The sequence below is a fragment of the Camelus ferus genome, chromosome 11, assembly GCF_009834535.1.
Source record: "Camelus ferus isolate YT-003-E chromosome 11, BCGSAC_Cfer_1.0, whole genome shotgun sequence".
NCBI classification, from domain to species: Eukaryota; Metazoa; Chordata; class Mammalia; order Artiodactyla; family Camelidae; genus Camelus; species Camelus ferus.
Genome location: NC_045706.1, coordinates 32,083,647 through 32,205,542, shown reverse-complemented (window position 1 = coordinate 32,205,542; position 121,896 = coordinate 32,083,647). Strand labels below are relative to the sequence as shown.

Here is a 121,896-nt window from a genome sequence, read left to right as displayed (position 1 = left end):
TGGGATTGTGCTGGTGAACACTGAGCGATGTGCCCACATGTCCAACTAGACGTGGAAACAGGGTCTCCTGAAGCACGTTGGATGGGGATGGGGAGTGTGGAAGACACAACAACACCCACTCTATTTCTAAGACCCTACAGTCCCATGGGTGGTACACTCACGTTGCAGGCCTTACCATTCCACTGGCTACAACATGAAGGCTGACCCTCCCCCCGTTCCCACCTGAGGATTTTCAATTTGACAGTCCTAATCTCTGGATGAAGTCTGATAGTCTGCGTTTTAATAAGTTACCAAGAGAGTCTGCTACACTCCATACTTTGAGGACCATTGCACTACACTGTAAACTTTTGAGGATAGTCTCATAATTCTTATATTCAAAGCACCCAGTCCAAGATGTTGCCTGCTATATAGCTAAGTGATCCTTAATGTTAGCTACTTGGTGATTGAACTATCGATTTTATCAACCAGATAAAGGTGGTCAGGAAGGCCTTCTAAAATGAAAACGTTCAGTGACACAATATCTACAGTGGGAGATAGCTGAGGGCACTGACACTCATCCCGGCTTTTCTGGGCTTGTAGGGTCCCATCTGCAGTAATGGACAAAAGAATCCAACACTATGGTAGGGCCATCACTAAGAATCCAAATTTGTCCTTAGAAATGGGTTTCCAGAAGAGGTTTGTAATCAGTATAATTATAAAAGCATATGAGTATCAAGGTGGTCATGACTTTTGCCATGAGTTTGTTTACCAATGTATTAATACTTCTGTGTTGACAGCATTTTTTTCAAGTAGATGTTTCAGTGCCATTTAGCATTCTGTCACTAAGCAAAGCTCCTGCATGGTGAAAAGAAGGGTCAGAGATAAGAAACAATGGTCCGTGATCACCAGAACTCATCAGCGCAGACCTGAAACCAGGAACTCCTTGACATTCTGGAAGGTGTCCTCACGTTGGCAGTCCCCATATCACAGGGTACCTTTATCCTGTTGCTGATGAAGTGACTCAGCATTTCAGCTTCCTATGAAGAAAAGTATGATAGGAAATAGAGTTGCCCCAGGCAGGTTTAATGCATGTCCTTTGTTTTTGGAGGAAATTTACCACGTGAGTGCACCCCTTGAGTACTAATGCCTCCCCCTAAAAAGTGTTACTGGGAATCCCAATTTCACACTCGCCTGCCCTTCAGAAATAAACTCTAATGCCGATGCATTTAAATAACATAAGATTTACTCAGATACATCCAGAATATCCTCTGTGGCTCCCTGATCAAAACATGACCATAACACAGTGACATTTGCAGAGCCCCCAAAAGCAGGGTCTTTGTGAAACACTTAACAGTCATCCATTCACTTGTGTTTGTTGAGCCTGTGGGCCAGGAGGTGGCAAAAGGCTGGGGACCCTCAGTATCTGTCCTCAGAAATGTCTAGAGGCAGTAGAAATTGTTAGCCAAAGATGCTTAACTTGGATGGCCACCTTAATAAAGGGTACTTCTTTCAGTCTCTGTGGTAGAATACGTTCCATCAGGATGCTGGGCCACAGGGAGGTGTTGAGTAGGCCTTCAGCAGTCATCCTTTATTGTGGCCAAATTGATGACTTTAGCACATCCTAAATGGTAAACAATTACAGGATCTCAGAAGGAATAAAATGCACATCTATGTCTTCTATACTTTTTGAACACCTACTCTGTGCTTTGTGGGGAGTGAAGAGATGAATCTGCACAAGATGATTCCTTAATTTTCCCATCCATAAAATGGGGGTGAGTTCCTATTCTACAGCAATATTAAAATTAGTTTCCTAAGAATAATACATGAATAAAAAGATATTTTCGAGACAATCAGGGAAACAATATGAACCAGGTATTAGATGATTTTAATTATTATCAATTTTATTAGTTATGATTATGGTATATTATTATGTAAGAAAATATCCTAATATTTTAGAGATCGAGGCCAAAGAATTTAGTGAAAAAAATGCCATGATTTTGGGATTTGCTTTAAAATGTTTCATAAATCAAAAAATAGATAAATCAAGTGTTGTAAAATGTTAGACGTGTTGAATCAGTGTGATAGGAATATGGGGTTCATCTTACAATCTTCTCTTATTTGATGAAGTTTTGATGTTTTTTTAACAATAAAAAAATTTTTTTAAAAAAGAATACATGAACCAATCCTTGGAAAATACATCACAGAGTCTGCAGTGCCCTGTAAGAGCTCATTAAGTTAAATTTATTAAAATGCATCGTAATTCAAAAGGCACTTTAGTATGTTTTCTCATTTTGCTTTACAACACCCATGTAAGGATCAGGAAACTAACTCAAAGGCAGACTGATCTTGCCAAGGCCACACAATTGGTTAAAAATTGGAAGTACCAGAACTGAAAGCCAATATTCACAACTCCTAACTTAACTCTTTCCAATACCTGGTGTTGGAATATAGAGGTATCTTTTCTAATTCTAAAGAATAAAGTTTATGCTTTTACAAGGGTTACTGCAATTTCTGAAAACATTAGAATTAAGATGAGGCATTTTACTTGATTAGGGTTGTGTCTTTATAACTGAAACAATGGGTTAAACTAGTAGAAAGTCAACCAATTTACTAGTTTGGGATCAACTAAGAAAAAACATGTGGATTTGTGTATGTGCACGTGCATGTTGTGTGTTACAGAAATGTTTGGCTGCAAATGACAGAAAAATCAATTAATATGGATTTAAACAAGAGAGGAATTTATTTGTGTCACGAAACAAGAAATTCAGACATAGTCCAAGCTGGTGTATCATTTCCCCAATTTCAGGAATGTTCTAGATTCCTTCTGTCTTTCCACTGCACTGTCCTGATATTCATCCTCATGCTTGCAGCTGACTGTTACAAGATTGTAGCACCATATCCACTCATCATATCCTTGCTTCAGACAGGACAGAAGTAGCAAAAACTTTCCCTAAAACATTCAGCTTACACCTCATTGGTCAGAATTATGTGGCATGGCCGCCTCTAGTTGCAAGGAAGTTCAGAAAAGAAACCACTCTTAACTGGGCCTATTGCCATCACAAGTTAAATCAGGGTTCTGCTAGCAAGACAAAAGGAAAAAATGAGTAACAGTGTCTGCCATTCGGACTCGTTTTGATGTCTTCAGCAACCTTAGAAAACAGTTTCTTTTAACATAGACTCGTGAAAATTTGAAATAGGTTCACTGTGCATGGGATGCTTTTATTGTGCCATTTGCTGTTTTGTTGTTGTTGTTGTTTGTCTCCTGTGAGTGGAAAATAAATTAAAATTGGGATTAAGATTTAGAAGAGGTATAAATATATGTACCCAGATAGTGATACTCCTTTGGAAACGTCTAAAGAGGACACCTAAAACCCACCTGAAAACATATACAGACATCTCAATTTTATTGCCATTGACATTTTCTTCTACAGAGTGCTGGACTGAGGTCATTTCAACATAGCAATGGGCTAAGAGAAGATGTAGCCAAATGTAGTTTGTCTCATCTATAAACGAGAACTTCTGTGAAAACAGTATAAGAAAAGAACCCCACCCCCAAAAGAAAAACGCTATTTAGTCTTTTAAGCTTAGTCTTTTAGAGCTCATTTAAACCTGCCCTGATAACTGCAGAAATGTTTGCTTACATATATTCTAAAGAATGAAGTTAAGATACATTAAAGTTCATTGATAAGGATGCCACTCATTTGGGGGTATTCTTTTAAAGTTCAGATGTGACTCCGGAGCTGTGCCATCCAATATGGTAGCCACCAGTCACATCTGGCTACTCAAATAAAAGTTAACTAAAATGAAAAATTCAGTTCTTCAGTCACAGTAGTCACATTTCAAGAACTCAGTAGCCATCTGTGGCTAGTAGCTACGCCTAGGACAGCACAGACATAGAACATTTTCACCACTGCAGGAAGCTCATTGGACAGCACTGCTCTAGAAGATCAGGACTTCTAAGACGCAAAACCAGACCAAGTCCTCTAAATGAATGCAGCCCATCATCTGAAGCATTTTCATCATTCCTCTTTAAGAATGGTCTTCAGAGCCCCTCACAAGCCACATTAAGAAAACATCCTATTTTCATTGATTCTGAGTTTATTGAGTGCCTTCTCAACAGCACACTCCTGATAGTGTGCTGCACATGGGGATCCAAGGAGTGAGGCGACATGGCCCTTCCCCTCTGTGCCATGACCTATTGAGGGAACAAATAACTAAGATATGATGTAACAGGTGTATAAATATCACTACGTACAGCATGCTTGGGGAGCAGAAAGAAACAATTGATTCTATTTGGAACGTTAAGAACAAGTCTTCTTTATAAAGAATTCAAGTGAATGTTACACTAGGGGTTTCAGAGTTTTGCTTTGAAAGATTATTGAAGTATTGTTAAGCAAAGGACAGACAAAAACTTATGTATTTTGAAATGGTCATTCTGATAGCAATTAGAGCAGGTAAAACACTGAAGGTAAGACCAGTTGGCTAGCAGTAACCAGTTGGGTTAGAGATGTTGAGGGATTGACTAGGTCAATGGCCACAGGAATCCACAGAGAAAGAACAGATTCAAGAGAGGTCTGATTCAAAATACAAAAGTTGATGAGCATCCAGACTATTTCTCAGTCTTGGCTCTATATAACATTGAGCAATTAACAAATTCATCCTTTAAAGATAGAGTTCCCTCACCACTGGGGGTATTCTCAAGAATGAGCTGCACAGATTCAAAACAGTATTTCAGGGTGTTTTATTTTTACAAAAACAAAGCAAGAAACACTGTGTGTGTGTGCATGCGCACGTACAGACAGATAGATCAATATATAAATATACATAGATGGGAGATTATGTAAAGATACAGACCAAGGTCTTAGTGATTATCTGAAGTTTGGGTAGGATCCAGAGTTTATTTTCTTCATTTTGCTATTCTGAATTTTCTAACTTTTTCTGTAATGACAATGTATTGTTTATGCAATAAAGAAAAGCTATTTTTTAAAATAGTAATTTTTAAAAGCCACAGCCATTAAATCTAAAGGAGAGTTCTAAGAACGTTTTTTAACGATGTCAACATGGCTAAAAGAAGTTTATTTCCCCAAGTTTACTATTTTAGAAAAACATTCAGTTGAAATCTGAAAAAGATGTTTTCTTTAAAAAAAAAAAGTTCACAATTTCATAGCCATACCTTCTATAATTAAGGTATTAGTTACAAACCATTTTCACCCAACCTGTCAGAACTTACTTTGCTATTGTTCACTAGATTAGTATCACTGTATATAATTACAGTAGAATGTTATCTATAATTTAGACCTTCCATTACCTTGTAATTTGGTCTTTCCTTTTCTTCCACAGAAATAACCAGTTCTCTAACTTCCCTACCCCACCGCCAAACTCCTATCCCCCATAGGTATAAAATGAGGTCCCGTTGGCCATCTGGACTTAGCAAGGTGAAATATTTCTCCTGCCTCACTCCCAGTTGTTCTCGGGCTAAAGAGTTTTTACTTGTAAACCATCACTCTTCCACTTCTCGCTGACACTTGGCAGAGATGAAAAGCATCTTCTCCACACCTATGTACAGAATGATCAACATTCTCTGTATGTCCTTCTCTACAACCCTCTCACTCCTCCCTGGGCACTCAGAAGCATGTTGGTGGCAGTTAGGACTGTTTCTCAAGACCAAGAGTTTCCCTGGAGCTGTCACTCTGCAACTACCCAGTGACCCCTTTCCCACCCGCCAACCCCCATCCTGGAGTGCATGTGCATCAAGCAGGGAAGGGGTGGTGCATTAAGAGCAACGTATTTAACAGGAAGAAAAAAAACATCGATAAATTATTTTTTTGTATGCAATTCCCAGGTGAATTCATCAGTGGATTTGTTTAGAAATGGGTTATCTATTCTGGTAGAGTAGCAGAAATTAAAAGTTCTGACTTGCCTTGTTTTGCCAGTATTTCAACATTTTGTTCTATTGAATGTGACTACACGTACAGACCCACTTTTATTTAGTCTCGCACATGAAAAGAGAAAGCATAAGGCATGCAATTCAAGAGGCTTCTCAGCCAAGCATTTTAATCGCAAATTACTAAATATATTTGAAAACAATAGGGACACAGTTGTCCCTCCTATCCAAGGAGGATTGTTTCCAGGGCTCCCATGGATACCAAAATTTGAGAATGCTCAAGTCCCTTGTAAAATGGTGTAATATTTGCATATAACCTACACACATGGTCCCATATACTTTAAATAATCTCTAAACTACTTATAATACCTAATACAATGCAAATGCTATATAAATAGTTGTTGGCACATGGCAAATTCAAGTCTTGCCTTACGGAACTTCCTGGAAATTTTTTTAAATAGTTTCAATCTGTGGATGCAGAGCCCATGGATGGGGAGGGCCAATTGTACTGTTTTCCCCTAGTATTTGTTCTATCAACCTAGCTTGGCAGCACAGATTATCTTGAACTGTAGTTAAAATAAAGTTTTCTGTCTATAAAATATTTGAGTTGTTGCTGTATCGAAAGATCAGCACACTGACCTGCTAAAAGTAGGAGATAATTGCATGTTCCTTCCTATGAGTATTTCAGAAGGAAAGAAAATCCTGAAAAAGAATTCAAGAAAAATAGAAATGAGAAGACTTCAAAGTAACGGATGGACACATCATTTCCCGGCAAGGCTAATTAGCACTGAATTTTGCTGACTATATGGCACTTATGCCATACCTTTTGCTAATAAACATTTAAATAGGTGACGATAGCAACTATATTAAAACTAGAAAGCCTTTCTACAAATGAAAATCAGAATTTGTCATCTGGAACTTTAATACTAATTATCATATTCATTACGTGGTTTGCTTCAGATCTGCCTGTTACAAATTCTGGGTTTGAAAAACCATGCAACCCCATTTCACCATGCACTGTTAACTAACTAGTACTGAGTTATGCTAATAACTGAATTATGTAAAACAACAGATAACCCAAACATCGTCCCAAGCGTGTTTCAGAGATATTTTTGATTCTTTTATTTGGATCTGGATATCCCTGTTCTGAAAATTCACTCAACTTCAAGTAAAATAACAAAGCCACAACCGAAAAATCAGACGATCTGAATGTCGAGAAATTCCCTATTCTTAACTGCCGACGCAGCGCACTGCATTCTTACTCCCTCCCTTCTCTTAGATCAGCAGGTGTCTCCGCAGCTCCAGTAGACTGAGAAAAGGAAAAGGAGGGGGCGGAAAAGAAAGGAAATTGTCTATGTGGCTTGGTCGTGGGGGTGGGGGGTGGTTTAATATCATGATTAAAAGCTTTCCTCCTCAGTTTTAAAGTTCGTACCCATATTAATGCTCTGACATTAAGGATTATGCAGCAGAGTTTGGGTCTGTCCATCTGTAACTTATAAAAAGAAACGTATAAGGAAGGGATAGGAGGCAGCGAAGGGATGCAGGGAGAGATGTAGGCGCGTGGGGACGGTAAGGGAGAGGCGGATTTGGCAGTCCAAGTGGGGACGAGAGGAACAGGAATGGAAAGTGTGGCCTGGCCGTCCGGCCTTGCGGTGGGGAAGGTGGAGCCCACGAGGTCTCTCCCCCCTCCCCACTCCCAGGGTTTTCCTTGGTAGATGGGGGCTCGCGGCATCCAGAAAGGGTCCGTCAACCAAAAAAGGGAAGGTTGCCTCCTGAGGATGCGCAGGCTCGAGCCCTCTCTCCTGGAGCAGGAGGGCGGGCAGGGGTGGCAGGGACAAGCAGAGGCCCCTAGGCGACGGCTTTGCAGGCGCCGGGGAGGGAAAGGCCACCAGCCCAGACCCCGCGGGTCTAGACGCCCCACGTCACGGCCGCCGGGACAGAGGAGGCTGCCGCGCTCGGCCCACCCAGCAGGCGCCACTCCGGCACGCTCTATCCCCGCGCGACCCTTTGCAGGCCTCGCCTGCCACCCACGAGTCCCGACCCCCTAGCCCGGACCTCCTGGCCATCTCGGGCGAAGGTCCGCAAACAACATGGCGGCCCGGCGGCGGCAGTGCCTACTCTCCGGGTCCCCGGGGTGGGCGAGGGCGGCCGCGGCCGGCGTCCCGGACCCGCCACCCGCGAGCCGAGCCGGGAGCTGGGCGGGGGCGGCCGAGGCGAAGAGCCCGCCGGGCGCGCGCGGGGGCGGGGGCGGGGCATCCGGGCGCGCGCCCGGCGCGGGCGGGGGCGGAGCGGCGGCGGCGGCAGTTGGACGCGGCGGCCCAGAGCCCTCTCGCGGCCGCGGCGGCAGCAGCGCGAGCTTCAGCTTCAGCCCGGCCGCAGCCGCCGCCGCCGCCGCCGCCGCCGCTGCCGCCGCCTCGCGTTCCCGCCGCCCGGCCCGACATGAGTGAGGCGGAACGGGTGCCCTCGCCTGCCGCGCCGCCGGCGGTGGCGGCGGCCGCGGCTGCCGCCGCGCCCGAGGAGAAGAAAGGGAAGGAGCCGGAGCGCGAGAAGCTGCCGCCCATCGTGTCGGCGGGCGCCGGTGCGACTGCGGTAGGTGCCGGGCGGGGGCCGCGGGGCGCCCCGACGGCGGGTCGGGAGGGGGCCGAGGGGCGCCCGGGGACGCGCGTCTCCTCCCGGGACGCCGGGACCCGCCCGGGGAGAGCGCCCGGGCCCTTCTTCGGGCTGAAATCAAAGAGTTGAGCCTCGTGGGCAGCCGCGGTTACTTCGCGAGCTGCACCTTCCACCCTCGGGAAATGTCGGGGTGGCTGGGTCCGCTAGCTCTTTTCGGTTATTTTCTGGTTGAGGGTCCCTCACTTTCTCTAAGGAAATCACCAGCATCTTGGAGTGGGCATCATCTGTCGGTTGAGGATAAGGTGTCAGGCAGGCGGGAGTGGGTTTTCCACTGAGCTGCCTGTCTGGCTCGGGGGAGCGAAAATTTCCCCCCTTTCTTCGCTTTTCTTTCCCTTCCCCCTTCAGATTGAACGGGCTCCACGGCGAGTTTCCACCTAATTGTGACCTTTTCGTTGCTGTCAGGGTAGTGGGAGGTAGATGCCTGGGTGATGGTTTTATATTTCATATGATACAGATGTGTGACGTAAGGTGGGGAAGCTTTTTTAACCTTTTATTGAAACTCAAGTGATCTGAGCTTCACGGAGATGATTTCCCAGCTGGATTTTCTTAAGGATTATTTGGAGAGCACTCTCAGGCTTCAAACTACATATTGCCAGATGATGTAATGGGCCAGCCCCCCTTCCCTATTTTTACTGGTGGTTATGACTGTTTACTTTGGAACACACACACAAAATTAACCTCTGATTTTTGAGATTTTTATTTGACATCATATTTAAGTACTTCTTGAAACTTTAGTACATTTAAAGACCCGGACCTGTCATGCAGCCTTGCGTGACAAAATAGTAAAAGTTTAGAGAACATGATATATTTTCTTTCTTCCTGCTTGCAGTTCATTTCTTAAAACCTCCCTCTTAAATGACTAAGAACTTACTAAAATAGCTCACTAAAGCGTTATAGGAATGGTGTTTTGATTCGGTAGGTTTTTTTTTTTTTTAATGTCTGATGACCGTGATAACTGGAAATTGTTAGAATTCACACAGCAGAGCGTGGACAGTGATAAAATGACACTTTAGAAAATGACTACAGTTGATTGGTAAATTGGAGTTGCAGGTAGGAATTACTTTGGGAAATGCTTTGAAGGAATTTGTCAGCCAACTGCTTGTAGACCCAGTTTCTGCTTTTGGTATCCTAGGCTTTCAGAGCTTATCTGGGAAGTTCTTAACTGGCAAATAGGCAGTGTTTCTCAGCAGTTCATTTCTAAGTTAGTTGTTTAAAACAATGAATGCGTATACACTTACAGGAACAGTTATGTGAATGGATCAAGTCCTCAAGTAAGCATGCCCCCACCCAAAAAAAACTTCTTTATCTTCGTGTAACTGAAAAATTGAAGACTTGAGATAAAAACTTGGAGAAATTGATGCAGTGTGGGCACAGGTCTACAGACTGTCATCTGAAACCTTTGGGGCTTTGAAATTCAGAGTTTTCCGGGTTTTTAGAAATGTGTCTGCAATGGAATGTGTGTGTGTTCAAGCTGAATGAGGTAAAGTCTTATCAGTAGCTTCATATCAGTTCAGCTCAGGTTGGATTGTAAGAGTTCAGGTCAGGTACATGTTTTGTCACCAGATGAAGTATGAAAACTTTACAGTTTTAAGAGCTTCTAGGATTTTGGAAGTGTGATCAAAGGATTATGGACTTGTACTGCTAGTCAAATAGAAGAATAGAGTTCAGGAAGTTTCAAAAAATCTTGAATAAAACCTTGCAAAGACACAGGTTTAATTAGAAGAGGATAAGGATGAATAGAAAAACTTGAGATTCTGAAGGCAATTTCTGGTACCTTACAGGCAGGGTGGGTAGCTTCTTTTTTTTTTTTTTTTAATGACAGAGTTTTTTTGTTGTTTTGTTTTTGTTTTTGTTTTTTTTACTGACATTCACAGTTTAAGGGTCTTCTTTGAATTGACAGAGGTTTGTAATTAGGACCGATATTTTGAGTCATGACAGGAGACAAAAGGATTTTTTCTCAGATTTTGTAGCAGGAGTCAGAAGAGCAAGGGGAAAATGAGGAATTTACTGATGATGATGATGGTGTGTGTGTGTATGTGTATGTATCTGTCAAAGAGAGATTTCTAGAGCTGGGATGCTGAGGTATAGCAGTGAAAAGCCTTAGTCAAGAAAATCTGTGCTTGGTCCTCCAGAGGGCGAGGAAGCCAGGGACTGGGATGACTTCTGAGTTCCCCAGTAGGTGTGGAAGGCCCTGGTGTGGGGGGCAGGGAGAGATAGCTTGTGGCCTGTTGGTGGTTTTCCAGCCTCCATGTGGATTAAACAGAGCTTCTGGAGGTTTGCTGAGGAACCTGACTGCCATCAGTAACTTCTTTCTTTGAGCCATTTTAGTGATCTTTCCTTTTTGCCCCAGGTTAACACCTCTGTCTATGTAGATTGAGTTTATGACTCAATTAATGTAGCCCTACAGTACTAGCTTTTCCCAAAAATCATTGTATCACATTTTTATGAAAGTTGGAAATAATTTAGAGTGACAACTTCCTGAAATAAGTAGAAGGCAGGTTATGATGACCTTTATTAAGCCTAAAGAGTTGGGACTGTATCCTGGAAGTTTAAAGAAAGGTGCAGAGGTGGGATTGAGGGTGCAGGGTGCCCTAAAGTGATTGATCCTGAGACCATCTAAGTGTGCAGGAAGTCCATGCTAGCTGAGAAGTGCCTAACACAATGGTCTCAAACCTGACTGAGCACTGAGTTACCTTGGTAGCATGTTAAAGCCCTGATTCCCAGATCTCACCTGAGCTCATCAGTTCTCAGCCTCCGATGCACCATGGAATCACCTGGGGAACTTTTAAAGCCATCATTGCCGAGGCCCAAATGAAGGCCAGTTAAACCAGAGCTGAGGTGGGTAAGGGCTAATGTGAACATTTACTGACATTGACAGAGTGGACTGGAGGAGAATATTATACAGTAGTTGCTGATGTAATAGAGAAGTTAGAAGTTAGAAAAAATTGGTGAATGGGGAAGGAGAAACGGTCAAAGGGGGAGCAGAAATAATAGTGATAAGTGAAGGTGAGTTTGTCTTCTTCAACATTTAAATCGGGTGAGAAGAGAAAGGGTGGTTCTCCGTGGGACAGGGTAGCAAGGAAGCGAGTGGATTCCAGAAAGAGACTTTGCTCAGGGCAGGGAGGTGAAGGGAAACAGAGGAAGTCAGTTTTGCCCACAGTGAAGGCCAAGAGACTTGTCAGGTAGGTGGACTGTGAGGGTAAAGGGTTTGACGTGTGGAGAGAATTTGATAGGAAGTCGGTTACAAGAATGAGATGTTTGTATACGTTGTGTGCCTAAAGGATGTAGAAGTGGACTCACTGGAACCGCTGGGCCAAAATGTAACTGCCCGTTATTGAACATCTATTATGTTTACCTTGGGACTAGATGCTACAGAAAACACAAAGACAAGTTTCAAAAAAAAAAAAAGATTCCTGCCTCAGGGTAGGCAGGGCTAACACATAAAAACTCAACAAAGCAAAACAATGTGTAAGAGCCACCATGTGCCGTAGAAACAATTTGCACTACGGGAGATCAGAGAAGGGAAATCAGTGTGTGCAGAACTGGGAAGAAAAGCCTGAAAGTAAAGGCAATTATTTAAGCTGGCTGGCCATTGAAGGGTGATGGGATTTGGATGGGCAGAAGCAAGTGGGAAAAATAATCCAATGGGGAAAACAACATGAGCAAGACTTAAAGGGGAGAATTAGGGGGTAACACTGCAAGCCCAGTGGAAGCCTGCTGGCAGTTTGTGGGAGGTGAGTAAGATTGCATGGGTGCTGGACCAGATCACTAAGCAGGGAAGTTGGGACATTTTTTTCTGTGCTTAGCAGGGAAACCTTTGGAGTTCTTAAATAGAGGAATGGCATAATGAAATCAGTGGTGGCATCATGAAATCAGTGGTCGTGGTTAGAGGTAGTTAGACTGGAGGAGGGAGGAGAAAGGGGTCACGGAAGGGGCTTTGTAGTTCATGTCTGAGATGATGGTGCAGCCACTAGGGTGGTGGCCACGTGAAGGGTGTAAGGGATGGAAGAACTCACATGGAGTGGAGCCTACCTAGAGAACAGGGATGAGAGAGAAAGAAATTGAAGAAAAAGGATTCTAATGTTTCCAGACAAGTTCTCTCAGAGAAGAACATTTACATAAAAAGGCCGTCCAGCCAACAGCATTCCAAATAAACATATGTGTGTGTGACCTTAGATAAAGCCTGCCTGTCTCGGTGTTTGGAACAACCTTATTTTTGGAAAATCTTGTGCCCTTTGTCCATCATGTTCTAAAAAAGAGATGAAATGGGAAAGACTGAAGGCTATGGTGGTGAAGGGTTCTAAGCAATTTAATAAACCATAGATATTACAAAAATACATCACATATGCATATGTGTAATATATATAAATAATACAAGTAACTGCTACTCTTTGAGTACCTACTCTGTGCTAAGCATCTTCCGTGTATCTCTCATCTAGTCAGTTAGTGTAACCAGAGTCACCTAATGGTTGTGACTGTGAGGAAGATACTGTCCCCAATTCACAGACAGGAGTCTGAGTGTGAGGTTACGTGTGGTGTACCTTGCCAAAGGCTGAAATGGCTGTTCAGGGGCAGAGCTTGGTTTCAGATTGAGACTTTTCTGTCTCAAAAACCTGTGTTCTTTCCCTTATCCCCTATACCCTGTATCTGTGGCCAGGAGTCATGTGGTTCAAAGAACCTGCACCTATGGCAAGATTTCTTCTTTTAGAAAAGAGGATGTGGTCCAGTGATAGTTTGTTCAAAACTTTGTTACCAGAGATAGAACTATTATGGGAGAGAAAGATGTGTTCTAGGATATCTGATGATATCAGTTTTAATTATGGTATGAATTATCATGAAATTCTATATAAGATAAAACAGTCTCACAAAAGAAAAATAATCAGAGTCTTAAGACACAAAACGTGAGGGCTGTAGCTATATAAATACATAACCGGGGTGTCTGACTTTGAGTGAGTTGTAAAGTTGTCTGTCAACTTTTTTTTTTTAACTGCAAAGCCATATTGTAGTTGCATGCTTATTTTCCCATTCATAATTAATTCAGAATGTTAGGACACAAATAATTTTACTGTATTTAACAATTGAAGAAAAATGGTCATTGTAGGTTGTGAACCAGAGACCCTCCCAGAGTGTCCAGTGTGATACTGCCTTGCTATTTGTGGCTCTGTTTCTATAAAATGGGGAAAATAGTAATAGAACCTACCTCATAGGGTAGATCAGAAGACTAAATTAATTAACACACACAAAGTATTTAAGAAAGAGCCTTGACAAAGTAAGCACTCAAGCCAGCCAGCTCTTTCCACTCCTGTCCTGTGGCTTTGGTACTTTCCTTTACAACCTTCTATATCAAGCCTCAATCTCTATAGATACACCTTTATCAACCCATCTCGCTCCTCTTCCCTCACCACGTACACACACACACACACACATGCCCTATGAATTAAGGGATGTCATGTGCTTTCTGAACTCTTCAGGCCTGGGATATGCCTGGGTTCATATGCATTTCTTTTTGAAGAGGAAAAGAAAGCGCTTCAGAAAGGGGTACTGCTAGTGTTCCAATATAGCAGCTTATTTTGACATAGTGTTTGGAAATTAACTTGCTTGTATTTAGTTAGAATTGAGGAAGCAAGAGTAAAAGATGATCAACAGAAGATGAATGAGGAAGTGGGTGGAGTTGAGAAAGCTCTGGAAAGATTGGATTTTTCCACTTTTTCTCATATTGTAAGGATCCCTCCTTGCACTGCAAAAATGACTGCCAAGCTTTATGTGAATAACTAGTTGTTCCTAAGTTGGTATTTGTAACTTGGTGACAATTTAGTAAGTAGTCAAAACACATTTGGGGGGGGGTAGATAATTATAATAAATGAATGTGCCTTTTAAAAGTAGAAATTACTGGAATTTTACTAATTCAGCTTAATTGAAAAGTCACTCTGAAGTTTGAACCTAGACATCAAAGAAAGCTGTATTTCAAATCAGCTTGGTTTTGATCCAGATATTTTAGTAAAGAACAATAAATTGATTGAGAATTGTGACTACATCAAATCACACACTTTAAAAATAATATATTATTGTATAAGGGTATCTGTTGCTGCAATTTCTTTTTTTCCCATGTTGTAAAATGGTGAATAAAATCTCCCAAGCCACCTTGCCTTCCTGCTAAGTGAACACTGAAGTTTCTGAGTTTCAGTACTAACATTTCCTTTATATTAAGTAGGGTTCGTTTTCAGCTTTCTATGAGATTGATTACATTTGTGACTTTTCCAGTGTTAAAATTTTCTTTCAGGATCCACTCTTCCTAGTCTCCTTTGAAAGATGGGCTTTATCTCACGTAAAGAAAGCAGTTCCACTTGGGCGGGTGCTATTTAGTTTGAGAGGGAGGTTCACACTTTGAAAGTAGCCAACTTTCCACATCTTGAAGGATGTAGAGCACTGATTTTATAACCCAGCATCCAAATAGGGAACTGTGAAAAAACATACAAAAAAGAAAAACAAAGTATCTTTACCCAGTAGCAGGGCCTAAAATAGTCTCCTTTATAGACTCTAAATACAGTTGAGGCATCTCATCTGGTGTGGCCCTAACCGATAGGTCAATTTATTTTAAAAGTTGGGGAAAGCAAAGTATCTTAAATGCTTTTTATTTTAACTTAAAATATGTAAATGTACATTTGTTCACCAGTCTTTTGACACAACAACCTTTACTCAAATCTCAGGAAACCACCCACTCGTTTGTAAAGCAGTTTTTCTATGCATCATAGGTAGTCAGTCCTTGGACTCATCAAGTCTGAAGGATACATGCTTTTTATTAGGAGCACCTGATGTATTACTGAAGTATCCATCTTTGGGCTGAAAAATAAATTTCACTGAGGCCAAAAGTATGCAGTTTGCCATTGTTCCTGTATAAATATCCGAAATTACCAAAGCAAGAAACTCAGTTTTTATTCCTTCAGACATCTTTCATTCTTTGTCTATGTTTTATACCATATTTAAATTTGTTACCTTGCCATCAGCTCTTTCCCTTCCAGAATGATGAATCAGAATAATAATTCTGTCCTGCTTCCTAAGATTGTATGTTGGATTGGGTCTTGTTTAGAAAAGTATGTTTTCTTCTATCTTGATCAGCTCTGTCCAGTAGAAAGAATATGAATCACTTATGTAATTTAAAATTTTCTTATAGCCACATTAAAAAGAATAAACATAAAGAAGTGAAATAAATTTTACTAATGTATTTTAATTAATCCAATAGAACCAGAAACTTAACATTTCAACATTTAATCAATATAGCCATGTAAAGAGATATTTTACCTCTTTTTTATGCTAAGTATTTGAAAACGGTGCATTTTACACTTAGTGGTACATTTCAAGTGCTCGATAGCCGCAGGTGTAAATGGCTGTGTTAGTGCAGCTTTGCATGTTATCTCCTTATTCTCCCAAGATTTCTTAGATTCATTCCTAGTTCTAATTACTGTTTATTCCTATTGCAGCAGTCCTCAAAGTGTAGTCCTCAACACCGTTTTAGAGGTCTGTGAGATCAAAACTACTTTTGTAATGACACTAGGATGTTACTTGTTTTGTTCTCGATCATTCTCTCCTGAGTTGTACAGTGTAGTTTTCTAGAGGCTATGCGATACATGATGTTTCAACAAATTGAACGCAGAAACAGATATAAGAATCCAGCTGTCTTCTATAAAACCAGGTGTTAAAAATAGATTTGCAGAATGTAAACCATGGCACTCTTCTCACTGATTTTTGTTTGTTTGGGAAAATATAGCTAATGTCCATAAATGGATTTATTGTTATTTTGAAAGGAATTAGTATATATATACAATAATTTTTAAGAGTGTAAAGAGATCCTGAAATCAGAAAGTTTGAGAACTACTACGCTAATGCGTCTAGAATTTTCTTTGTTCTGTTACCATTAATGCTTTTCATTGGGCATTATTGACCACAAGCATTCTACGTAAGTGAATTTTCCAACTAGCCAAGTGTTATTTTTGACTACTCGGTCATTTATTGTAAGGAGCATTTTCTGAAATACGTTATGTCCATCTCTTCTCAAATAGAAGATTCTGAACACAATTTAACATATCCTGGTGACTGGATCCCTTGTGATAACTTTGCATTGCTGACCAAACCAAAGAGCTCCATGTAGAATCTGTCTACCTATGCATTTGTAGTGTGTTGTCTCTACAGTAAACAAAACTTCTGCCAGTCTGACCTATCTAAATAGATAGCTAGAATCCAACATTAATTTTCCCTTGATATGGTTTAAAATGTTAGCATTTCCAGCTTGTTTGCAAAGCTATTAGTTTAAAATATGTTATGAATAATGAATTTTGTAAACATAGAAATTTAATTTAAAATGTTTTACTTCAGAGACTCTAATATAGTGAGATATTATGGCTTTAAAAAGCGTTTCATGATGGAACAGAGCCAGCAATTATTCTTTTATCAAAGATTGGTTTGGAATGTGAACAAAAATGTTTTATCTTCTAAGGCAGCTTTTGGGAGATAGAGGATGAGCATAGTAAATTTTATCAGAATTTTGAATGTAATAAAACTTGATATTCAATACAAAAACTATCACCAAAAGCCATGAATATCCTTCTTATTGGCTTCTGATAGAAAAATAAGGTAAATCAGAAATTTAGTTCAAATGTAGTCTGTTATTCAGTAAATCTTGAAAGTAAGAACTCATGTATTAATAAGGTTGACAATATTGAATTATATGTTAACAGAGCAAAACAGGTATTCTATGTATTTGTCTATTAATTTTTGAAATTATATTATAATCTTACATATAATCTGCGTGATTATATAGTCAGACCACTGAGATCCATGTTAGGTACTTGTGAAATACGATCTTTGATTAGCTTTGTAACTATGACATAAAATTTTTCGCCTGTTTGTTAAACTCATTCATGGTCAGCCTCTGCCTAGAGAGAGAGTCAAGTCTATTATTTATTATGCCAGGTGTAAGTATTTTGAGTTTTTTCCTCAGTGTATCTTAGTGTTTTTCCCGTGTTCCCTATTTGTGCTGTTCTTCTGCAACAGCTGGTTGGGTTTCCTGCTACTATCTATTCTTTCACACATGCAGCCCACTGTCTGTAGGCTGGCCGTGTTCCAGGGTGTCGTCTCTAGTGTTCTCGTTTGGTAGGTCTCATAGATAACATTTCTGAAGCTCCTCAGGGAACCAGATGTAATAACTGTGGTAGATCCAATCCTTAGAAGACTTGCAATGTTCCCTAACCTTTAATTTAGGCTGACGTTTGAGGTCCTATTAATACTCAGCTTCTTGATTCTCTGGTTTTTAGTTAATCAGTTTACCCTCACACAACGTGCTGCCTGCGTTTTCATGAAATTGTTAGGTTACAGATAAGATTGCTCTTATGCGGGGCAACTGCTCTTTTGAAGGTTTGCTTTTATTGATCTGTAGTGCACTGTCAACCTGTGAAATTGTCCATGATTAATTTCACGTCGTCTCAAGTATAAAGTATCAAGGGTGTAGTTAATCTTACAAGCAAGATGTCTGTACTAGACGAGGATTTTTTTTTCATGTTGTTTAAGCTTTTTTAACTACAAGGAGCAGAAAATCAGGCCATCCGTGCCTCCTTTTGGAAAAGGGGGAATTATTGAAATGATATACATAGATGGAACCAGAAGGCAAACAGGAACAGAGACTGGCTGCTGTCTGTGCCTCTGCTGCTCTCTCACTCTTGGCTGGTCACTCATTTCCATATCCCTCCATCTAAAATCTGGAAAGCTCTCCTCTGATTGACATTCTAGGAAGCATCAGTGCCCTTTATGCCAGGCCAGCTAATGTGTGGCCACCCAGCCTACAGATGGCTGCCTTTTGGTTGAGTGCCTATCTCTGCTCCAGTCCATGGCTATTCCTACACAGAGAGAGGCAGTAATGCTCTGGGGACCACAGAAGTGAACGTTGAATTTGGCTACCATGATCACTGCTCACTGTATGTTCCTTCAAATCTTTGTACCCTTCCAGCCACTGGCCTTTCTCCCCTTCTGTAAGCTTCTGGAGGGAGCAGTCAGAGCAGTTGGTGTTCATTGTTTTCATTTCCTGACTTCCTATTCATTTACCAACTCATTTCATAGTTTCTGCCACCAGTACTCCCTGAATCTGTCATCTCCTTTGTCCCCAAGATTTCATAGCTGCTCATTCTAGTAGCACGTTTTAGACCTAATCACTCTTCATCATTCAAGATTGTTGACTACTTTTTTCCTTGAAACTTTTGCTTCCTTAATTTTTAATAAATTACCTTCTCGGGTTTCTCAGCTTTTTTGGTCATTCATTCTAAATCTTCTTTGTCAGCTCATATCACATATGCCAATGTTTCCTGTGGTTCTAGCCTTACATTAGTTTTGTGTAACAGTTGCCACATAACAGCAGCATAACGGTATCCCTGTCAGTTGGAAAAATTACGTTATCTTGGCATGAGAACCATGCTTTTGCCTAGTGACCATTGGTTCCTCTTCTAGTCACTCACAAATCATATGTTTATATAACCCAGCTGACAATTTTCTTCAAGTTTTTATGTATTCTTTAATCATATGTCCTCTCCTTCGTGATGAGGTGTCAAAGTGTGTCTCTTCTCCTGAAATTTGAAATAAACCATTTGACCTTTTCATTTCATTTATTTTGCCACTTATGGGAGGGGGCTCTAGTTCTCATTATGCCTCATGTTTGGACCTGAAAGAGCTGTTACCCTTCTGTCTTCCTTTGGCCCAGGCTGCCAGTTGTCTTCATTTCCTTTAATGACTCAGTTCAGACTTCATTTCTCCCCAAAGGCCTGGTGTAGCTTCTAGTATTACTCCCCTCCCATTTGTCCCCATACTGCTGACAGAGTGATTTTTCTAAGATACAGATATGATCATGTCACTTCCTGATTACAGTCCTCCTTGACTTGTCCCTGTGCCCTTCCAGGATGGAGTCTATAACCCCTCACCTGAAGGCTTCATGACACCATCATTGCCTACTTGTCCAGTCTCATCTTATGGGGCCATTCTCCCTCTCTGATTCTATATTCCAGCTACACTGATCGCTAAGTCCTATTGTTGCTCAGGCTTAGATACCATCAATGACAGTTACCAATGGAAAAAGCCCTTGATACATTAAGTTATTGTAGATATTTACAGCCATGTTAACAAAGTTCTGTTACTGAGCAACACTGGGATTTAGAACTGGTGGGTTAAATGGCGTTGTTGATTGAATCAGTGGCTTGGTTTTTGTTGTTGTTTTGTTTTGTTTTGTTATTTGAAGATTCCACAAGTGAACTAAGAATGTTCTTCAGGATCTCCTTTAATTGAGAAGGGTTAGGGAAAGGGGCAGGAAAATAAAAGATTGAGTCTTTCCCAGATTGCTGGGACATCAAAAGTTTCTCGAAAGTGCACTTAGTTTTTCTGCTTACATTAATTTTCTCTGGTTAGGTGAATTGCTCCTAAAGCTAGGAAATGTCATTCAGCGTATATTTATACAAGTACAGAAGATAATATCAGCCACAAGGGCTGTTTTGAAAACAGGCTGATCCGTGTAACACATTTCCTATCACATGATAAACCCTTAATAAGTGATAGTTACTGTAGCAGAGACTCTGAGCTGTAGTGGGTTGAGATTGCAGACATGAAAGTCGTTCCTACTAGCGTTTGAATTCTCACCTACCAGCTCTGTGAACTTGGGCATGGTACTTTAGTAACCTCATTTGTAAAATGGGGTATAAATACACAAGTCATAGGAATGTTGTGTTAAAGCACCTAATAAAGTAGTAGGCATATATCAAGTACTTAATACATATTTTAGTGTGTTGTTACCACAGAAATAATCATTTGTAGAGTACGCATTGTGCCATGGGCTCTGTACAAGACCCTAGAGGGTATTATCTGTGATTCCAACACTTCAGATTCATATTCTGCATCCACTAGACGACTGCTTTATTTCAGTTAGGCCGTATGTTTAACTTGCATAGACTGGATCATGTAGGCTAATCCTAACACACAAATACTGACTCAGACTTCACTGAACCTAAATCTAGCCAAGAAGCAAGCAAAAACAAATAAAGCAAACAAAAACGACAACAGATTCTATGAGTGGCCAAAGATGTCACACACACAATTGCACACATGGACTTTCCTTATGGAAGTCTTCCTCAAGTTCTCATTCAGTGCCTGTCACCTCTTTGTCACTTGTTAGCTGAATGACTGTAGGTCTCAATTCCACTTTTTCTATCTGTGAAATAAAGGAGTTAAATAACTAGCTTCTCAAACTCTCTTAAGTCCAGAAGCTTTTAAATTCTATGTGTACAGTATCTGAAAAAATTTTTTGTGGGTTATTTTCTCTTAAAAAGAAAAACATAATCAATTTACCCAAAAGTGTAGGATCTATGCATAAGATTCACTGGATGTCAAGCTCTGTGATGAATAAGAAATTTCTAGTCCAGCATGAAGGTCTAGTGTGAGAACAATGATAATTTCTGTGGGATAATTTAAGTAAATCACAAGCATGAATAAGAGTGATTTTTGTCGAAAAGGTGACCACCAGAAAAAGCTTTGCTGGGGAGTTATTATGGAATGGGTTATTCTGCATTTACAAAGTAGCCCCAAGTTTCAGTGTTTGAAAATTGTAAAGGTTTATTTATTGCTACAGTGTAATCTGATGTCAGTCAGCTGTGACTCTGCTCCACATAGTCACTCAGGGACCCAAGCTGGTGGACGCACTAACATTTCAGTTTGTAGCCTTGACAGTTGTCATAGTGGAGGAAAAGAGAGAGGAGCTGGAGATTTTCCCACCAGCCTGAAACGCATTAGTACTTTCTGGTCCACAAATGACAGACATCACATCTACTTGTGGCCGATCAGAATAAATCAAGTGGCTCCACTTATCTGTAAGAGAGTGGGGAATGTGGGAGAGTGAAGACTGGGTGAGTGTAAATGTTTTTGCTACATGGCATCTGAGCTGATTCTAAAAAGGTAAATAGAAATCATTCTGCTGAATGAAGAAGGAGGACATGAAAAAGAAACTACTGTGAAAGCAAAGAAATTATGTACCTTTAGAGTAAAGCAGTGAATGTTGGGGAAGAAGTTAACTACTATATTTCTATTAAGCATCTGGAGGCTGGAACACAGTGTAAGTAGGGAAGAGCTGAGAATAAGCCCCAAAGTAGTTTTACAGCTAAATATTGCACTGGTAATGTGATTTTATTTATAATTACAAAGTGCAGATTAATTATACATTATGAATTTTATAGTTGTTATTTTGTGGAAAGTACATTAATGGATAGATTCTATGCTATAGGAAGATTGCTCTGTTATTTGCACTTTTGTGCCTAACACTTCTTTTTAAAATCCCACTACACCCAAAGTCTAATCACGTGCTTAGAGAGAAATGAACTCTAAAGGGTTTACCTTTTTACCTTTTTAAAGTTGCATCAAAAGACAAGAAAACCTTCAATGAATCAACCTGTGAAGTATCACATGCATGTTAACTATTGAAAAAATTATTTGTGGAGGTCACAAAAATAGTGTTACCTAATACCAAGTTAAAATAGCAGTTAACATGAATGGAGCGTGTAGTGTGGACAAAGAGCTGTGCTGATTGTTTTACAGGCATTATCTCAGTTAAGCCTCACAGTAACCCTGTGGGGAAGGGGCTGTTCTTATCCCCATTTCCAAACTGTATCGATTTGTGAGCAGTTAGATGGTATGACTATTTTCATTTCATATTTAAAACAGTTTGGTCCTAGAAAAGGTAAGTCAGTATTAGATACGCATTTTATCAGTCATGTATCTATCATCAAATTAAAATCTCTTTTATAAGTGCTTATCATTTTTGCAATACAATAAGTTAAATACAGCTATCAGGGATTACGCTGCAGTGTTAACTTTTCTGTTTTTAGGGTTTGGACAGAGGATCAAAAGGCCAAATTTCTACTTTCAGCAGTTTTGTTTCAACTGTTAATCAGAAGAAAGAAGCCGCTGAAAACAGAAGTTCACCTACACATCTTGTTTTCCCTAACATCAAGAATGGTAAAATATTTATAAATTTAAAAATGTAATTACAGTTATTAAAAGTATACATATATATATCTTGGCTGAAAGTATATTATCAAACAGTTAAAAGAGTAGATTTTAATAATTCAGCATTGTTCTGGTAGGTCTCGTTAGTTAATACAATAAGAAAAAGAAGTAAGTTCTATAAATATTTACAGAAAGGAGCAGAATCATTACTTTTAGGTAATTGTTACCCAGAGTAAGAGAATAAAATACAAAGCTAATGAGTAAGAAAGTTTGGCTAGCGAGCCTGGCACAATATAAACATGCAAAAATTCAATAGATTTCCTTTATTTGAGCAGTAATCAGTTGAAAGACTTGATGGAAAATATATGAAATGTTTAGAAATAAGCCTAAGAGAAAATGAGTAATACTTTATCAAAGGCTTAAAAAGATGGTTTGAGGGGGAAAAACTTAACTATCATAGAGATGTCAGATAAACCTAGTTTACTCTCTAACATTTAATGAATTTTTCAACAGTGTTCTGGGGGAAACTTAAGAAAATGTTGCTCTGTTTGATGTATAAGAATAAATGAGATGATGTAAGAAAAAGTGATGAGGGAGACTATTCCCTGTAGTACCATGTATTACAAAGCTATACTGATGATCACACCGCCACCAAGATAGCCAAACAGATGGAGATGGATGAGTAAAACATATGTGTATAATACCATATACATGGTACTATTCAAAAAATTGATTAGGCCGCCTAGCCAACCTATTGAAAATAGTAACTTTAGATTTAGATTTTTTTAAACTACAAAAGTACTAGAAGAAAACAGGAAATTTTTTCGTACTAAAATTCTTGTAATGATAATGCCAACAGCCATAAAACCAAAAATTGCTAAGTTTGAAGACATAAGATAATTTAAAACTTCTATAGGATTTTTTTAAAAGTCATAAAGTAAGTTGTCATAGTGGGTGAAAAACAAAATCCTTGAATTATAGAGATCATTAACAAATCAGGAAAATGAACATTCCAGTAGAAAAAAAGGGCAAAGGATCTGAACAGACCAATCAAAAAAGGAAATATGAACAATTAATACACCTGTGAAAGGATGCTCAATCTTACTAGTATTAAAGGAAATACAAATTAAAAGAAGGAGCTAACATTTCCCTACTCAGTTGCAGAGAATGGAGGGATGTGTATCTGTGGCGTTGTCTAAGGAGTGTGAAAATTGGCACTTTTATGAGTGGAGGGCTTGGAAGTTGATACAGCTTTTCTGGAGATCAAATTATTGACACATATTCAAATTTTTAAATGTTCATATACTCACTGACCCAGTATTCCATTTCTAGGAATTTATTCTAAGGAAATAGCATATGTTCAAAGACATATGGAGAGAATGTACATTGTTTATAATAGTGGTGTTTGAAGGAGTCTAAATGAATTGGTTGACTAAATTATGGTAATCCGTATTGTAAATACCATGCCTCTATTAAGAGAAATGTGACATGTATATAAATCGTCTAGGAGAAATGCTCACAATACACTGTAAAACGAAAAATGCAAGTTAATAATAGGTAGAGTATGACTCCAGTTCTTTTTGGTGTTGGGAAACCTTTTATACTTCTTTCCGCGTATGAAGAGGTATGGAAGGATGCCCACCAATCTGTTAATTGTTTCCTCAGGAAAGTAGGATTGGGTGGATATTATTAATATGACTTGTTTCTTTATACAACTCTATATTGTTTTAATCACAGGAAGTGTACGTTACTTGCATAATTTTAAGTGCCCCTTGCCCTGTAACAAAACAAAACAAATTTGCAAAGTTTTAAATGCCTCTCACACCCAAACGAAACAAACCTAGAAATGAAGGACACAGTTCCCAGTAAATTGCCTGTGTCCATAAACTGCGTGTGGCATAAATTATTCTTGCACATATTCTCTGTTGACACTCCAAGGTCAACAAGAGTGACCTATTCTACACTCTTGCGGTTAGTATTTACATTATCTCATTTATCAACCTTTGCCTTTGATAATTTCTTTCTTCTTTTATTTACACATACAAACATATTTCATTATCTCAGTCTTACCCTAAGGAAGTAAGTCACGGTCCCCCAACCCACAACAAAACAAACTTACTGTGATACCATTATAGAAATAAAGGAATAAAATGAGTCTGTTTGATGGGGGATAGGAGTTGAGAGAGGTGATTTCTATTTTAATCACATTAACTTGGTGGTAACTGTAACTTTTATATGTGTAATATTTATAATTTAGAGAGAACTTTCATATTTTATCTGAGCATCATAGCAATCATGTACAATAGAGTAGATACTAGCATTGCTGCATAACAAATTCTCACAAACCCAGTGGCTTAAAAACAACACCATTTATTAGCTCATAGCTCTTTAAGTCAGAGGTCGTGGTGGGTGTGGCTGGATTTTCTTCTTGGGGTCTCCCAAGGTGGAGGCTGGACTGTACTCTGGGGAAGAACCCTTCTCCAAGCTCCTCAGGTTGCTGGCAGAACACCTTGTTTGCAGTTGTAAGACTGAGGTCCTTTCTCCTCGCTGGCTGTCAGCCGGGGCTGCTCTCAGCTCCCGGGGACCACTCACAGTTTGCCGCGGGCTGCTCACAGGAACCTCCCGCTATATGGCAGCTGTTTCAGGGCTGGTAGTAGGAGCCCTTGTGTCACATCCCCTTCGTGCTTCCAGTGTCTCTGACTTTGTCTTCTACGACCAGTGGGACAAAACTCTCTGCTTACAAAGGCCTCATGTTATTAGGTCCTGCCTACCTGGATAATTTCCCTGTTTTAAGGTCAACCAGTTAGTAGCCTTAATTAGATCTGCGCAATCCCTTTTGTCATATAATACAACGTAATCAAGATGGAACACCAGGAGGCTGAGAATCACGGGGCCATCTTAAAATTCTGCTTATCAAACCCATTTTTTTAATGGAGGTTCTGGGGACTGAACCCAGGAGCACTCTACCACTGAGCTATACCCACCCCCTCACACCCATTTTTTTAGTAAGGAAACTAGAGATCAGAGAGGGTAAATGACTTGGCCAAGGTCACACTGCTAAGTAACAGAATCAAAATTCAGCCTTACATTCTCTGACAACCAAACTCTTGTTCTCACAGATAGAGGAAACTCCTGATTGACTTGTTTCTCTTGCCTGATTAATCGTATCACATTAATCATACAATTCTAATTACATCATCTCTATACTCCTTAATGCTTCCAAAATTAAATAAAAAAGTTTTACCTTGACACTCAAGGTTATTCATAATATGACAGCTTTTCAACTTTATCTCCCACTTTTCTCCTACATGTAACTTACATTTTAACTCTTCTGGATGCCTAGCATGTTCTTACCTCAGTTTTTGCAGTTTGTTCCCACTGCCTGGAATGTCCTCTCTCCTCTTCTCTACCCATCAGATCCTATCTGTTCTTCAGAGATACCTTTTTACTAAACCATTGCTGATTCTTCCTAACCACATATAATTTTTCCCGTCTTACGGCTTTGGGTTGTTGGTTACCTCTTTTAGCCTTTCAGTCTTGCGTAGCATCATTTATGTACTTTAATCTCCTAGACTGTATGTTTCATCCCCCGCGGAGCCCAGGGCAGTTGCCCTCTCCATCAGAGGGCCTTACGAGTATTTATCGCCTAGATGAAAACAAGAGAGAACTCTAGGGGTTGGGGGGAAATAGTCGTGAGGGTGGGTGCCCCAGAGCATTGACAGCAGCTGCCAGGGCAACAGCTTCATACGGTGCCCACCACATGTCAGGCACAGTTCTAAGCACTGTTTGGTTACTGACTTATGCAGTCCTTACAGCAGTCTGAGGTAAGAATTATTTTCCTTTTCAAGGATAAGGAAACTTGAGCCTCAGAGAGTCGTAAGTGACTTGCCCTGCATGAACTTCCACAGCTGTTGAACAGCTGAGACGGGAAAGAAAGCCAGAGGTAGTTTAAAAGAGAGAGAGTTGGTGAAAGAAAAGGAAATGAGCCCAGAAGGAGGTCAAGGAACCAGGCTGTGCAGTGACTTGGAAATTCAAGGGAAAAGAAAATTTAAAGAGGATTCAGTCCATAGTGCCATTGCTGAGGGAGGACTAGATGAGCAGCACTGAGACAAAGCTGAGGATTTGTTGGCAAATGTGTTTATTGGCGAATGTGTTTATTGGTGACTTTATACAGTGGGATGGTATGAGGAGACTTCATGTGGTAAAAAGTTAAGGAATAGATTAGTGGTGAGGATCTAGGGGCAAGTGTAGATAGCCAGTAGAGTCACTTCAACTGACAGAAGAGAAGAATGGACTCTTGCCGAGCTGTACGGTCAGTAAAAGGATCTAACCCAGAGGGAGAGATGAAAGTTGCAGTAGGAATATAAAATAAAAATGAAAGATAGAATAGAGAAGTGGTGCAAGGTTAAGAGGAATGCCAGCACAGGGGCTGAGATGTGGGCTTCAGCGAGGAGAGACGGGCACTTCCTACTCAGACTCTGGACAGCTGGGCAGAGAGGAAGTAGGAGGAGGAAATGGAAGTAGGAAACTCACTTCTCACCATAAATTCAATGGTCTCCATGCAGGGGGTGTTGGTTTCCTAGGGCTGCTGTGACAAGTACCACAGACTTGGCACAAGCGAGAGGAGAAATGTATTCTCTCTTGGTTCTGGAGGCTGGAAGTCTAAAATGCAGGTGTTGGCAGAGGTGGTTCCTTTTGAAGGTTCTGAAGGAACATCTGTCCCCTGCCTGTCTCCCAGCCTCTGCTGGTTGCCAGTAACTGCTGGTGTCCTGTGGCTTGTAGATGCCTCACTTCAGTCACTGCCTCTGTCTTCACATGGCCTTCTCCCCAGTATGTCTTTCTGTGCTCAAATTTCCCTTTTTTTTATAAGGACACCAGTCATTGGACTAGGGTCCGCTCTAATGCAGTATGACCCTATCTTAACCTGATTACATCTGCAAAGACCTTATTTCCAAATAAGGTCACATCACAGGTTCTGGGGGGTTAGGACTTCAACATATCTTTTTGGCGGACACAGTTCAGCCCAGAACAGGTTAGGAACCTTAGGGACACTGGAATGTCTGCTCTGGAGAATGATAGAAAAGAAAGGGTGGATAGCCATAACCTTCTTTGTCTGAACTGTTTGTTCAAATGCCTTAGCCTTTGATTCCCACTGATTCGTGTATTCCATTCTTTGTGTACTGGTATCTTGACCTTTACACCCTGCTTGCCAGCTTGTTGCCCACAACCTGCCTGGCTCCTCCTCGGGTGGATGTATTGATTTGGACATGGTCTACCTACTTGAGCACCTACCACTTGTCTGCTCCCCTCTCATCTGTTCCATTCTTGCGGAATCTGGACTCAGCCCCAACCTGGGCTTGGGATATTTGTGTACATCACTGTGGAGAACCAGGCCTCTTAGCAGACTTCCTTTACCACATGGGAACTCCTAGTGCTGACTTCTCATAGTGCTTCTGTCTGGAATCCACTTGAAGTCGGGTGTGACATGGCGTTCATATGTCAGGGCTGCCGCAGAAAGAAGTCTGTTACCGAATGGGAAGTTAGACCAAGTCTTCCAACTGTAAGCATGTTTATAATTCCTTGATCTTTTAGGAAACCTCTCTTGCCAGTAAGATTGTTTCCTCAAAGATGCATCATTCTTGGCAGTTATTACAATTTTCCTCCCGCTAGCAGGACCTATGCCGGGTATTCGCTAACAGCTTGTCTGCTTGTCTGATCTTCGAGTGGCATTAGAGAAGCTGCAAAAGCCCAGACTGGGTTTACCTAACAGCTGAGGGATGCCTTTCCTCCCTGTAGATCACATGACTAGGTGTGCCTGTCGAGTTGGCTGTCCTTTTAAAGATCAGAGAAGTGTAGGAGTTTTACCTACTATAACAGCTGCTGGGGATGATACATCTTCAGAGAAACAATATAAATGGTAAGTAACGGTGGAGGGAGGTTAACAGCACATCCTCCCTTACTCTTTTCTATCTTCCTTTCTAAAGTGAGGATGCCCCTTTCAGATGATTTAAAACATCTTTGAGTAGCACAGACCATCTTTAAAAGAAAGGAAATAAGTCCTCCCCATCCCTTTTGAAATATCTTTGTGCTCTTGGTGGTTTAGAAAGAGGAGACATGAACTCTGTCATTTAGTTCAGGGGCACTGCTCCTCTCCCAGCTCAGTCCCTTTTATGAGTTTACTCTAGAAGAGCCCTGATGTGACATAATGAACTGTCATTTTTACACACTCTGGAGGCGTGCGTCCCATGCTCTTTGCCACTGAAACAGCCAGGGAAGAACAGAGCGGGCTTCAGCTCAGATGGGATTGGATCTGTGTGTGGTGGGCTGCTGTGATCTATTCACAAGTGAAGTACCACAGAGTTTTCACAGTTTCTCCAAGAGCAGCTTTAGAGGCAGACAGGGAAACAAACTGTTAGAAGAAACCCAGCCCAGGACTTGCCATCTGGGGAGAGAAAAGGACTCGCAATAACTGCTGTAAGATTCCCACCTTGGAAGAAGTATCTCCAAGGCCTCAAATGACCCCATCTCCCGGTTTTCTGGGAGAATGAATTGATTTTGGATGAAATCTCTAAGATCCTTTTCTAGGTCAGAGTAAGTAACCTTGGACCTGGCTTTTCCTAACCACACGTGTGGGAGAGATACATCTATCAAGAACTTAGAGTACATAACTGCATTGATTTGTTGACTTATGTGTCTTTACTAGTCTACAAGCTCCTTAAGTTTTTTGTTTTTTTTTTTTTGAGAGGGAAAGAGCTAGTCTACTTTTTTACATTAAGTTAATTTTTTGAATGATTAACACATTCATGTGTTTCAAAAATCAAAACTATAAAAATAGGTGTGTTTCAGATGTCTGATTTCACACTCTTCCCTGCTGTCTTTTGTATCCTTTGCATCTTTATGCAAATAAAAGCAAATATTAATATACATTCTAATTTTCCACTTTACTTAAAAAGTAACTATCTACACATCGTCCAGCACCTTGTTTTTTTCACTTAAAGTACCCTGGATATCTTTCTATATCAGTACTTAAAGAACTTCCTTACTCTTTCTTTATGAATATACTCCATTGTATTGGGTGTACTAAGATTCTATTAAAATAGTTTATTTTGTCTTTTGCTATTGTAACCAATGCCACAGTGAATGGCTCTGTCCAGATATCATTTTGTTCCCATGCAGGTTTATCTGTAGGATATTCTTAGAAGTATGATTGTTGAGTCCAAGAGTAAATGCACTTATAATCTCTGTGTTATCTCCAGGATCCAGTGTCCATGCTACACAGAGTCTTTACTCAGTAAATAGTTGACTGAATGAGGAAATATATGGGAGGTGCTTTTTCTGGGTTTCTGACCAGTTTGCCCTGTAACCTATCTCAACGCTGCAATAAATTCTCTAAGATACTTCCAGTGTAAGGCATGTATTCCATTAAAGATAACCATCTATAAAAAGGACTTTTGGGTATGTTTATAACTAGACCTGTAAGAACATTTTGTGCATGCTTTTATTGGAGTTTTACAAACACACACACCACTGAATTTAGTCAAAAGTACATCTCCACACTCCAGTGAATGTATCACTTTATTTGGCTCTGATGGCTAAAGTCCTGTGAGTCAGAGTGGATATTTTTCCCCTCTTTCTTCCTTTCTCTCTCCCACTTGCAGTTTTATTTTTTGCCAAATGTTCAGGAAAGTCATCCTATAGACAGTGATGTAAACACCACCTGTTATGACTAATCTCCTGCGGTCTCTCCCTGTTCAGCGGCTTCCCACTGCTGAGGTGGCCAAAAGCAGTACGAAGGTCTGCACTGCTGGAGGGAGCCTCCGAAGTGTGGCTCGTCTGTCACCTGCCAGTACTCACAGCTTGTCAGTGGTGGTATTAAGTAAGAACGGAATCTTTGAGTTTCCTACTCCCAGTCTCTCTCACTGGGGCCTTAGCCCTCGTGAACCTTCATCTACTCATCCGTAGAATGAGGAAACGGGGCTTTATGAGTTGTAAAGTATCTTCACCTGAGTTTTATGATTTAAAGGGTTAGTTTTCCAACATACTGATTTTATTGATCTTTGTTAAGTTTTGTTTGACATTTCATAGTTTGCTAGCTCCTACTTCCATGTAAGTTTAGGATTCAGTTTTGCTGCTTGTTTTTATACCTGGTAGAGGGTTTGGCTTTGTTCAGTAGTGGAAATAACATGGAGTTTGTAATTTCCCAGGGTGGATTTGCTCTGTAACTTAGCAGCTGAATAATCTTGGAAAAATTACTTATCCTCTCTGTGCTTGTTTTCCTGTCTGTACAAGAGGATAATAAAGAAGCTACCTCATAAGGTTGTAAGGAAAACGGAAAAAAGCCTTTAAAAGCATTGTTTTGTGCCTTATGAAATGCACTAAATGTGAGGGTAATACATATAAGCAGTAAGTTGTAGGGGAGGGGATTGTGATGGCGCAGGACTGCCCATCACTCTTACCTCATGAGTAAATGACCCCACAGATTTTTTAAAATTTGAAACATGTCACACATATAGAAGAATATAATCAACATTTGTATATGGTTTCAATAATAATAAAATGAAAACTCATGAACTTAGCACTCAAATTTAAGAAAAAGAACATTACAGTCCCCTTAAAAGCTGCAGTGAGCCCACCCCAATCACATTGCCCTGCCTTTCTGTCCAGAGGTAGCTACTGTTCCCTCAATTTTATAAAAGTTTAGTTACCTTTGTACCTTTCCATAAACAACAAACTGCTTAGTTTTGAAAAACTGAATAGCAAGCACAGACCTGGATGTGTAAGGGACAATATTGCCACTGTTAAATGAAGATTTCCAGGAGATGATAACCAGAACAGAGTCTGTGAATCAGATCTGGCTCCGACTTCCCCAAAAATGTCCCTTCTGAGGTAGTCAGTGGGCAAGGTCATAAGTGAGTCCCAGGGAACAAAGGACAAGTATAAGGACACCTGACAGAGCTGTGATTTGCGCTGTGTATTAGATGTCTGGGAGACAGACGGCCTCTCCAGCTGTCAGGAGCGCCACAGGTTAGAGCAGTGAGGTGAACCGAGTGTCCGCAGCTGATTGAGACCAATGGAGAGCAGGAATTTTATCACCCCGCTGGCAAGACAAATCAAAGTACAGATAACAGTGTTATTCTGTCTTCAGTTAGAAAGAGTACAAAGACAGTCATGACAGGCACCAAAATTGCTCACTCTTAGACCACTCTGTTCTCATCTGTGCAGACTGCAGCTCTCATCTTTGGCTGTTGTGATTCCTGGTCCTGTGTATAATACATCTGCATCTCCATCTCTCTGCTTCTATCTGTCTCTGGAAGCTTGTAGAGCTGTCACTTTGTCTTGGGGATTTTGGAATTGCACAGTGCTGAGCCTTGGTGTGGGTCTGCTTTCATTCTTTGTGCTGTGTATCTAGTAGGCCCTTTCCATCAAGCAGCTCATGTCCTTGAATTCCAAGAAATTTTCTAGAATATTTTTTATTGGTGATTTTCTCCCATATGCTTTTTCTAGCCTATTCTTTCTGGGTCCCCTATTATTCAAAACCCAGACCTTCTGAATGCTTCATGTTCTTACTTTTTCACTCCTATTTTCCATTTCTTTATCCTTCTACTCTATATTTTTTAGAATTTCCTCAAAACCCTTCTTTTAAGTATTTTATTTCTGCTTATATGCTTTTAATTGACAAGAATTTTTTTCCCTTCTCTCTGAATATTTCTTTTTTTACAGTTCCTTCTTATTTTGTGATTGTACTTTTATCCCTCTGAGTGAATTAGTGATAGGTTTACACTTTTTTTTCCCTCCGTGCATGATTTCTGATTCTTCCAAGTTGCTTTTGCTTATTTGTTTTGGTGTCTGTCTTCCACGTTGGAATCACCTGAAGGCTTGTTCACTCACATGCTGGTGATGTTGATTCTAGCTAGAATACCTACTCCTGGCCTTTCCATTGGCAGCTTGGCTTCCTCGCAGCATGGTGACTGGATTCCAAGGGTGAGCATCCCAAAAGAGACAGCCAAGCAGAAATTTTATTGCGTTTTGTAATCTAGTCATACAGCATCACTTCTGCCACATTTTTCATCAGCATGGAGCCACTAAGGCTGGCCCATATTCAAAGGGAGAAGAATTGGACTCCATCTTTTGATGGGAGGAATAGCAAAGCATTTATGGACATATTTTAAAATCACCACATCATGTGAATGTAAAATGTAGATCTAGAAAGGGAAGCCAGGTCTTTTGACTCTTTATTTCAGACCTTTTTCTTTTACCCTGTTGTAAGGCAAGAAGTTGTAACTAAAAGCAGATCTTTAAATGACATATGAGTGTTAAGTTTCCAGGCTTCTTCAAGTTTCCAGGCTTCTTAAATTTTTCTGTTATAGGTCATTATGTAGTTCACTCTAGTAGATAATTTTTTTCTACTTTTTTGGGCTGGTTTATAAGTCCTGTGCATTTTGTTCTTTAAAGTTGTAGAGATGTAAATTAGAAGTTATTGAACCAGTGGTTTTCAAACCTATATTTGTTATTTTTTCTTTTCATAGCAAAACAGTTTTTGAAAAACAAAATTTTTCTTAGAGCATCATTATATGAAGCAGAGAAAAGCTGAGCTGCTTTGAGTACACATCAACACAGCACCATTCCCCTGAGGTGGCCCTTGAAGTTCTTCTTGGGAATGACAGACTTAGGCCATCTCTTTCATTTTATGTCACGGCTGAGGCCTAAGGAGTTTCATGAAAGTTAGTAACCTAGCCAGCAACAGGACCTTAGCCCTTACTTGCAAGGCTGGTGCTTTTCCCATTACTTATTATTTAGTTACAGATTATTTGGGATGAAGCTTAGGGTATAGCATTTTGCAACAGTGTGTCACCAGCAGGAAACCTTTATATCAGTGTTTTCTCCCAGTAATAGCAGGATAAGGGACGGAGACCCAGGTTCCTCCTCCTGAACACCTAACCTACGTCAAGACTTTGTTTACCTTTGATGCCACTGTTGCTACCTGGGCTGTCTGACCAGAAACAGTCTTCAGTTTCCTAATCATGTGGCCAGTTTGCAATGTCAGTCTTCATCTTGGTGGCTACAGTTATGGAAAGCTACATATTATTGGTCTCCAACCAGAGTCAGCTGGTTAGCTTCTTGAGAACAGTGAGCTGGTAAAATTTGGCTAATAATCTCACACCCTTATGTATTGCTGTATTATGATCTTCACATTTTTGAAAATATACTACCAACCCCCACTATAACCCTTTTTCTTCTTATACTGGTATCAAGTGTTTTACTTAATGTTACTAAGCAACCAACTAAAATTGGCAACACTATATTAAAAGAAAGGGGAAAATGATTACTGCTTATCAATTTAGCACAGAGTGTTCCCAAGTATTGGCTGAATGAAACCTAAATGACAGTTTCACTGATAAATTTATTTTGACTTTTTTCAGTGTATTAAGATATTCCGTATTTCAGAAAAAGCTGCATATGATAAAACAAAGATTCGTTCTATTTATAATATCAGTTTGAGATTTAATTAATTCCTCATCACCACAGTTATTGATTTTCTCTTTTGAATTAGGTTTTAATAACCATCTGTGAGAACAGGCTGAAAGCCTGTCTCTGGAAACAATGCCTTGATATTCAGGGACATGTGAGCAGCTGTGAGCTGTTATTCTGCCTTTCTTAATAGTTGAATGTCACATCCTGTAGTTTGGCTTTCATTCACTAATGTGAGCAAAGGATTCTGCCTTTCTTTCTGACTCAAGTTCCATTAACATAGTACGTTAACATTCTTCATTACTCTTCAGTCCAAGTTACCTTCTGAACTAAAAATAAATTCCATTTGGGCCTCTGGTTCTAACCTCACCCTATAATCCTCTCAGCTTTGGCATTACAATTGCTCTTATATAAGTATCTCCCCACTCTCAGTCTTTGCCAAAATCCAGTTCTCTTACTAATAAAAATTTCCCTCTTCCATCTCAGCATGGTATTAATAAAAATGAGTGGGTATAAAAATGTGTATATATACTCTGTGAGTGAAGAAGTTAATTTATATGTGAATGAGTCTGTTTGTATCTAATAGTGGGTGTTTATACCCAGGTTGGGAAAGGTGTGTGGGAAGGGATAGGGAAGGATAAGCCTGGTGAAGAGGAAGAGAAACTATTGAGGAGCCTCAAAAGATAATAGTAACAAGACTGATGTTGGAGAGAGGTTCTTTTCTGTAACATTCTTTCCCATTAACAAAGATTTCAAAGCCCACAAGAAATCATTTGCAGAGATACCTAATTTTACTTGCTAAAAAGTTGAACTTCTGTCCAATTTGTGCTTAAAGTACAAATTGCTAGAAATTGGACATTTCCATATTTAATAAAAATTAATTATAAGGGAGAGGGTATGTATAGCTCAGTGGTAGAGTGCATGGTTAGCTTGCACAAGGTCCTAGGTTCAATCCCCAGTACCTCCATTAAAAAAATAATAAATCTAATTACCTCCCCCCAGTAAATAAATAAATAAATAATTTAAAAAATTAATTATAGAACTGAGTTAGAAATTTAATCATCTGTTTTATACTTTCAGTATCATTGTTCTCTCCTTAAACCACTGAACAGTGTTTCTCAGTGTGATCCCCAGACTAGCATGTTATATATGCAGATTCTTGGGCCCCACTCCAGACCCACTGAATCACAAACTTTGAGAGGGCCTTAGTAATCTGTGTGTTATTTCAACAAGATCTTCCAGTGATTCTGATATACAATAAAATTTGAAAACCATTGCTGTTGAGTATAAGAAATTGGCATCTCAGTACTATCTTCTAATATGAAAGTTTGTTTTAAAAGATACCCTAACACTAATAAAATTTGTCTCAGTCTGTTGAAGTCAGTGACAGATCCAAGTTTAGATGCTTGATTGGGAGAGTGAATAAGGAAGGAGGACCTTATATCTATGTTACTGCTATGATGATTGATACTGTTGTGTTTGCTTAGTTGAAATATATACCCTGATTACATTAGAGTGGAATTAAGTTCTATATGTGTATATTTCATTATTGGAGAATTTAGAATCTATAAAATATTAATCTATTCTATTGTTTGGAAGTACTGATACTTGAGAAAATACAGTACCAAAGTAAAATGCTTAGTGGAAGGGCTCAACAGCAGAATGGAGGGGATAGGAATTAATGAGCTGAAATATAGACCAATGGGAATTTCCCAATCTGAATAATAAAGAGAAAAATAGACTGGAAAGAAAAAGTCAATCGTTTCAGACCTGTGGGACTATAACCAAAGATATTACATTCTTGTCACTGGAGTCTTAGAAGGAGAGGAAAATGAGGGTAGGCTGAAAAAATACTCAAGAAGTGACTAAAAGCTTCCCACATTTGGCAAGAGACATAAACTTACAGGTGTGGGAAGCTGAGCAAATCCCATACATGATAAACTCAAAGAATCCTCATCAAGTCATAATTAGACCTCTGAAAACTAAAAACAACAGCAACAAAATGCTGAAAAGCAGCCAGAGAAACAGGACACCTTTACCTATAGGGGAAAACATTTCAAATAACAGCAGATTTCTTCTCAGTAACCATGGAGGCCAGAAGGAAATGGCTGAAAGAACTGCCAACCCAGAATCCTGTACTTGGCAAAAATATTTTTCAGGAATGGAGAGAATATCAAGACATTCTCAGGAAAATGAAAAGATTTTGTTGCCAGTAGATGGTCTAAAAGTATGAATTCAGAGGTTCTCTAAACAGAAAGAAAACAATAAAAGAAGCAATCTTCAAACATCAATAAAAAGAAGGAACATGATAAGCAAAAATAGGTAAATGCAATAGACTTTCGTTTTCCTTTTGTGTTTTCTAAATTATGGTTGACAGTGGAAGCAAACATTATAACACTGACTGGTATGGTTCTAAATGTATGTAAGGAAATATTTAAGATAATGATAAACAGAGAAAGGTAAAGAAATGTCAAAGCAGTACAATTTCTATACTTCAGCTGGTAAAATGATAACACCAGTGGACCAAAATAAGTTATGTGTATACAATGTAATATCCAGAGCAACCTTTCAGTAACACTGCAGATAAATCAAAATGGAATTCTGAAAAATGTCCAAGTAACCCAGTGAGGTAGGAAAAATAAGAGAAAACAAATAGAAAACAAAAAAATTAAATGACATATCAATAATTATATTAAATGTAAATGGTCTAAATATATCAATTAAAAGACAGAGATTGGCAGAGTAGATTAAAAACATGCCCCAACTATATGCTATCTACAAGAAACTCAATTCAAATGTGGCAGTATGGGCAGGTTGAAAATAAAATGATGGAAACAGTAACAGCTATATTAACATCAGATAAAGTAGACTTAGAACAAAGAAAATTGCTGGAGCCAGAGAGGGATATTATGTAATGAGGGGTTTTGCCAAGAATAGATGGATGCAGAGGGCCCATGCTGAGATCTGAAAGGAGCAGGTGACCCCTGTGAATTCTCAAATCCATGGCTCCCTTCCAGGACAGGGGCCCCTTCTGAGATTAGAATCAAATCTGAGCAGCACTGGGACAATAGAAATTAAGGAAAGAGAGTACTTAAACATGGAGGAGGGAAACAGAGCCTGGAAATCTCAGAAAGCAAGCTGCAATATATTTGCATTCCACATAAAAACAACAAAAAAGAGCTACCCCTTCTAAAAGTTTGGGGAAATTAATTTCAAATAAAATTGGCTACAGAAGAGCAGCAAGGTCAAATTCTATAGTTTTTAACTATAAAATTGTAGATTATAATATTTAATTACAAAATTTATTGTAATAAAAAAAGAACAAAAAACAGTAACAGCCACTTGAACGGTTAGAGCACGTCAGAAACACATGCCCACACACAAAAAAACAAAATACTCTTTCAAGATGAGCTAAAATTCATTAAGAAAATAATATAGCACTTGAGAAAAACATAAATCAGAATTGCAGAAACTGAGAGGGAGAGGATAGCTCAATGGTAGAATGTGTGCTTAGCATGCATGAGGTACTGCATTCAATCCCCAGTACCTCCTCCAAAAATAAAATAGATGAATAAACCTAATCACCTCCCCCTGCATACACACACAAAAAGAACCGCAAAAACTGAAAAAGGTGACAATAAAGAAAGAAATTTGATTTTTTTCTTAATTTTAGAAATAAACTAGAAGGAATACAAGTAAACATTAACAGGTAATACCATTAGAGAACTAGAAGATGGGAAGGAGGAAATATTTAAAATTTAAAAAGAAAGAGATTGAGAGAAATTAACTAAAATTGGAATAGACAGAGTAAGGAAGAGCTGGTAACACTCTATTCCTTAACTGGTTAGTGATTTCGAAGATAGTTCATTAAGCCTTATAGTAATTCATTAAGCCATACATTTGTTGTATGAGGTTTTTCTGTACTTGTTTTATTTAACAGTTATAAGGTAATGAAATGCAACAAAAAGACAAGAAATGAGCTGGTGGATATTTGGGAAAAAAATACATAATATGTTCATGTAAATTGGTAAGAAAATGCTAAAATGCCAATAAAGAATTGCATATACAGGGGGTTGGAGGTATAGCCCCATGCACAAGTCTTGGGTTCGATCACCAGTATTTTCATTAAAAAAAAAAAAAAAGAGATTAAAGAAAATGATTTGCACATATAGTTGACTCTTGAGCAACATGGCTTTGAACTGTGCAGATACACTTATATGCTGATTTTTTTCAATGAACTTCAGTAAATATGTACTATAGCACTGCAGGATCCATGGTTGGTTGAATCTGTGGATACAGAGGGCCAACTATAAAGTTACGTGTGGATTTTCAACTGCACTGGGGGTCAGTGCCCAAACTCCTGCATTGTTCATGGGTCAGCTATAGTCAGAAAGCTACCAAACAACTAAAAACATCTAGTGTCACTGAAACATGTCCTGAAAGGCAACTTAGGGGAAGGGAGGAGGGGAAAGAAAAATTCTTTATGATATCTATAGATAACTTTTAATGTCAAATACAGCCTAATTTATCTGTTGTGGGTGAAGTTGGAGGGAACTGGCAATAGACCCTTCGGTAAGTGCCCTTCTCTAAGGTAGGTTTCTCTGTTACATGATCCCAAGGTGAATGCAATTCAAAAAAATCTATTTGTGTTTTGTTCATGTTGAGTTAGTCTGGTATTTTGTAGTTTGGGGAAATTTTATGATTAATTACACTGAATGCTTTTTTATGCTTCACAGTGAGAGACCTACCACCAATTTGCCTTGATGTTAGACAGAAACAGCGCATCTCTGTAGATGCAGGATCATCCGAAACAAAGGCCCCAGTTCTTCCAGAACCTGTCCTTCCAGTTCAGCCCAAAACTATGAAAGACTTTCTGTAAGTTTGGCTCACTATTATGTGTAGACATACAGTCACCCGCATGTCAGCACTTTACATAATTTAATGTGTTTTGGTGAGAAATTAATTGAACTTACGGCTTGTTATAAGGTATTAGCCAAGGCACAGAAGATTCAGGTATCTCAAGCTGAAGATGAAAACAAACATATAAGTGACAGGTAAAGGGGTAGATAATGTTGCAGCAAAAGAAACACTAAATAAGAGAAAATGAGTCAAAGCAAGCAAAAGGAGATAAAGGTGGTAATAAAATAATAGAATGCTTTCTTTTTAAAAAAAATTTTTTCCTCTATTATTTGTCACAAAAACCATAAAAACTATGTCACTACTAAAAAAAACCCAAATGGGTAACTTGAAGGACTAAGTGAGAATGAGAAAGTAGAGATAAAGTAAATAAAATCTGTCAAGAAATTTGACTGTAAAGTGAAGAAAAGAGTGATAGTTATAAGGAGGATGTTGAAAATCGACTTTTTAAAAAGCAAAAAATGGGTAAGTTGAAACTGGATTAATATCTTACTCCAATTAGGAATTATAAATTTATAAACTATTTACATTAACTGGAACATATTTCTATATTCAGCTTCGTTATGTCAAGTTGCAAGTTTGGTGACATTTCTTTGTAAAGAATTAATGCTATTTTATATGAATAATATTTTTATTAATTATGGCTAATAAATGTTTTTATTTTAGGGAAGATGTAGAAAAAGTTAAGTCATCAGGAGATTGGAAAACAGTACATGATTTTTATCTCACAACATTTGATTCTTTCCCGGAACTAAATGGTGCATTTAAGGTAATAATACATAAAACACATTTTTCACTTTTAGTTTTTTTTTTTAACATTTTTTATTGAGTTATAGTCATTTTGCTATGTTGTGTCAAATTCCAGTGTAGAGCACAATTTTTCAGTTACACATGAATATACATATATTCATTGTCACATTTTTTTTCGCTGTGAGCTACCACAAGATCTTGTATATATTTCCCTGTGCTGTACAGTATAATCTTGTTTATCTATTCTGCATATGCCTGTCAGTATCTACAAGTTTGGAAATCCCAGTCTGTCCCTTCCCACTCTCCTTCCCCTTGGCAACCACAAGTTTGTATTCTGTCTATGAGTCTGTTTCTGTTTTGTATTTATGTTCTTTTTTGTTGTTGTTGTTTTTGGATTCCTCATGTGAGCAATCTCATATGGTATTTTGCTTTCTCTTTCTGTTTTACTTCACTTAGAATGACATTCTCCAGGAATATCCATGTTGCTGCAAGTGGCGTTATATTGTCGTTTTTATGGCTGAATAGTATTCCATTGTGTAAATATACCACAGCTTCTTTATCCAGTCATCTGTTGATGGACTTTTAGGCTGTCTCCATGTCTTGGCTATTGTAAATAGTGCTGCTATGAACATTGGGGTGCAGGTGTCATTTTAAATTTTCCAAAAAGAGATACATAAGTTTACTTCTTTTTATATCAAGTGTGGGCTTAAGCAACTATTTAAGCAAACATAAATATGTATTAATTCTGAAATTACATGTATCACAAGTAAATATTACTTAAGTGCTATCTTGGATTGTTTTTATTTGTACTGATGTTAATGTTTGACTCCATTCTTTCAGTTTTAAAAAAGTTATTAAGATAATCCTTATATATTTATTTTTATTTTTAGCAGTTTTGCCCTAACAGTTGTTGTTTTAATCATTATACTAAAATTATTAGAAATTATGTAGGAATCATTATGGTTCAGATGTTACTTAGACTACTTCATAAAATGGTATATACACATAATTTCTTAATTGAATTTGCAGAAAGATGCCTCCGCCTCATTTAATACTATTGAAGACTCTGGGATTAATGCTAAATTTGTGAATGCTGTATATGATGCCTTACTTAATACTGTAAGTATTGTTTATGAACACATGCAAATAGTGTAATTCTTTGACTCTGCTGTATTTTAAAAATAGCCACATAAATATTGTAAAAGTCATCTTGTAACATAATTACATTAGAAACTCTGACATAATTTTATGGTAAATTTAGTTGGAGTTCTCAGAAAGTTAGATTTCTAACTAAATGAGAATTCAGCAGAAAATACTTTCATGTCCAGTCCTTGTTTAGAAAGGCTTGCTAAAATAAAAATCATATTTTACTGACTCAGCAAAAGGAGATAGGTTACTCGATTGTATTGGAATTAACACTGAATCTATAGACCAGTGGTTCTCAAATTTTAGCATGTATCAGAATTGCATAAAGTCTCCTTAATACACAGAGTTCCAGATTCAGCAGGTCTAGGATGAAAGTCTAACAGGTTCCAAGATGTGTTGATCTTCCTGACCCAGGGACCAGATTTTGAGAACCTCACTGCTACAGATCACTTTATGAAGATTTGACACCATTTCCATCTATGAGCGTGGTGTATCCCTTTAAGATTCATTACTTAAATTTTTAATTTCTCTTAGTCATGTTTTCTGGGTAAAGGTCTAACACATTTCTTGTTTTATTTATTTCTAGGAACTTGATTTTTTTTAATGCTATTATAATTTCACTTTCTAATTGTTACCAGTATATGAAAATACTTTCATATATTTATTGTTACCTAATTACCTTGCTAAATTCACTCATTAATTCTAATATATCAGTATATTTATTTGGATTTTCTCTATACTCATGTCGTTTGTGAAAAGCAAGAGTTTTGTCTCTTTCCAATCCTTGTATCTTGTATGTGTATATGGATGGATGTACGTATTTGCCTTATTACACTGGCTAACACTTTTTGTATAATTTCAAATAAGAGAAGTAATAGCAAACATACTTGTCTTATTCCTAATCTCAGCACTTCATTGTTAAGTACATGGAAGGGTACTTAACTAACATTTGTTATCATTGTTAACATTGCACATTTCAAAATTAATTTTAAAAAAAAGTTTAAAACCTTGCCCAGAATTGGCAATATTGTAGAGCAATTGGAACTTTTCTACCCTGATAAAGTATAACTAGTTCAACCACTTAGGAAAACTGCCTGGTATTATTACTAGCACTAAGCATATGCATACACTGTGACCCCAAGTTCCACTCTGAGGGACGTTTCTCTGACTTCTTTTAACTTGGGATGATGTTAATATTTTATAGACACCAAAAAAATTAAATCTACAACATGAGGAAAAACTCTTAAAAATGGAATACAAACAAGAAAAAAACTACATTTCAAATGAATACCATAACCATACTGGAGGAAAAAAAACCTAAGCCAAGTAACTTTTATACACTGCTTTATATATCTTCAATTGAAAGATCGAAAGAAAAAAAAAAGAGTTCTTTGTACTTTACTGACAACACTGCTAAACCTGGATTTATTCAAAAAGAAAGTTTTGAAAAATAGTTGAGACTGGAGAGAGCAGTAAGAAATCACTGTACTGGCATCACACTGAAACTTGGAGTTTAAGCTTTGTCTCAGCAGCAAGTTGAGGTAGTTGAATAAGCGATCCAGGATAAACCAGAGACTCTGAAAGGGTGGGTGCTAAAGTAGTCCCAAGTCCAAAGAGTGTCTTTTCCCCACTGTCCTCACCATTTTGCCCCCCTGCCCACCAGCTTCTAGAAGAAAAATTAAAATCCTCACTTTTAGGGTCCTAGGATTCCCACAGAATGTAATAAACTAAATATGATGGATAAGCATTTAGATAAAAAATTAACTAAATGAGAGTCAGAAAAAATAACACAGATTTTGATCCCCTAAGAATTCAGATACTGAGACTATCAACAGACTATCTAAAATAATTAGATTTGACACCAGATAGAATTTTTAGAAGTAGAAAAATCAGTAGATGCATTAAATAGCAGATTAGAGACAGCTGTGAAGTGAATTAGAGGAGAAAAAAATGTCTCAGCATAGACACAGGGAAAAAGAAAGAAGTGTGAAGAAAGTAAAGATAACAGGATACATTTCATTTGGAGTCTCAGATACAGAGTATAGAAAGAATGAAGGTATGTTTAATGGCTGAGGGTTTTGCAGAACTGACACAAGATGTGTGTGAATCCACAAATAACATAGGAAACACAATATATACCAGGCAAGTTAAAAGAAATGTAAACCTAGACACATTGAGGTGAGACTGTGTAACATCTAAATAAAGAGAAGATCTTACAAATAATCACAGAGAAAAGACAGATCATCCACAAAGGAACAGTAATTAACTGTCTACAGACATCTTCCCAGCAGTAGTGGGAGCCAGAAAACATGCTGAGCATCCTTTTGAGATTTGTGTCATAAACTCATTGTTTGTGTCCAGTCAGCACATTTGTCTGATTTTTCTTCTGCAGCTGTCCACTGTTCAGGGGTGGTGGTGGCCTTCTGGGTGTGAAGGGTCACTCCAAGCAGAGGAGAGGAAAGGAATGACATATTTAGTATGTGTATAAAGTAAAATACTAGGCTGAATGAGTGTGAACAGACAGTGCAGAATGTCTTAAAAGTGATTGTGATTCTTTAAAATAAATCCATGATAGATACTTGTTTTCCTGACGTATGCATCTTTCATATAACAACATGACACAGAGAAAGTGTAATGACTATGTATTTGAAACTTCTAAATTAATGAAGGTTTTAGTCATTATTTCTCATAAACTAAAGCACCATCTAGATGTGTCTTATTTTTACTCATTCTTTTGTGACATGTTTGGTAGTAAATAAGATATTTTTAGTATTTGAATTATTAAACTATAAAGGAATATTATGTAGTACCTTTTTCAAATCCTGTAACATTTTTATCTTGTTACCTTATTTTTTATTGAATATAATTTGGTTGTACTTAATAATGAATTGTGGGTTTAACTGCTAATTATAACTTGGTATTGGTAGGGTGAAATATGTCCAAAATTTATGCAATCATTTTACATTGTTAAACATGCTACTCTTGGACTTGTGTTCATGGTTTTATCCTGTGAATCCAGAGAAAGGGAGATTGCTTTTCTGTTTTTCACTGCCATATAAAACTGATGTTGGTCATTAAAGGGGCACCGTATGTTTGTGCAGGTTGTACAGTGCACATCCCAGGGAGCGTTCTTGAGATCTGTGTCATTGGTGCTCACTCAGGCTCTCAGATATGAAATTGAGACCACTGTAAATGGCAGTCCTCAGTCATCAACTCTGATTTTAACTGTTGAAACAAATCTGTAAATATAATAATCATATAAAAGTCACCTAAGTGGCTAATCCTAACTATGTCTTGATTCTCTTTTGCCTACAGCCTCAAGACATTCAGAAGACAGTATTAAAGGGAATCATTAACAGCCTGTTACGAGAATGGAAAGGGTAATTCGAACTAATATTTGGCTAATTAATTAGTTCAGGTGGTTAATTTATACACCTCATGCATCTTTAATATATATGTATGTATTTTACTCTCAGAAAAGATTTTAGTTTCTATAATAAAAACAGATCAGAAGAAATTATAAACCGTATGTAACAAAGCTTTTTACCTCAAGCTTTATGACTTCTCAGGAGGGTTCACAGGTGAGCTTCAGGGATCTGTGAATTCTTTAAAATTGTATATAAAATTTGTTGGGTACAGATAAACATGTGTTTGACAAAACTAGAATGGGTAGTTACATCAGTAACCTAGAATGAAATAATTTGGGCACTACATTTAGCCTTGGGTTTTCTGGTAACCAGAGCACAATTTTCTTATTTCTCAATATGAGGAAAAGTAAGTTTAGCTACTGAAATGTTTTTTTCTTGGCACTGAATATTGAATTGTTAGGAATGATGGACAATATAATTAATAATGTTTTGAATTGTGAATATGCAGAACACAAAAATATACTTTTAAAATTACATATTATTTAAATTTATATTACTTAATAACATTATATTTTAAATAATAGCTTCTACTAAAGCCAAAGGAATACCATTAAATTATAATTTAAATGTTTGTATTAAACCCAAGTTAAAAATAATACCAAACTAGAATTCTTAAATATGTTAAGTGTACTCTATATATTTTAATAACATTGTTCCAATTCTCAAAGAAATTCATAGTTACTATAAAAAAATTAGAAAAGGCAGAATAGTATTAAAAAAGTAAAAATGTCAACATTTTACAGTTTTTTCTAGTCAGCTTTTTAAAAACAATTGAAGTCATACTATATTTTTCATGTGATTTTTAACTTTAACAGTATTTTCCTAGTTTATCATTCTAGTAATACATTTGCATTTTCTTTGAATTTTACGTTTCTGGTTGAATACACAATACCTCATTGAAAATGAAAAAAAGTTGGAATGTAAAGAGAATGCTTAGGAGGAAAGAAGTCCAGTGGTCTGATGGCACTGCAGGGACCTCAGTCCCCCCCTAAGCACACTCGCACAGCTGCCTAACCCCTGCTCCTCAACTGTGTGCCCAAGACAGAGTGAAATGGTAATCTGATGGGACTTACTTGTCAAAGGAACATGTGGTCTTGACCCTAAAGATCTTGGTTTATTTTGGGTTTATGGTGGTAACAACAAGATCTAAAGTCGATTGACCATTTACTATGGGCTAGGCACCTTTCTAAGTTTTACATGTAGTTCTCATTGAGTCTTCACTACAATCCTGTGAAATAGGTAATATGATTATTTTCATTTCAAAGTTGAGGAAACTAATTCACAGAGAAGTAAATTGCCCAAGTTAACACAGTAAGTGCCTGAGTCAGAATTAGAACCCAGGCAGTCTGGCAAGAAAGAGGCTGAGATCTTAACCGCAACTTCTGTACCCAGAACTGTATACTGTACTAAAATACTGGTGCATAGGACAGGAAAATGGAAATTTCCATGGTATAGCTATAAGATGGGAAAAAAAATGGACTCTTCTACCATCAGGAATTTTCATATTTAGGAATGGCCTTGAGCTTTTAAAAAATCTTTTCAAACATAGCTTCTAAAACAAAACAGTAGTCCTGTTGAGAAAATAATCTGACAATTATGTAGAATATTATAGAAAGAAATAGTTTAGATTTGATTTAAATCTAAATAATTTAAATCATTACTCAGTTGAGATAATTCTTCCACAGAGAAATATTACTAATTTGAAAATTATATATACATATATATGCATATGAATTTCGAATTTTAATACATGTTACTTATATTTATATTTCAGATGATATGGCTTTACATTCTGTAAAGGTCATCTAGTACATTTTGGGCAATGACTTATGTTTTCAGATTTTGTAACCATAACAGAAAAGTAAATAATTACTTGGTCATTTTATTTTCTTAAGGGAAATTCAAGGAAATAGTTGGTGGTGAACCATTTTTCTCCAATATTTAATTTTATAGGATTTCAAGCTACAGATCAGTTAAAGGAGACAATGAAAACTCATTCACCCTTCACCTAGATTCACCGTTTATTACCTTTTTACCACATTTGCCTTTGCTTTCTCTCCCTCCTAGTTAACTTAGTTTTTAGGTTTCTTCAGAACCAGTCTAGAGTAAGCACAGAGGAACCTATATTCCCAACATAATGTGGATATGTTACTGTCTCAATAATAATACATATTAACTTAAGCCTGGTTTTGGCTTTTATCATATAAGTTCTCACAGAAACATTTATTGATCATTTTTTATTAGGTATTCTAAGATTAAACATTCATCTGTAATCAGTTACACTTATTTCTTTTTCAGACCACGAACAAAAGATGATCTTAGAGCATATTTTATACTTTTACAGGTAAGAAAGCAAGAATTTGGTTGAACTAAGTTGTGTAATTCATATCTCAGTCTATGCAATTGTAAGTGAACTGATATCAAATACTAGGTATTATTTTTAACAACATTTTTGATACTTTTTAAATTATAATTACTTATAACCAGAGAATTAAAACTAGAACAGATAAACAGTGGGAGGCTAAATTATCTCTCGGATTAATATTTTAATTTAGTTCTTGCATTCTTCCTGTGAGATTCAGGAAGAGAGTCAAAGAACTTCCTCCATCAGTAAGTTTCCTTTCTTACAACTATTTTTTTAAGGGGCTCCAAAACTTTCTTTTATTTCCCAATTAGTGGTTTCTAACTTTTCTGTGTATTTTCAATAAATGTTTAAGATAGAGTTCTAATGGAAAAATCAAAGTGGTTGTTTTTATTTGCTAAAGCAAAGATGATGAACTTTTTCCTCTTGAATGATAGTCATTGACATGAAAAAATAAGGTCCAGAGAAATGAAAAGCAATTTCAGTGTTTTGAAAAGGAAATGTGTTATTCCCATAGCTAGCATACTATGACTGTATTATTCTTTACAATTTACAAAAGGTGTTCATGCAGATTACTATCTCATTTTTAAAGATAAGAAAAAATTACATTAAGATATGGCACTTAGCTCAATATTATGGTCAATAAAAAGAAATACGCAAGCTAGGGATAGAAGGAGGAGAGAGGAAAAAAGAAAACATGGAAAAAAGGGGAAAATAGGTAAGAGATAGTGAAGAGATACAAGGAGAAGTAAAGAGGTAAGAAGGGAAAGACAAAACTAGAAAAAAGAAGAAATATATGTAGAGGTGGTAAAAGCTAGAAAGTGACAACATGAAGCTTGGATTTTTAAGTGAGTACGTTAGTCAGCAGTAGCTCTGCTCATGACATCTTGTTCTTTGAGCTATCGTTTGGTGAGGTTTTCAGCTGGGGTCACTCCCTAATTTTGAACTTAACTGCCAGTCAGTCAGTTTTGAAAAATACACACTGCTCTTTTATTTTTCACAATTTCAGTTTATCTTTCAATAATATTCATTTTTCCCATGGAGTTCTGAAATGTACATGGTGATGGAGTTTTAGGTTTGGGGACTATAACTCGAGGTTTTGCTTACTATACAAGCTCTCCTTTAACATTTAAAAGTTCTTAGAAGCTATTATGTGGTTCTCCCCTTTTTCTTTGTGAGATACGCAAATAACTCATTTCACAATGGCAGGTTTCATAGCCAGCTTTTATTTCATTTTTTCTAGCATTCTCTCCACCCTAACCCATTTGTAATCAAGGAAGAACCAGGTTTTTGTTTAATTGGGTAGGAGTGATTGCCACCATTTGTACCAGGCACTAAGCTAAGTACTTGACCTACATTTTTTTTAATACTCAAAACAACCTCTAAGATAGTATTATTCCCATTTTACAGATGAGGAAATTGAGAATCAAAGTTTAAGGAACATCCCAAAGAGTGTATAGCTAGTAAGTGACAGAATTAGCACTCAGATCCAGATCTATATCAATTCCAAAGCCCGTGCTCTTTCCACTGTACCGCAGTGGGAATCCAAGCCTCTGTTAGAGAGTTAAACAAATAGATTAGTGTTTTAAAGGATTGCACCTACTGTTTTATAATCTCAAGTTTAGTTTTCTGCATTTGCCACTTAGCTCATTAAGCCTAGTATCTTTCCTTTTACATGTTGACAGAATTTTAACACATTATCTTTAATATCTTTTTCAGAATCCTCAATTTAATAACACATCTACGTATGTCATCTATGCTCACTTGCTCCGACAGATAGCTACCTTAGTGGAAGCTGACCATCATTTCCTAGTTCACTGGTTTAAAAAGTAAATTATTCTATGATATTAAGAATTTTTATAATCTTACAGTTTTAAGTTTATTAGTAGTTTTATAATAAAATATATTAAATGTTTTCAGGTCTTTAGAAATGATACTTATAATTCAGATGTTTTCAGGTCTTTAGAAATGATACTTATAATTCACAATTACAAGCATACTCTTTAGTACTACATAGAGGATACATTAAAAATCTGTTTTTAATGTAAGTAACCATTCCAGTTGTGCCAGCTGGTGTTGAGATTTCTGTCCATTGCTTTTGCATTTTATGCAGCATATTCCTATCATTGGTTTTTCATATATCTCAAAGGTGGTGATTGGATTTGCATAGACATTACTGTTTTAATTTGTGTCTTTTTATTTCACCATTATTTACATGATGCCTTATCTTCCCTAAAAGTGTCATTGTAAAATGTTAGCCATTAATATCAACTTTAAACAGTATAACACTTTTTCACAGAACTATACTTACATTAACAGTATTTTCCCTATGATTGATAAAAGTTTAAGAAGCAAAATATTTTCAAAAATACTTTATATTCAGCTAATTCCCATTATTCACAATAGTTGTGTTCTGTAAAGCTACTGTGAACACTGAATTGGTGAATCCTGAACCATTGCTTCCACAAGAAATACAGTGTTAGGTTCCTGCTAGCCTTTGGTCCCGACATTTTCATCAACCAATCAGTACATAACCTTGCTTTATCTATATTTCTATTTAAAGACACTTTATTTGATATTAAATTGTTGTTGATTAACATTGAACTCATGCCTGAGTGAGTTTTATATGGCATAGGTACCATCTCCATAAGGCACATCACAGCTTTATTGTACTTAGGAACACTAGACAGAACTTTATCACTGTATTTGGGGGCCCATTTTAGAACAGCAGAATCCCAAACATAAAGCATAAAAGTGTGAAAAACATGACACTGAATAGACTGCATAAAGGACCTTGTTTGCAGTATGCGAGCTGAAGCAGGAAGGCAGAGCATCGCCTTGTTCAGCCTCAGCACCAGCACTGTTGGCGACTCACATTTTCTGCCACTCTTGCCACAGCCGTGAATTGACCAGGAAAGCACCACAGCTATTGATGTGGGGATTAGAATTAAATTGTAGCAAGAGGGTGAATTTGCAAATACAGAGTCTGTGACTAATGAGAATTGACTGAATATTGAAAGCCTTAAAAGTGAAATGTTTAATGCTAACTTTATGGTCATTTTAGTGTTTAATTTCATATTAAGAAATAATATTCGAGGTAAGATTTTGCATCTTTTCAAATTTTTGGCAACTTAATAGAATTTGGGGCACTATTCTAAAATTTTATGCATCAAGGATGAACTTTGATATCTAATAAATATATTGCCAAAATAGCAAATGTGAATTTTGATTGGAGTTATTTCAAAAATCTTTACCAGATTATCCCAGAAGAGGTTCAAACAATTGGTAGAGAGATTGCTCCAGTTTATCTCTTTGCGCCTGTTTCCTGCAAAGCCTGAAGAATTTCCACCTATATCAAAGTGTTCCTGGTGGATCCCCTCAGCATCTAAAGTGTTGGCTTTACTTAGTAGGTTTTATTATTCAATCATCTTTACTTCTCTTTGTTAAATATAGGAGTATTTCCATAAGGATCTCAAAATTCTGTAGTTGCATTCTTACATCTTTAACCATTCCTTTGAAGAGAAGAGTTGTAGTAATTTGTTTTCTGTTTTGCTAATGGATTTCACAAGTCATGTATAAGAATGAAAATGCTTTATGCGTTTTATTGGGCAGTATTCTGTGTTATGACTGTCACCTGCTTATGACCTGCTAAGTAGTGATTTCTAGGAATACTGAAACTTCCATTAATTCCTGATGACTCCTCAGAGAGAACACTGATGGGGGACTAGTATGGGTAGCTTGCCATCTGCACACTCCCTTTGCTATACTAATGTAATCCCTACCAAAAGTTTTTTTAAAAAAGCAAGAAATTATTGGCTGCCTTTTGACCAGTTTTAAAACTGTCTTTTTAATTCAGAGCTACAATCGCTTGAAATAGGAATTTCTAGATAAAGGCTATCTGGTAGACTTTAAAATGAATCATGCACATGGAAAAGATCATTATGTTAGAATTTATCTTTGCAGATTCTGCAAACAGTCTGGTTCACCCTCCCCTTATTCCTTACACTGATTTCTATAATTCCACCCTGGATCACATTGATCTCATGGAAGAATACCACACCTGGCAGAGCTTTGGAAACTCTCACAGGTATGATCAAAAGCTCATTTGATTACTCACAAAATAAAATACTATATAAAGTAATGACTGGCTTTTAAGTTTGTGTAAATAAATTTAAATATACACATATCTTTATATATAAACTTGTAGATATCTAGCCTTGAAATACTATATTTCTTAAAGCTTTTTCTGTGATATTTTGAATTTATATATATGTTAATATGGTTTGGATTTGATTAATAACATCTTTTTAAGAAAGAAAAGTTCTGTCTTAGTATGCAGTTTCTTGTATCTTCTTATTCTGTGTGCTGTCATCCAGCACAGCGGTCACCAAACTTCTTCTGCCAAATACTAGATTATAAGTGTTTTTGGCTCTTTGGGCTGTACAGTTTCTGGTCTACCATTATAGCACAAGACAGCCTTTAGAAACTATGTAAATGAAGCTATGTGTCTGTGTCCCAAAAGCTTATTCACAAGCATAGGCAACATTTGTCCCATAGGCCATAGTTTGCTGGTGCCTGATCTAACACAGCAGTCACTCATGTGTGCACGTACATACATACACTCACTCCTTTTCTCCCTTTTTCTGTAGATAAAGTGGTTGTCCTTTATATATAGTATTAAAAGAATGGATGTTGTAGCAAAAGGGCTTCACCAGAAATGATTTATTATGACAATATAATAGATTTTCAAAAAACTGGACCAAATTCTTTGTTATCCTACACCTGATAGCCACACTTAAAGTTTGGATTAAACCAGCAAGACTGTCACAGACATAATTTGTTCCCAGACCATGAGATATCCTGCCAAATGCATTATTCTAAAAGAGACTGACCAAGAAATATGGTGTGGATATAAGTAACCTAAAACCCCAGGTTAGTTCATAAATTGGTTCAAGCCTTCAGGGATCCTTTCTCCCAGAATTGGCCTAAAACAGAGACTGGCCTTCTGGACATATCTCAGTCCACATCTGAACACTCAGAACTGAATAAGAATTCCATTTCTGGGGAACTTGGTCAGTCTAATGGGTATTTTCTTGACCAAATTTGTTCTACAAACACACCTTTTGTCCCACTTTAATATAATTTTAATGTAGACAAAAACCACAAAACAATTCCAAGAGTTATTGTGCATATTTCAGTGACATCTTTTAATCCTCTAACCACTGTGCCATATTGTTAGCGTCCCAAAAATGAGTTCCAGAGGTTTGAGCCTATGATCCCTTCAGCCCTTGGGAAGCCAGTCTGGACCTAGAGAGGGACCTGGAGGCCCAGGGCAAGTCACATGTCTGGCCATGGGCGGCCTGATCTGTTTTCTCAGTGTGTCAGACACACGGTATCATTTGCCTATGTGCCATGACTAGGGAAAGGTTGAGACGCACTGTTTTAAAGCACATAATAAGAGCAACATCCATCCTGCTAAAAGAAGTTCATTACATTTCTTTTCACTTCCAAATTTTTAGTGAGCACTTAGTGATTCAAAATTATTGCACAATAGTACTCGTGAGCAGTTTATTACTGCCTTTTAATGGTTTCATTCCAAAGGGAAAGCCATTTTATTTTCAGTTCGCACTAGGGCTGTCTCCTTTTTCCCCGTAATGCCTGCCTTGCACCCAGTGGTCACAGATGTGCTGCTTGACTACTTGGATGTGTTCCAGCTATAACCGATGGAGTCACTGCAGCCACTTCTGCTGGGAGTCTAACTCCTGAGTGTCGTTGCCACCATACTAGTTTTGTCTAAATGCGTTTCTCTCAGTGAAGTTTGTGGCTCTTTTACAAAGCAATGAATGTGATCACTGACCCCAGAAAAAAGTTATTTTCATAACCTTGGTTGGGTTTTTACAGATACATATCATTTCATATTTCGATAGCATTAAATACAATGCTAAAGCAATACACTTTTTCTTAACTTTCATTTTATTCTCTTAAATTTATTACTTCACTTTTCCTACTGTAGTTATTGCTAGAATTCCTGATTTCTGAAGCTCACACATCAGAAACACCCGTATAATAGTGGATTCTTATGTTAATTTCTGCACATGAATTTTCTGTCCTAATCCTTCATCAGGACTTCTGCCTTCTGGTTCTGGTGTTGTCCATATTTTTCACAGGTAATGATGTACAAGTGACTGCGTAAACTGAAATTACTGTCTATAAACAATGTAAGTAGATTAGCGCTTATTTCAGAACATTAGATGTAGCTTCCTCTAGAAAATAAAGGCACTGCACATCTACTAATGGAACATACTTCACAGGGCTGTGGGGATTAAATGATGCACATAAAATCATTTTGTAAGTGGTAAAACACAATACAAAAGTAATGTTTAATATTGTTAGAAGGGGTACCTTAGATTCCCTTAGTATAATTTTGCTAAAAATACACCATTTTGCTTTTTCTGTTTTCACTTGTTGAGCAGGTTTTCCTTCTGTCAGTACCCATTCGTTATTTCTATAGCTGCAAAAAAAATCATTATTCAAAGAGACTCAGAACAACAGATGATAAGCATCGCAAGGGTAAGCCAGCTATGAAAACATTTATGCTGACTATAATCAATATAGTAAATAATTGAACAAATAAGTCAACTGTCTTGTGAATTGTTCTAGCATAACCAGGAAATGTTAAAAGTAAAATTTATATTATACTCCCTCAAAAAGTGCTTAAACCTACCTATTCATGAGATGGGAAAAAGATACCCCTCATCAGCTTCTCATTATATCGTAAATGCATAGCAGGAAGATGAAATGCCTCTCACAGATCCAAAGTCCTGGGAGCTTGTTGGACATTATTCTGTAGATCCCATCCTCCGGGGTAACTCGCAGGGCAAGGATGAGAACTACAGTGAGGACAAGGGAAGGCCTGTCCTTAACAGCAAACCACTCAGACCACTGACACGTTTTCTAGGTTTTACAACAATCAAATAGAGACAAACGAAAAATTAGAAGATGTAGCAAAAGATATAATCTTGGAAAACTGAGAAATGTATCCCAAGAAGATGAGAGATGTTTTACTGATTCTTAGGAGACCACGTGCACGGAGGTCCATTGAAACTGGGGGAGCAGGCAGGCTGGCGTGAGGCACCTTATGGAGCAGGATGAAGTTGGTCTCTGGGCCTGTCCTTTCTACTCGCTACCACTTGTGTTTTCAGCACAGCACAGTTACCGCCTTGCTCTAAATACAGACCAGATTGACCCAGCTTTAAAAAAAAAAAAAAAAAAAAGCTAGAGCTCTAAACTGTACATTTAAATGCTCATGTATTTTGAAGATCTGCTTATGTGACATGATTACTTACAACTTTAAAACTTAGAGGGAAGTCTCCTTCAAATAAAGAGACCCAAGAGACTTCAAAATACCATAAAAAGTAAGAGTTGTTTAGCTCTAAAATGAGAAGGTGGTAGTTAGAAAACGGGATGTTTAAAATCAAGATTTTTGAAGTAATACGGTTATTGATGACAGAGTTGGTCAGTGTTTCTCATACCTTTTGGACTGGACCCAGTAAATAGTATGATTTTCAAAACAATTTAGTATGCCCATGCATAAATGATATATAACTGAAAGAAATGTTCAAGAAACAGTGTTTACCTTACTTAATGTAATTAGCTGATACTTTAAAACCTAATCTGTGGAAGGGAAAAAAAATGGTTGTAACTTACTAAATCAAATCAAAGATCAAAAAAAGTGTTTATTATTCAGTAAGTCACCAGAAGGTGAGTATTTTTTTCTATCAGAGAGCGAGACAAAAGATTTAAGTGCCTCCTGACATCCCAGAGTCAGCTTATACTGAGTATGGGAATATTAGAAGAAATTTTACTGCCTGTGTGTATCAAGGAGTAACATAGCCACACTACCCCCCTGAAAAGTAAGTTTAAACAGGTATATTTAGCACCAGAATTATTAATCTTGGGTAGATACTGGCTCAAAGATTAGTCTATATAGGTAGTCATTTTGACATTTTCTGTTAGTTGCATTGATGCAATTTCATGTGCATTTTTCATACTTTTATCTACCTTGGGCTATGATTTTTCATATTAGTAAGGAAAATGCTAAAGAGCTAGAAGCTTGTCTAAGTTCCTCTGAGCAGTTTTCTGCTGTGTCACTGACACGTAAGATGTTAAGTATCTTTTGTGAAGCTTTTCTTCCAATTAAAAGGAGAGTGGCAGCTGTCGATTGTGTCACAGGCTGAGTCTTCCACAGAGCACAGACACAGATGAGTGGAGACTGAAAGAGTCAAGTGGGATTACCAGTTACGGCTGTTTCCCAGCATTTTAACTGGTGAACTGCCATACCACTTGGAATTAATGGCTGGTGACTATTTTGACCCAAGGACAGCCCTATAGGTAGTTAATGTAAGCAAGAATTTATGTAGTATAATCTGAAGTTGCAAGAGATTCCTTAACCTAAAAATAACTTCCTCATCAGACTATGTCTAAAACTCTACCATCGTTGAGTTACTTCTTTCATTAGAAGCACTTTCTATTCAGTATGAATTCCTGATGGAAGGAATAGCCCTAAGCCTTGTCTTCCATGAGCATCCTAGTTTAAATTTGTGTGTTGGGTATTTCCAGTGTGACAGCTTCCCAGGAGCTAGACTGGGAACAGCGGATAGGAAAGGGTTGGAAAACAGGTCCATGACAGAGGATACTATCCTGGAAATACAGATCTGCTTGAGCACTAAAGGGAGGACCCATAGAAGAAAAAACTATTAAAAACCTTTAGAGTTGGATATTGGAGAGAGAAAGAAGGGCTTTGAATTAGTGTTTTATTATAGTAATCTACAAAATAATGAAAGTCATCTTATATATATTTGAGGTATTAAAATTTGATCTATAAAGCTATTGCTGCAGATATTTAAAATGTCTGAAATGTTCATCTTTAACTTGCACAATAATTCATTTTCTTTGTACCAAAGATCATATAGTTTGAAAAAGCTTTAGATTCAATTCACTATGCAAGCAGATAGACTATGTGATAAATGATAGTGATATATGCCTTATATTTTGAAAATCATCCATACTTCCATTACCCAAACATAACTATTCTTAACATTTTAGTAAATTTTCTTTTGATATTTTTATCTATATTATCTATATTATACATCTTTAAAAGGCAATGAAGTAGAAGCAGTATTGTATGTGCTATTTTGTTCCCCCCTTTTTCCAGTTGTGCCTGCCTTAAACATTTTCTGTGTTATGTACATAGTTTTTATGTAATTTTTATTAAGTTATTTTTAATAAGTGTATTATCTTCCATTAGGTAGATACATATTTAGGATATTTCTAGAGGCTTGCCTTTATAGATGATGCTGTGATGAACATCTCACTGTATTTTCTGTATTTAGAATTCTCAGAAGTGAAATTACTGGGACTAAGTCTCTGAACATAATTAATGGTTTCTGATAAATGTTGACAAATTACTTCCTAAAAGTAGACTAATTGTACTTTTAGAGTAAATTCAATATCTAAAAAAAGCTCAAGCAAATTTTATCATCAAAAATATATACCTTGTTTCAAGCGTTCCCACTTTATGCTTGTATTTATTAATCAGAAAACCTCGCTACTTAAGAGATGAAACATATAGAAGCTATAATGCAACATTCTTTACTATCGGTGGTGAATTATTTTTGGTCCTCCATTTTGGACCCCCTTTGGTTACCATTGTTCCAAAATGAAATAAGCATAAGGCATTTTCATAAATCAAAATTTGTGTAATTGAGTTCACGAAATTGTTTAAGAGATGCATAGAGAAGAATATGTGATTTTTACTAACGTGTTTAAATGTTTTAAATGAAATTATAGTTTAAGTAAAAATGAAAATGTTTGCTTTCTTTTTTAATCAGCAAAGTCTGGTGGATAAAGTATCTCGAAGACAGAGACCTGATATGAATATGCTATTTCTAAATATGAAAGTAAGGCGGACACATCTCGTTAGCGATTCTCTTGATGAGGTATAGATCATTTATTCCAAAATGATATTAATTGATTAAAGCTTTAAATAAATTTGACAATATGGTTTATTACCAAAACCTTAGTAGTCTGACTTTTACTTCTGCATACCAGTAAGTGTGCTTTCTTATATATTTCTTTTGATACCATAGTTAAAAACAGTTCTGTGTTCACAATTAAACCTTATGTTCATTTTTTTATATGTTTATTAATGGTTTGCTGTTAAATCTTCAGAAAAAGATTTTATGTAGGACACTTAAGTGAGTAATTCATGTTTCTGAATATGTAACCTAGATTCTAGACCATCTTTGTTCTGGGTTTGTTGTGTAACAAGTCATTTGAACTTCTCCTGGTCCCAGACTATTCATCTGTAAAATTAAGTCTCATCCTATGTATACGGTATATTAGGTCTACTGAGGATGAACATACTTTGATTGTATGTACATGTGTTATAGAGCTTCATGCTGTGTAGTTCTTTACCCAGATCTTCATGTGGCTATTATAAGATAATACCTGATTTAGTTATGTGATTTTTTTTGAAGTTTAGTGTTGAAGGCAAGTGAAAGAAAAGGAAATGAATTACTTTATACTGTAATTTGCTAAATTAAAATCTTGGAGGCAATGATACTGAGAGGCAGTAACCTTGGGCAAGGTACTTGACCTCTCTAATTCTGTTTCTTGATCTATACAACAAACATCAAAATACTTAGTTCACACAGTGTTCAGCAGATTTGTTGAATGGATGGGTGGATGGATGGATGGAGTTTTGTGCCATTTTAGATAAGGTAAAGAATGCGTACGTACTACATTTCCCCAAATTAAAAAAGTTTATTTCCTTTTTACTGCCCTTTGTTGTCCTCTGTTATATAATTTCTTCAAATAGTTAACCCGGAAAAGAGCAGACTTGAAAAAGAAGTTGAAAGTTACATTTGTAGGGGAAGCTGGTTTGGATATGGGTGGCTTGACTAAAGAATGGTTTCTTCTTCTCATTCGCCAAATTTTTCATCCAGATTATGGTGAGTAAAGTTTTATAAACAGTGTTTCTTCATAATTGTTAGATTCAAGTAGTCACTCATTTTTAATCTACCCTGTGATTTTCCAGATTTTTCGGTCAACCATAAATGTTGAATAATTTAAAGACTTATTTGCATTTTAAAAATTGACCAAATTGACAATCAAAATATTCATTATCTTACTGGGAATCCTACGCAAAATGTATAAAGACTGAAAGTACGTATTTGCAAGGAAGCATCCACATCTTTTCTGAATAAGCCAAATACATAATAATTTGTCATTGAAATAAAAAGAACATTCAAAATAAAAAACAAAACTATAGTTTGCTCTTCGCTAATATTTGAAGCCTCTTAAATAATGAGCCATTTTAATAAATAAGAATCATTAAATAAACCTTTGAAATTTATTTGGTTTTCTTTTATTTAGAGACAACACCTAAGTAATCTTTAGTAACTGTTAAATGTTTTTCTTCAAGGAAGAGTTTTAAGTGTTTTTCTTGTTCTTTATTTATCTTAAATATATATATATGTATGTATATATCATCTTTCTAGGAATGGGAAGTAGGGATGACATGGATAAGTTGAAATCTGCAGATAATGCTCAAAATTAATTTTGACCATAACCTATAAAGTATAAAACTATAGTTTTTATAAAAGAAAATCAACTGATTAAATTAACTGTCTTTTTGTTCTGCATTTTCACCCTTGGTTCGGGATAGCAATGAACAATGAAATACTCTTACACACTCTCTGGACATGTATTTGATACATCTTAAAGTGAAAGATGGTTTGTTAACTATTGCTAAACTGTTTTGCCTCTAATAGATGAGATGTCATGTATGTGTTTACCACTCTGATTTTTTAAATCAATCATATTAATAAAATTGTTTTATATTTTCCAGGCATGTTTACATATCATAAGGATTCATACTGCCATTGGTTTAGCAGCTTTAAATGTGATAACTATTCTGAATTCCGATTGGTTGGAATTGTATCCTTTAAACTTTCCACTAGGAGGTGCTAGTGGACTGAGGATTTTTAAAAATTCTATCTGAATTTTGGAAAACTGTTCTCATTAAGCATTTTATTCAGATTAAATATTCTTGTCAAATTTACTAGTAGACTTTCAGTAATTTTTATTGTTTGTAATATCACAGTTATACAGTATCAGCATATTTAGTTAACTGAGAGGAATAACTGAATTTTAAATGTTTTTTTCTGAAAACCTTATCTCAAAATAAAAATTATTTCCTATTTCATATATAATGTAGATTATCAGAAATTTAAGAAATGTTTTAAAAAGTCAAAGTATCTTTCCTATTCATAATTATTTTTCTGTTAGTTCTTTCACTTTGTGTTTATTTCACTCAGTTTTCTAAATTGAAATTGTAGAAATTAAATTAAACTAAAACTCTTAATATGGCCTCAAATCCTGAGGCAGTCATAAAAATTAAAAATTGAATGGAATGGGAGCATTTGAAGCATATGGTATTACTTTACACTGTTTTTAAGATTACATAAATTCCTATGCCATCCTCTGATCCCTGTCAGGAATATTGGAGAGGCCATCCCTGCACTGGGTGGGAGATGGGACAGGGTGCCTTCTACATCACCTTTTTAAATTCTAAAAAAAATATATTTGTGGAAGAAAGAAGGGAGGAATAAATAAATGAGCATGCACTGGAGATACATAGATTAAAAGAAGGGAAAAAAAATCTACCTTTAAGAAGCTTACCGTCTAGATGGACAGATGACTGCCCACGTAAGAGGTAATCTGTTCCCCGAGTCAACTGACCATTTGGCATTAAATACTGAGGAGTTCTATGAAGGAAAAGATTCAGTGTATTCCTTCAAGAGTAAGTAGAGATTTCTAAGTGAAACCAATATATTTGATTAACACAGGACTAGAGAGAGCAGGGCAGAGAGTGGGAGAATGGCTGGGGAAAAGTCCACGTGGTGCTGGCCCTATTACAGAGCAATGTGTAGGGCCACTTGGTGGGAGCAGGGGATACTCTGAGATTTATGGAAGGAGCTGTCAAAGAAGAAGAGCCACCTGACAGAGGGCTTTGAATGTCTGTCTTTGTTGCATTTGTTGGAATCAATCCTGAGGAATAAATATGAAAATTGAGAGGCTGAATGGCAGGAAAGTTAGTAGGGAGAAAATCACACATTGAGATGGTAAAATAAATTTAAAATTTTGTATATGTTATCATATCTAAGGTCCAAAGTGCTAAGTCCACAGTATGGAATGCTTAACAATTCTTAGTCTCCTGTTGTCATTCTGTTATCTACAGTAATCATTTGTTGAATGTTTCAGCCTCATTGAAGGCTTGAGTCATCGATGCTTCTCACTACAGTGTGAACTGTTTAAATTCCCTGATAAATCTGTTTGTCATATTTTACATTCTTATCATGGCTTGGATTTGGGTGTATTTTGGCTTTCTAATATTTGTAATAAACTATTAGATCTTACACCACATTTTTAGAGTGGGATTATATGTAATATCATGAATTTGCTGATAGGTTTTTTTTTGCAATAGACATTAGTTTCTATTCATCATTACCCTCAAAGAGCATATTAAGTATAATTTTCATGTTGCATATTACAAGTTAAACAGTTGAATCTAAAATTAAATTATAGCCACTACTGTCTCATTATATGTATTTATCTCACAAAAAATAAATTGTAGAAAGTAAGGTTGATACTCTAAAAAGCATGATGACGTATAGAAAAAATGTGAGATAATAGTAGATTGTGATCATGTAAGTGGTTGAGAAATCTGTCAAAGGTGAGAATTAGAAACTGAGAAGTAACAGGCATGATGAGTAAGAAAATATAGTTAGTTCCATGCATATTTCCAGTTTCTAAATTTCAGAACCAAAGTTTTATTGTTTTAGTAGCTGTGATAGTATTGTTTCTAATGCAATTATTTTTAAGTATTAAGGCTTGAGGTTTACAGGAAATATAGTAAAACCTATATAAATAATTGTAAACTGTTTTGAAGATTACATTAACAGCCATAATCTAACTGTTTTTTTTTAAATTAGAATGGCCTACACCAAAGGGACATTGTAGTTAAGGGTAGGGGCGATATAATATTGTGCAGGGTTTGCAAACTCTGGTCTGTTTGCATCACATGACACCTCAGTGGCTCCAGCAGAATCCCCACCCCCATTTCTCCTTCAACCAGAGCAGCTTGATTTTGTGTGAAACGAAACATGATGCTTCTTCCTATGAGAGCGCCCCGAAGCAAATCCTGTGAACTTACTTCCTCACCTGTCAAAAACCTCCCTTCAGGATTGTAATTTTTTTTTAAGCTTTAATGAAAACTTGCCACCCTACTACATGATCATAGCTGGTAACTACAGTAGTGTTGTAGTTACTACTATTCTTGCTGTTATCACAATTATAGACGTACATTTGACCTTATTTTAGTGTCTTTCCCCTAGAACACACTGCTCGGTCTCTGTTGATGTGGCTACCTATAAAATAGCATATCTATTTCTTAAACTATTATTAGCCTTCATTCTGCCATAGCAAATTAAAATGTTGGCTGTCTTCTAATTTTTTTTTAATTGTTTTCAAGAATTTATCCAGCCCATATGTTTAGATTTCCTGTTGAGCCTATAAAATTAATGACTTCCTTAAGAACTTAATATTATAATCTTTATTTGATAGTTGAAATGTTATGAAATTTGATCTAAAACCTCTCTTTTAGCAAGTGGGTAAGTTACATTCTGCCATAGAACTGATAAACAAAATGCAATTGGACCAAGTTTAGAAATGCTTCTATAGCTTTTTAACTTTAACACTTTGAGTAAACTCCAAGTAATGAAAGTCTTTCAAGTATTACTGTGGGACATTAATTGTGCTATTAGCTTATCAATAGTATGTGCATGTGTGTATACACATCTGTGTGTGTCCATATGTTTATTTAATACAGCTCTCTCTGCATAGCTTGTATTTAGTTTTTAAATAGCTAAAATGATCACCAAAATCAGTGGTGTGTTCTGCAGTGAGTTCTACTGAGTAAATTGCTGCTGTTGCCTATAAAATCATAAACATCTTTGTTTAGATTTAGAAAACGCTTTCTTATATGTTAAATAATTTATAGAAATGTATGAAATTTCTATCTCTTGTGATCTTAGATAAACTTTCCTAGGGAAATCATTCAATACTATCCTTGAACCTGTCCTTTTTACATGCTGTTTGGTAATCAAGGAATTACACTGTGTAAAATAAAGGGAAAATAAAGGAAAGAGGAAGTATGTGGGATTAATTAGAAAGTCAGTGTTAGATCTGGTAGAAGTATGCAAGAAATAGACTGATGCATAATTCACAACTCATTTGTTGTCATGGATTTTATGTTAATGCTTAACATTTAGTATGCATAGCTTATGGGACTAGCTGTTTATAACAGCATTACCTTGGATATTCGTTTCCCCCCCTGCTGCTACAAGAAATTATTGAGCCCTCCCATCATTCCTAGTGATCAAAATACGCCAGTGGGCATCTGCAATGTTACCACGGATGATTTATGCCAAATTATGCCTGTAAGTATGACGTTGTTTAGCATCTTATCCTTTAATGCTAAATCATCTCTCTTCTACTGCAGTCTCTGTCCTCCTAACACTATTCTTATGTTTACATATGGTTTCCGCCTACCTTTGTAACCCATCTCCTTTCTCATGTAGCTTTTTCCTTCCTTATAGAGACACATAACCCACTTTGCAGCACTTCTGAGCTCCTACAGCATAGTAGAATAGGCTGTGAGTCAGAGGCAGAGATTTGAATCCAGGCTCTGCTACTTGTTAGCTCTGTGAAATTGGATCAATTGTTTAACCTTTCTGAGCTGTAGTTTCCTCATATGAACAATGGGATAGTAAAATTTATATATTGGAGGGATTCCATGAGATAATAAGGGAGTTAGTACTTGGTTGCTTCTGTGGATTTGTTAACATGTCACTGTGCAATATCATTAACAATGTGTGCAACAGCATCTCTGAATTAAATTAGTGAATTTCACAGGCCTGTCTGATAACATTTCTCAGTCCAGAAATTAGAATTCTGATCATCAAATTTAATTCAGTATTAAAATTCAGTAGAAGAATCGGTAGTATACACATCATCCTGACAATCCTCTCTAATAACAGTACTTTTTACAGCTGAGTTTTGATAACTGTTGGTCAGCAGAGAATTCCCCATAATATTCTTACCAAGTACCTGGAGGTGAACATTTCCTTTGCTCATTAAGGTCCTATCTAAATATCTCTGTGTTTTAATGGACAGGTGAGTTTGGTATAGGGGTGGCACCTTCCTACCAAAGTTGAGAAACCTCTCCAAACATGTGACCAATTTAGCAAACCATTCTTCATGTGATATCACACATTTTTGGAATATGGTTTGGGTTCTTTCAGATTACCAGCCTCAATTCATATTTTCATAAGATCTCAAAAGTTGGAAAAAATTGCAAAAGTACAATAGAACAGGCTCTGCTTAAGAAACTGAAAGATCTGCCCTCTCTGGTCTTGTATTTTTGCAACACACTACCTATGACTCTGGATGAGTCACTTAATCTCCTTGTTGGTATAAAAATGGGAGTTATTGTTCTATATATACTAATATATACTAATTAGTATGTAATATATACTAATGTCCAAGCTACCTTCTCATTTTAGAGTTCTGTGATTTTTTTGTCCCATAGATGCAGTTTTTGCCAAATTTCTTACCAATAAATTTCCTAATTTTATTTTTTTTTACCAATAAATTATGTAATTTTATGGGTAAAGCTATTTGAATTTGACTCATTTAGATCTAGGTTTTTAAATTAATAATAATGGATATTTTATGAACGACTATGCCAATATGTTGTTTTATATTATGGAACTGAAGATGACACTGAATTAATTTTATATTCTTATACTGGCTCTTTAATAATGAACCAAGACTGTGCATATATTAGATCAACTGTAGAAAAAGCTTGAGTTTCAATACATGCATGAATAAAGCTTAAAAGGAAGCAAGAAAACTGCTGCTGTGTTAGGATAGTGGAATGTGGGTAATTTTTCTAAAAAGCTTCTAATGGATTATCAATTCATTAATGACATCTGTTAGCACCTAATTTCCATTTCACATATGGTAAAACAGCTATAAAAAAGTTTTAAGTGCTTTTTTTATTCAGTACTTTACTGTTTGTATTTGTACACTATGTGTTTCAAGAAAAATAAACAGGAAAGCAAAAAGAAGCATATGGTGATACATTTCTTAATCTAAACACAGTATCTGTGAATAAGGACAAAAAATACAGAAAGTAAGCAAAATATTCAACTATGGAGCCTTCAGTGTAGTGTTAATAGACCAGTGCTTTTCCATGACCATGTTAATGAAAACTCCCATTGGTTCTCTCTGGAGTCCATGACTCAAAGCATCAGAATTGTCCAGCAACACCCTCAGATCTTCCCCACGCAGTCTTGTGAAAATCACACTTGAGGGTTTTAGTTGACAGTGGAGGAGAGGTATAACCTTGAACCAGCAACTGTAATAGCTCTTTCTGCTTAAGTCACTCTCAAGTATGCGGTATTAAATAAGACTGGAGTATTCAAACAGTGTGAAAACCAAGTCTGTATCTTCACACACTGTTTTTTTAAATTTTAGGTTTACAAAATCATTAAAATGTTGAAGTATATGGGTAATTAATAATATTTTAGAGATAGCATATTACAATTAAGAGTTACCTATATACAGTTATAGATTTGAAAAAATCAACAAAAATTGGGTTTTGAAAATACAGAGGTTGCAAATAAAAAGCTTACAGTCCTGAATAAAGCAGATCTGAGTATATAATTTCATTACCTAATTGAATTTGTATTTTGTCATTAAAAGTTTAATATTTGAAAGAAGGTGGTAAATCCTTTCCATTGGATTCACCTACTAGTCCCTGGAATTCTTTAGGGAAAAAAAAAAACTGCATATCTCCCAGTTATAAAAAGTTATAATTTTCAGCATCTATAATTTTATTAATAATTAAAACAAATGATGAAAATCATATCAAATCTATGCCAGCTTAAATCTGTTTTAAAATTTCTGGTTTTAATGGAGTAGAAAATTTATTATTAAAAGTATGTAAGCTCCTTCTAATCATGCTATTCTTTATTTCTTCTAATATTTAAAATAAAACTAATTTTTTTCATAAAACCTAAATTTTTTTAATATTGGTTTGTTTTTTCTGTTTTTAAATCTCTGTTCATGGAAAACATGAGTTACAATGTAGGAAAACTTTCTCCCAGTGTTCTCAACTTTTTCTTGGGAGAGGAGGGTGCTGTAAGTGAAATGTAAAAACCAATTAACATGTATAAACTGTGTATTTTTATGTTTAAAGGATGAATCCTAAAACATTAGCAGATTTTTAAAGAATATAGATTGAAAGTGAGAAATACTATAAATTCATCACTAGTGATGCTGCAGGGAGCAGTGACTCATGATGGAGACTGAGCTCTTAGCTGGCTGCATAAGAATAGACCTAGAGTTATGCTCCATGGTTTTGACTAGATATTTTCCTCTTACGTGACCTTTTCCAGTGAATTTTTCCACGTCTTGTACATGGTAGAAATCATTAACAAGCATTTTCAGCCCTGGAAAATACACCTCTAATATTATCTTTGTTTCAGGATCTGAAACCATTTATCTCACATGTAAATGAACTACAATTGATCTGCTTAACTATTTTGGGTAGTTCTATTTGATTTAAAAACACAGGTAACAGCTTTCTCTTTACAGGAGTTGGCCCATGGATTAAGTGAACTCCTGTCATACGAAGGCAATGTTGAGGAAGATTTCTTTTCAACATTTCAGGTACCATCAAGGGCAAATAGCTTTCTGTTAACCATGTATTTCATATATGAAAAATACCATTTGTTAACCATACACCCATCGTTAGAAAAGACAAGCAGGGATTGATCAACACATACCATCCCCTTTCATGAAGACTCTTAACCTGATAAAGCAAGACACCGTGAAGCAGACATGTGTAGGTGAGCAGTCAGGGAAGGCGCTCAAAGTCACCAAGGGTGAGGGGACTCTGCCAGGCGCCTGGCCTCTGCCCTTGACCCAGTTACTGCCTTAGAACTTTTCAGCTTTGAAAAACAAATCTCTCTTGTAGCTTCAGCACAGGAAGTTACGAGCAGAAACTAACAGGTCAGACCCAAACTCCCATTTCTACTCCCCTAATAATAATAGGGAAGTGAAAATTTTAGTAATCCACAGAGCTCCAAAGACCTAAGTGCTACCTAGATGGCCACGCAAGTTTGGAGAACATCTGTATTTAACATCATTCAACAGAGAGGGTTAAGACTCTACTTTTTTACCCCAAAATGCTTTCACAACCCCTCGTCCTTAATACAGATACCACAAGAGCCTGTCCTTTCTGTAGTTTGTATATTTAGAAGAGGGGATAGCGATGTTCTTTTTTCATTTTACAAACCTGTTCTTCAAAGCCTGTTAATATGTCAGTCATACCAGTAAATATGCTGTGTTGGAATGTCCCATCAGGTTTTTCAAGAAGAATTTGGAATAATTAAGTCCTATAATTTAAAGCCAGGTGGTGATAAAATTCCAGTCACCAACCAAAACAGGAAAGGTAAGCTAAGACACCATTTCTTAATTAAAGTGCATTAGAGTTGTTGGCATTTACTTTTACATTTAACAGATGTAAAATTGCTTTGCAGAATATGTACAGCTTTATATTGACTTCCTTCTCAACAAATCCATCTATAAGCAGTTTGCTGCATTTTATTATGGATTTCATAGTGTGTGTGCTTCAAATGCCCTAATGGTGAGTTTAAAATGTTAAAGTATGCTTTCAGTTAGGTTTTGTAATAGTATAATATAAACAAATAATTCCTTACATATTTTAGTAGATAAGCTTTGAAAATAAATGTCTTATACTTTTTAAAGATAGAGCTAGAAATAAAAATAGTTCTCTCATTTCAGCCTAAAGGAAAAAAAGACATTCCCCTGCCCCTGCCCTTAAGCTGTGTCTTATGCTATGTCTTTTAGGGCTTTAGATGTTTTCCCCAAGTAGAGTGGAGGAAGGGATCCCATGGGCTCTGTGTCTTTAATACTGAGGGGCAAAGCACAGAAAACAGAGTTAACATAAGCTCCAAAGCAAAAGCCACAACTTTTCACTGACTAAGAAACATACTTATAACTGCTTCCTGCCGCTTCAGGGGTCCCCCAGCGACTCCTAGTTGCCTTTTACCCACCGGAAGTAGTTTGTTTCCGGAGTCATAATGGACTCCGGTTGGTTTGACTTTCTCTGAGCCACCTAAATATGGGTCAGCTGCTGTTGGGAACACTGTGTCGGAAAGACCATGAGATAAAAGCCTCGTTTCTGTTCTCCCCAGCTGCCCTGGGCACAGGCACACTCCATCATGCCGTTGGTTCCTCCCTTTGGTTTTATCAGGAGGGTTTGGAGTGAGGTCTTCCATGTGAATTATTTTTCATAGGAGAGAGCTTATTTTAGAGTGACCTTTGTCACATGTCTGTTGAAAGTACCTTAGAAAGTGGAGCATTTGTTGAGTTCTAATTGAGTTTCGTCTGTGATGCACTGTAGTGATGAGGGTGGGGAGTGGGTAATAAATAGCAGAGCAGGTCTCTAGTTTTAAGTTTTAATCTCTTTAGGTGGGAGACAACCTATGTAGGTGAAAAAAACAAGAGAACAACACAAGACAGATTGTGACCTAGTACCCAGACTCTACCCAGGAGGCATTATGGGGTGTTGGAACCAGGCTTGTCAGTAGATGCTGGAATAGCTGAGAGAGTTTCAAGCTGGGTTTTGGGGAAGAGTTGTGATTTGGATTCATGCTTATTCATCTGCTTGTTTTTCTGCCAAAGCTGCTAACTGCTATTTGCAAGAGGGGGAACCCAACAGTTTGACAAGATTTATAAACTTCCAGAAGCAAAAATACCTCACCTCAGTGGGAAAAATATAACCAGATTTTTTTCTTTGGGAAAAATGGTTTGATCTACCTTAGAAAGTCATGATGTTTATAATTTGATTCAGTGAAAATAGTTCTCATTTCCCTTTTTAAAAAATCGTCACTTTTTATTCTCATTTTTGATGAATCATTATTGGCAGCTGCTTCGTCCAGAAGAGGTCGAAATCTTGGTCTGTGGAAGTCCTGAACTGGACATGCATGCTCTACAGAGAAGCACTCAGTATGATGGCTATGCGAAAACTGACCTGACTATACGGTGAGCTCTCTGCTTCTGAGAGTGAGGCAGCCGAAGCGGGAAGGGAAGAGAATGCAATTGGTTTATTTGTATACCCTGTATCTCTTGAAAATAATGCAAGAATGTTCAATATGAAATCACTTGGCAATCCCCTTGGGAGAAAGTGGTATGAATAAGATTCTACAAAAGCACAGAGATTTTACTTTTTTAAAAAATGACCGGTTCTAGACTCACAGGGATGCCGCGCTTACAAATAGCACTTTAACAGCACCGGGTTGAAAAAAATAAGAAAAATTATAGAGGAGAAAAATGGCGTTTGTACTCTTCATTGTTGGACTATTTTTATAATAATATTAGTAAGAAATCTAATTCATATCTAGAAGCCTGTCACTCCTTAATTTCACATTAAGAGTTCTGTGTATGTTTAAGGGCAGTTGTTTCCCTAGAGCTTACTTTATATTACTGTATTCTCATCTGCAAGGTTTTTGTCACAATATTTTACATAAATTTCTTTGGTGTTCTCTAGATACTTTTGGGATGTTGTGCTTGGATTTCCTCTTGATCTTCAAAAGAAGTTGCTACATTTTACTACAGGAAGTGACAGAGTACCTGTAGGAGGAATGGCTGATTTGAACTTTAAAATCTCAAAGAATGAAACTTCTACTAACTGGTAAATTTCCAGACTGTAATTTTTTTTAATCTACAGGTTTTGCTAATAATATGTTTGAAATTAGAAGATTCTCTTAATCTGAAATCATTTTCCTAGAAAAATATTGGGCGTAAACATGGCCCTGAGAGAAGAGAGACTATAGCTTTAAGTTCTATGTTAATTTTGAGACATACCGATACTAACAAGATAATAATCCTTTCAATCAGCTTTTTACTTTGCTAAGTCAACCATTTTATGGTTGTTTCTAGACTCTTGCTTGCTTTTCATAGTATATTGTATTTAAAAATACTTAAAGGTATTTTTTATTTAAAATACCAAGGAGAGTCTTTTGGTTATCATAACTAGTACCAGAAGTCCTTTTGTACTGGAAGTACCTCTAGTGCTAGTCTTTTTTTCTTTATCTAGTGCTCTTTGCATATGAAAGTGATGATGATGATGATGATGATGATGATGATGGCTTAAAATTATTTTCTATAGTATTGATGGGTTAATACTGACCTACTTCTTTTACTAATCATCTTGTAATTTCTAAAGCTAATTTGAGTTGACACTACTTTAATTGTAATCATTTTTTCTCCTACCCCATATATTCCCTGAGTCCTGTCAGTTCTTCCTTTCATTTTAGAACTGGAATCTATCCTTTCCCTTCCCACTGTTCCCACTGCCACCACCAACAGCTATTCTGTTGCTGTGGAGTGCATAAAGACTGAGGGGAAGGGTCTCAGAAACCTGTAGAAATCTTGACTAAAGATAACAGTGTCATCGGGTAGAGGTTTGGAAGATGAATGTTGCCTGTACATTGAGGGCAGCAACATTGGAAGTGTGGGTATCAAGCATCCCAGAAATGTTCCTTTTATTATTTTTTGACAGTCAAAACTAAAGTAAATAATAAGAGTTATATTATCTACTACCCTGCTGGGTGTTTTATGTAGACAGCTCTTTTAATCTTTCAAACAACTCATTTGAATAGTTTACCTTATCACAGTGATGGAGGAAACAGAAAAGTGGGGGAGATGGTATTCAAATTCAGATTTATCTGACTCCGAAAATAATGCCTCTGTAATGAAAGTTTCCTGAGAGCGGGGACACTGACTGACTTGTCTATAAATCCAGCCCTGTGTCTACAATGTAGCAGTTACTCCAGGAGTTTTTATTCAGTAAAGGATCGGATGAGTCAGTTCTTAGCATAGTCAAATAGATTTGAATGTGTGTGTCCAGGTAACTCTGAAAGTTGCTTAGCAGTCATTCTGTGTGTGTTTTAAGACTTAGTATCTTTAAAAAAATTTTCTTCCATAGGTTGCCTGTGGCCCACACCTGCTTCAATCAACTTTGCCTTCCCCCCTACAAGAGCAAAAAAGACCTGAAACAGAAATTGATCATTGGAATTTCAAATTCAGAAGGTTTTGGACTTGAGTAACCTAAAAGACTTGAAATATATTTTATATGTAGCATTCATCTCCCTCTTATTGTGCCTTTAACCTTTTCGTGTTTCTGTCTCAAAACACCTTGACAAAGCTCAGCAACTTTAAAGTACTAATTTTCCTTTTAATCAAGTATGAAGTATGTTCAGTGGAGGCATGGTTTCCTAAAGACACATTGTTTGAGTGAGGAAGAGACCAGGTGGCAGAGACAGCTGTGGGTCCAGTCCTTCTTTTTTATAGCACTTTATCATTCTCCATAAGTAGTTTGTCACAGGTGTTCCACTGGGAAAGCATCGTGCAGTCAAGAATGCATTGATGACAGAGAGAAGCCCAGTGGCAGGTTGTGTGCTGCTAGCACACAGTAGCAACACAGATAGCTACATTACCATTAATGTAAGGCATGTAGCCATATTTTCATATAGCGGTCAAACAACAGTATAATTGCAGCTGCAATTTACAGGGTTTTTTGATATACTGGCTTTGGTCCTATAAGATTCTTTTCAACTGTTACTGAAAAGCATGTAAATAACTACATAATAGCCTGAGAATAATGGGATTTTGATAGTGCCATTTATTGCTAAAGATTTATTTTTACAAAGTAAATTCAGGGTTTTAGATGTGTATACAGCTTTTACAAATCAATAAAGATGATTGTACAAGAGTGTAACTATTTTCAGACTAATTGGATTCAAGGTTATATTCTTTTAAGTATTGTTAGTCTGCATGCATGTGGGCAGTAAACTAGTTACTTTGAGTACTGTGTAATACTTGTATAGTCATTTCTTCTTCAGGGTCAGAATATTAGAAAGGAAATCATATCTGACAAATCACTGATAAATTAAGTCAATTACAAGCACAAAAGAAAAGAGCTGTTTTTATATCTACTTTGATGTACAGGATTTATTTCTAATATTTTTTGATCACCAGTTTTTAGAAAAGGTAGGCTAAGGTATCTGACAAAAGTGAATACAATAATAACATTTGTGTCAAAATGATGTAGCTTGGTGTAAAAGTAAAGTTCAACATTTTGGCCAAAATGTTTGTTTTTCACTGGATTCTGAATATAGCAAATTCAAAAGTACCCTTTTTGGAGTTTCTAATAAAGTAGCATGTAAAAAGAAACTGCATTTTTAAGTCAGACAGTAAATGATTTTCTTTTTAATTTCCAGCAAATGAAGCAGTTTTATTAGCATGTTACAAATATTTCCAAGTCAAGACTTCTCTATTATATGTTGATAGCTTTCCTTCAGAAAACTCTGAAGATATATTTGCAATAATAATGAAGCCAGCATTTAGTACCAGCATATGGTTCACATGCAAATACTACTTGCCCCCAATTTTTTTTCTGAGTTATGCGGTTATTGCTCTGCTTCCTGTGTCCAGCCAGCAGCAGGATTCTTTTAGGGTGGAGGGACTAGTCAGCTTGTCCTGCAGTTCTGAAGCCAACGTGTGAATCTCTGAGGAAAAGGAGTTAGTTTACTGTTCTCTTTGAGACAGAAGTGACTCTGCTTTTCCACTTGGAGAGACTATTTAAAGGGTTTTTCTTAAAATTTTTGGAATGCCTATGAGAGTTAAAGGCATGATGGTTTTGTTTTGTTTGCTCTGTTTTTAATCCATATGCAAATAAAACTGCTTCCCTCTTATACTGCTAGCACTAGAAAGTAAGATGTTTAATGTAGGCTACTACTAACTGATAAGCACAAAAGAATCATGTATAAGAAACCAGATTTAAGTGTTTTAAATAAAAATGTAAACAAAGTTTTTATTTGGTAGAGATGGAAAAATTGTGTGGGTTTGGTCTGCATGTTTAATGATGTGCTTGTATATCGATAGTTATGTCATTTTTAAATAAATACACAAGCAAGCTAAATTTTTAAATGACAAAGTCCATAAATAACTGGAAAATTTCTGTTGTCTCTTGATGAAATTTATAACCGTTTATCACTAAATTGCACATTGCCTTTATTTATTTATGCTCTGGTTTTGGTTTACAGTGTAATTAATACCTCATTTTTTTTTAAAAAAAAAACACTACTGTTATATTTCGTTAATTTAAACAGCTAGAAAATTCATGCAGTTGCTTTTTTTTTTAATATAATCTGTTAATGAATTCTTGATTTTTGTATCTGCCACAGTAAATTAAAGCATTGCACAGTATTTATCAGTATTTACAAAATGTCCTGTCCTTTTTTTAATCTTAGCTTAATCATATTTTTGTCTGTTTGATGAGAAGTTTTTAACAGTCCCTCTTTTTTGTACAAATGTGTATTAATTTCTGGATAAAATTTTTCAAGTATTAAAGTTATATAATCCTCCAGGCTTTGGTTCATTTTTTGAGTATTAAGCAATGAATTAAAACCATAAGTTTAAAATATCTTACAGATGCAAACTATTCTTTTTGTTACACTGTCTTTTAAACTAGTGCTTAGGAAGATTGCTAATATATACACCTTTAAAAGATGCATGCTGTTACCAAATATAACCAATCTCTAGCATTATTTTTCAGTATGAAGCAGTATATATCCAATGTCTGGATGATCACACAGATATTCCACCAAATGAACATTATAACGCCATGGAGACCACCCAGAAATGAACTAAGTATGACATGTCATTGGCCAAAGGTAGGTAACTTCAAATCTTAAATATTTCCCCCCCAAAACCATTGGCTTGGCCCTTTTTTCCCTTGCCCACATTTTCTATGCTTAAAGAAAGAAGAGAGGATATTATGAGACAGTAGGAGAGAATGTCATGGGTGATAGATGGAAGATTGGAAGCTGGATGGGAGACTAGGGTGGGTTTTCACAGGGCGGGGTACAAGATTAGTTCACCCGGAGGACCCACAGCCCGTAGTCCAGTGAGCAACTGTTAAGAACTGTGCTTTGGAGCCAGACTACCTGGGTTTGAGTTTACTGCTAAGTAGTTGTGTTTCCTCGGGCAGGTTACGTTATCTGCCCATGACTCACTCAATTGCCAAGTGAAAATAACTTGTAAAGTGGAAATAATAAACCTGTCTGTCTTAGTGATAAGGTCCCAGGGAGGGTTAAATGAATTAATGTGTGTGAAGCATGTACACAGTGCCCCGGCACATGGTGAGCAGTATGACATGTTGCCGGAGGAATCATGGTGCCAATGGGGTGACATCTTACAACCACTGCTTGAAGCCTTCTAGAGGCTTTTGACTCTCAGACACCAGGTGTGACCACAGATTAAAGAACGCAAAGTGCTTTGGGGGCATTAAAATCGTGTTAGGAGAATAAATCTCATTCTAGAAACAATGCTTTAGAATTTATCCTTATAAATGTCTCCCTAGGCAAGGGTTTTTTAATACTGTTTTGCAGCTGTGTGACAAGATGTCATTTGAAAATTCAAAAATGAGCAGTTTGTTTTTAATGAAACATTTCAAATGTAGAGAAAAATTTCAAAGATGAATAAAATATCATGTCCTACTCTCAGATCTAACAAACATTTTGCCAGATTTTTTTTTAAATAAAAAATTATAGATGGAGTCAGAGCCCCTTTTTGTGCTCTTCTGCAATCCCAATGTACTCTCTTTTCCCCGTAAAACTGCAGTTGGTGCAAATCCTTCCTTCGCTGTCCTACATTTGTATTATACATGTGCCTTTCTCTAAGTGCTATTCAGTTGACCCTTGCACAATTCGAGGTTAGGGTCATGACCATCATGCAGTCAAAACCCCAAAATCTGCACATAACTTATAGTTGGCCCTCTATATCTGAGATTCCTCTGTATCCACAATTCCCCGTCATCAGATTCAACCAACCACAATCTACGTAGTACTGTAGTATTTACTACCGGAAAAAATCCATGCATAGATGGGCCTGCGCAGTTCAAACCCATGTTGCTCAAGGGTCAACTGCATCATTTTGTTACAGTTTCATATCCCAAATATTGTACTCTCCATGTCTTTAAGCAACTTTTTATACTCAATATTGTCTTCTCTAGCCTTATTCCTGATTATACATACAGAAAGCTATAATTCACCCATTTTAATGGCAGAATGGAACCCTATGAAATGAATATACCATAGTTTATTGATCCATCCTACAGACTAACGTTTCCATGTTTTCTCCAGTGCGGCCCAAAGGTTTGGTGAGCACCTTTGCTGGACTGAGTGTGCATGTGCTGCCTTTCGAGGTTCCAGCCCAGATGTGAAACGGCTGGATCACAGGCTGCACATCCTCAGCTCTACCAGGTATCATCCACTTGTCCGGCATGAATTTCCACATTACAGAAGTTGTAATTCTCCACGTTCTCCCAACACCAGGTTCCAGCTGACCTTTGCTTGCTAATCTGACCAGTGTGTTTTAATTTATATTTCCAAAACTGATGATGACCTTGCACCATTTGGTACATTTACAGGCCATTCAGATCTTTTCTGTGAATCACCAGCTCAGTACTCTTTGCCTGATTTTTTTTTTATTCTTTTCCCCATTGGTTTTTAGGAGTAATTTCTTTATTCTGGATACTCATCCTTTGCTAACAGTTATGAGCTATGTTGCTTCAGTTTGAATCTCAGGTCTGCCACTGACTGTGTGACTTGGGACAAATTACTTAATATCTCTTGACCTCAGTTTACCCATCTGTAAAGTAAAAATAATAATACATAGCTCACAGAGTTGTGAAATAAGTCTATGTAGAAGTGTATATAAGTATATGTGTGTGCATATACTTATGTGTATATATCTTATATATAAATACATGTAATAATTGTGTATATGAATTAGATACATACATATATGCTTATACATAAAATATATATATACTTAGAAATGTAGTTAACCTATATATGTATATAAATAATAGTTACTTATATTATGTCTGACCTATAAGCATATGTGTTTGTAATTACTACTATTATAGCTCATGGATTACAGAAATCTTCACGTTGTAGCTTGATTTTTCTCTTTAATAATATGAATTTTTAGATTTTAATATAGTCCATAAATTATTATTTTATATAGTTAATGTTTGTGTAGATTTAACTGCACTTTTATAGTTTCTTTGCTCACCATTCTCTCTTCTCTTGTTCTTCATACCCACCCCTGGGATCAATTTTCTTCCTCCTAAATTATATTTACTAGAAGCTGTTTTATGAGGGTTTGTTGGTAGTAAATTTTTTCCATTTGTCTGAAAATGACTTAACTTCACCTTTACTTGTGAAAGATAGATTCTTCATGCATTTCTATTGAGATAGTTACTGTTCTCTTAGGACTTTTAGCGTATAATCCACTGTCTTTGGGTTTCATTCTTGATACAAAGTTAGCTGTCAGTATAACTGTCATTCCTTGGTAGATGATCTCTTTCACTGTGACTACTTTTAAGATTTTTTTTCTCTCATGAGACTGCAAAACATCAAAGACAATGTGTATATTGTGTATTTTTTAATCCCTCTTAAGATTCATTATGGTTCTAAAAGCTATGAATTTCTACCTTTTCAGTTTAGAAAGTTCTTCAGCCATTTCCTTTTATTATTGCTCCTCCCTGTTCTTTCTCATCTCTTCTGTTAAACATGTGTTGTACCATCTCATTCAACCATTAAATCTCTCTCTGTGCCTAATCTGTTTTTAACCAATGTTTATTTCAGGGGCTATATTTTTCATTTCTAGAAACTCTTTTGGTTCCTTTTCAAGTCTCTTTTTTCATACTGTTCTCTCTTACATACAGTTTTCTTAAAATATTGTTCAGCATACTTGTTTGATACATTTAGTTTGTTCACTCTCCTCAGTTCCTGAAGTGCTAATGCTTGTATTTGTTCATCCACTGGCTCTTACAGTGATTTGTTTCCTTATGTGACTTATAATTTTGTATTTTTGTTTTCTTATTTCATTTTGTGCCCTAGCAGAGTAGTTTCATGTTGTTCTCAACCAAGGCCCCACAGGTTTCCCACACCAATTTTTATCTTACCTTTTCCTTGGATTAGGGTTCCTTTCCCACTTGTATAAATTTGGACCCCCTCACCTATAGTGGCACAGGCTGGGGTTTATGGGTAAGGTTTTTCTATCCCCTTTTCATAGACATGGCAATGCTCTTAAATTCTAGGCTTTAGGAAGTGGGATCAGTTTTGGTTCCTCACTTTGAATAGGCTTCAGACATGTGTGTTGAATTCTGTGGGCATTAAAATCCATCAGAGGGTTCATGACCTTCATGAGTCACCGAATCCTGCTTACTACTCTGGCTTTTCCTTTATTCCTCATTTCCTGTGACTAATGATTTCCCTGCTTCCCTTCCTTTTAGTCTGGGACGTTTATAGTTTAAGGTTCTGTAGCTATATGTTGCCCAAAATTTATAAAAGTTTATCACAGAAAATGGCCTCTTCCATTTCAGCTCAGCCTATATAAGCCTGCTTCTTAGTTATTTTTTACCCCATCCAATGCATAAAACTTTTAAATACACTGTTCTCTGTAGATCATTTTTACCAGTGTTTATTTGTTAATTTAACCCTTGTTTATTGAGTGCCTGTTACATTTCAGCTGGAGGCTGATCTTTGGCACCATACATCATCTGCTTATTCCCCACAAACATAAGAAGCAAATGTGATTCTGAATACTTACCTTATGAAGCATTAAAATGTGCATCATAGCAAGAAAATTTCTCCAGAATTTTCATGACAATTATACAACTCAGTGTTTCCATGCCATTTAGATACTGTGACTCTGATATACATACTGTGGGAGACTTAGTCACTACTGAGTTAAGCTGCTAGGTTTTTTTGGCAACGCATCTTGACTTTTTCATGCATGCGTGCACGCACACGCACACACACACACACACACACAAATTATGATAGAAAAAATATAGAATTATTTCAGTAAGTTTCCTCAAGGAACATAATCCTGTGCTGTGTTTCCCACTGCATATAGGCTGGCTCTTGTAAGATCTTCAGTACGCCTTCCTTACTTGTCTGTTTCTGTCACTGGCAATCTTATTCTCCTGATTTGCTTGGCTTGCAAATACTGGTCTCATTTTGACTTTTCCTTCTCTTCTGCGTTGCGTCCACAAGCTTCATCTTCATGCTGTTTCTCAGATCTGACCCTTCTTTCTGCTCCATTCCTGCAGGCTCCTCCTTGGTTTAGACCCACAATCCTTCATCGCTAACTGTCCTCCCTGACTATAGCCTTACTCTTTCCCCATTTATCCTAAGGTTCCCACAGCTAATCTTTATAAAAGTCTGTTTTTACCATGTGCCTTGCTGTCCAATGCCTAAGGTATATCTAACCCCCTCCCAACTCCAAAGCCTAGTGTGTGATCCACTTTTACTTTGCATACTCCCTAATACCAACTTCCGGAAGGATGGCTCCTCTACTGTCTCCTGAGCATACCCTGCTCAGTCCGTCGCTGCTCAGCCTCATGCTTCTGAGGTGCTCGTCCTGCTTCTCTCCAACTAACCAAGTCCTCCCTCAGCCCTAGCCCAGTCCAGCTCAGGTCTCCTTCCCTCCAAACCTACCCAGACTAGAATTTTCTCTCCCCAACCAAACCTTGCCCTGAATCACCACCACCCCCCAAACAAAAAAACTAGCTGGAAGGCACATCTCCCTCTTTTCACACCCATCCCACCTACCTTTATTGCTCAGGTGACTCTTACTATTTTCAAATTTGCGTGGGGTTCGTTGTGTGCAGATCAGCAACTTGAGAATAGAGGCATTTCCTGTGTCCCCACCTAGCACAGAGCCGGGTCAGTGAACGCAGAAAATCTTACCTGACTTGTTGACTTGACTGGGCAGGTGAAACATTCATTGAATCAGTGGAGTGAACCAGAAACCTGCACGGGTAAGTAGTTTCATTTTTACGTTATAGCCTCTTGCCCTGCCTCACACAAACCCACTCTCACCCTGACTATTAAGACTTCAGTGTGTCAGCCTCAGGGAAACGCCTTCTTAAACCCCACCCACCATCAGGTTCCCATCAGTCTAGGCCAGCCTTTCCACTTCCAGCCACACAGAGCCTCTGCCAGTCCACCTCCAGTTACTGAGCAGCCTGCTCATCAAATGAAACAAAACCAGTGAGCAGAGGTGGGGAAGGTATAGCTTAATGGTAGAGTGGTGTATTTGATCACCTGGGATATAGGCCAAGAGAATTTGTGAGGAAATTTATAGCTCTAAATATTTTTATTACCAAAAGATAAAATTAATGAATTTCACAAATAAATTAAAATTTTGGGATGGGGTGGGGACAGCAAGCTGGGAACAAAGAAAAATAAAGAGAAAAAGATAAAAGCATCAAGAAATAATTCAATTAGAAAACATAAAAACACAATAATTGAGACATAAATCCAAAAGGATATTTGAGCTTGAAAAAGCTGATAAAATCAACAAACTTCTAGCAGACATTAATCAGGAAAACACACCCGATTAGGAATGAGAAGTAGTTGCATTAAATAAGCAGGGATGTGCCACAGAATCATAATTATTGAGCCGGGAACCCATCTGACTGCCGGCCTAGGTGGGTGAGTCTCAGGCCTGGCTGGCTGGGCAAATCTGGGCACACTCCTCCTCCTGCCACCTCAGTGGTACCCAAAACTGGCATTCCTTTTAGGCAGTAGAGGAACCATCACAGAGGTCAGGGAAGAGACCATCTCATTCCCTGCTCAGGCCCTAGCCCACTCTGTGACCTTGGGCGAGTGATCTCACAGAGCCTCTGTGATGCAGCTGTTAAATGGAGTGAGAATATCAAGTCCATCTACCTATCTGGTGACCTTTTAAACCAGGGGTTCCATGCACATCCTCCCAGAGGCCCATGGGTTCTCCTCTGTCATTTTTCCTTTTGATTTTGATAACCTAAAATGATAACCACCAGCGGACTCTGGTTAGTTCCTGGTCAGCAAGAATCACAGATGCATCATGATTTCAGACACAGCATTTGCCTTTGGATCCAAGGGAGGATCGTATGTCATCTTAGCACACAAGACGGACGAGTGATTGGAGGTGTACTAGTTTCCTATTGCTGCTGTGATGGATTACCACCAACTTGGAGGCTTAAAACAACACAAATTTATCATCTTACAGTTCTGGAGCTCAGACATGTGAAATGGATCTCACTAGATCCGAGGCTAGAACCGAGGTGTCCAAGGGCTGCATTCCTTCTGGAGGCTCCAGGGGAGAATCTGTTTCCTTGCATTTTCAAGCTCCAAGAGGATGCCCGTATTCCTTGGTTCGTGGCCCCTTTCTTCTTCATCTTCAAAGTTGGTAGTGAACTTTCTGGCCTCCCTCTGCCACTTGCAAGAGCTCTGTGATTACATTAGGCCCACCCAGATAATCCAGGATCAACCACCCAGCTCAAGATCCCTGATTTAATCACATCCCACTGCTGTGTGCGGTGACATAATTACAGGTTCCTGGGGTTAAGACCTGGACGTCTTTGGGGGCCACTATTCTCCCTGCCACAGAAAGATTTCCACTGTCAAGTAGAAGACAAAATGGACAAAATAATAAGGAATGGTCCAAATGGCACAGTGAGTCTTCCATTCCTTCACTGGTTTCCTACAACAAGCCAACCATCATTCCTGTGATGTGTTTTTTAACTAACTGTATCTGCAGCATCTAAAAACTAATTTCAGATACTCTCCACTTCCTAAATATGGCAGAAATAATACTGGAAATGAAAAAAAAAAAAAGGTTTATATATTTCTTGGTGACCTCCCTTTTCTAGATTCCCCAATGCATTAAGAAGACCTCTTCTTGTTAAAAGGAATGAAACAGATCGACATGTGCTAACCTGGACAGACGTGCAAAATAGGTGGTTCAGTATGAGAAACAAGCCTCAGAGCAGCATGTTTAGTGTGATCCCATTTCCATAAAATAATAGATGTATTTTTGTTTTTACATAGAAAATCCCCACAAGAATATAAACTGAACTGTTAACTGTATGTGTTTTCCTGGGGACTGGGAGCAGCAGGGAGGAGGCAGAACTCCAGGAGGGTTTCACTCTCTAAATCATAATATCTATAATGCTTGATTATAATTCTATACATTCTATATATTATATAGTCATATATAATTAAAAGAGTATGTAACATATTAATACAATTATATTGTTTTATATAATTTATATGTAATTATAAAAATATAATTGTATTAATAATACATATATAACACAAGAATGTAAGTTATATTACATTAATATAATTCTATTATATATAAATATAAAACAATATAGTTGTATTAAAACATATAAGTAACAATGTATAATAAATAATAGAATTATACAATATGATATATATAGTAAACTCATATTAGTTTTGTAACTATGAAAAAATAGGACAGTGCTTATTTGTGTTTAAAGACTAAGGGGCTCTTCTAAAACAGCTTTTTCTGGAGAATTGCATCAACCAGAATTTCAGGATTCTGGCCAATCAATGTGAGCCTTAGGCCTCACCTCTGAGTGCTGTCTAGTCAGTCCCTGCTTTCCAATTTCTCCTTGGAAATCTTAGCTCTCCCTCTTGTCATTGCAATCACAGGGAATGTAGGTCAGGTAATTAGTAACCAGGGTTTATTTACTTTGGAAAACACTCAGTACATTCGGGCAAAATAGTCCAGTTCCGATTCCTGAGGGCAGAATCCTAGAGCTTTCTCGAGAGGAGGAGTGCTGGGGTCGCTGCAAGCCAGGGCCCTTGTTGTACCCTGAGGCCCAGAGCTAGGTCACCAGCTAGTAAGCAGCAGTGCTGGGAGTCATACCAGGTCTGGGGCACTCCTGATGCCATGCTCTTGCCGCTTGACTGCCCCCTGGTCCTTCCTAGGATTCCAGCCGAGGGCTCCAGAGACTGGCACAGCCCAGATGTGCAGTAGTGGTCCCACTCGTGGCCCACTTCACCTTGGGCTGGGATACTGGTGACCATGGGGAGTGACTGGGAGCATCTGTCACCCAAACGGCCTGGAGATGCACCTGTCACGAGTGGCGGGCTGCTCCTGCTGCAAAGCAGTACCATCTGGGGTAACATCACAGGCTTGACAATCCCTTGGGTCACTCTTGGCTCCTTAAATGTGAAGTTTTACAACCAGGCCACTCTCTTGACTGAACTAAATGTGATACAACTCATGGACCCCAGAATGGTTCTGGTCAGTAAGACTATCAATGCAGACAAGCAGGAGCAGCTTCCAGGAATTGTGGAGTGGTGTTTATATCCTCTACCAAGCATCAGGTGAGCTGGGAGATTCACCCAGAGGGTCAGGATAGGTGGTCCCAGGACACAGCAGCATTTGCCCTGGGGCTCACCAGTGAGCAGGAGTGTAGGCAGAAAGGTAGTCCGGGTGGTAACCAGCCTGGAAACGCTGCTTGGCTTTTTCTTCCCAGACTCTTTGCTAGTATGGATGTGGCCACCATCCCCTCTCCCCACCAGGACAGGCTATGCCATGGCGGATGCTGGGGACACAAGGCATTGGTGAGCTGGGTAGAGATGCTTCTGTGTGACACCTCAGGATGTCACCACCTGTGAGCAAAGCCTGACCCCAGGAAGGCACTAAGCTTCGTCTCCCAGGAACTTGAATCCCAGGGCCAGAGCTTAGAAGTCCAGCCACTGCACTGCTCCATCCGTTGAAAGCTGGAAACATATGTGTTTTTCAGTGGGGGTGAGATGAATAAGAATGGACCATGCACCCCGACTCAGCATTCTTTACCACAGAAGCAGCTCCTCCAGAGTTGCCTACAGTTTTGCTCTCACTGATCCCCATTTTCATGGACTCACCAGTCAGGGAAGCCAACCAGCTGCTCTCTGTGCCAGAGGGGTGGTTCTTCTGTCCCAGCCAAGAGCACAGAGAGGCTCAGGGAAAAGGAGCTGTTCTCTCCCACCCTCCAACACACACCCACTGCTTATAAGCCTTGTAAGTGTTGATAAGTGGGGAGCCCCTCCCCAGGTCTTCCACCTAGAATCCTACTCAGGATGGCAGGTTTGGGGTGTATGGTGGATATGAGACCAGATCTCAAACATCTGGAAGCTCTATGTCCCGTCAGAGACATTTTGTTTCTTCTGAGCTCCCCTGTTCAAACGCTTGGGGACCATGGTGAAGTCATTTCTGTATAACTAGGGGTTGATTTATTGAAGGCCTGCTGCTTTCTTGCCTCCTTACTGTGGCCAGTATGGCAGCCTGGCTGTAAGGGAGGAAGGCTCCCACAGGACCAGAAACCTCAGAACTCAGAGACCCCCCTAGGACGGAACACAGTCACACCGCTGGGGGCTCTGTACACAAGATCGCCAAGGGGATGGATGCTGTAAGGCAAATAAGGCTCCCCCAGCTCTGTGGATCGTCTCAGGGCAGTAAGCACCTTTGCACATCACATTTTCAGTTTCACTCAGGGTGCGCCAGAAAGGATGTGAATTTCCTGAACTCTCTATGCACAAGTTCTATGGGACTTGTGCCTAGAGATTCCAGCTCTAAAATGGGAATAACAGGACCCGACTCAGAGGGTTGCTGGGAGAACTAGAAGGAAGAAGATTGTCAGATGATTACCTCAGAGCCTGGCATTTTTAAGCACTTATTAAATGTTGGCTAAATGTCACAGTTTGTGGACTCCTGCAGCCTGGGCTGACTGGTACACATCACTCCCCAACACAAATCCCAAATGGCATCTAGTGGGGACACAGGGTAAGGCTCCCTCAGAGGCTACAGAGAGAGCAGGCACAACCACAAGCTTTTGATGGGTCCCTCCATCAAAGACCACTCTGCCCAATGTCACCAAGTCTTTGTGGAAAGTTCTATTTGCTCAGCTGATTTCAACACTTGCCTCTTGGCTCTGCCTCCATCCTGTGAATTCTAACCTTTTTTCTGAAACTTTCTAACAGTTGATTTACAAGTTCAACTTTAAGTAATCAGTGGTATGTATCACCAACAGTCCACCCACTCCTCAACTCAGTCAATTTAAACACGGGTCAGGTCAGACTTTGATCTCACCTCTAAGCTGTTATGATAACACAATGGGACGTAACATCTGTCCAGCATAAGCAGCATCTTATGGACACAAGCTCTCAGTCCTCCCAGCAACCCCATGAGGCCAATGGGGCAAGGCTGTCCCAGGAGGTTAAGAGTAGATGGACCTTTGGCATCTGTGCTAGGTTTTCTAAATTGCCATTTCTTTGGGTCAGCAATCTGGAAAGAGGACCATCTTGAGACTTGGTGTGCATGAAAGAACACTGCTGTAGACTGACTTGGGGGTGGCTTGGGGAACCAATAGCTGCCCCTGGGACGACTAGACCTTCCATATCATCTAATCTGCCTTTCTCATTTTATAAACAAAATCAGTTGAGGCCCAAAGAAGGGAAGCAACGTCCCAGGGTCATGAGATGGTCAGTGTGGAGATGGGAACAAGACTCTGGTCTCCCCAAATTAGCATTTTGTTGAACAGCTGATAGGTGCACAAATTAAAATTTAAAGTGTTTCTTTATTGTAGGATTTTTCAGTCTTCATGTAATGTACATTAATATATGAGTAAAATCATTTATAACACTTTTTCCAAACTTTAAGCCCTCTTCTCATAAGAAACACTTATCAATGCCTTAATAAATAACACAGATGGGAAATGTTGGTCTCATCTTTCTGATCTATTTGCATCTAAAAAGTAATCATTTCCTAAGCCAAAAATCAGTCATGATTAAGAAGATAAAAACAGAGACCTCTTCTGGGGAAAAAACATCCTAATAAGTCCCAAGTTAAGATTCAGTATGAGCATGAGATGACCTTGGCCCCAGGTCCTTCCTCCTAAACCTGAGGACTGGAAGTTGGTTACCCACCTCTCGGCGGGTGAAGCTTGAGGGAGTAATGCCAGATTGAAGTTTCCAAGGACAGCTGTAAAAATATCTCCTGACCCACATTCTTTTCTACAATGCAGACTTGCTAAGATACTATTAGGAGGCAGAATCAATTTCCCTTCCTCTTGAATCTCAATGGCCTTGTGATGGCTTTGACCAATAGGATGTGGCAGGGAAGTAAGACTGTGTGACGTCTGGGGCTGAGTCATAAAAAGTGAGGCAGCTTCTACTTTGCTCACTGGAAATTCACAGCCATGTAAGAAGCCCAGCTAGCCTGAGGCTGCCATGCTGTGAGGAAGCCCAAGGCCCAAGGAGAGGCCACATGTAGGTTAGCAGTCCAGGGCTCGAAGTCGTATCAGCCTATGTACCAGACATGTGAGTGGAAGAACCTGCAGATGATTACAGCCCTGTGGTCAGAGAATGTCACTTGCCATATCAGTAAACAAGGGATGCTGTGGCCATCAAGCCATCAGCCACTGCAGCCAGCCCCAGCTGTGCACACTGAGGGGATTCAGGATGAAGAAAAGCAGGACACTGGCCCTAGAGAGTTAAGGTGCAAATCAAAGTGATTTCAGTGAGCCCAGACTCTTGCATCTTCCCATACATAGTAGAGCACTAAATTCATTAACTTGAAATGTCTGTTTTTCTTTTATTAACAGTAATCTTTTGATGTTCCAACAACCTGGGGGTTTTTTTTCCCCCAAAAAACTATATTTCCTGGCTCCTCTCTTCCCTCTTCAGAACAGTCCCTCAGGGCTATTTGAGAGGCTATCAACAAGGCTTAAGTCCTCAGTATGTCCACTGAATAAAACATAATTCTCAACTTTTAGGTTGTGCATTTTTTTTTTCAGTTGACAGCTCCCATCTGTTGAGTCACTCCCAGCCTTTGAGTCTTCCCAGCTGAGGTCCCAGATGTCACAGAGTAGTGACAAGCCATCTCCTTTGTGCCCTGTCTAAATTCCTGACCCAAAGAATCTGTGAGTATAATAAAAATGGCAGTTGGGCCAGTAAGTTTTGGGGTAGTTTGTTACACAGCAATAGTAACTGGAGTGTGCATAACACAAGCATGAGTGAGCATATTTAAGTTGAAAGTTTAGAGTGGTAACAGTGTCCTCTTTTATTATCGATAGGTGATTCTCTTCTGTATGCTTTGTTGATTGGCATTTAACCTTTTGATTGAGGACTCATTTATTCAACAATACATATTACGATACAGCTATATGCAAGATCAAAGGGACAAAGCACAAATGAGGTACCACCTCCATGGAGTTTCTCTTCTATGTGGACACTTACTCAAATACTAGTATCACACAACTGGAAATCTTCAACAGGAAGGAGGAAATGGGGGAGAAAAAAGGCAGAGAAACCCCCTGGGTAACCAGAAGATACATAAATCTTTGGGTGCTCTAAGCCATGGAGACAGCAAGTCAATGGCTTGAAGCCGGAAATGGTTTTCCAACCAGCTGTGAATTTGAAAGTCCCATATGTGGTACAACATTAAGCTGCTATTTTGGAAATTCTTTCATCTTTTTTAGAGACATCTCAGGGGCCCTTCCTTCCTCTTGGAAGGCAGCCAGTTCTCTGCAGAAATCACTTCATCAGCGGGAGCTGAGGCATTTCGCATGCAACTGTATAATTCTGGAAATGTGGCTTAAAAAAAATTCTCTCCTGGATGAAGAAAGAAAAATTGCAGAGCAATGTTTCTGTAAGCACCAGCTGGACAGCTTTGGATGCACTTTTTTTTTTTTCCTTTTTTCCCTTTTGAAATGACAGAATCTTGGCACCTGCAGCATTGTTGATTTCCTTAAGAGTGATGATTCCACTTTGGAGTCACTGGGGTTTTTCCATCATCCCCAGCGTCCACGGCACCAGTAGTATCCTCTTAGATGTTCAGTTGAATTTGCAATTATTTGTTGAGTGTTTGTGCCAGACACCATGTCAAGTGTTGGAGATGGAGTCATGAACAAGACAGCCATGGTCCCTGCCTTTACACAAGTCACACTCCAGCAGTGACGACAGACGTTAGGCAAATGAGACAAGTATCTGAGTACTACAAAGGGAGAGCGAGGTGCAGGTGCCCGCTGAGGTCGGGGCGTTCTCTCTGAGCAGATACTCAAAAGAGGAGGGGGCAGTAACAGAGGAAAGGAGAAAGGAGAGCAGAGCTGGTGGAGGAAAAAGCCTGGCCAAGGTCTGGCCACTAGAGAAAACTGCGGGTATTTGAGGAACTGAGGGGGGACCAGTGGGTGGGGAAAGCAGGAGGAAGAGCAAGGGGGAGGGGAGTGGGCAGGGCTGGCCTCAGGCAGAGACTGTGAGCACGCTGAGGATGTGAAATGTCGTCTGAAGCACAGTGGGACACCACTGATGTATTTTAAGCCATGTGAGCACATTAGTGTCTTGGAAAGCTCACTCTACATTAAGTATACTGTTTGAGTCGGAGAGAACCAAGAATGATGTCAGAGAGTCCACGCCAAAGGCTACTGCCATAGTCCAAATGAACAATGGTGCCAGCCTCAATCAGCACAGCGCCCGAGGCTATAGGAGAGGAAGGGAGCTGGGGAGCTGAAAACTCTTTGTTTAACGAAACACTCTGATGGGCCTTTTCATTGTAGTAAGAGGTCCTGGGGCTTATCCAGAGGCTGAAGACTAAGGGAACCAGGTGCCTGGCCCAATAATGGGGGAAGAAGCTCAGGTCCCTGTGGGCAATCCCAAAGGAAGGGACAAGGAGGCACTGGAGTGGAGAGACATTGGAGAAATGGAGGTGGGGGGGAGGGTAGCGCAGCAAGATGGGGAGCAGCCAGGATTCCAAAGAGAAGCAAGGACTAGTGAGAAGCCTCGGGTGATGCGGATAGCAGAGGGACAGGTAAGAACCACAATCTGGTTTTGTGCTGTGGGTTGCTACTGTTTAATGAATTCTCCACCCATACTACGACTGCTTGTAATTTCTCTTGAGTCCCCGGAGAGCTACGGGCAAGCAGTGTTTTGAGAAAATGAAGGGAATTGGGCCATGATCCATGTCTGCCTGGGCACTTGGAGGAAAAAAGGAAGTAGCCTCGAAAAGTGGATCTTGAGTCTTCACAGAAGCAGGAAATTGCAAGAAGAGGTGAGCAGGAGGGAACTAGATTCAATATCTTACAAAACCCATAAGTAAAAAGAATATGAAAAAGAATATACATAAATGTATAACTGAATTACCATGCTGTACACCAGATACTAACACAGCATTTTAAATTCAATTAAAAAAAGGGAGCTGACCAAGATGAGTCTCCGGAAAAAGGCACAGGACCCAGGGCTGTCCACAGTCTGTGGGACGGGGGTTTGAGGCATTTGAAGTCAGATACCACAGGTCAGGTAAAATGTCACATAAGTACTATCTGTGAACTGTATTTGGATTCTGAATTGAAAACCAACTATGGAAAGTACAGTTTCTTGCAGTGACAATCTTCCTGTGAGAACATCTCAAAGGATCTCTTTCATCCCTTCATCCATTTCCGGAAGAGGAAAAGAGGAAACACATGGCATGCCTGGTGCAGAGCCTCGGTTCCTACTTCATGGATTCGAAATACCCAGATGCTATCAAATTGCCACCGCCTGTGGCCAAGCGCAAATGGTAATTTTGTGTGCTGGCTACTGCACTGTCTCTGCCAGCCTGCAGGAGGCAAAGCAAGGCTTACAGAAGGATGCTCCTCAGACAGAAGCAGCACCGAAAGCCCTGTGCATCGGGATGAGTGGGAAACTGTCCCTATAGTCACGTTTTGGATACCGAAAGAAAAAATGTAATGGAGACAGAGAAATTCTACCATGAACTGGATGCTAGAGATTAACTATGTTTATGTGATAATGGCATTGTATATGGGTGGGTTGTCGTTATGTTCGTTTTTTGCTTTAGTCCTTTTCTGTTATAGGCACATACAGTATTTATGGGTGAAATAAAACGCTGTCTGGGATTTGCTTTTAAAATGTCCAGGAAAACGTACACAGAGAAAAGCCCCAGACCCAGACAACATCCTGAAAATTCTACCAATCCTTTAGGAACTGATCATTACAATGCTGTCTAAACTGCTCAGGGTATTGAAGATGTATTTGCTCATTTAATCCTCACAACATCCCTCCAAGGCAGATAGCATCTTTACGTATGAGGTCACTAAGTCACAGAGGTATGAAAAAATCTACCCAGGGTCACACAGCAGGAGGTGATGAAGGCAGATCTGAAACCAGGTGATGCAGTCCTAGCACAAGTTCCTCTAGCCTAGGGCTGCCATATACGATCTTTGTGAACAGCACCCCCTGGAGTTGTGCAGAACACAGCACAACCTTTAAGAATGTTCATGTGGACCTACCTTTACCATGATACTACTCAGCCTTTCATAAATGAATAAATGAGCGAATCAGTACATGAAGAGTGAATGAATTCTCTTTATTTCTTCTTTCTAGTTTCACCCTCAGCCGATGGGTTCCCTAAATGCTGCCTTGTTCTCAAGAAGGCTGAATGCCGAGGTATCCATGCCAAGACTGCACTGATTGAGTTCCAGCGACCTCTTTGCTCACTCTGCTTTACTGCTTGGGAACAAATCGATTGTCAAAATTGCCTGTTTGGGAAATGAAGTGATGTTGGCCTGGTTCCTTTTGGCTCCCCTGGCTTCCTCTAACTGGGAGGGACAGCACACAGCCCCCTATCAGAAACTCTGGCCTGAGATGAAGGAAAAGGCCACCAACACAGTGGGGTGTGAAGGAAGCCAGAGGTCCACCTGCCCAAAATTACTTACCTCCTTAGACTGCTTCTGTGCTTGAAACTCCTGCCATTGGCTTCTCTAGCCTGGAGTAAGTGAGGCCCGGTCAAAAATGTGACTCTGGAAGCTGAGAGGAAGAGCACACAGATAATCCTTGGTGACAATTTTACGTGAACAGATTCCTTCATCATCGAACTAAGAAAGTAGGACCAAGGAGGAGTGAGATTCAGATGGATGTGATGAGAGGAGAGAGGAATCCCCCAAAGCCCAAGTGTGGCGCTGTTTGGTGAGGGGACTCTTCCTCTGTCTGGTGCCATCTTGGAGGGAGGGATGCTCTGGAAAGACAGAGCCATGTGAATATTGGGAGACCAACAAGAGAGATCTAGGGGCCTGAAAGCTGGGAGAAGACAGAAGACTGATGGAGGGTTGTGGTGGATATGCTGGTTCTTATTTTGCTTTGTCATTACCTTTCTCTGCATATTCTCTTCTTTTCTATGATATTATAGTACCTTGTTGTTATTATTACTGTGTTTGAGAGTAAGTTGCAGACATCTTGCTCCTTTATCCCTACCTCGCCTTTCTCTCTTAAGAACAAGGATATTCTTTTACATAACCACAACACAAAGATCAAATTCAGAAAATTTAACATTGACACAATGCAGGATATTTCTTTATAACCTTTTTTTCCGTCCAAAATCTAGTCTAGGATCCAGGTTGATGCATTGCATTTAGTTTTCATAAGTGAAAATGAGACGTTAGCCTCATTTGATTTGAAGAGTTCTTAGCCTTTCTCTGTTTTTCATGACACTGGATTTTTTTTTTTAATATAGGCCAGTTGTTCTGTAGAATGTTTGTGAATTTAGGTTTGTCTGATTGTTTCCTCATGACTGGATTCACATTTGGCAGGAGTACCAGCAGCTTCCCTGATAGTCATGTAGGGAGAGCCAGTCAGAGGAGAAGCCGCACAGAGACAAGGTGAACAGGGAGGTAGAGAAAGAAAACCAACCCATGAGCTCCTTGATCCAGCTGAAGCCGCTTGCAGGGCTGGACCTTCCAGTTTCATAGACCAATAAATTCCTCTTTTTGCTTAAATTAATCTGAGTTGGGTTTGTAGTTGAGTTTGTGTAATCTGACTCACTCATACCTTAGCCAATAATCTTAGCCAATAATCTTGGACACACAGTGTCCTCCAAAGGCCCCAAATCAGAATGATGACCAGAAGGACATATCCCAGGCCTCCCACAGAAACTGACCATCTTCCCTTGTGACAAGCAGAGGCCACACGGTGGTAAGTACTTTCATATGATTCCCACCTGAGGGTCCTTATCTCAGGAGAAAGCCCATGACCTGCTGTGGTCTGCCCAAGACCTGGGGATGTAAAGAGCAACTGGCTTATCTACAGTCCAGGGGTGTGGTCTTTCTCTTCTCTCTGCCCCTTCTCCGGGAACATCCCCATGCCCTGCCACCTCCTCTATGTCCATCAGCTTACAGTCACCGGATGTCCTGTCTCCATCTACCTTGTTAGGCCTCATCACTCTCTCGTTACAGTGAGCGCAGTTATACAGAAGCTGTAGCCTCTGGAAGATGAGAGATTGAGTGGGTGCAGCCCCTTCTCCTCTAAAGGTGTTTGGATGATTCGTCCTCTTGCCTCAGCCCGTTACATCCTTTTCCTGCCTGGGAGTTGTATGTGACCACCAGATCTGACCATTTTCTCTAAGACTCAGCTTTTGTCAGTGATAATTCGCTATGTTTCCTCGTCCTACGTCCACATACAGAGGCTGTTAGTTTGCTACGACTCCTATAACAAGATACCATAGACTGGGTATCTTAAAACAGAAACATTTTTTCTTACAGTTCTGGATGCTAGAAGTCCAAGATCAAGGTGTCGATAGGTTTGTTTTTTTCTGAGGCCTTCTCTCCTCAGTTTAGTAATGGCCTCTTCTCACCGTGTCCTCACGTGATTTTCCTCTGTACCTATCTATGTACAAATCTTCTCTTCTTACAAGGACACCAGTCATATTGCATTAGGGCCCACCCCTGACAGCTTCTTTTTAACATAATCACCTCTTTAAAGGCCCTGTCTCCAAATGCAGTCGCTTTCTGATGCACTGGAGATTACAGCTTCAACATATGAATTTGGAGAGGATGAAATTCATCCCGTAGCAGAGAAGAAAACATATTACACAGGAATGCATTTAACCTGCATTCAACTTAATCCAAATAACAATTACTTAAGTAATAAAGATATCTTATTATCTCACATAACAAAAGAAGCGTGGTGATATTTTGTTCCAGAATGGTGCACTGACCAAGGACCTGGTTTCTTTTCACCTGTCCATGTGCTACCTCTGATGTATTGGGGTTTTGTCCTCACATTCGTCAAAAGATGGCTACCACAGTTTAGATATTACCATGACACTCTTCCCTTGCAACTGACTGGCCAGAATTGAGTGTCACGTAACTACTCACGTTGAAAGGGAGGGTGGCAAAACAAGTACCAGAACAAGAAAAATGGATAGGCTGCAGAAAAGGTGAATGTAGCAGGCCTGAGACTGCTGTCTCTAGGAAGTCTTGCTTATGAGGTTGACCCTTTGCAGGCATCTGAGAACTTGGACTTGGGGGTTTCCCACCATTCCCAGAACTTATGAGTGGCGCACTGGGTGGAAACTATGTGTGCAAATCATATGGTTTATGCTGCACACTTGCTTTCCTTCTGGGAGTCTGGAATGTTGGTATGTGCTAGGCGAAGAGTGACTCTGTGACCAGCCCCCACTACAAACCCTGGGCACTGAGTCTGTAATGAGCTTCACTGCTAGACAGCGTTTCACATGGATTGTCACAACTCGCTGGAGGAATTAAGCATGTCCTGTGTAACTCCACTGGGAGAAACTCTTGAAGCTGGGTTCCTCTGGGACTTTATTCCATTGTGATTTGGCTCTGTATCCTTTCACTGTAATGAACCTTAGTCGTGAGTACAACTATATGCTAAGTCTTATGAGTCCTCCTAGCAAATCACTGGGACTGGGGAGTGGTCTTAAGAACCCCCCACACAGATAGCTTCCCCAATTTTAGATTCAGCCCCTGGGGCTGGTCACACTGGGGCTCCGTCAGTGGAGAAGACCAGTGGAATGGCCATAGGGGGTGACAACAGTGTCCACCAGGCATATTGATACTTGGTTGACAGATGGACTTACCGGAAGAACGTGGGCACCTGAAGACACCTGGAGGGCTTTTGTCACTTGGAACCAGAGATTCCTGATTCATTACAAAGGTAATAAAGATCTGTATCATAATTGGAACAGAAACCTAGATGGTAAGGAACCTTACTGATAAGCTCATTCAAATTCACCCTCCTTGACCTCTTATTCTGTGAAAAGAGAGTCCACCACATCATAGAGAGGAAGTACAGGGGAAAATTCCAAATGCCAGTGACAGGACGGCCAGCACATTTCCTCACTGCACATTGCCCTCTGACAAAGGGTAAATGCCCCCGCACGTGGAAATACTGGAGACTCAGTGGATGGTCTGAAGAGCCAGGGAGCTTCTGGTCACGGAAATTGGCTGCAGTGATTCAGTTTGAAACCCCGTGTAATAATTGGTCAAATCCATCTCACCTGCTTTTACCAATCAAGGTTGTTCTTAGACTTGCATGGCCCCCAAGCGGCACGTGGCCTAAACAATAAGATGCTTGCCCGAATTATTTTCCAGGCACCTGAGGTCAGCTGTGCCTAGTTGGAGCTGAGCTGGGTTAAGACCACGGACCCTCCATCTGGGCATGCGTGAGTGCCCGCTCGTGACCTTTTGAATGTGCAGAATCCTGAAGCCTAGTTACGCCTGCGCAGAACGATACCAGTCACCTCTCCCCGCCCTCCCCACGCGCCCCACGCCCCCCACGCCTCAAACCGCCCTGCTGCTTTACTTCTTATCCTATAAATACCCCAGCCCCTGGCCTGGGGGGAACGTGAAGATTTACTCTCCTGGCTTCTCACTTGGTTGCCTTGTGAATAACTCCTCTCTTTGCTGCAAACCTCCATATCTCAGGGTTTTGGCTTCTTGGGTGGTGGGGCAAAAAGAACCTGGCTCAGTAACAAACTTTCATCAAGGAATGAGCAGGAGAAACGACTCTCAAATCTGTTTTTCACTCTGATGTTTTGTGGCTCTGTAATAGCCACCTGGGCAGTGCCCACGGGAGAGGGAGAAAACAAATGGCTCCACGCAATTGAGCATCCAAGGGTCTGCCACAGTGCTGGCGAAGCCTAGCGTGTCCACGCGTGTGGACAAAGCCACGGAAGATGACCTTCAGCTAAAGAAGGCCTGGGAGGAAGATTCTGGGCTGTTCTAAGCACTCTGCCTCCCCTAGTCTCTTTTGTGATAGTTTTCCTGTTTTAGTCAATGATCCCAGTCTTGGGATGGGGTGGAGGGGAAAGCAAAAAGCATGGTTTATACCTTAAAGGAGCCTGCATATGGCTGGGGACAAAAGCAATAGGAAGCAAAATTGTGGGTGCTCTGAATCACATATGCAGTCAGATTCAGCAAACGGGTGGTCAGCGTGGGCCAAAGTGACCAGGGAGGCTTTCAGGGGCTTCCAGAACTTGAACAGGTCTTGAGAGAAGAGTTGGCCCTAGACTGACACAGGAGGGGCGAGAACCACAGCAAAGCGAGGGACGGCGGCAGAGATGAAGTCTGTTACTCAGGGCTCACCAGGGAGACCAGCTGAGGGCTTGAGGGGAAGAAAAGCAGGAAACCTGGCCTGGGAAGGGGCAGAAAAGAGGCAAACAGAGCAAAAAGTTTGAATTCGGTTGAGGTCTACTAGGCATCGGCAGCTGATGCAGGCTCTTGGGCAGTGGTGTGGCCTGTGGCGGGGGTGGGGGGAACCTGGAGATTGAGGGGAATGCTAGGAGACCCGCCCCCACCCCTCAACCCACACCAGCCCCCAGAACAGAGGCCGGGTTGTGGAGGCTGGAGGGAGGAGATGCGGCCAGAACTAAAGATAGGCAGGTTGGAGAAGCACCGGTGAAAGCACTGTAGCAGAGCTCCAGGATTGAGCACAGAGGCCAGGATTTTTTGCCCAGGGGACTGGAGTTTTCCCTTGTGAGCATGCACAGCCACTACCCGCCCCCCAGCATTAACCCCCACACTGACGCCCTGAGATGGTCAGTAAGGGGCTCGGCAAGGTCCCTCCAGGCTTTTTGGAAGCCTCTCTGAAGGAACATCCCTTTTCCTCTCCTCCCTCTCCTCCCTCTCCTCCTGCCCTTTTCTGCCTTTCTGGCAGGAAAAGCAGCCACAGTTCCCTCCCTCTGCCCCAGGTCCTTAGAGGACAGCCCCACCCACTGACAGGGCCCAGAAATATCAGGAAGACGCCAAAGACACCTCTGTGTGCTGCTCCCACTAGCCTGGCTCTGGCCACCTCACTCCCCGAAACCTGCCCAATGACACAGGGAACACCTCTTTCTCAAGCTCCTCAAGTTGCTGCCAGCCAACCTGGGGCGGGTGGAGGAAGCAGGGACATTTTGGGCAAGAAGGACAGCTGCTCACTGGAACTGCTGGCTTCCACTAGAGCATGTGTGTGCAGAGGTCTGCGGCCAGGTGCAGCCAGCACAACCCTCCAAGGGCAGGGCTGCCTCTTGTCGACGAAAATAACCAGTAAACAATAAGAATTAAAAAGAGCTTTAATTGCACCCAACTGAGGACCAGCCGGAAGCCAGCTTCCCAGATGACACTGAGAAGCTGCTTCACAGAAGCAGGGTTTTCAGCAGTTTTATATCGGGTCAGAACAAAGAACAATGAACAAGTCAGGGAGACATTTCTTCAAGTTTTCAGAAAAAAAAGACTAGCACGTAGCGCGTGGCCTTGGCACCTGGGAAGGAAGCCTTAGCCGAGGAAGGCCAGCACTGCATCCCAGGGAGAGGGGCGTTTAGTCCTTATTTTTAACATGGACATTCTTTACTTCTGGTCAGTGAGCCCTTTTCTTTAATAATTAAAGCAGGTGTACAGTATATGTTTGATAGGCCGCAAACGGGCTATTTTAGTGAGCATAAAACTCAAGTTAACTCCTGCATACACCAGAATGACTTCCCCATATCTCAACGTATGAAAATTTCTAACTCTCTTTAATGGCTGTGCACACACACACTTAATCCACATTTACGTGTGCGAACTCAGATGTGTGTTTAATGATACACGCACTCTTCCCCAAGGCTATTCATGCTGGCACTGTCCATCATCTACCAAACATGAGGTTCCCCCTCAGCCACCTTTAAGACCTCACTGGCTTGACTCTGATTGCTGGTCGAAGGCATTCCACCTGGCCCAGCCTGTGAGTCTGAACAGGCTGCTCTTGGCTCTCCCTAACCCCCACCAGAACTTCCAGGCGTAAAAACTTTAGCCTGGGAACGTGGACCAAGCTCAGGGCCAGGCAGACACATCTGGAGGCTGCTAAGGTGATGGGGTGCTGGTTTTCACCAAGCACTGAGCACTTGTACCTTGCTAAGTGAGTACTGTTTGCTCTTCCCTGTTGAGCTGTGGGCCCCTTAAATGCAGCACCTACTACACACTCCTCTCTCTATCCCCATGGTCTAGATGATTCCTGAGATATTCTAAGTGTCAGTAAATATTCCTGTCTTACTAATACAAATATGACACATTCACGTTGTTAAAAAGTCCCACATCACATAAATGATTACACTTGGTAAGGGGAAAGCTCTTCAAAATTATATTCCATCCTCCTCCCCCACAAATAACCGTTATTAACAGTTTGGTGACAAACATCCTTTTAAACTAGGCTTTTTCAACTTTGTACCGTTGGTATTTGGGGCCAAAGAATTCTTTGTTCTAGGATGATTAGCAGCATATCTGGCCTCTACCCAGAGGATGCCAGTAGCATCCCCTCGGTGGCAATGACCAAAAATATCTTCTGACATGCCAAATATCTGGGGCCGGGGGGCAAAATCACCCCTGGTTGAGAGCTACCATTACACACACACACACACACACACACACACACACACACACACACACACACACACACACACACACACACACACACACACACACACACACACACACACACACACACACACACACACACACACACAGAGACAGTGGGGGACAGGACAAGTAAGCAAGAGCAACGGAGCAGAGAGCGTGATGGGTAGACATAGGTGTAGGCAGCTGCGTATAAATGGTTGAATGTAAGTTACAACTCCTGTTCCTGATTCCCAGCTCTCTGTGGTCCCAGTCCATGAATTCATCCTCTCCTTCATTCACCAAAAATGAGTGCTTACCATTATCTAGGAACTGTGCTCGGAGATTTATTTTAAATAAACACTAGGCTATAACTAAATTCTCCACCATCACCCACAACTTCACAGCTATTTTCACACCTAAAATAGAGGGGAGTGGGAGTGAGTCACCCCCAGCTTGGGAGAATTGCACCTCAGTCTCCCCGCAGCGCTGACCAGCTCCCTCCATCTGACTGGCTGCCACGTTGGATTGGGACGAGAGAAAGGGGCGGGGAAAGTTGTGGCCTGTAACCTCAGCCTCCCTTGGAATGGACAGCTGGGATAAACGTCATCCAGAAAGACTGGGGCTCTGGTTCTGTCAAGCCTACCACACCAGCACCACAAATGCCAGCTCCCCTCAAGAAACCTCTGAGCACTTGGGAGGGTCCGGCCCCCAGATGTATTCATCGTAGTCTAGCTCAACTGGTCTCAGCCTTAACTGTTTACCTGGGCTGGTCTCCGAGCAGAATCTGTGGTCACGCTCAAATCGGCTAACTGGCACAGCTGCTGGGTATTGACTAATTCAAAGATTACAGTTCAGCAAACAGCATGTTAATTTTTAATTTCCCTGTGTGGATTGGTAATCGGGCTTCCTCCTTGTCCTATAACCGAAAATTACCTCATCTGAAGGAACACACAATCCTTATTCAACCAGAAAAGTCCACTCAGTCGTCTGGCCTTCCTGGCCCTCGCTGGGCTTTTTCAGGCGGCTCCCATATCGATCTGACCTTAGCAGAGAAATAAGGGGCTTCTGAGTTGGGTGACCCAGGCTCAACGTGAGACCCCAGCTTCAGGGTAGGGACAGGGCCTTTCCTCTAACAAAGGAGAGATGTGACAGAAAGTACTTCTCCCCATGGCCCCCAGCTCACCACCTGCCACAGACACGCTCACACCCTGGAGCCCAGTTCTCAGCAGTGACTTCATCACAGCTCCGGAGGCCAGAAAACGGCAGGAACCTGTCACCTCATCATCGCAGGTGCTACATGCTCCATTCCTTAGTTCACATCAATGTCATGCCACTCCTGGGGGTCATAGCCAGCACCCCACGGTGTGCAGGGTGGGTAGGAAACAACTGAGGACAGTGGTCCTGCCCACGGTTGCCCAGTTCACATCCCCATGGGGTCTGGTTGCTTCCTGCAGGGATCTGCCACAGATTTTTCTGTTCCTTTTCTCCTTTTGCTTTTTTTGGGGCCAAAGTGGTTTCGCTTGGAAAGACCATGATGCATTTAACTCAGATCAAGAAGAGCCACAGAAGGAATTTTTCTCATCTGAGATGGAGCAGTCTTCACCTGTGTGCCATTTGTCCAGCCTGTCACTAACTGCAGAGAAAACATTTTAACACTGTCCTTTGTGGCTTCAAGCCATTTCCCTGGGGCTCTTGGACCAAAAAAAGAAAACCAGAGAAATGAAAAATGTGATCAGAGCCTTAGTGAAACTTGAATGTTAGTCAGAAACCTGCTGAGCAGGGATTCATTCAGTTTTAAATAATTCACTCCAGAAAAAGAATGAGTACATGTGCATAAATATATATATCTCTCTCTCACCAGCTTTAACTTCATTCACAGATGTTGGCAAGTGACTAAAAAAAGAAGGGAAACTTTGTTCAACGCTCAGAGATGAATGTACCAAATTATACAAGCCCCAGAGAATTTGAGAACTAAGGGATGAGATCAGTTAGTCGAGCAAGTCAGGGCTTGTTCCCTTTTTCTGGGGGAGCTACTTGAGTTTCCTTAAATTTTATGGTCAACAGACATAATTCTTGGTTTGGCAGGAGAAGGAAAGGGTGGAGTTTATTGAGCTCGCAATGCTGTCTCCCCGCTGCCTGCAGCAGCGTTTCTGTGAGCATCAGTATCACAGGGTTCTTTGCGAAGCTCTGCCTGGTCACACACGTTTGGGAAATGCTGCACATTACACCCTCCTCTTGGACAGTTGCGACGCACATCCACGTATAAGTGCTGTTGCCTCAAGATGTCCTGGAATCAAGAAGCCCTCGTTCACTTTGTTTAAGCCAGGCCCCCAGTCTGATTTTACGATTGCATCAGGTAGGGCACAGCGGCAAGGGACAGAAATACCAACTCAAAACTGGGATAAACAATAAGGTCACGTGTCCACTCCTGAATCAACCACATAAGGGGAACAGCCTTTCCCTCTGATCGGTCCCCTCCAGCTGGAGGTGGGTCAGTGTCCACAAAGCAGGTGGCTGTGTGGAGCCAAAGCCATTTCTGAACAAAACTGGGGCTCTGTTAGGGAAGCAGAGGAGAAGGGGTGGACAGCCCACAGCGTGTACTTCAAGTACAGACGCCCTTTCACACCCCATACCTGTGATGGTTATTCTCTGTGTCATTTGCCCGGGGCCACAGGGTGCCCAGACACTTGGCCAAACATGACTCTGGGTGTGTCTGGGAGGGTATTTCTGAGCGAGGTGAACATTTGAGTTAGTAGACTGAGTCAAGCAGGTTGCCCTCCCCAGTGTGGGTGAGCTCATCTGATCAACTGGATGGAGATCACCCTGAATAGAACGAAAAGGCTGAGTAAGTGGGAGCTCCTCCTGTGTGGCTGCCTGAGCTGAGACACGGGTCTTTTCCTGCCTTTGGACTCAGACTGAAACATCACCTCTTCTTGGGTCTCAAGCCTGGTGACTTGCAGGCTGGAACGTTGGCTCTCGGCTCTCCTGGGTCTCCAGCTTGCCGACTGCAGATCTTGGGACCTCTCAGATTATCTGTCTATCTGTCTGTCATCTATCTAATCTGTTTTATAACACACACACATCTCCTATTGGTTCTGTGGAAACATGGGCAAATTACTTAACCTCTGAGCCTCAGTTCCCTTTCTAGAAAACGGGGCTCACATAAATAGCTACCTCACAGGGTCGTTCTGAGGATGAAATGAGCCCATACCTGCAAGTGCTTTGAACAATGTCCGGCACATGCAGGGTAAGTGCTCAGTGAATGTTAGGGATCCTTCTGGAATCCCTAGTGGTTGTTCTAGAATCACAGTGTTTATCCACCACAAAAGCACACTCCACATGTAGGAATAAGTGACTTGCTTGCACATCTGTCTCTCCGATCAAGTCCTGAGCTCTTCAGAGACGGGGGCTCCGTGTTGTTGCTCTTTGAGACTTCAGCACAACACGTGGTACGTGATGAGTACTCAGCCAACGCTCGGTGAATGAGTGTCAGAAGGGTCGTCACACCTGAGGGACTGAAATTCCAACAAGGCAAAGTGAGTTGGACCACATTCTACTGACAGGAAGTGCTAGAACTTAGAATCTGGGTCTTTTGACTTTGATAAGGAACTCGGTGTGACACCTAGCAATTGCTTCCTGCCATGTGACAGCAAGTCCTGTGTTCATTTTAACAAACCTTTATTGAATACCTACCATGTGCCAGACTCTCTGCTGGGGATCCATGGTGAAGAAGACACAATCCCTGCCCTCATGGCATCACATAGCTTCCCCTGGACCAAAGCCTCTGCTGGCCTCCTGCACCCCGGCTTCTGCCCATCCCCTCCAGCCCTGAGGCCACCCTCAGAATGACTTCATGGACTTCTGTGCTCCAAAAGCCATGGCCTCCTGGGTATAACATGCACACCCATGGCCTGTCCCTATGGTAACCCAGCCAGAATCTGACTTCATTTACGCACACAGGCTCATATTTGACCATTGGCCAACTCCCCACTTCCCAACTTGGGGACAAGACTTCTCACCACCCCACAAACCACACAGCAGACTTGTTTCCATCTCCACACCTCAGCTCAGTGGGTGCCCCTCACCTGACAAGCTTCCTTTGCTTCTCAGCCTGGAACAGGTGTGACCCGCTTCATTAATGAGCTCGGACTGCAAGCTTAGTCTCCTTTTTTTTTTTTTTTTCCAACTAATCCCCTGCAGGTCTTCTTTGTTTCTATTAGAACTGTATTTCCCTCTTTAGGTTCTCCTAAAATTTGCATTAAGAATCCCAGGGGCTTTTTAATACAAATGAAACATTACTAGAAAATCTAATCTGTTCACTTCTGCCATTGCTTCTCATCCCCCAATGCAGTTGAAGGGTTGCCCCTGGACCATCTTAGAACATTTGTCGGTCCTGACCCAGGTGGCAGGTTACAGCTCCTGTAATCACACCTGAACCAGGTCCCCAGAGCTTGATTCTAGCAGCTTTTCCACAGCCCTCTGCATCCAGCCCAAGTCACAAAGCCAGGCATCCATTTCCCTCACAGTAAGTCGCTCCCTGTGGGTTTCAGAGTGATTTTCTGCCAGTCAGCCAAAGGTCCTGGCCACCCAGGCCACCTCCCTTCTCTTCTAAACTCTGCAGGGAAGTTGTGCTGTGGTCCTTTCCGACCCAGGAGACTCCTGGGCCTCGGATGCGAATTGACCCATACTCCTCCTTCAGAGCCCTGCAAACCAAGGGGGGAAGCAGCTGCTGTTAAGCCACAGAAGAGAACGAGTCCTCATTTCACCTTTCCCCCAGGCCAGCAGGGTCTGCTGACCTGCTTCCCTGGGAGATGCCGCTTGAGGGGCTCGTCGTGAACAAAGGTGACCAGCTGTGTCCACCTTCTTGGAGGCTGGCAGCATCCCACTCTAAGCTGTTTTTCAGATTGTTCCTACCTAGCAACTTACTACACAGCCACCTCATGTCTCTTCCTTCAAGGCCCTGAGAAAATCTAAAATAATGTCTCCTCTAGAGTTCCTATAGTGCTTATATACAGTCCATATCTTGATTTATTCCATTATTGAATGAATGTCATACCAGGCCCAGGCACTGGGGATGCAGAATTGGTCACAGCCTCCACCTCCAGAACCTACCAAGGCACTGGATTTATATTGGGCTGTGTTGGTCAGTAGGACAGTGGTCAAAGGCCTATGCCCACAGCTGGAACGGCAGGAGGCCCACTGTTCCAGTTAAGCTGGTGGATGATAGAGAAGGTTGCAGCCCAGCTCCCGCCTGCCTGCGATCGTTGCTGTTACGTCTTTCTGCCCCCAGCCCATCAGCACCTGCTCCATTTGAAAGAACCGTGAAAGAGGACCTCCTATCATTGCTACAGAAATATTTGTCAGTGGTATGGCTGAAAACATCTTAGCTGGCCAGTACCCACTGAGGATTGGATTGGCTTTCTGAAAAGGATAAAACCTGGTGTAGTTCTCAAAAAACGGATTCAATTCCACAAATGTTTACATGGTGACTTCCACGTGGCCTGATAAAGAATCAGTTTCTGGACTTTCTCGGCTTTTGTTCAGACTAATAATAACCCTAATATACATGGAGTTGTTTTGTAAAATTAAATTCCTCTTTGAGTGAAGGGGAAGTAAAAGAAAAAGGAAGGCCTGGGAGTAAGTGGGTACCTGCCTCCAAAAAAAAAGCTGTTTGAAGTTGATTGAGATGCTTGGATACTGATAAAATTTTCCCGAGGCTCAGGGGCCCAGGTGGAGGAAATATTACAGGTTTCCGAGTACGCATAGAATCCAGGAGAAAGAACTAGTAGCACCCAGTGGCTGCAGACGCGCTGGGCTGGAGAGCCAGCCAGAACGGGACCGGGCGGCACCAGGACCTGGGGTGAACAAACGTGCTGGCCAGACGGGCAGCCAGTGGAATGCACACGGCCGGGCCCGGCTGGACTCGGAGGTCTTGGAGCTTAGTTGTAAATTACCTTCCTACATAACACATATGCCCTGAAATTCCACACAGGGGAGTCAAATTTATCTCTGGAAGGATCATGTGCTTCAGATGAGTCACCACAAAACAAGTTTAAGGGAGAAAGGGGAACAAGGAGTCCAATCTTAGGCCTTGGGCCACAGGTGAGACAAGGAAAAGGTCTCAGTTCCTTGGGGAGTTGATGGTGCCCCGGATAATGTGATCATCCAGGGACCGACCACGAGCTACAAGAAGAATTGTTTGTCTACCAGAGAGACCACGAGGCCTCCTAAACGGCCAGTTGGCAGGGGGAAGGCAGTCACGCTGTACCCATGGGCAGGGTCCCAGCCACAGCCCAGCTCTCCTCTGAGTGGTGGATCCCACGGATGCCCCCGCCACCCCCGGCCGGCCGGCATCAGTGAGCTGAGAGTGAGCCGCTGTCTGGGTGAGCTTCAAGGCAACGCACAGTCCTGAAATCTTAGCTTGTTGTCAAGGTGATCCCCACGGAGGACACGTGGAGCGAGGACTGGCTGGGACGTGTCCAGGGTTAAGCCGCCAGCTTCCATGAAATCCAGACAATAGGAAGAGGCCATCGCCTGGGGTATAGGATTGTCCAGCTTCCCAAGGCATTCAAGGAATTAAAAGAAAACGTTCTTGGGGAATGATTGGTAAATTATTGAATATATACTAGGCACATGCTGTTTCATATGGAATATCTCTTAATTCCGAAAAAGATGCTGTAAAGGAAATGTGACCTCTCTGCATTTGGCAAACGAGGAAACAGATTCAGAGAGAGTGAGCTGCCCCACAGGTGCAGAAGTGGCCGAGTTATGATGCAAACCCAGCTCTTGTTTTCCACCAGGGCCTATGTTCTTCCCTGTTAGACAGGAAGTTTAATTCAACAACAACGATTTGAAGTGCCTACTCCTTAACAAGGCATTAGAGCTCGGCCTGTGAGCATGAACAAGACCCACAGTCCCTGCCGCACAGGCTAAGGGGGATGCGTGACCCGTCATTATTACGGCTGGAAATTTTCTAATAGCAGCTACAATAGTCCATAGGAACAGCTCCTCAGCCTCACCCCGCACCCTCCTCCCCTCGGTCACTAGGTCTGACCAGACCAGCCTCGCAGAGACGCACAAGTCCAGCTCAGTTCTGCCTCTGAGTCTCCGGGTTTGCCCCTCCCTCTGCCTCTTCTGGCCTTCCCCAGCTCAGGGGCACTTTCTGAGTCCTTGCCTGGCACCCCTTGTCCCCTCCGCACACACCCTCTCCATCCCGTTCCTCGTTTTATTTCATTTTCCTGGCTTTCTTTTCTTCCTAGTACTTAAGGGCGGATTTGAAGTCTTGCTGCCTGGGCTCCGGTTCTGGTTTCACCACCTTCCCGCCGTGTGACTTGGGACTGATTAGTAACTCCCTGACCTTCAGTTTCCTGTCTGTCAGCAGATAATAATTGTATGTAGCGCAGAGGGTTCTTGCAAGGACCAACGGGGATAATTAATGAAAATACTTAGAGCAATGACTGGCACAGAGAGACTGCTCGATACACGACAGCTATTGTCCTCATTCGTTTTTTTCTTGTGTTTCTTCTCCACTAAAATGTGAGCTCCAGGAAGGCAGGCACTTGGTCCATTCACCATGGCATCCTCGGGGCCTGGCTCGTAGTAGGCACACAGTAAATGTCTATGGAATGAGTAGCTAACTTCCTACGTGCCAAGCGTGACTGTTCCCACTTAAGCTTCACAATAACCTCATGAGGCAAGAACCGTCACCACCCTCATTTTCCAGGGCAGAGTCACAATTGTTAAGTACATTTCCAGGGGCCACACAGGCCGAAAAGAGAGAACCAGGGTTCAGCCCAGAGAGCCCAGTGCAGTGAGAGAGATGGACACGTGAAGGGGGGTGGGGACCTCAAAGAGGAGAAGTAGTGGTTCTGCGACCTGCGATTAAGGGGGAGAAGGGGGGTTCTGAGAAGGCCTCTGGGGGATGAGCAGCACGTATGGGAGGAGATTGAAAAGAGCATTTCTGGAAGAGAAAGGATGAAGGAGGGTAGTACACAGGCCAGGAAATGGGACTATTCTGAGCATGTTTAAGAGACAGCAAATTGTCCGCCTGGGACATGAACGCTGCAGGGTGTGACCCGTGAGTCACCACTGGCCCAGTCCCGGCTGCAGTGAGCGTGGACTTGTAAGGGGACAGCTGGGGAGGGAGGGTTGTACGATGCCAGCCTCTTCTGTGTCCAGACATGGAGACGGCAAGTCACCTTGGAGCAGACTTCTGGGTTTCTGGGAAAAAGCACTCAAGTGACCCCTTGGCCGGGGAAGTGAGGAACAGGGAGTTTTTCCCATGGTCTAGCCAAGGCTGCTCCCCATCCCTCACCCCTCTGCCTGTAGAGCCCTGGGGCACTGGGGCCAGGAAGGGATGAGAGGCAGTTCCCAAAGAAGCCCTACCGGAAGGGAAAGGACCACAGCCACACCCTGCTTCCCAGAGCAGGAGGGCACGAGTAAGTAGCCCTGACTCCAGCCCAGCCAGCAGGACAGGGGCCCAGTGGCCCCAGGAGGAACTTGACACAAGGTAAAGGGGGCCTGGGCTGGGGTCCTGAGTTTAACACAAAGTTAAGGCAGTTGGTGTGGCCCAGATGAGGACACAGGACACAGTGTCCCTCAGGCCCCAGCCGTCTTGACTAGTATTATTCTTTGGAGCATCCACTGAGCACATGAGAGAACTGGGAACCGTGACCTTGGGTCCAGAGCAGCCCTCTGCAGCACGGCCCCGTGAGGATGGAATCTACCACCAAAGCAGGGGCTCTAACGGCACGATCAGGCATTCCAGCCCTCTCTCCACCCAGATTTGGAAACAGTATTGACAGCCACTTGTGATTCAGAGCTAATTTTGAAAGAGATACACTTCAAAGGAGGCTATCAGAGTCTCTCCTACTAAAAGCAGAGAAGCTAGAACAACTAACTGGAAAAAAGGAGATTGTGATGTGACCCTATGGTACTTCAACCTGGTGCTGCGATCACCGTCTTCCAGAAACAGGCAAAGACATCTCCCAGCCACATCTAGCAGCAAGAAGGCAGGTGGCCAGTGAGATGCAATGTAATAGAAGAGGGAGGAGCCTGAGAGTGGTCACCCCACAAAGGGCACATCAGGTGGGACCCCAAGACAAAGGGCTGTGTCAGGACAGCAGGAAGGAGCTTGAAGGCGGGCTGGGGCCACACAAGACACACATGGTCTACGCCCAGGGACCACCTTGGCATCAGCTTGTCCCCATCTCCCCTGCAAAGTTTACAGAGGTATTTAGAACAGACTTAAACTACCACATAAGAAATCTAATTTTTATGTAAGGCGGACTCTCATAACACAGATTATCTAGAAAGGCTGTGAGATTGCATTCTGTGAAGATATAATAAGAATAATCACTGATTCTCACTGGTCATCAGGAAAGGTATTGGGTAGGGCCATGGTTGTCAAACACTGTCAATCATACAAACCTTTATTAGAGTAAATTCTTATGCAAAAGCCCAATATTTAATCTAGAGAAAGATGAGCAGTTTGGATCTAGGAGCAGTAAGATCCACTGAACCTTGAATACTGAGACCTTCCGTTGTACACCCACACCCCCCCCCCAATGGTGGCCCTGAGGGGTCTCCTAGGACTTGGTAACACACAGTTTAAAAACTGCAAGGGTAGGAGATGTAGTCTGGCAAAATAGACCCTAAGTCCCTTCTTTCTTAGGAACCTGCGTTAAAAGCCAAGATTCCTAACCCATAGCCAATCCTAGAACAAAAGAAAGAGTCCTCGTCCTTGGCTGAGATCACTGGTCCAACTACAGTAATGGGTCACAAGTCTTCCTCTCAGGCCACTCCCGTATGTCCATATGAGTACTCCCGTGAGGGTTAGTTGATGCCTACTGTTCCAAGGCTCTGCCATCTCTTGGCGTTGTTTCCCAGACTGTGTACCACCCGTCAGTGATGGGCAAACTATAGTGGCACCGCTCCCACCATTAACACCTCCTGCAGCCAAGCTTATCTTGAACCACCGCAAAGCATGCTCAGAGAGGAGAGCCTCTTCGGAGTCCCACTGTGCCAGGGGCCATAGATGTCATCCCAAGGCTGGACATGGAGAGTCAGACCCTGCCCGTGGAATAGTCAGAGATGAAGGTGACACACACCAGCTTAGACCCCAAGTGACAAGACTCCGATGAAAGACCGGTAAGCCCACGCTCACTGTGGCTCGTTCATCATCAGCTCTCGTGGGCCTGGCACGATGCTTGGAGCACACAGATGGTCAGCAGATGCTCGCTGAATGAGAAAAAAAATCCACGTCAGGAGGCTAGGCTTTGCTGTGGCTCTGTCACTAGTGAATGGGTGACTTAGGGCAAGTCACTTCCCCTCGTTGGACCTCAGTTGCCCAATTATACAATTAGGAAGTTGGACCATATAAGTTGTTCTATGTACTGAGACCTTCTTGAGAAATAAAATGTTGTTCACTGAAAAATGAATGTCTTAGCTCCTTAGGAATCCATTCACTTTTGTTATTTGGGTATGAATTTGGATTCTGTGTAAGTTTATTTGAAAAAAAAAAAAACAAGTGGGATAGATCTTATTTTTAAATGGTTGCAAACTACCAAGCAGACGGTCTGTAAGGATTCCATCAAGCATTGATATTTTTTGAAACTTAATTCCCTGGATTGTCACTCCATAGCCTGTTCCAAAGGGATGATGACGTCAAACTGAAAAAAGTGAACTCAGTGTCCTCTTAGTCCCCCTCCAGGAGAAACTGCGGAAGAGACTAAGGCAGGTCCCCATGCCCTGAGCACACCCCTCACTCTGACGTCACCACCCTTGGACACACTATTGTGCTAAGCCAGTAAACAGCTGGAGCACAATCCTGGCACACGCCTCCCAGGATATCTGATTTTTCACTGTATCCACTTCAGAACCTATTATGTCAACTAATCTGTTGGATTAACACCTATGCTATTACCTTAGGCTCAAAGGGCTAGAAGGGACTATGCAGTCACCTGCTAAGCTCCTTGGTAACCAAGGCCCGGGGCATGAGAATTATTTGCCCAAGATGAGATTCTAAATCCAGCTTTCCCAGCTCCCAGCCAGGGCTCCTCCCATTAATCAGTAGTTCTCACCACTGACTGTACATGACAATCACCTGGAGGGCTTTGTTAAGGACTGTACTCAGGCTTCACCCCCAGAAAGTCAGATTTAACTTGTCTGGAGTAGGGTCCAGGCAACACTAATTTTTAAGAAGTTTTTATCAAAGTGTAACATATATGGAGAAAAGTGAATAAATTATACATTTATGTGTTAATGGATTTCAAACACCCATAAACCCAAGCCAAGAAGCAGATCTCTAGCACCTAAAACTCTCACCAAAGATAAATGCTGTCCTGATTTCCAGCACATAGATGACTTTTGCCTGCTTTTGTATTCATGTAAATGAAATGTACAGAATGTTCTTTTTGATGTCTGATTTCTTTTGCTCAGAAGTATGCTTGTAAGAGCAACAACATCCATGTTGTTGCTACAGTTGTGGTTTGTTCATTTGCATGCTGTAGAGTATTTTGTTGTGTGAATGTACTTCAATTTGTGATCCATTCTACTGTTGGTGGACATTTGGGTTGTTCTCAGTTTGGGGCTATTATAAATAGTGTACATTCTAGCACATTTCTTTTGGTGAACATATGTGCATTTCTTTTGAGTATATACTTAGGAATGGAGTTGCTTGGTCATTGGATATGCCTATGTTCAGCTCAGTTATTGTGAGACAATTGTCTAAAGCGATTTACCAATATATACCCCCCACCTAATTGTATGAGTTGTCCCACATCTTCACCTGCACTTGGTATCATCAGTTTTATTATGTGGTCATCCCGGTGGGTGTGTGAGGGGATCACATTGTTGTAAGTGATTCTAACAGACAGAAGAGGATCAGAACCTCTACTTCTTGCCCAGTCCCATGACCCCTTGGGGCTTTCACTATCTAATTTATTGCTTCTGTGATATTCTACAAGCCAACCCAAAATGTTAGGCCTCTAAAATTAAAAAAAAAAAGATTTCCCTAATTTGTACAAAATATAAATTGGTGGATAAACTTAAGTTTTTCAGTGATTTTTTTCTTCTACTTTTGGCACTCACTGCTGCGTCCCACTGGTGAATGCTAGCAGTCAACAAAACAAATACGAAACTAAACAATAGCCTCTTCCAATCCCTCACATGGAACTCTATAATATGTAATTTGAATTTTTTTTGGTAACCACAAGTATTTCCTGCTAAGTATACAAGTTTCTCTGCACTAAAGAGTCCTTGATGCTTTTCCTCCTCCTCTTTGGGATTCCATCTTCCTCCCAGCTAGGAGAAGGCAACCCCACATACCACGTGATCCTTCCCCAACATCAAGAGTACACCCCTGACTCAGGTCGGGCCAATCCGACTCTCTTTCAGGAATTAGGAATGAAGATTTATAGGATGAGTCATTATTTGGAGCCATATAGTCATGTGAAATTGAAACCAAAATTGGCACCAAGTTATTTGAAAGCCACGTAAAAGCTGGTGAGACACTAGCGTGAGCAGGGCTTAGGGGTATGTACCAGCAAGAGAGCTGGAGAGGAAAATTAAACATGGAGAGCACAAAATAATTCCAATCTCCAAAAGCCAAATTATTTCAGTTCTCTGGTACTAGGGCAGGACTAAGGGAGGTGGAGGTCAACCACTTCTTGTCATTAAATCAGAAAGGCATGGAGCCTGAAACAGAGGACCAGAAGAAAAATCCCTTAGCATGTTAAGAAGAGTGACCCTGAAGAAGTCCTCTTGAATAAGGGATGATAAATGAAAATTAATGGCTCAGACCCCACTGATAGTAATTTCACATGCATTAAATATCATTGTATGGGTATTTGATATCATTAAATATCAAGTAGCATGATTTTGTCATTGTTATGCTGTCTTTGTGATCCATTTTAATAAACATCAGGTGATTCATAAGCTTTCATCTGTTCATCTACCATCACTGCCCATTTAGAATAATTTCCCTGTACAGTTCTACATCTCCCAAATATGAGTTCTCCAATCACATGGCTATTTGGTACTATACCTCCAAAGTTGGAGATAAACTATTGAATTAACAGCAAAGTTATGAGGAAATCAGCAATGTTCCACTTAACAGATTACTGGTTTATTTTTCGATATGTCTGTATCAGTTGGGATGGGCTAGGTTTTGCTATGGTAACCAAACTCCAATGTATTAGTGGCTTAAACAAAGATGCATCTGTTGTTCACACCACCTTGGCTGCAGGTTGGCAGAGGAGCACTTCTCATCACAGCAGCCCCCAGACTCTGGTGAACAGAGCCTCCACCCCAACGTGGGCTTCCGCAAAGTCTACACCACCGGGAAGAGGGTGAAGAGAATCATACGCTGACTTTTAAAAGCTTCCATTAACATTTCTTTGGCCAAAACATGGTATGTGGCCCTGCCTAAAGGAAAGAAATGGAGAAGTAAAATCTCACCATGTGCCTGGGAAGAGAACCAGAATATGTATAACTAGGCTTACCAACTGACACAGTGTGTATGATTACCTTGTTATGCTGTGTGCTTATTTTTTTCATTCCAGTTTTATTGAGAGATAATTGACATACAGCACTGTATAAGTTTAGGGAGGGTGCACAGCGTAATGATTTGACTTACATCATGAAATGATCATTGCACTAAGTTTAGTGAACGTTCTTCATCCCATATAGACACAAAATGAAGGAAGAAAAAATTTTTTCCTTGTAATGAGGACTCTTAAAATTTACTCTTAAAAAATTTTTTAATTTTTATGCAACTTTTAAAGGTTACTTCTGTTTACAGCTATTATAAAATATTGCCTATATTCTCCATGTTGCAGTCATCCTTGAGCCTTACACCCCATAGTTGGTCCAACCCATAGTTGACCCCTCCCACTCCCTCACCCCTATATTGCTCCTCCCTCCACCACTGGTCCCCACTAGTTTGTTCTCTGTACCTTATCCTGTGTGCTTATAATACAGCTAGATGTTCTGCTGGTAAAGTTGCTACTCATTTGTATGAAGGAATTAAGTCAATCATTCAGTGTCCACAGGTGCACTGGTGCCTGGGTTTACTTAAAAACTGCTGGCCTAACCCACTGTGGGAATTCTGGTTAGGTGGGAAGTTATTGGATGCTGACTGAGGCCCAACATATCCCACCACACAGGCAACCGTGCCCACCAAACCTCAGGCCAGTCTTACTTCCAGACCATGTGTAAATGGAATATTGTAAATCTGGCCACTAGTTTGGGCTTTGGTGAGGTTAGTACTGGGGAAATGGGGCAAAATAAATGGGCCTCTCTGAGGGGAAAGAATCCAGCCTGCTGTTTTGGGTCCTGTTTGACCCACAGCACCGTAAGTACCACCACACCTAGGGGAGGTGAACACCACTGGGTCAGGTCATGAACTGGCTCTAAGGCTCAGAGTTACCTTCCTTTTCTGAGCTGGCAAATGAAGAGGTTGGACAGCAATCATTTTTTAGTACAAAACCCTTTGCAGAAATAAATCATAGTCAGAACCCCAAAGTATAAAATGGATACAAAGTGTGGTACAAAAGTAGGGGTGAAGGACTAGCCCCACATCCCCTTATGCCTCACAGCAAACAGCGGTCCCCCAAACTTCTACACATAGAACCTTTAGAGCTTCAGGGGACATGACATTAAAATGTCACAGTTATGTAACCTCTAAGATCCTTTCCTGGGATTCTGTTCCAGCTTTAATGCCAGCACTTCCTGGTCCCAAATCTAAAGAAACAACCGTCACTCACAACCTCCTTCCCCGGCCCCGGGCTTGGACCTGCCTGGCACCCGCCCCTCACTCCTCCCTGCACCAAGCGGCCCTCCCTCGCCTCCTCTCCAGGCCGTGAAAACTATCATGATTGCAACCCAAACTTTATGCCCAGAACGGCCGACAATGCTGACATCTTTTGCCTCTGCTCGTAAGAGGGCAAGCCACGCCTGTGACTGAGAAATCTCACCAGCCCAACCCCTCCGTTTCTGCACCCGGGCTCTGTCTCCTCTTCTCTCCTCATCAAGGGTGGCTTTTTCATCATCCCTGTGTCACAAGGGTTGGCAAATCGTAGTGGAAGGAGGCTGTCATGGCACCCTTGGTAGTTCTCCAGGTCGTTAATGAGGACTTGGGAGACACCAAGAACGCCTTTGGAATGTTAAACAAAGTGGCTTTTATTCTGGCTGATCTGCTGCACCCTGAAGGTCTGGCTGTACTGTGGGTGAGTGTGTCTGAGCATCCCTTGGCCACCATGGCCCCAGGCCTTCCCTTGACCTGCTGGTTGATCTCACATGAGGGTGTTTCTGGTGGACGAAGCACAAGACCTTTAAGACTCATAACAACAAGAACACCCTTTGCAGTCAGTGTGTAAAATGCTGTATTACTGGCCAACCAGCCCCGTCTTTAGCCAGGTCATTTGCTTTGTGTTCAGCTGAGCCATCCTCTAGGCGCTTGCCTCTCAAAGAGTGGTCAGGACCCATAGGCATCACCTGGGAACTTGCTAGCAATTTAGAACCTCAGGCCCTACCTCAGACCTACTGGATCAAAACTCACATTCTAACAAGATCCCCAGGTCACTTATCTAGTCTAGGCAACTGTCAACATATGAGCAGCTTGGTCAATGGTGAGCTCCCAGTTGTCTTGAAGAGGCACACCGTGTGTCACAGAGACTGGTCCCAGACCTGGGACACCTGGCTTCCGGTTCTGACTTGGTCACTATCTCTCCAGGAGTCCCTGGCCAAGTCACTTACCCACTCTGGAATTTGGGACGAGCTGGACTCCTGACTGTCCAAGAGCTGCTCTGATGACAGAAAACAGAAAGATAAGCTCTCTCCTGTAGGCTGATGACAAGGTTTTATTGCCAAATCCTTACCAGAAAATTGTGCCCAAGATCTAATTACTGCCAAAAAGAAGAGCTTCCTAGCAGCTATCCAAGTCCTTCTGTTTTATTAACTGTCGCTCAGCATTTCATTGTTGTATTATATGCAATGTCTCTCTGTGGCAATTCACTTGGTTACCTGGGGGTACTTTCTGTAACCCCTTTGCATTCGATTGGAAGTTCTCTCCGCTTCCAAAATATGAATAATCCTATCACATAGGGCTGGAGTGAGGATCTGCTGAAACAGCGCTTTGAAAGCATGAGGGGCTGCCACATACACTGCAAGTTTTTAACCCTTTAATATACACTCACCCCTCCCAGCAAATCATCTGCTAGGCATAGACCCTGGGGAGAGAATCCTGTATGAGTGCAAGGGCTGTTCGTCACCATAGCATGTGAGTAATAGTGGAAAATTGTAAGGGACCCAAATGCCCAATGGCAGGGGACTAGTTAAACTAGTAAATGGCGGTACGCCCAGAACAGAATTCCATGAGATGTGAAAAACACTACTGAAGACAAGGATGTGGGAAAGTATGTACGTAAAGAAAGTATGTAGGAAAGATGTGGGGAGCTGTTGGTGATCTCTCACTGATGAATGAAGACACGTCGAAGACTGCAGTACAGAGTGCGATTACATTTCAGTTTGAAAATAGAAGTATACGAATATGCATAGGAAAAAGGCTGAAAGCACACACACTGTGAATTCTGGTAACTCTGACTAAGGGTGGGTTTATGGTCCTCGTTTTGCTTATTTCTATTTTCCATAGTGAAGGCACATTACAATTCTCAAAAGGAAAAAGCATTTCTTTAGAAAGAAAGACACAGCATTCCTTACACACCAGAAGAACTGCTTTCATCATTATTGTACTCACCCGTGGAGAAAGCCCCCTGTGGCTGGGGGAGTGGGGCCCAAAGGATGGGATTCCATGTTGGCCACGTGGCTGTCCTCACACCCGCCACGTGAGCAGACTTTAAATGACCCCCCAAAGCATCTACAGTGGGTGAGGGGAGCCATCTCTTGCATTCAGGGACTCAGAAGAGATGGGGAATGAGGGAGGAAATCATAAATTCTCCCTGAAGGACCAAAATGGAAACTCACAGCCCCGCAGAGAGAAGGCAGCTGAGGTGGATGTGTGCCTCCTGCAAGGCCATCAATCCAGAGCTCTAGTCCAAAGCCGGGCCGGGGCGAGCAGATAGCGTCTGTCCTGTATCCTTCAGTTGAAAGCAATGAGGACAATTCACTTGCAAGATGCTCCTTCCAAAACCCCAAGGAAGGTGGTTTGTTTTCAAGAGGGAAGATGAATTTGATCCTATGATTCTTTCCCTCTAGTTCATTGAAAGTGTCAACTGGAAAAAAAATTTCACATCCTAATAGCTGAGAGTTATGTTTCACTCGGCAGACTTTCTGAGGTCATCAAGCCCAGAAGGCAGCCTCTCAGATCAGTTTAAGGGACTGCTCTTAAAAGAAGTTTTTGCAAAGACCAGGTAGTGGGAACATCAAAAGATTACCAGATAGCCCAAGTTAAGGAATTCAGCACTTTTCTATGTAGGGGAAGATGTAAACTTCTGGGCTTACTGAAATCATTCCTTTGATATGTACCTTAGCTATTTGGGGCCAGGATCCGGTTCTTTCCCATCCTGAGTCTCCCTGTGGGGCACTGCTGGGGGTGGCTGCAATGTGACAGCTTGATGACGGCAACACCCTTTGTTTGCTGATATGGCCGGCAATATTTGTCATTCACAAAAGATAGGTTTGTCTTCCTCATTTAAAATCACTCCATCTGGAACAGAAGAGAACTCACAATGGTGGGAAGCCTGCTTTGTCTTTTCCGTTATAAAGAATAGCAGTGGTGGTGATAGTAGCCGTCTCGGTAGTGGTAGTAGAGGTTGGAGCGCTAACGTATGCCAGGGATTTCGCCTCTATGGTTTTATTTAAATCTTCATAGCAACCCTGTGAGTTTGGAGGTTATGAAGGAGGAAACCAAGTCTCAGAGAAAGTCACTGGCCCAGAGTCACCTAGTGAGTAGGGGCTGGAAGCTGGATTCCGTCTAGGTTTGCAAACCCCAGATATCCTTTCTACTGTAACACACCTAAAAATGAAAATGCTACCAGCCCCAGTTATATTTAAGTTGGTCCTAAAATTGTCCACAATAGTCCAATTACATTCAACAAACTCAGGATGCTTTTTTAAAAAATTCAATCTCTTCTGACGTCAGTAGTTAATGAGACTCCCAAAATATTTTCTCTCCACTTCACTTTTCAGGAGAGATCACTCTTCCGCCTGCATAATGTACCAGCCAGCATTCCTGGATTCGGCTTCACCAAGTGGGAGGTTTTCCCTGGTCTCTCCCCTGCTAGGACGCTATTTGCTGATGAGCAGAATTTGATACATGACTGGTCTACTTCTACTCTATCCCAGAGTATTTGGTTAGAAAAGGATGCAAAGAAACTTAATTTCTCAGCTTTTGTAGTGTGATTTGATGGCTTATTTTTCCCAGTGATGAAGCTGTGACTAAGTGAATTAAGACATTATATAGCAGAAACATGTCTGCAGTGGCATAGGTAACATGAACAAAACTGCATGTCCAGGGAACCCTCATCTCTGCTGGGCCAGAAATGTAGGAATTGTCTGGGGATCAGGAGAATAGTGTCTCCCAAAGTTTAAAATTCTTATCTAAGTATCTAAGAAGATGCTTACTAATTCAGTGTACTCATCCATCAAGTGCCTTCTGTAGTCCAGGCATGGTTCTTGGCACTGATAATTCAATGGGAAGCATATTAGCCAGAGTCTCTACACTTACAGAGCTTAGAGAGAAACAGGAATGCATCAGGAATGTTCTCAGCTACAAGTAACAGAAAATCCAGCAAGCAGTATCTTTCTAAAAAGTAGAAAAAATTTTCTCCATCACAGTAAGTCTGCGGGTAGAGAGTCCATGGCTGCTTTAGCAGCTCAACAGTATCACCAAAGTCCCTGTGTGTTTCCTTCTGTTCACCCCAAATCTCCAGCATGGTAGCTCTTCAGTTTTGTTTATTGCCATGTCCCAAGATGGCAGCCACAGCTCTAGATATTATATCTATGTTTAAGGCAAAAAGAGATGGTAGAGTCAACCAGATCTGATTATTTTATTCAAAATGCAAAGACTTCCCAAGAAGTCCCTCAGCTAATCTTTGCTTCGATTCCATTGGCCAAAGTGGTCACAGGAATCAGCCCTAGCTGTGCAAGGGAGGCTGGAAATATAAGTAGCTGGTGAATGGAATTACAGTGAATGACTAGTCATAACTCAGCCTCTGAGACTAGGCCATTGTCATCCCAAACAAAACCAGGGTAATCAGAAGAGCTAAACAAAGTCCTGGCATGCAGGGAGCAGGGAGGGATGGCAGGTAGCTGACTAAAACTGTCTGTCACAGTGAGTGAGATTCAAACCAACATGGGGAGACCCCACTGGAGTTTACTGTCTAAGGCTGTAAACACCTGGCCATCCCAGCTGCACATCTGGCTGAGGACATACCTTGGGTCCCCAGGCATGCTTCGCTCAGTGGGGTATGTGGAACCAGGGCCAGAAGCAGCAACCACTGCTGTGGCATCAGTGGTGACAATGTTGTGTGTTAATGTTCAATTGTCTACATGTGTCCTGGGCTTATAACCTGTCTGATTACTTGGAGACACTAGAAGTGTCTTCTCTGCTATTACAGCTAATTCCTTGGAATTAGGCACCTACCAAGCTTCTCCCTGGACCGTAGATCTCTAAGTGCCCCCTTTCTTTACTTAGGTACTCGCTCTCTGCAAAGAAAGAAATACCAGCCTAAATTCCCACCAAATGGGGGATAGTTAAAGAAACTGTAGTATATCTTTACAATGAAATACCGTATGGCAATTAGAGAGAATGATGCAATTCTATATGTGCTGACATGGAAAAATCTCCAAGGTGTTTTGTTAGATGAAAAAAGTCAAATTGTGAGACAACACATAGAGCATGACACCACGTACATCTAAGAGAATGTCTGTGGAGATTGTAAACATGTCCATAAATGCTGTGATACAACTCCCTTCAACCCCTCTCCCCGTGAATGTGGGCTGGGTTCAAAGATCCACTTCTAATGAATAGAACTAAGTAAAATCTGGTATGTGACTTCAGAGACAAAATCATAAAAAGTGCTGTGGCTTCGACCTCACTCATGCTCTTACAGTGCTCACTCTGGGGGAAGTTAGTTGCCAGTCACAAGGACACCCAAGCAGCCTATGGAGACATTCATGTGACAAGAAACTGAAGCCTCTTGTCAACAGCCATGAGTGAGCCATCTTGAAAGAAGGTTCTACACGTCCAGTCTAGCCTTCAGATGATCGCAGCCCCTGCCGACATCCAACCATGTGAGGACCTGACTTAGAACCACCCGGCTAAACTACTCTTAAATAACTGACCCACAGGAACTGGGAGATAACAAATATTTGCTGTTATCAGACACTAAGTTTTGGTGCAATTTTGGTGCAGTGATGGATAACTAATATGACCTCCTTATTTGCATAAATAATAAGACTTAAGCCCTTATTCTGTGTTAATCACCATTTTTAAAGTACCGACATTTAATCCCCCCAACAACCCTATAGAGCCCAACGTTACCCTTATTTTACAAAGGAAGAAACCAAGGCAGAGAAGCAGAGTAATCTGCGCAGGGATGTATGGCAAATTGAACCCAGGCAATCTTAGAGTGACTACTTGTAATCTCATATACTGTACTGTGTGTGTGTTGCAGGTGTTCTGGGGTGTTGTGTGGTGTGGGCATAGAAACAGTATGGAAGATACATATCAAAGTGTTGACCACAGTTACTCCTGGGGACAAAGGCAGAACTGGAGAGAAAGAAGGGAAAAGGAACATTCTCATTTTTTCTCAACTAACTTCTGTGTATTAAAGTTTTTTACAACAAAGTATATTAATGTAATATTTGTGTAATTAAAATTTTAACTGAGCTGGTAACAGATGTATTCCTTTCAAAGAAATGAAATGTTAGGGAAAGAATGGGCACATCTGACCACACACAAGTCAGCAACGATGGATCTGCTTAGGAGTGACTCAGATTGGCACCTTCTGTGGAATCGCAGGTGGGGGAGGACTCCCAGCTCCCTTCCGGCTCTAGTCCCTCCAGCCCCGGGCTTCCCTTCCCCCACAGCCTATGAGGCAGGTAGAAGGTGTGCCCTCCCTGATCCAAAGGATTCTCTCCGGCCATGCCCAGGAGTCCGGCCACTTCCTCCATGGCTGCACACATGCTTGTCAGGGTGTGACATGGGACACCTTATCTGGGGACCACAAGTAGGACAGCTGGCCAGGAGCCAGGATTCTCAATCTGGGCCTGAGCCTGGTTCAGGAATAGATTCTGAGAGCGGAGTGCTTGGGGCTTCTCCCCTTGTGACTGGGAAGGATCATGTGGCCGGTGTGCACCCTGACACTGTCCTTGTCACCGTGGGCAAGATATATTTAGCATCTGGCCTGTGCCAGAGCTGTCAGTAGAACCTCACTGCCTTGGTTACTCCGGGGCACTGGTCACAACCTAATCCTGTCTATTTTTGTAAGCTCAGTTTGTAGAGCAGTGATAAACGTTATCTTTCTGATGCAAGACACAGTCAGATGGACCTGCCCAGTGGCCTTTTGCAGTCTGGGCACCAGCTGATAAATGGCCTTGAGCTTCTGATACGTGAGAAGTCACACCACCACCTGCTCTCCTCCCCGATGGCTGCGGCGTGCTTGGAGTTTCACCCAGCTTGCAGGAACGGGGCTCTCACGTGTGAGTGCTGGGCACCTGACCAATAAGCCCACGAAGAAGGCTTTTTCCTCATTCCAGAAGGAAAGGAGATCAGGGATTAGATAATAAATCCTTGCCCCCAAAGTCTCCATTTCTTGAGCAACAACTACAGCAGACGTCGTTGATCAATCCCAGTGATCTTTTCCATGGAGCCCTCAAAATTCCCATGGGAGACCATCCCTGGAAGCCTCTACCAATGAACACCAATCCCTCCCTATGGTGAAAACCAGGAGCCGTCCTTGGGTGGGAGGGAATGAGAAAGACAATGGTGGAGATTTGATTAAGAGGGTGAGATGGTGCGATGAGGCGAGGGCGTGTGGGTGCATCACAGTGGCAGGGATGAATCACGAGGGCTGAATGCTGCGATTTGAACATTAGTAAGAGCCAGTGAAGACACTGGGTAAAAGAGAGAACTGGAATGACAGCTTCTTTTATCATGTGACCCTGGGTAAATCCCTTCGCTACTCCCGTCCTCAAACGTTCTACCTGTAAAATGAGTGAGTTGGACCAGAAACTTTATGACCACATCTAGCTCTGACATCCTAGAAGTCATGCTGTTTACTATAGCACAGAATTCAGTGACTGCCAGCCACAGTGCCCCTTAGTTTTCTCTTTAGGGTCATGTGGAAGAGATTGCTGGTGACTTCCCAATATCCTTTCCCTCTTCTTCCTTAGTAACCGAATCCCAGATTTAAGCTGTGCAATTGCCGCTCAGCAAAAAGACTCAATTTCCCAGGTTCCCAGCAACATAACTGCGTTCTATCCAGTAAGATATAAGGGGCCGTGTCATGTGGGACTTTGGGAAACTCTCCTTATAAAGGAAAGGCTGATGTGATGGGTAACACAATCTCTGCCTTCAAGTTGCCAGTTTGAGAGAAAGAAATAAAGTACTGGAACAATTAGCCTAAAAATGACAAGGATATACATGCTTTTGTCTTTCACCAGTTCTTCTGGATGTTTCATTCAGTCTTCTGGGAAGAAGAAAAAATTTGGAAAAACTTTTTCATTCAACAAACCTTGAGTATCCATTACATTCCAGATTCTGCTGAATTAAATCAGATCCAAAATTTGACCTCTAGATGCTCCCAACTCAGCAAACACACAATATTGACCTAATGTCTAAAAACCATATTTAACATTAAAATACAGATTTTTCAGCTTCTATTGAATTATGGAAGAGTTGGCAACACAGAACTTGTATTCCCACCTGACAATAATTTGTTGGAGCTGAGTAACAGTGCCTCCTTGCAAGGGGGCTGTGTCCTCCAGCTTGTGACAATTGTCACCACTCATTCTCTTTGCACCAAACTACTTCATCCATTCCATCATCTCCCACCTGGCCCTGTAGGGCATTGTGGATGTGACCTCTGTCCTAGAAGATGGAATGCAAAGGGGATCATAGGTCCCCACCATCATCAGAAATAAACATTGGTTGAGCACATATGTATCAGAAGACTAAATTTGAGATACAGTAGGCTCTCAGATCTTCTTTGAGCCTCTGTGTTGGTATTTGGGAAGAGAGAGAAAGAAAAGAGGGAAGAAGAGATGAGGAGCCGTACAAAGAACAACAAAATCCAATTTCATCCTTTAAAGTGGGGAGGAAACACTTCTTCCTGCTTTTATCTATTTGGCCGTGTGGGACACAGATGTGATGGTGGACCTCTAGCATCCATCTTGAGCTTCAGGGTGAGGGCTGCATCTTAGGAATGATGAGTCAGAAGTGTGGAAGGAGTATGAGTACCCGATGACTTCCTGCAACTGTCACAACCAGTATTATGTGAGAGAATGAAACTTTGGGGTGGAAACCATTGTTTTGTGTTTCCTGTCTCATAAAGTCAACCTTAATCCTACTGACTACAAGGTTCAAGTCCAAATCCCAGGTCTGCCTGTGAGATCTTCCTGGGACCCCCAGTTTTCTACAGGACTCCAGTCCAGCTGCTACTCAGTTGACAATCCCAAGTACTTCCTTACCCCCAGCCTTTACCTCCTGGGAGTCAGGGATCGCCCCAGCCACTCCAAGGGGCCACTGAAACATGGGACTGGGGATTGGATCCTACCTGTCTATATGTGTCAATGAGGATGCTATGGGCAATGGATAACAAAAAGTCCAAGTCAACTATCTTAACCAATAAGAACATTTGTTGTCTCACCTGACCAGAAGTTCAGAGGTAGAGAGCAGTTTCAGGGCTGGTTAATCCAGTGGCTCAGCAACACCATTATGGGCTCAGACTTTTTACAGCATTCCACGTTGCCGCCCACATTACATCAGTGTTCGTCCTCAGTATGACCCTTCTTGTTTTTTTTATTGAAGTGTAGTCAGTTTACAATGTTGTGTCAGTTTCTGGTGTGCAGCATAATGTTTCAGTCATACATATACATACATATATTCCTTTTCATATTCTTTTCCATTTTAAGTTACTACAAGATATTGAATATAGTTCCCTGTGCTATACAATAGGACTTTGTTGTTTTTCTATTTTATATATAGTTGTTAGTATCTGCAAATCTCAAACTTCCATAGAGTGCTGCTCTGAACACTGGGGTGCATGTATCTTTTTGAATTAGAGTTCCCTTTGGTTATATGCCCAGCAGTGGGATTGCTGGATCACATAGTCTGTTTTTAGTTTTTTGAGGAATCTCCATGCTGTTTCCCACAATGGCTGCACCAAACTACATTCCCACCAACATTGTAGGAGGGTTCCCTTTTCTTCACAGCCTCCCCAGCATTTATCGTTTGTGGATGATGGCTATTCTGACTGGTATGAGGTGATACCTCATTGCAGTTTTGATTTGCATTTCTCTGATAATTAGTGATATTGAGCATTTTTTTTCATGTGCTTATTGGGTATTTGTATATCTTCATTGGAGAATTGATTGTTTAGGTCTTCCCATTTTTGTAATGGGCTGTTAATTTCTTTGTTATTAAGTTGTATGAGCTATTTATATATTCTGGAAATTAAGCTCTTGTCAGTCTCATCATTTGCAAATATTTTCTCCCATAATATGAGCCTTCTTGGTTGCAATTAGTCCAAGCATCCTGTCCTCATCCAACAAACTCCAAAGCCATAGAGACTAAGACTATAGCCTTTACTATCATTGCTCTTTAAGATGGAGGAAAACTTTCCCAAAATCCCCCTCAACAGGCTTCCCTCATGTTGGTTAGAACTGCACCACACACTCATCCTCAAACCAGTCACTGACAAAGAGGGTAGAATTCTTATGATTGGCTCAAACTAATCAAGATTCATTCTCTGGGGACAGAAGGATAGGTAAGGTCATCCCTGGAACCATGGCTACCCAATATCAAACAAAACTGGGGTTCTGCTAGGAAGGAACAAAGCAGGAAATGGCTGTTGGATAGGCAATGACAAGTTCTACCAAACCATGTAATCTTGGTTATTAAGTTTCCCTCTCTGGGCCTTACTTTCCTTCTCTGTAAAATGGGAAGAATGCACTAGAAGATCTATGAAGCACTCCAAGTTAACATCCCAACTGATTATGAGTGTCTAGTGGTAGTGGCAGAAGATGCTCCCAAACTGACTGGCATTTAGAGTCACAGCAGCATCAAAATAGCCTAAGAAGGGCTAGAAAGGATTCATGAAGGTGATAAGGCTGTGGTGTCTTTTGTGACTGTAGCCTCCTTCTCCAGGGAGCCCTTTATAACATAAATGTCCCCCTTCGCCTCTCTCAAGTCATTGGCCTTTCTAAGCGAATGCTGATGCCCATCACTAACCAGACCTCACCCATCCACCCAGTCATTCATTCATTTCCCACTTTGGACCTACTATATATTCTGAACTCTTATATCGAGCCTCCACTCTACTGGAGGATAAAGTGAAGAAGGATTTAGGGATAAATTGAAGAAGGATTTGGGTGGGGGGAATGGGTGGAAGAAGAGCTTTAAAATCCAGGTACCAGACTCCCTCTGCCAGCCCATTAAATTCTAATTCACAAATCACTTCTCCCAGGAAACTTAACAGATTCCTCCAGAATTCTTCTCAACCCGGAGCATGTTGTACCCTTGGAGACACATTCTTACCTGCCAGGAGAATGAAGTCACAAAGCAAACATGATGCCTCTTTCTGAAGCATCAGATAATATGAAGGTTGGGGAAGAAGGCGAGTTAAGTAATGAAAGTGGTCAATAGTTTAAAACATTAACTGAGGTTGAATTAACAATGGGTATATTAGAAAGGGAGGATGGTATGGATTTTTTGAAAGAGATAAGATTTCTAAGAATGTCAAGCTTTGAGCTATGGCTCACACTTAGAGAGTGACAGATATTCATCCTCCTTGGTCACTGTGGGAACCAGGAGAGGAGAGTCTGAGTCCCCATTCATTCAAACCCCTGGCTCTGCCACTTACCTGCTTAATAGCTCAGTGTCCTTCGGAAAGTATTTAAACTCTGGAAGTCTGTTTTCTCATCTCTTAAAAGAACCTTATTTTTAAATGGAGGGGTTAACCTCTCTGACCTCTTTGAATGAGTGTAAGGGCCAGAAGTGATAGTGCCTGAAAATGCTTAGTATGGAGCCTCAATAAATATTAGTTTTTATTAAGTAATATGTGCTTGCTAGTCAAAACAAAATGTGTTTTAAGCACCTACTATGTGCCAAGTACTGTGAGAAGCAGTAGGGAAATAAAGATAAGAAGAGAATATCCATCAATCAAGTGCCTACTTTGTACCAGGCACTGGGCAAGGTCTCAGCCTGGTGCTTTAACATATAATTTCTCACTTAAAGACAAATAAAATGCAATCTGAGTGTTTTAGGGGCAAGGTGGTGTGCTGAGGGCACAGGATGCTCAGTGCT

The 121,896-nt window shown here is 40.4% G+C and overlaps 1 protein-coding gene and 1 long non-coding RNA gene across 4 annotated transcripts; one reads left to right on the top strand and one right to left on the bottom strand.

Annotated features, from left to right (window-relative positions):
- Positions 1-2,661: 2,661 nt before the first annotated feature.
- On the bottom strand, positions 2,662-8,091 carry LOC116667125. Its single transcript, XR_004323884.1, has 3 exons — positions 7,919-8,091; positions 6,503-6,565; positions 2,662-3,241 (listed from the first exon to the last, which is right to left on the bottom strand). It is a non-coding gene; the product is annotated as an uncharacterized LOC116667125 (long non-coding RNA).
- Positions 8,092-8,172: 81 nt separating this feature from the next.
- On the top strand, positions 8,173-70,619 carry HECTD2 (HECT domain E3 ubiquitin protein ligase 2). Of its 3 annotated transcripts, XM_032491330.1 has the most exons (21): positions 8,173-8,452; positions 22,435-22,564; positions 38,761-38,899; positions 39,608-39,710; positions 40,721-40,810; positions 44,153-44,217; positions 46,564-46,609; positions 48,347-48,456; positions 49,885-50,033; positions 50,591-50,714; positions 53,101-53,197; positions 56,518-56,625; positions 57,507-57,639; positions 58,539-58,627; positions 62,032-62,190; positions 65,414-65,488; positions 66,185-66,272; positions 66,361-66,467; positions 67,773-67,888; positions 68,394-68,537; positions 69,834-70,619. In XM_032491330.1, exons 1-21 carry the CDS (start codon positions 8,303-8,305, stop codon positions 69,952-69,954), a joined length of 2,343 nt encoding a protein of 780 aa, XP_032347221.1. In that variant the 5' UTR covers positions 8,173-8,302; the 3' UTR covers positions 69,955-70,619. The 3 variants fall into 3 exon arrangements, 2 of the variants coding, with proteins under 2 accessions (XP_032347221.1, XP_032347222.1); XM_032491331.1 differs by lacking the exons at positions 65,414-65,488; positions 66,185-66,272; positions 66,361-66,467; ... (1 more) ...; positions 68,394-68,537; positions 69,834-70,619 and having other exon boundaries at positions 62,023-62,148; XR_004323883.1 differs by lacking the exons at positions 53,101-53,197; positions 58,539-58,627; positions 62,032-62,190; ... (4 more) ...; positions 68,394-68,537; positions 69,834-70,619 and having other exon boundaries at positions 57,507-57,638.
- The last annotated feature ends 51,277 nt before the right edge of the window (positions 70,620-121,896 follow it).

What these genes read in the sequence shown, in the direction of transcription:
- HECTD2 (XM_032491330.1), top strand. Translation starts at nt 8,303, where the DNA reads ATGAGTGAGGCGGAACGGGTGCCCTCGCCTGCCGCGCCGCCGGCGGTG. An exon ending in AATTCCGATTGGTTGGAATT is followed by an intron (nt 58,628 to 62,031) that starts GTATCCTTTAAA and finishes TAGTATGCATAG; the next exon opens with CTTATGGGACTAGCTGTTTA. An exon ending in CACCAACCAAAACAGGAAAG is followed by an intron (nt 66,273 to 66,360) that starts GTAAGCTAAGAC and finishes ATTGCTTTGCAG; the next exon opens with AATATGTACAGCTTTATATT.